Source organism: Schistocerca americana, chromosome 5, assembly GCF_021461395.2.
Source record: "Schistocerca americana isolate TAMUIC-IGC-003095 chromosome 5, iqSchAmer2.1, whole genome shotgun sequence".
Lineage (NCBI taxonomy): Eukaryota > Metazoa > Arthropoda > Insecta > Orthoptera > Acrididae > Schistocerca > Schistocerca americana.
In genome coordinates, this window is record NC_060123.1 from 584,897,244 (window position 1) to 585,041,422 (window position 144,179).

The 144,179-nt window shown below is 42.4% G+C and overlaps 1 protein-coding gene across 1 annotated transcript; it reads left to right on the forward strand.

Annotated features, from left to right (window-relative positions):
• The first annotated feature begins 21,379 nt into the window (after positions 1 to 21,379).
• Positions 21,380 to 96,345, forward strand: LOC124616556 (monocarboxylate transporter 1-like). The gene is made up of 7 exons (XM_047144875.1): positions 21,380 to 21,468; positions 46,229 to 46,355; positions 64,287 to 64,430; positions 65,556 to 66,032; positions 78,966 to 79,295; positions 86,992 to 87,183; positions 96,221 to 96,345. Exons 1-7 carry the CDS (start codon positions 21,382 to 21,384, stop codon positions 96,343 to 96,345), a joined length of 1,482 nt encoding a protein of 493 aa, XP_047000831.1. The 5' UTR covers positions 21,380 to 21,381.
• The last annotated feature ends 47,834 nt before the right edge of the window (positions 96,346 to 144,179 follow it).

Below are 144,179 nucleotides of genomic sequence, written 5' to 3' on the forward strand. Positions count from 1 at the left end.
GAATAGTCTGATTGCTGAACTTCCAAAAGTTGTAGCAGATCTCTAAATGCCGAAATATTTTCTTTCTGCTGTCCTGTTAGAAGTGGCACTCTTAACGAGCGTGGTAATTTTGAAATACATAATTGGATAAGTGCTGACTCACTGTATGGCTCACATAAATATTGGTTTTGTTGTACTATGTGTTACGTATTCAAAAAATTGCGTAACAGTGGGAAAATCTGAGTTCTCATAATTCGGTAAGCTAATTAACTGATCCTTGAATCCGCGCTGTGTCGTCTTTGACCAATACGCTGACAGAAAAGCATTCTGAAGTTCTTCTACCGAGTAACATTGTCTCGCGATCGGTCTCATACGAGTTGCCGGTTCGCCTTCCAAAAATCTGCAAATAAATTCAAGTTGGTGTGTTACGGGCAAAGTTGGTGGAAAAGCAAAGCTAAATTGTATCCAATCCAAGGGGTGAATCTGCGTTCTATCATTTTTAAATACCTTAAATTTCCTAACGGATAGGAAGTGCTTCTAATCAAAATTATCCTGAGCAGGTTTAGGATTGTATGATAATCTGTTTGTCTGTGTTTGTTCGGAATCTAAGTCATGTACTCTCTGCAAATTACCTAAGTTATACAGGCTGTGTGAGAGTGGCAAACGTTCAGAATGTGGCGTATGCTGTGACGTGATAGAGGTTGAAACATTTTTCATTTCTGCCATTTCTTGCTGTAAAGATGACAATTTTCTACGTAATATGTTATTGGACGAACCTATCTCATTGATTGTCTACTGTATGTTTTGGAATTCAGGTGTGTGTTTGAACGAAACTGGTGACGTATCATCTGATTTGGTGTCATTGTTATTTTCGATAACGTCAATACGACTGGCCAATTCATAATTTTTTTTAGTCAGTGCTTTTACCTGATCATCATGTTTGGTGTCACAAGCATTAATTTGTTTTTGCATTTTACTTGTGGTTTTGTTTAATTTCTTAACGTCGACTTTAATGGCATCGGGATCCTGTATTAATTCTAATTGTTCAAGTCTGTTGGTCACTGTCTGAAAGTCTACTGTGTGTGTGCCTGTTTTTGTTTTAAGATCGGAAATTTCCTCATGCAACTCGGTGTTAAACTGTTTGATAGTATTGATTTCGTCTGATACTGTAACAATGTTGTTGTCTACGTATGTTTTTGCTTTCGTAAACAACTTACGCGTATCTTCCTGTCTCTTTGTAGTAATTGTTTCCATGACTTGTTTCTTTACTTTGTTCTGTGCCTGTATGAATTTGCGGTAACGCATTTCACTGTTTTGTAGGTGGTGATTAAAACGTTCGTCAATTTGAGTTTTCTGTTGTTCGAATTTCTTGTCTACTTTCGCATCGAGTGTCCGTGAAAGTTCTGCTGACATTATTTTAAACTCGTCGCGTAACCGTGTAGCGTTTTCTGAACATTGTTCAGCAACTGCACTAATTTCATCTCTAAGTAATTTTGTTGTGGCTGCATGTGTATTACGTAACTCATCGCTACTATTCCTAGCACAAGCATTAATTTCTTCACGTAATTGTTCTTTGGTTTCATTAAATTGCACGGAAATGGCTATAATCTATTCATTAATCTGTTTGAAGTTTTAATTAAGTTGTTGGTTCGACTCATTAAGTTGCCTATAATTGTTGTCTTGTTTTTCATTCGATTGTTTGAGATTTTCATTAAGTTGTTTGTTCGATTCATTAAGTTGTAGCAATACTGCCATAACTTGATCCATGCCAAAATTAGCGACTCTATTCTCTGGACTGTGTGATAGTGTATCTGTATTTGTCACGTTTTATGTAACCATTTGGTCGTTGTCTGATTCACGAAAAGGTTTGCTAATTGGTCACTACATCGGAATCAAATAAGTCTGACGTATTTTGAGTACATTGTTCATCTCCGTTAGAAATATTTATCTGTTCACTGTGTAAATTTTGGAAATCAGGTGTATTAAACTGGGCAGCGTTCATTGTAGCGGAACGTGCCGCGTCATGACTTGTCGTTAATTTTAGTGTGGACACAATTGAATTTGTGTGTTCATCATTTATATTAGAATCATTACTGGTGATCGGCACGCACTGATTATCTGTTATTGGAGGATTATCATTATGATACTGAGTGTCGCTAGTATCAGTCAAATTATTCAAGTCGGGCCCGCATCTCGAAGTCGTGCGGTAGCGTTCTCGCTTCCCACTCCCGGGTTCCCGGGTTCGATTCCCGGCGAGGTCAGGGATTTTCTCTGCCTCGTGATGGCTGGGTGTTGTGTGCTGTCCTTAGGTTAGTTAGGTTTAAGTAGTTCTAAGTTCTAGGGGACTGATGACCATAGATGTTAAGTCCCATAGTGCTCAGAGCCAATTGAACCATTCAAGTCGGCTTTCTCACTCATTGCGCATCGCGATGTACTGTTGGCAGTTTTTCGCGGCATTTTCACAAGTCAAAAATGGGCACAAAATCAAACAAAGACAAAGCAAAAATGGAACAGAATACAAGAACAAAGAGCAATAAATTGCCGATGATCTGTGAAAGAAGGAGAGACAAATTAGTAAATGCGCTGCGCCAGATGCAAACTACATTTAACATTAAATAAATAATAGCAGATATATATTACTGACTACTTCTCAGTAATTCACAAAAGAAATACGATCCTGGCCGGTTGTCGACAAATGTAACCTCCCAGCAGATAAATTAATTATAGCATTCACATTCAGTATAACGTCCCAACAGATAAATTCCGTAACCTACCAATAATAAAATGTGACTAATCTCTCAATAAAATTGCGGCTCACTTATAACCTTTCAATAATTAACTGACTGTGAATCTAAACTGGTAAATTTGGACGTCAGCAGTGCTGTGTCATGGATCTGAAAGATCATTCTGAATAAATTGAAAATTCTTACCTCAATGAAGTCGCCGGATAACGTGTATGTATCTCCTCTTGTAAGAAATTTAATTTTTCTGGCACAGCGCAGTGCAATGCTGGCCACTAGATTTGTCCTGTATAAAAAGAAACAACTGACATTTCTTTGTGATACTCGGGATGACCATGGATTGCAGAAATTAATAAATTCTTTAAATTCGGATGAATTATTGTGAAAAAGTTAATTTAGTAAAAAGGATTATTATTAAAAGATTTTTATAAACATTTACATGGGACTTGATAAAACAGATACAGTTGTAACAAAGTAGATATGCGCGCAGCTGCTTTACCTCATTCTACATCGCTCAGGAACCACCATCGATCCCCACGACCGGTCCCGCCATCTCCATACACCCGACTGCTAGCTACTACCACTACCACTACTACTTACACAGCTCCTATTGCCGCCAACACTGGTCTTTGGTCTGCGATTCTATTATAGCTTACATATCGCAGGCAGCGCGTGGGCATTCCATCGAAATTACATCTGCTCGAATGCACTAGCAATAAATTCCTTAGTCATGGACCTCTTACAAGGTATGCGTTGGTGATTCGTAATGCACATACATTTCTGACATGGTCAGTCTGGGTGCCATATGTAGTGTAACAAGAATACTTCACCAGCTAAGATCACTAAGAAGCATTTTATTGGATGACGTGTTTCTAAAGAGCTATACTGTTATTTTAGCACCTTTTGCTTTTGAATTTTTACAACATATTGGCCATCAGTCTTAAAAGCCGCATCATACTGCATATGTACACACTACTTCGATGAAGATCACTACACGTTAGCATTTCAAATGTAAAAGTATTATGTACAAATATAAACATAACTATGTTGCGTCGATTGCAATTGTTCATTCTCACTACCATCTGGCAACTTCTACATTTGACATGCCAAGGAGTAGTGATCTCAACCACAGTGGAGCGTACGTATGCTATGTGAAACGTCTTGTAACACTGATGGATAACATGATTTAAAGTTTCAGACGCATACGATACGATGATGACAGCTTAGCTCTGTCGAAACCGGTCATCCAATTAAATGCTTTATTAGCGATCTTGGCTTCTGGAGTATTCTTTAGTTACCATATATAGGCCGTTTCTAAAAGAATGGCCTGATTTTGGACTATTAATTACGAAACATGGGATATGCCGACAAGAAAATGAGTGTTGCTCGAATAGGCGTGGCCTAGAGTTTCGGAAAATCACCGTAAGTTTTATTGCGTCTTCTCAGTTTGCGGTCAGACGGAGTTAATCGGGCATTGGTGTGTGTGTGTGTGTGTGTGTGTGTGTGTGTGTGTGTGTGTGTGTTGTCTTTAGCGTGAAAAAAGTTAGATTAAGTAGTTTGTAAGCCTAAGGACGGATGATTTCAGCAGTTTGGTCACACAGGAACTTACCACCACCTCCACCTCCTCAGAGGTATGGTGGCGTACGCTCAACAGAAGGCGTTTTGTGTGGTGTAGTTTGCAAAGAGTGAGCTAGTGATTTTCGTCCAGCGTGCTTTTCATCGGCGTTCAAGCTTTGACCCACCTGCATTCGGAAGCATTCGTCATTGGCATCGCCAGTCTGAAGAGTCCACGAAAATCTAATCGCCGCGCAATCAGAGAACTGGCAATGCTCATACGACTGTCTGGCGAGTGTTAAGGCGTCGTTTGGTCTCTGTGCCATTCAGACTACAGTTAGTGAAAGCTCTTCGTGTTGGTGGGAAAAGGAAACGTTTGACTTCAGTAATGCTCTGCTAGCCGACATGGAAGACGATAAATTTCTAACACGGTTAATTTTTAGTGATGAAGCAGCATTTCATGTTATCGGTAAAGTGAACCGATCTAACGTTTGCTTCCAGGGACTCCAAAACCCTCACGACATTACTGTGCCCTAAAGAAATTCACCTCAAGTCAACGTTTTTCTCGTGAAAGAGTGTACGATCCCTTCGTTTTCGAAGAAACCACAGTGACTGGCGTGAGCTGTTTTCAAATGCTGCAGAACTGCTTTTTTTCCATAACTTCCGGAAGACTGCGATGACATCATTTTCCAAAAGGATGGAGCTTCACCACACTGGCACAACAACAACGTACATCAATCTCTCTGGCTCTCTACCTCACGCTGATCATGACCCGTGGGTCCTCGAGACACTGCCCTGCATTCTTGACCTCCAAGACCGTCAGACATGATCGCACGCGATTTATTCTTTTGGGGAAATGTGAAGGAAAATGTGATCATTTCTCCTTTACCTCGTGACAGAGAAGAAGTGAAGAACTGAATAACAACCGCCATAACTTCTATAAAATCGGATACATTGTGTATAGTTTGACAAATTTAAATAGCTTTTAGATGTTGTTCGTGCTGCTGCTGCTGCTGCTGCAACGGCGGACACACAGAGAATTTGCAACACATTTAAGATTTTGTGAGTACAATGCAATCCACCCCATCTTTGTAGTACGTTTTTACCAATAAATATGGAGTTTTAAAATCAAGTCATTCTTTTGGAAGCACCCTGTATTGTTCCTAGTGATGAGCTCTAGACAGACTGATTCGTGTTGTTGAGAAAACAGTTTCATAAGGTATCTGTGGCTGACCTGATTATGTAATACCGACGTAAGTGTATTAAACCGCCCCACCTCTTCAGACTACTAAATACTTCTGAAATAACACCGAACAAATTCTTAATTTGTGACTACATGGTATCAGTAATTGCAGGAGCAGTAACGTATTAATACAGGTACAATTTGTTCAGCTACTGGCATGCATTTTTCATGTAGATATGCATCGATAAAAATTTGGATGCGGTTCTTACGTGCACATTTCATTGGAATTTCTCTCTTTCTTATTGGCGCTGTATATAAAAAGTAATAGAAACTATGACTCCATAAACGGCGAATAATAGAACAGAATGTGGGGAATTTTCTCGGCTATGTGCTACATACACTCTATGGCCCTTGTCGCTGATGAATTGGGTATCAGTATCTGAAGGAAATTTAATATTGTGAGGCATAGTTGAGCGAATAAGAAATTTAGTATGTTGCCAAATGTTGTTTCGAAGAACATGTTTTGCAACAGTACAGACAAACTTGGATGGTAATGCCTACGAGTTCTCATACTGGTACGATTGAACTGTTCGGCGTCAGCAGAAGGGTTGATGAGGCTAACGTGAATTAACGTAAGCTCGAGCGCACACTGCAATACGCAGGGGCGCCGTGGAGCTCGTAGTAATGTCTCTATAGCAAAAAACACACTTGTTCCAGTAGTGTGAAAATTTTAAAAAACCAGTTCACAAACGCCGGTAAAAGAAACAACACCGAAACGGGCTGTCCCCTATTGAAAAACGCTCTTCTTTCTAGTGTCCCAATAAGAGTCCTTCCGCTGCCCATCATTTTCGTAGATACTCCGGTATAGAAATGAAATTTTATTCTTGTATACAGTTCCACTAAGACTGGTACCATTAAGATCATTTTTAAATAAATAATGGCCAAGTGAGTAGCATTCATTTTGTAGATAGCTATCAATTGTTCAGATGTCTTCTGTCTCAACTTTTTGTTACAGTAGTTCATCGCCAAACTTTCCTGTGTCTTGTAGGAGTTAACGAAGTTTATTTAAATGTAGATATCATTATGTCAGTGAAGAAATGTCTCGGGGCTAACAGAGCAAGTTTTTAGAATGGATGCCGCCCAAGCTGCTAGCCTGACAGTTACGTTGCTCGTTTGCTCTGTCGCTTATCAACTGGTCTCACAAGCGTGAACTGGCTTATTCCAGAACTTCTCTTTGGAGAACATTAGAAACCGAACGTGAGTACTCTGCGTGAGTGGCTAGCGACACGACACACTAAACTGTGATATCGTTTGCCCAAATTACGGGTTTAATGATGAGATGAAACACAGTCGCCTCAGCTGTGTGTGTAGCAGCTGCGCTCCCGCAGATAAAACAGATGAAACTTGAGCGATGCCCCCACCACGTCGCTTATTGTAGTTCATTCTGTTCCAGAAGCTCTGGCTAATGAACGTGTAGTCTGTTAAGTGTCCCATTATCTGTACAAATGACAGCGTGACTTACGCTTGTCTTCGCAAAAAAAGCAACACAGTGAGACGTTTGCAGTGAAAGTTTCGTCGGTAGTGATAACCTGATCAGTTACACCATATACGGTTGATATGTTTCGTATTGTAATTTGTGTGCTACGAGAATTTGGTGCGCCGGGGCAGTAGTGCATTATAAATTTATCAAAGAAGATCAAGGTTGAACGTCACGCCGCTGACGAGGTATGATACAAGTGCAAAACTGGTAAATTAAAAGGTGAGTTTCTTGATACGCCCGTACGTACCTCTTGTTTTTCTGTTTTGTTATGTACGCAAATTAAGAAGTAAGTATACATCATACCACGGCCACTAAATTGCGCTCGAGTTTTGAAAACACGCGACGTCACACTTCTGTGCATGAACTGGGAACTGCAATTTGGTAGTTGTATCTACCACTACTAACTAGTTAAATCCATGTTGCATGTTACACGTTATTCTGTGGAACGTGTCAGAAGAATAAATAAAAAAATCGAGAATCAAGGAATACAGATACGCTACGGAAAAGACGAAACACCAAAAAATAATTAATGTGGAGTTACGATACTTCTGGAATATATATTCTAGTAACTAACATCGCAACATCACAGCTTAATGTAAGCACTGGAAATGTGAAATTTTGGTTCACTAATAACCGGTGTAACTGTCAGAATGTTGAATGCAGGCATGCAGACCAGCATGCATTGTGTTGTACAGGTGCCAGTTTCTGGAATAGAGTTCCGTGCCTGTTGCAATTGGTCGATCAATGCGGGTACCCTGCTGGTTGTGAATGCCGCTAGAGTTGTCATCCAATGATGTCCCACATGTGCTCGATGGGACATGTATCTGCTGATCGTGCAGGCCACAGCAACATGTGGACGCTCTGTAGAGCATAATGCGGTATGTGGGCGAATGTTATCCTGTTCAAAAACGCTGCCTGGAATGCTGTTCAAGAATGACAGCACAACAGGACGAAACAAATTTGCAGTCGGGGTGCATGGCATAACTACGGCAGTGCTCCTGCTGTCGTACGAAATGGCACCTGAGACTATAACTTCAGGTGTAGGTCCAATGTTTGTAGCATGCAGACAGGTTAGTTGCAGGTCCTTACCTGTCCTCTTTGTATGCAACACACGAAGATCACTGGCACCAAAGCTGAACCACATCGTATCATAAAACACAACAGACTGCCACCCTGCCCCCCAGTGAGCTGTCGCTTGACACCACTGAAATCGCAAATGGCGGTAGTGCCAACAGCTGCTAAAATTGGTGCTGCTTATGCAGTACGATGCACCAGAGCCATACACCGAACATGATGGTCTTTCCTCTCGGTAGTGCTATGTGTTCGTCCAGAGCCTGGTCTTCTTGCGACCGCGCATATCCGTAACCCCAGCTGCCAGCAGTGATGAACGAGGGGCGTTTGAAAAGTCCGTGCAGAGTCTGAGAGGTGGCACCACCGTCGCGTATTGAGGTCATGTTCAGTTAGTAACATATTTGGAAAGAACGCACACCAAGTTTCAGTCATTTTGGTCTATTTCTTTGTGTTTGGCATTCGTGTGAATCAAGAAAGTCGAGTGACTGTAAAAAAATGGACGAAAAAGAATTTAGTGTGGTGGTTAAACATTACATTTATGAAAGGCAGAACGCCTGGGATACTAAAGAGAAACTTGATAAACATTACGGTGGCTCTGCACCTTCGATTACAACAGTTTATAAGTGGTTTCAAAATTTTCGGAGTTTCCGTATGGGCACAAGCTATGCTGAACGTCCTAGACGCCCTGTGGAGTTTACAACTCAAATCATTGATAAAATCCATGATATGGTGATGGATAACAGAAGAGTCGAGGTTGCTAGTGCTGTGGCCATCTCGAATGAAAGGGTACATAATATTTGGTATAAATATTTGGACGTGAGAAAACTATCCGCAAGATGGGTTCCGCGATTGCTCAAGTTTGAACAAAAACTGAATCGTGTGAAGTGTTGCAAGGATGGTTTGCAGCTGTTACGGAAGAATCCACAGGACTTAAAGCGTCGTTTCGTCACTGTAGATGAAACATGGATACATTACTATGCTCCTGAGACCAGTCAACAATCTAAACAATGGGATACCAAGGGAGAATCTGCACCAAAAAGGCGAAGACCATTCCTTTAGCCGAAAGGTTATGGCGACAGTCTTTTTAGGATTCGCAAGGGATAATCTTCATCGACTATCTGGAAAAGGGTAAAACTATTACAGGCCTATATTATTCGTCGTTATTTGACCGTTTGAAAACCGAGCTGCAAGAAAAACGCCGGCGATTGGACCGCAAAAAAGTCCTTTTCCATCACGACAATGCACCTACACACATCTCAGCAGTTGTGGTAGCAAAATTAATGGAAATAGGATTCCAACTCGTTTGACATCCCCCCCTATTCTGCAGACTTGGGTCCCTCGGACTACTATTTGTTTCCCAATTTGAAGAAATGGCTGGCGGGACAATGACTATTCAAACGAAGAGGTGATTGCAGCTACTAATAGCTATTTTGCAGACTTGGACAATTCCTATTATTCCGAAGGGATCAACAAATTAGAACAGCGTTGGACGAAGTGTTTAAGTCTAAAAGGAGACTATGTCAAAAAATAGATAAGATTTACCCCAAACATGTAAGTAGTTTTTATTTTTCCACTTTCAAACGCCCCTCGTACAGTGGCTAGTTTCCTGCAAGTCTTGCTGCAGTATCAGAGAATGAATATCCAGTTTGACGTACCACGACCTTGTTCAAACTCAGTGAGCTGTTGATAATGACGTATTTACCCCCTTAAAGGCTTTCTTGACCACTGTCGGAGCGGAGCTTGGTTGGAGTCACGAACTATGGCGGTCGAGTTTAGGCTTGCTCCGCGCGCCTACGTCACGCATTCTCTGACAACCAATAAGCGTTCAGCTCTCTGCTGTGAATGCCGTAGCCAACGCGAAGATGAACGTGCTCGTAGCGATTTATTTGGTGAATTTTTATTCCATTTTTTGCGAATTGTCATGGCTGATGGTGGTGGTAAGCGACAAATTCCGCACAGGCAAGCGCGACACACAGATTTCAGTGTATGCGCTTACCGTAATCCTCGCTTTGCATCAGCAACACTGCAATCCCTTCCGTGTCTCGAGATGTAGACGTCTACAATTGCGTTTTTGGGTTTGTTTCCACAAACTGGCACTGAGTTATTAAATTTGAATTGTGAAGTATCACAATCGCTATCGTTCGTGGATCGGAAAACATTAACTCACCACACCCAGTCCCAAAGGTAACTTACGCTAACGACCGCTACCGAGTGTATCTAGAGAAAACATGATTTACATGCTAATAGTGGCCCTACAACGCGATTCTTATGCGACTGCCGCGAAAATTGAATAATCAACAACCATCAGATGTAGAAACACGCACCCAAATATCGTTAATGTCACACAGTTCTTTCTCGGTGTTGCGATTTTTCCGTCAGTGCACATAAATTATTATTATCAGTGTTAGCAGATTAGCTGTAGTCATAATTTGCTGTTTGTGTAATTTACAGAAGTAGCGTGCTCTGGCTGCTTCTCACTTTTAATGTATAATTTGTCTCGCTCAGGTCCCAGATCGCTCTCCTTCGCGATCAGATTTACGGACACGATGCATGAATTAATGGATGAATGTAGAAATTGGCAAATTAGATATGGTATCAGCCAAGACGTTAACTACGTGCAGTTCAAAAAATCAACTGCTGAAAAGTATCTACGTAGTGATTAACCCACGCGAGCTTCTCAGTCTGGATCGAAATACGTTTTACATCCATTGTGATGTATAGATCACCAGCATTTATATCGCAACAAAGAGTCGTAGAGTCACGTACGGCAAATCTGCAAATACTTCTAGGTACGACATGTGTTCACAGTTAATGAATTTCAGAAACAGTATTGAAAAATAATTTTCATACCCTGCAAGATGTACACAGTACAGGATACTTCCGTTGCAATTTTCAGTTGCAGTTTGTGAAAACATAGCCATAAAAGCAATTGAAGACATCTATATCTGCAATGTACTCCGCAAGCCATGTAATGGTGTTTTCGGTGCTATTAATTGATCCCCCCCCCCCCCTTCCCTGTTATATACGCGAGTGGTGCGTGGGAAGAATAATTGTCGGTAAGCCTCTGTATTGGCTCTAATTCCTCGGATTTTTTCTTCGGAGTCATTACGCGAGATCTGTGCTCTCTAGAGATTTCAGCAGTAAACCTCTGCGTGATGCACATAGACTCTTCAAAAAATGGTTCAAATGGCTCTGAGCACTATGGAACATTTGAGGTCATCAGTCCCCTAGAACTTAGAACTACTTAAACCTAACTAACCTAAGGACATCACACACATCCATGCCCGAGGTAGGCTTCCAACCTGCGACCGTAGCGGTCGCTCGGTTCCAGACGGAAGTGCTTAGAACCGCTCGGCCACTAGACTCTTCTTATTTTCTTAGTTTCTTAGTTTATGTGAAGGAATGACTTATTTTAGTTGTATTGTAGCGCATCATTCCTGAGACCACAAACTCTTGGCTGTTGTGGATACCGGTGTTCGTTTCTAACGTCCCCGGATAGGGTTGAAGGAATAAATTATATTTGGTACAACTGTGGCGAATCGTCTCTGAGATGACATCGGAACGCACCTCTTGGCTACTGTGGATATCAGAGGACGCTTCTGGCGACCGATAGTAGGGGTCTTTTCTGACCTGAAGTTAGTGGGTTGGTCTTTCTCTAATCAGACTGAAGAAGGTTGTTGTCAGAACCTGCGAGGCAGTTTTAAGAGTTAGAGACATTCGTGTGAGGGTAGGTCCTTTCCAAGACATGTCGGAAATAAGTATGTGAGAAGTCCCGACAGTGAGCAGAAAATTTCAGAGGAGTGCTGTTGGCGAGAGCACGAAATGCACTATGAAAATCGCTGAGTTTCACTTCTCAAGATGACTGACTGAAAGGCCTCAGTATCAAAACAGTTTCGTCGAGCTGCTTAGCTTGCATATTGGAGGAGCGTGACAACCGTCTACGGTGTAGGCGGAACGCTGCGCGGAAAGTGGTGTTTTAGAGTGAATAACATTACGATAGTCAAGAGTTAGTGATGCTTTGTGATCAACAAAATTACTTTTCAAATACTAAAAGGTTGCAAGAGTCTCGTTCCGGTTATTTTACGTTTTTTCTAGGACATGTTGCTGTCGAGTTGAGCGTTCGTAGGACTGGCAGGTAGAAGGAAGATCAGAATTTTGCGTCCTGACGGCAGCGTGGCCATTGCGACGGAGCACAAGTTCGGGTTATGAAAGGATGGGGAAGGAAATCGGGGGTGTCCTTTTCGAAGGAACTATCCCGGCATTTGCCTGGGATGATTTTTGGGAAATGAGGGAAAACGTAAATCGGGATGGCCGGGCAGGGTATTTGAACAGTCATCCTTCTATATGCGAGTCCAGCGTGCCACTACGACACATCCCTCGGTTTGACAGAAAAAGGCGTCCATCAGAGCATTCATAGTCCATTAGCGTTAAACCTAAAAATTAGACAAATCGGAAATAATTGCTACAAAACGTTTTATTGTTTTAATGGCTTCATTTGTGGCCCACGAAACACCCCCGTTTAATTCCTTTACTGGATTTTGTGTAATTTATCGAAGCCGCCAAACAATTATTATGACCGTGTGCTTAATGGAAGAAAGGCTATCGATTTTTCTGCTGTGGTTTAGGGGGTATTCCAACCGAGTGCGGCTGTTCTGAGATTGAATAGTGGAAATGATAGAAAGTTTGTCTATTATTAAGGACCACAAAGATTGCGAAATACAAACTGATATATATATACAGGGTGAGTCACCTAACATTACCGCTGGATATATTTCGTAAACCACATCAAATACTGACGAATCGATTCCACAGACCGAACGTGAGGGAGGGGCTAGTGTAATTGGTTAATACTAACCATAAAAAATGCACGGAAGTATGTTTTTTAACACAAACCTACGTTTCTTTAAATGGGACCCTGTTAGTTTTGTTAGCACATCTGAACATATAAACAAATACGTAATCAGTGCCGTTTGTTGCATTGTAAAATGTTAATTATATCCGGAGATATTGTAACCTAAATTTGACGCTTGAGTACCACTCCTCTGCTGTTCGATCGTGTGTATCGGAGAGCACCAAATTATGTAGACCCCTCATGGTAATGTACATGTGCGTCAGTGAAAAAGACCAGTAAATAGGTGTTCGCATGTGGACGTAATGTGCTGTTCCAGTCTCTTCTGTACCTAAGGTCCATCACCGTTCACTTTGGATCCCTACGTAATTCGGTGCTCTCCGATACACACGATCGAACAGCGGAGGAGTGGAACTCAAGCGTCAACTTTAGGTTACAATATCTCCGGATGTAATTAACATTTTACAATGCAACAAACGGCACTGATTACGTATTTGTTTATATGTTCAGATGTGCTAACAAAACTAACGGGGTTCCATTTAAAAAAACGTAGGTTTGTGTTAAAAAACATACTTCCGTGCATTTTTTATGGTTTGTATTAACCAGTTACACTAGCCCCTCTCCTCACGTTCGGTCTGTGGAATCGATTCGTCAGTATTTGATGTGTTTTACGAAATATATCCAGCGGTAACGTTAGGTGACTCACCCTGTATATTTCCTATTAACACACAAATGCTGAGGCAGTTGCTACCTTCGCCTCACACGTCTAATCACAGTTATATCTTTTTATTGGTTGTTGATTTTCAGTACTTCGTCACACGCAATGCTGATTGTTAACATTCACAACAATCCTCACTGCAATCCATGGTTGTTGCTGGCCGACGCGGTTGACGCGAAACACGTAATTCGGCACTTGTCACTTTCTGTTTCATATCACTCGCGAGTCGGTATTAGTGAGGGTCAACCCCACGACGATCAGGGGGACGTGCTCACTCGTCATACTCCGGTGAATTTTACTCGACCACCATTTTTGCCCGTCTTTCCCGCACTACTTCTCACTCGACACTCTCCAGTACTACTGCACACTCGACACTCGTCTCACTGCCTCCTGCAGCACTCGACAATGGACTCCTGTCTGCTATCGACCTAGGCGTCGGATACTAGCATCTATGTTCGTGGGATCACGGATCCCTCGCACCCAATATGACTATCCTAGGTTTTCCCCCTCCGCGAAGTTGTGGAAAAGTGACGAGGGTAAAAAATGTACCCGAAAAAGGGGTATTTTTTCGGTTTTGGGATTATTTCTCGTAAATGACTCACAATATTGAAAACATAGAGGAATTAAAAATTGTAGGGCATGAAGTTCTGCATTGAATGAAACCGTCCGCATAGTTTTTGGACCTCCCGTTTCCATACTAGTGCTCTTCAAAACTGGACCAATTTTACATGTTCATGAAAGAGTTTCGTTTGAACCTCTGTTTTTTGGTAATATCGTTGAAACTAGCCCATCTATCAATAAAGTGGTTCATAAAACAGAAAAAAATGATGGCTGGTCGTGCTTATTCAAGGGCAGTTCGTGCACGTATCCTTTGCAATTTGGCTCTCGCACATGTCATCCTCACAAGAATGAGAGACAGTGAGAGAACTGTTCAATACCTTGAAGACACGTCTACCTCTTCAAGTTCCTTGGAAGCCCTTGATTATGAAATTTGGAGCAGATATTTGCACAGGAACTTGGAGAGCTGGAGCTAAATGGTCCCACTGCCAAGTTATGGATTCTCTGCTTCAACATGACTACTCTGAGAAAGTAGTTTATTCAGGCTGAGAGGAGTGGCGACTGGCAACTGCACCTCACCACTGTTACGAAAATGTTACCTTATTTTCATGCCAGTAGACATTTTCTGTATGCTAAATCTTCACAGCTGTATTTACAAGACATGATGGGCCTTGAAAAGAAAATATCTGAAGATTTGCATAAAAATGGTTCAAATTGCTCTAAGCACTATGGGACTTAACTGCTGAAGTCATCAGTCCCGTAGAACTTAGAACTACTTAAACCTAACCTAAGGACATCACACACATCCATGCCCAAGGCAGGATTCGAACCTGCGACCGTAGCGGTCGCGCGGTTCCAGACTGATGCGCCTAAAACCGCTCGGCCACTCCGCACAGTTAGCACTCAAAGGCTGGTTTACTATCAGAAGGTGTGGTAAGTTTTGGAGTGGGATATGGTCTGACATGACGATTGAGCAAACACTAATGCGTTCATTGAAAAGTACCGGAGAGCTCAGTCATGGTCGCGGCGTTTCAGCAGTACTCTGAGTGGATGGAATCTGACCATGCCAACTGTGACTACAGTGACCCAGCAGGTTGAAGAGTTTTGTGGGGTGTCACTCACTACCTCAGAGCAACGTGTTGATGCTAGAGTTCAGCGTCACAATGCAGACCTTCAGAAATTTATTGAGTGGTTTCAGTCCCATAATCCTTTTCCTGTTACTGAATTTGTTATGTCCATCAGCACAGGAATCGTCGGAGATAACTCAATCAACTGTCACAGAGTCTTTAAAATGGGCAAATCCTCAATGCTCGCCCTAGTTCGTCAAACCTTTGGCAACATCAAGTTTGTCCGATAGAAAAGAGTGATGAGTATACAGGGATTTAAATCTAAGGTGACCATTCATAAGGAGGATGTACCAGTGAACTCTGAAACCATACTCCACCGGATAGCACGACTCAAGAAATTTGACGAACAGCTTAAAGAATTCTTCCGATATGAGCTGGCACCCTATCGTCTTTCTCTGTTCGATGTATTTGGAATGAGGAAGACTCCCAAGTCAGTGTTATATGATTTGTTCACACCACTGAATAATGTAAACCTGGAAGAAGCAGCATTTGTCATCGATGGTGGATTTCTTCTCCACCGGGTTGTGTGGAAGGATGGTGAAACATTCCAGTTAATACTAACCAAATACGTTGAATATTTAAAAAGACATTACTGCGAAAGTGCGACAATTGTGATGTTCGATGGCTACCTAGAAGACCTGCCCACCAAGAGCATCAAATATGCTGAGCGCCTCCCCCGAAGCAAAAGACACACTACTCCTGAGGTCATCTTTACTGAGTTAATGATGGTGACTATGACTCAGGAGTAGTTCCTTTCCGATGACAGGAATAAAGCACGTCTCATTAGCTTGCTTATTTCGAGGCTTGAAGATGAAGGCTCCTCAGTAAAGCAAGCTAATGAAGACGCAGACCACCTAATTGTTGCTACAGCGCTTAAGGTATCACAGGAATATGAGATGGTTGTGGTTCTTGGTGAGGATACGGAGCTTCTCATCATGCTCAATGCCCTAGTCACACCATCAGCAAATATATATTTCTTGAAACCTGGAAGAGCAAAGACCTCATCAAAAGTATTTTGTTCCAGCAGTTTCAAACTGGCAAACAATATCAGAAGGCAACTCATATTTCTCGACGCCATAAGTGGATGTGACACAACGTCAGCACTCTTCGGTAAGGGCAAGAAGAAGGTGGTCAAGCTACTGGTCAAAAATAAATGGAAGATATCAAATCTTTCGTAGAGCATGACACTCAAGCTGAAGCTATTGTCGAAGCTGGCCTCCGATTTTTAACAACCCTCTATGGAGGTACGGCAGGAGACACTTTAGATAAAATGCGATTCGGCCTGTTTTCCAAAGCGATTGTGAAATCCAGATTCACCCTAGCATCCCTACCACCAACGTCGGAAGCAGCTCGCTAACATTGCTTGAGGACCTACTTACAAGTACAAATATGGATAGGACGCCAGATGGATCCGCTCCTCTGGGGATGGCAGGCTTCAGAGTTTGGTCTTGGCCCCGTTCCTACATCCAAAGAACCAACTCCACAGTTTTTTCTCTCAACAATTTCCTGCAAACAAGGGCTGTGCAGGTAGCTGTGGGTGTCGGAAGGCTGGTATTAAGTGCTCATTAATTTGTGTCGACTGCAAGGGGAACTCGTGCACTAAATCCCTCCAACCAGATGAAACTGACGAACCAGATGTTGACGAAGACCTGGACTATATATTAGGTGACGAAAATTACTGACTGAGCGACGGGGCGTCGGACTCGGAAATTACAGACTTTGAGGAGCCGAGTGCTGCAATAACACTCAAACGTCGACGTATGTGAAATTTGTGTACATACCTACTTTTATCCTTTTCATCTCGTACATTTATGTAAAATTTTGTAATTACGAAGTATAATAACCACTACTTAATTTCAAGGAGTGTCTCTCTCTTCCTTCCTCCTTCATATCAGTTGAATCGGTATCGCTATATTATATCGAGGGTTAAGAACGGAGACCACGTGTCTGACAAAAGACAAATTTTACAGCGGAGCTAAAGAACATAACTTTTTAACAAAACATTTGATGGTTTGGTGAACACGATCATTTATTACTCTCATGTTGTGCATTGTCTTTTTTGCATAATTTTGTTATAACATGTATTTTTTCACTTACAAGTTTTTTTGGGCCAGGACTTTTTCTGACTTCTCTCAGGTACGAGGTCTCAGTTCTTAACCCTCAATATATAAAAAAAACTTTTTAAATATTATTTTTCCAATTTTACAAAATTTTAATGTTTTATTCTATTACTGTGTTAAATAAGTACAATGGGTTGCTATAGTTCTCTATTTAAAAGAGAGTTCATAAGAATTACTGAAGAACTACATTTGGAATTGTCTTAACTGATGATGAGAAATGGTCCAACTTTAATGAGGAGCTGTACACAAATGGGTGGTCCAATAAATACACTTTTGGTTTCATCGAATGAGGAATTTATCGCTCCATATCTTTTTTATGAACGACATTATTGATAGATGGGTTAGTTTCAACGATATTATTAAAAAACAGAGGTTAAAACGAAAATTTTTCATGAACATGTAAAATTGGTCCAATTTTGAAGAGCACTAGTATGGAAACTGGTGATCCAAAAAATATGAGGATGCTCTCATTCAATACAGAATTTCATGCCATACAATTTTCAATTCCACGTGTTTTCGATATTGGGAGTCATTTACGAGATATAATCACAAAACCGAAAAAATATCCCTTTTTCGGGTACACCTTTTCCCCCTCCCCCCCCCCCCCCCCCTCCACCACAACCACCACTTTTCCACAACTCCGCAGAGGGGGAAAACCTAGGATAGTCATACTGGGACACAAACGAAGCCTTTAAAGTAATAAAATCTTTTGTAGCAGTTATTTCCGATTTGATTGCTAATTGTACTGGACTATCAGCCGTTAACTAACTCGAGGTGTTGTTTAATACAAGTGACGGAGTTAGCTCCATCCAAATAAATCCAATAAATACTGTTTCCTTGGATATTGGAAGTTTGATGTTTTTGTGTGATACTTTGTCTGATTTTTAACTGTTCTCTCATTATGATTTTGTAGACGTTATTGGCACAAGTATATCTGAATAAACTAGAGGTATTATATAGACTGTTAATGATGTATACTTTTTTAAATCTGTTGGCCGGATCTCAAATCTTTTTGAATGCGGATAAATGGCTACTGGGCTTTTGTTTTTGACCATTGTCAAGATTAAGGCTGTGTCGCAGGGTTCAACGGAGTCTGACGGCGCAAATAAAATGTTTCCTATTAATTTTCCAAGTAAAATATTGCATAATGAGGGCTGCGGGTCAAGAGAGGGTGGTGCCGGCAGGAAAGGCGCGGGTGACTTCGCACGGTGCCACGCCACGCTACGGAAGCTCCGAGAACGATTACAGGTAATGTTTACATATGATGTGATTTAACGAGATGTAAAAATCTTGTGCTGATATGCTATTTCCCAGCTTTAGATACTTCGCAGTCAGTAACTTGAGTTTTACAAACGGCAAAAGTTCAAAAAAAATTTTTACTAACGTACTGATCGAAACTATTTGCCTGACTGCGATATGAAGGACGGAGCAGACGACAGAAACCTCCACGCACGAGCAAATCCTACGATTCATGACTGGATTTCTCCATCCAATTATTGCAGAGCACACTAATGACGAGAGATGCGAATCGACACGTCAAGGAATTACAACGGGAAGCTGGTTCGTCAGAGCCATCTCGTGGTCGCAATATGTAGTAAAATGTACCTGTAGCGATTGGTACTGAGGAATTTCGTGAAACTACTTAACAATCTCTGCTAACAACCGAATATGATGCAACGATTAAAAGACAGAAGAAAGTCAGAAATTCATCGCATTCAATTATAAACAAAATTTTTATAAGTTTTAATAATATATGGAACGTTCCGAGCGGCGATAACAAGAAAATTGTTCTGGCGTTTAGGTTTTAAATAAGCGTGTCATGCTTGTCGTTAGCTTGTTATTTATTTAGGTGCATGCAGAGCCTCTGACTAGGTAATGGCCGTCCAATTACTACTGACGATTTTTTGTTAATCTTTTGTGAAGTTGCGTTAATCAACAGAATTTTGATTGTGGAATATCTTCGTACGGCATAAAAAATCCAATGATCTTATGTCTTAAAGAACATGTAGTCTGAAGTCGTTCTAACAGTCTGCAATGGAAAGCAAATATTACATGTGAGCAAGAATAGTTCTAGTATCTGAACAGTTTTCTGCATAATTTCTCCCATAAATAAAAGCCGTTGGTTTGCAGCATTGTTTTTACTTCATATAGTTCATTTTCTCATGCGATCTTTTTTTTCTGGAGATAATGTAACTGAAGTGGGCTTTTCAAGAATACTATATTGTTAGGGGTGGCGTCTCATTTTCTCAGTAATTGTGAATACTGGCTCTCGATGTTAGTTAACCCGCAAATATTTGGCATATAATGAAGTTCTTGTACTTTTTGTTAGGTACATGAATAACTTCCAAGAACGGAATTACTGGAAACAACGTAAATTTATACATTCGAAATTTCACCTGATTGGAGGCAAAATTTTATTGCTGTTTTTTTTGCACTGGCTTTTGTAATGCGCAGCGGATTTAATAAATTTACTGTGTCAGAATTTGATAAACTGATTAGAAACGTTTACAGCGCCCTTAATTCCTTCCCAACGAAGTGAAATGGCTCGATAATTGTTATGAGCTTGTCTGGTATGATCGACACTAGAGCACATACTGTGATAATTTCGTGGATGTTCAAGAGCGAAACTGTTGCAGCAAATACAATACGCTACTGAGTGATTGCATTTGCAGTTACTTATACATCTCTTTATAAAATCGTCCGCCCCGGTAGCTGAGTGGTCAGCGTGACAGACTGTCAATCCTAAGGGCCCGGGTTCGATTCCCGGCTGGGTCGGAAATTTTCTCCGCTCAGGGACTGGGTGTTGTGTTGTCCTAATCATCATCATTTCATCCCCATCGACACGCAGGTCGCCGAAGTGGCGTCAAATCGAAAGACCTGCACCAGGCGAACGGTCTACCCGCCGGGAGGCCGTAGCCACACGACATTTCCATTTATTTATAAAATCAATCGGTTACGGTTAACTTAGTACAATGAATAAAGTAGTTAATGAGTGTCTGCCCACTGAATGTAATATCAGTACGCTTTGTAAAATACCTAATTCTGTAGAGCAAAATTACGCCGCTCAGATTTTTTGTATTTATAATCAATATATTTCACATGTCGTCGTCGGCGGCGGCAGCATCGTTATCATCATCATCACTATAAATTGTTTGTATTAGTATTATAGTGTGTGGCTCGTAGGATTAGACTGTAAGTTCCAGCCTCAATATTCAAAGGTCTGGAATTTTTTGTACCTATGACGTTTTCACCTCTGGCAATGATTGTGCTAAGGTTAGGAGTCCTTGTCAAGCGTTGTCTCTCCCTGTAATTGACTGGGAAGTCAGTGAATCCAAGTTTTAATCCTGTCCTTCAGATTCTTTCTTCTCGGAGTTTTCCATGGTTTCTCCGATATCTATGCCACTGATATGCACACGTGTGAAAAATTTCGATTTGTCCTGTGATTCAGAGTGCAAGTTCAGCTGTAATTCCCCCCTTTAAAAATGTCAACAAGTTCCAAGAGCGGAATAGACAAGAACATACCACATTTAATAAGACCATCTGCAGAAAATTATTGTAGTGACGTACACCATCTTATGATGGACAGGTTTACGTTATATCCATACGACGGCGTGCTCCAGACGTGCTCTTTTAGAAACTTATTCCTCAGTTTTTTGCCAGCATCCCCAACAACAGGACTATGGTGAGGAAACCTTCTCTTTTAACCACTAGCAATCAACTGGCGTAATCATGACCTGTTGTGTAATCTTCCTTTGAAAGCAAAGAAATCTATCAGTTTTTCTAGTACTGTGTATTCATCATATTTTCTGTTTAGTGAGTTACTGTTTCTTTTTCTACAATGACACACACTTTCATGTTTCCTAATTTGATGCTAAGTAGCTTTTAAATATCACTCGGTACTTCTGAGGTTTTTCATTTTTTTTTTTTTTTCAGGTGCAGAGATGGCCGAAGGAGCTGCAGAATATGAACTTGTTCCTCCGGATGGAGGGTGGGGCTGGATGGTCGTCTTAGGATGTGCGCTGAGTAATGTAAGTTTAATCGCTATGTGCATTTAGTTCTGTTCTATGCTACTGAAATTTACAGCTGTGTACTGTTGTTTTTATACTCGCAGTTGATCCCCTTTCAACCTGGACTGATAGAGAACTGAGCCCTCTACAGAGGTCGCTTACTTTCAACCAGACCTACGTTAGTGATGTAGAAGTGGTAGTGAACGGAATGGAAACATTAGGGAGATCAATTTCCAGTTTTAGCGTTTGCTTTACAGTCAAGGAAAACTCGCCTAAACATAGGCCACAGTTGTGGATTGAAACTATCAAAGCAAAATTCCACCTTACAAATAAATGTAAATTCTGTGGAAGATTTAAAATCCTGTTTACCTGAGAAACAGACGAATATAGACAGAAGTATACAGCACAGTACGCCATTTGTATGGCTCCTAAACATTACAGAGCAATCCAATGTAGATTGTGCTAATCATCTCTTGAAAAAAAAAATAACTTTGCAGCGCTAGAACATTACGATAGTATTTCTGCTGCCTTCTCATAAATTAAATTTGTTGTGTTATAAAGACTTCCCCGCATCACTGGAGAGAAATGGTCACCTATAGGTGCGGACACGGAGTGCCAGATACAATGGCGGTTTATATAAACAGACTTGATGTTTGAGGGTACTACAATGCCTGTGTACGATCTTTTCTTATGTGACATCATGAAAACCATGAATCGAGGTAATCACGTAAAAGCAGCATATCTAGACTTCCGAAAAGCATCTGACTCAGCATCACGCCAACACTAATGAACGAAAGTATGATCCAATGGGAGTACTGAACGAAGTTCGTTTCTGGAGTGAGGCTTTCTTGCTAGATAAGACGCAGCTTGTTATGAAGGATGGTGAGATATCAAAACAACATCAGGCATGCTACATGGTAGTATGTTGTGACCCTTGCTGTTCATGTTGTAAATTAATAACTTGGCAAAATATATTAATAATAACGTAGACTTCTAATAGATCAACCTGTTACCTGCACTGAGTACTATTTGAGAAATGCTGCTCAAATATTCAGTCAGAGATGTACAGGGTGATTGCGTAATGATGACACAAACTTTCAACGATAATGTAGAAGGCTCAATGTATCAATCTGAAGTAAGCGAAAATTGTTCTGATATCTCTGTTAGTGGAATACATATACCGTTACTTTCGTTGCGTGACTGTGTGATAGTCGACTTTCGGAGGTGGTAGTAGGGATTAAAACAAGGAAAAATAATGTCCAGTAACATGGGCGCTAATGTGCATACCTTAAGAGGTATGAGCACTCGCTCATCGTTACAACTGCGAAACACATTTCTTCTATTGGTATGCATGCATTATAGGGCCCGTGTTTACTGTGGGATCCTGCCCACTTATCGGGTGCCTAGGAAGCTGTTTTCTCTGATAACTAGACAACATACAGGGTGTTTCAAAAATGACCGGTATATTTGAAACGGCAATAAAAACTAAACGAGCAGCGATAGAAATACACCGTTTGTTGCAATATGCTTGGGACAACAGTACATTTTCAGGCGGACAAACTTTCGAAATTACAGTAGTCACAATTTTCAACAACAGATGGCGCTGCAAGTGATGTGAAAGATACAGAAGACAACGCAGTCTGTGGGTGCGCCATTCTGTACGTCGTCTTTCTGCTGTAAGTGTGTGCTGTTCACAACGTGCAAGTGTGCTGTAGACAACATGGTTTATTCCTTAGAACAGAGGATTTTTCTGGTGTTGGAATTCCACCGCCTACAACACAGTGTTGTTGCAACAAGACGAAGTTTTCAACGGAGGTTTAACGTAGCCAAAGGATCGAAAAGCGATACAATAAAGGGTCTGTTTGAAAAATTTCAACGGACTGGGAACGTGACGGATGAACGTGCTGGAAAGGTAGGGCGACCCCACACGGCAACCACAGAGGGCAACGCGCAGCTAGTGCAGCAGGTGATCCAACAGCGGCCTCGGGTTTCCGTTCGCCGTGTTGCAGCTGCGGTCCAAATGACGCCAACGTCCACGTATCGTCTCATGCGCCAGAGTTTACACCTCTATCCATACAAAATTCAAACGCGGCAACCCCTCAGCGCCGCTACCATTGCTGCACGAGAGACATTCGCTAACGATATAGTGCACAGGATTGATGACGGCGATATGCATGTGGGCAGCATTTGGTTTACTGACGAAGCTTATTTTTACCTGGACGGCTTCGTCAATAAACAGAACTGGCGCATATGGGGAACCGAAAAGCCCCATGTTGCAGTCCCATCGTCCCTGCATCCTCAAAAAGTACTGGTCTGGGCCGCCATTTCTTCCAAAGGAATCATTGGCCCATTTTTCAGATCCGAAACGATTACTGCATCACGCTATCTGGACATTCTTCGTGAATTTGTGGCGGTACAAACTGCCTTAGACGACACTGCAAACACCTCGTGGTTTATGCAAGATGGTGCCCGGCCACATCGCACGGCCGGCGTCTTTAATTTCCTGAATGAATATTTCGATGATCGTGTGATTGCTTTGGGCTATCCGAAACATACAGGAGGCGGCGTGGATTGGCCTCCCTATTCGCCAGACATGAACCCCTGTGACTTCTTTCTGTGGGGACACTTGAAAGACCAGGTGTACCGCCAGAATCCAGAAACAATTGAACAGCTGAAGCAGTACATCTCATCTGCATGTGAAGCCATTCCGCCAGACACGTTGTCAAAGGTTTCGGGTAATTTCATTCAGAGACTAAGCCATATTATTGCTACGCATGGTGGATATGTGGAAAATATCGTACTATAGAGTTTCCCAGACCGCAACGCCATCTGTTGTTGAAAATTGTAGCTACTGTAATTTCGAAAGTTTGTCTGCCTGAAAATGTACTGTTGTCCCAAGCATATTGCAACAAACGGTGTATTTCTATCGCTGCTCGTTTAGTTTTTATTGCCGTTTCAAATATACCGGTCATTTTTGAAACACCCTGTACAAGCAAATCACATTAATGGAGTTTATTACAGTTACTGAATTGAAAATACTTGACTTTCGTTTCTATATGATGGGTCGCAAGCAACTGGCGACTCAGTGTCCTTTGATAGATACAGTTTCCATGAAAGCTAATCACACAAGTTCGTAAGTAACTCTTCTAGACCTGATCTACTAGTGTGGGCCGAGACTAGGCGGCACGTCGCTTTTATTCTCTTCGTGTAGATGCCGCTCCTGTCGTGGTGACGTCATAGTCAGTGTGCTATTGGCTGACGACGTCGCCTCGCAGCCCTCTACGCTGTATCGTTCTTCGCTACGGTCGCAGGTTCGAATCCTGCCTCGGGCATGGCTGTTTGTGATGTCCTTAGGTTAGTTAGGTTTAACTAGTTCTAAGTTCTAGGGGACTGATGACCACAGCTGTTAAGGCCCATAGTACTCAGAGCCATTTGAACCATTTGTATCGTTCTTGATTTTCGTGCTGGCGGTTGTCGTTACGCCGGAACATTTACTAGACAACTGTTTTCTAGTGTTTTGTTGAGATTATCTCCTCCCTAAATACGGAAAGCAAAGAGTTTGTTGTAAAAGAACTCCTCTGTCGTTGGTATTAGAACGATTTTCGAACTTTAGACTGTATAGTTTGCGGACCAGGATCCCTTACCACTCCATCTGCCTGCTCCATCGTACCTGAAAGTTTGTATCATCACGGTATCACCAGTATAAGATTTCAAAGTGCTGAAACGATGAAAAGCTTAAATTAAATGTTCACGAATGTAGACCTGTGTACTTCATAAAATTTGTGCTATGCAATTAGTTCCGTATTCGCTGATTAGTTTACGTTCCAAAATCAATGATTGATTCAATAACACATAATATCCCTGAATCATAGAAAGGAGAAGAGCTTTAGGGGATGTGTGTCTAGCCGAATTATGCATTACCTAGCTTAGCGCCCGCCGCTTCTTTCGCGGAGGCTGTATGATCTGCAGAGATTGTTTGTTTTTCTTTAATAGAATTTGTGTTTTGATAAGCTCAATGCTAACGTAAATCTACACACTATGAAAGAATTAGCAACCGTTTACAGGGCCTCCAGTCTTTGCATAAATAAACTGTTCCATGTGGTTTGATTAAATTTCAAATAGCGAATCAAAAAAGGAAAGAGAGAAATCGAATGAGTCTTACACCCGATATTAAAGTCTCTCATCTCAAAAAATATTCATGTATATGGAATCGCATTTTCAAGTGGTACCTATTTGGTCATCAGTAATGATTAATTGTATTGTAATGTTACAACAAAATAGTTTCATAAACATGTATTAGGCCTACTGAAAAATTAATGTATCAAATCACCGTTTCTCTTTCTTCGCAATTGTGACAAAGCCGATTCCTCGTGATGACTGTTTAATAGCTTTCTTTTCACGCTAATTAAGCCCGTAGGAGCATGACCTTTTATAAATGCACTTCTGACCAACAAGCGATTCTGTTCTCGAAATGAAATATTTCCATTACACTCTACATCCCTTATTTTATCCCCTAAGGGTGAAATTTCGAAAAATCACTTCTCAAACGATGCCTACAGAAAAAGATAAACACTCTCTACGTTTAAATGTAGCACAATATTGTCATAAGGATTTTCATCCACCCTTCTTACTAGTTGATTAAAAAAAAAAAGAGAGATACACATGCTTTTTAATTTTCGAACCGAAATTCCAAATATATATTTTCGTAGCTCTGGTTTAAAACCTTTCTAGATAGCCACATACACATATCAGAAAAAAGTCTTGCATCACCCTGGTTCCCAGAACTCCTGAAGATAGACGTTGACACAATCCCTTTAACTGTTCAGAGATGTCACTAAAGCCGCCCAAAGATGGAAAAAACCATGCATGAGCAGCGCCTGCTCGACGGAGGGGGTCCGACAGCCGATCAGTTCCAGTCATTCCATCAGGAAAGAGGTATACGGCTCGTGTTGTCTGTAGTTCAACCATGGCTAGACCGTCAATACCGCCGTCCGCATTGTTACTTTGTGCGAGGAAGGGCTCTCAACAAGGGAAGTGTCTAGGCGTCTCGGAGTGAACCAAAGCGATGTTGTTCGGACATGGAGGAGATATAGAGAGATGGGAACTGTCGATGACATACCTCACTCAGGCCCCCCAAGAGCTACTACCACAGTGGATGATCGCTACCTATGGATTATGCCTCGGAGGAACCCTGACAGCAACGCTACCATGTTCAATAATGCTTTTAGTACAGCCACAGGACGTCGTGTTACGACTCAAACTGTGGGCAATAGGCTGCATGATGAGCAACTTCGTTCCCGACGTCCATGACGAGGTCCATCTTTGCAACCAAGACACCATGCAGTGCGGTACAGATAGGCCCAACAACATGCCGAAAGGACCGCTCAGGATTGGCACCACGTTCTTTTCACCGATGAATGTCGCATAAGCCTTCAACCACACAATCGTCGGAGATCTGTTTGGAGGCAATCCGGTGAGGCTGAACTCCTTAGGACACACTGTCCAGCTAGTGCAGCAAGGTGGAGGTTCCCTGCTGCTTTAAGGTGGCGTTATGTGGGGCCGACGTACACCGCTGGTGGTTATGGAAGACTTCGTAACGGCTGTACGATACGTGAATGCCATCCTCCGACCGATGGTGCAACCATATCGGCAGCATATTGGCGAGGCATTCGTCTTCATAGACGACAATTCGTGACCCCATCTTGCACATTTATCCTTCAGGATAACATCATCGCTCGACTAGAGTGACCAGCATGTTCTCCAGACATGAAACCTTTCGAACATGCCTGGCATAGATTGAAAAGGGCTGTTTATGCACGACGTGACCCACCAACCGCTCTGAGGGATCCACACCGAATCGTCGTTGAGGAGTGGAACAATCTGGACCATACATCAATGCAAGAGGGTGGGTATTAGAGGTACCGGTGTGTACAGCAATCTGGTCCATCACATTTGAAGGTCTCGCTGTATAGTGGTACAACACGTAGTGTGTGCTTTTCATTAGCAATAAAAAGATCGGAAATGATGTTTATGTTGATCTGTATTCCAATTTTCTGTACATGTTCCGGAACTCTCGGAACTAAGGTGATCCAAAACTTTTTTTGACATGTATATTTTCAAAAAGCATTCCATTCCTGATTTTTCACGCCTGTAGGGGCTGATTTTCCAAAAACACTGAAACACGTGTTTTCTTAATCTGGAAAGCAAATACACATTTTCGTAGTTCCAACTTCAAAATTAAAATGAAAGTGGCGTATTGTCAAAAAACGTTTCATCCTCTATTTCAGCCCCTTATTGATAGAATTTATAAAAATCGCTCGTTAAACGATGTGCGCAGTGTAAGGTCAACACTTTCTCCATGTTTCACGTTTCTATCCTTAGCGATTTGGTCTGGACGATGAGGAGTCATTCAGTCAGAACATTGCCTTTTATGTTTTTGTATAGAGTGAGATAGGTAGCCAATTCAGGATACTTCTGTGACGTATACCACCAGCAACTTACGAGCTGTGCTATTCTGCTTACTTTGACAATCACGGGAATTACTTCTAGATTACGTATAAAGCCGGTAGTTTGAAAAAAGACACTGTTCTTAATCGTAGACTAATGGGATAAATGATATGTTAACTAGTAAAAAATTGCAAATGAAAAGAATTGCTATATCTCGAAAGATCTTGAGGTATTACCGTTACTGCAATTCGTAACTATAGTAGTCCTCTTTATCATCAGCTGTGGCACTTGAGTCGCGTATCTTAATGCTCCACAACGTGTGCTGGAAGGAACATGTAAGACGTGTGTTGACGAGTTGTGAAATGCGGGAAGAGTGACAACGCCAATACGACTGCTCTAGTGCGAATTCTGCGGGTTCTAATATACCTTAGTCACGAACTGGGGAATACCTCGGCGTTACCTCCCGTCCACGAAATAAGAAGGAAAGCGGTGAGTCGCCTACGCACGCTTTACCCTATTTTAATCCCAACATCGACGCTGTCCACCCACTGTGGACTAACACTTTATCACTTCCAGAATGAGATTTTTACTCTGCAGCGGAGTGTGCGCTGATATGAAACTTCGTGACAGATTAAAACTGTGTGCCGGACCGAGACTCGAACTCGGGACCTTTGCCTTTCGCGGGCAAGTGCTCTACCACCTGAGCTACCCAAGCACGACTCAGGCCCCTCCTCATAACTTCACTCCCGCCTAGACCCCGTCTCCTATTTTCCAAACTTCACAGGAGCTCTCCTGCGAACCTTGCTCAGATGGTACAGCACTTGCCCGCGAAAGGCAAAGGTCCCGAGTTCGAGTCTCGGTCCGGCACACAGTTTTAATCTGCCAGGAAGGTTCTCTATGACACCTATTAGGCCCGTTATAGAGAACGGTTCTGTGGCCTGGGCAATGCTGCCCACATCCACATTGAATAACTTAAGGAAGTGCAGGTCAGAGCTCTCCCTTTTGCTGTGCACTGACCCAGACGCTTCTCCACTGGCCTACTAGGGAGCTTCACGAGAAGGCTAGCATTCCTGAGTTAAAGAACCGCATCGAACAGACCACTCGCCAATTATATGAAGAGGCGCAACAGTCAGAAAATCCATTAATTGCTAGTCTGGGCAACCTGATACATTGGCGCCCGACCACAAAGCACCCGGACCTATTGCGTGTATAAAGCGCGCAGTAAGGGCAATAGTATAACAAGAATGACAACTAGAGTACACATAAACAAGAGCATATTTAACGACCAAATGAAAATAGCAGTTAGGCTAACAAGGAAACCTCCCCATCGCACCCCCCTCAGATTTAGTTATAAGTTTGCACAGTGGATAGGCCTTGAAACACTGAACACAGATCAATCGAGAAAACAGGAAGAAGTTGTGTGGAACTATGAAAAAAATAAGAAAAATATACAAACTGAGTAGTCCATGTGCAACATATGCATCATCATGGAGAATATGAGCTCAGGAGCGCCGTGGTCCCGTGGTTAGCGTGGACAGCTGAGGAACGAGAGGTCCTTGGTTCAGGTCTTCCCTTAAGTGAAAATTTTAATTTTTTATTTTTGCAAAGTTATGGTCTGTGCGTTCGTTCATTGACGTCTCTATTCACTCAAATAATTTTAGTGTCTGTGTTTCGTGACCGCACCGCAAAACCGTGCGATTAGTAGACGAAAGGACGTGCCTCTCCAATAGGAACCGAAAACATATGATCGCAAGGTCATATGTCAACCGATTCCTCCACAGGAAAACACGTCTGATATATTCTATACGACACTGGTGACGGCATGTGCGTCACATGACGGGAATATGTTGTCGACCCATCTAAATTGTACACTTGGCGAATAGGTAAAAAGATTATTCTACCTTGCCCGATTTAGGTTTTCTTGTGGATGTGATAATCACTCCCAAAAAAGTGATGAAAACATAAGAGTTTGTCACATAAGCTGGAACAAATGAATGCAACAGTTTCACAGTCACACAGTTTTCCCTGTGCTCTGTCAGAACATATGTTTTTAACGTTTTCAAATTTTTCCGTGTGTAGACCGTCAAATCCTGCATATGTCCAAGCAAATCTGAACATGTCCTGGAATTTTGGAGAGCGAAGTTGATTATGTGTAATTGCCTGAACTTTCATAATTGTCTGAAAATAAGAAATTAAACTTTTCACTGGAGGGAAGACTTGAACCAAGGACCTCTCGTTCCGCAGCTGCTCACGCTAACCGCAGGTTTGTATATTTTGCTTATTTTTTTCATAGTTCCACACAACTTCTTCCTGTTTTCTCGATTGATTTGTGGTCAGTGTCTCAAGGCCTATCCACTGTGCCAACTTATAACTAAATCTGAGGGGGATGCGATGGGGAGGTTCCCTTGTAAGTAGGCAAGGCACTATAAAATGAACGAGATCTCCAAAAGACAGTTGGTGGTGGGTTCTGCGGGAACCGGTTCGACAGTGAGTTGCCAAGCCATGGCACAAACGTTTAGGCGGCAGCACCTGTCCCCTGTTCCCTGCGGATATAGTTTCGAGGTTCTCACTGCTTGCTGGTAGCAGCATTCCTCCTTGTTAAAACTAATACCGAAGTAATAGTACTATTTAAGCCAGTCGTGACACACTATTGTGAAAGTTGTTACCGTACGACAGTTGAAGACACACTGGCATCCCCAGCGGCAAGAAAGCCATTCGTCACTTAACGACATACGCTGTTCGGCAAAACTTCATGATGAGATAGATAAATTAACATAAGGTATTAGCTACTCTGTGGAAATGAATGGGAGTGCTGAAGCATGTTGCGGGAAGTCTCCCAGCCGTGCACTGGAAGTTGTACGTTACATGGCGTCAAATCAGCGTGATTATAGCACCAAACTGTGCTGGCCCCACAACATGTGGCAGTTGAAGGAACGGAAAAAAACTGCGCGTATCAATCTGCGAACAGTCGTGGTGCACTGTGGTGGTGGTCTTTATTACAATGTCGCCCGGAGAGAACGTTTAGATGACTTCGCATTGGGGAAAGTTGTCGGTTAATAGGAAGATGAACAAAGTGTGATGAGTGTAGCCCAGGCGTCTAGTGTTGCTCGCAGCGTTGTTTCACGCGTATGAGGAGCGTTCCGAACGACAGGTACTGCTGCCCGACGGAAAGGTGGCGGTCGAACATGGTCAGCTACAGAGCACATAACAGCTACATAACAGAACAAACACTGGTAGCAGTTACTTCTGTAAAATATCTGGGAGTATGCGTGCGGAACGATTTGAAGTGGAATGATCATATAAAATTAATTGTTGGTAAGGCGGGTACCAGGTTGAGATTCATTGGCAGAGTGCTTAGAAAATGTAGTCCATCAACAAAGGAGGTGGCTTACAAAACACTCGTTCGACCTATACTTGAGTATTGCTCATCAGTGTGGGATCCGTACCAGATCGGTTTGACGGAGGAGATAGAGAAGATCCAAAGAAGAGCGGCGCGTTTCGTCACAGGGTTATTTGGTAACCGTGATAGCGTTACGGAGATGTTTAATAAACTCAAGTGGCAGACTCTGCAAGAGAGGCGCTCTGCGTCGCGGTGTAGGGTGCCTTTCTGGATGAGGTATCGAATATATTGCTTCCCCCTACTTATACCTCCCGAGGAGATCACGAATGTAAAATTAGAGAGATTAGAGCGCGCACGGAGGCTTTCAGACAGTCGTTCTTCCCGCGAACCATACGCGACTGGAACAGGAAAGGGAGGTAATGACAGTGGCACGTAAAGTGCCCTCCGCCACACACCGTTGGGTGGCTTGCGGAGTATAAATGTAGATGTACATTGTACAACATGCAAGAAGCGATCCACGTCCAACAGTTGGTGCAATTGCCAACACGTTTAACACGACTGCAAGGCACGTAATCTCAAGGTCCACAGTGCCACGGCGACTACATGGGTGTGGTTTTCTGCGCGACGTCCAATACGTTGTGATCGGTTGACACCCGTGCCTATGGTGCCAAGAGCATAGGCACTAGACAAGCGAAGAGTGTGGGGTCGTGTGCTCTTCTTACATGAGAGCAAATTTAATCTGTGTAGTGATTCTGGGCATATCCACGTATGGCGAGAGATGGAAACATGTAAACCGCTCAGGAACACTGTCGAAAATGATAGTTTTGGTTGTTCGGGTGTTACGGTGTTGGCTAGACATAATGCGGCATGGGCGTACTGTCCTCCAAATTTTTGGACACGGCACACTCACTGGTGAGCGCTGTTGGGATACTGTACTCCTTCCCCGTGCGCGTCCCTTCTGGGCCTGACTTAATTTTTATGGATGACAGTGCGTGACCACATCGAATAGCCACGCGGAGCAGTTCTTGGAACGAGAGAATATTCGACGAATACACTGGCCTACCAGTGCCCCGTCCCCCTCCTCCCCCTATCCCAAGACTTAAATCCAGTAATATTTCATTAAAAATTTGTCCATAAATGGAAATACAGAATATTCTTTTTTCAGAAACTTTCTCCTCGTGTAACGTGTGCTTTAGATATCGTATTCAACTGCTGAGCTATACTTACTGTTGTTTGACCCTATGATGCGTATGTGAACAGAGTTGTGAAACAAAACTTTCAGGTATGTGACATACTGAACTTGAAAGACTGAAAAGTAATCTAATTAAATGCCAAATGTAACTATGTTCTCAGTGAAAACTATTTTACTGAAACTCAATATTGAAGTGTATTATAAAAGTTGCGCGACATTATGTGCAATTTCTGGCTTGAAATGTCCACAAAAATAAAATACTGCTATACCCAGAGGAAAAACAAATGTTTGATATTACCTACTCTGTTTTCTGTAAGTTAATATGCTTGCGTAGCACAACACCTGATAATTGTGACTACGAACTGTTCCCGCATAAGAATGCAATGTGAGAACTGTCCTGAAATGAAAGCAACCTACCTCATGCTCAGCATGTTGCTTTGTGTCTGCTTAACTGACATGCACTGAAGCAAATAGTATTCACCAGATGCAGCAGCTGAAGAAAAAATTAAACTACTCAGTAAAAAATTTGTTCCTTGCTTGTCAAAACAGTCCGTGACCTCGTGTGGCGTAAAGTGCAATGCACGCACGACAAAATATTCAGAAATTTACTAAGAATGATGGAGGGAGGTGTTACTTTAAGGAAAGTCGTTCTAGAACAATAAGACAAAAGAAGACTCTATTACAAAATTCTCTCATTACTGAAAGACTTACTGATATTTAAACTAAGTTGTCGTACTTGTGACATCGAAACAAAGAGGTCAAAATTACACTAATCATAAACATTATTAGTTATCTAAGAGACAAAGATTTCCTTCAGTCAATAGTTGTGAGACACAAACATTTCATTTTCCCGCATTGGTTCCATTGTAATACTCCTTCTAGGCGCTTAAGTCTTTAACCGCACGACCGCTACGGTCGCAGGTTCGAATCCTGCCTCGTGCATGGATGTGTGTGCTGTCCTCAGGTTAGTTAGGTTGAAGTAGTTCTAAGTCTAGGGGACTGATGACCTCAGACGTCAAGTCCCATAGTGCTCAGAGCCATTTGAGCCAATACTCATTCTAAGATCTTGTCCACACAACAATCAATAACATACGTTAACAAACAAGTTTTCATCTCCATAATACCGTATTCTAGTTAATTTCTTGAAAATACACAAATATAAAATCTCTTTCGATGAAGACTCGACTGCTCGGTAGTATGTCACAAATAAGAATGCCCCAGCGCTCCACAACTGACTCACGAACGAGCGAACTACAGATAAATTTAAACAGGAAATCAACGATCTTATGCACTACCCGTGCAGCGCGCTCATTCATCTTCGTCCCAATCAAGTAAGAGTGAGTTTGAAACGTCCCCTTTGAACAATTTATACACGACTGTGCTTAACCTGACACACAATATTTTTTTAGCGCAACGCAATCTGACTTTCAAAATTCCCTACAAAAGAATGGCCCTGACTAACATTAAACTATACCTTTCACAAATCACTTACCTCACAAAAATCTTCGCTGCTCAAGCTACTGCAATACAGCGAGCGCCACTACTGCCAGCTAAATAAAAGATTCAAACTATGGAAGTAACTAACTACTGATAGGGATAGTTAGCAAATGAAAGATATTAATAGAGAACAAACAATGTATTTACCTTGATATCATCATATATAAATATAGCAGTTCATGACAAATTTCAAAACTCCGCCATCTCTCTCCCCACATCCACCACTGCTGGCGGCTCACCTCCAACTGCGCAACGCTACGCGCTGTTCACAGCCAGCTGCCTAACACTACAATGGCGAGTATTACAACAATGCAAAGCAGCCACAGACTGCACACAGCACAGCCAGTGATTTTCATACAGAGGTGGCGTTACCAATAAAAAAACCTAAACAGCCTACTTACATACCAGTGATTTTCATACAGAGGTGGCGTTACCAATAAAAAAACCTAAACAGCCTACTTAGAAGTTATTTACAAAGGCAGAAAACTTATGAAAACCTAATAATCCCTCCGAGCACTTGTAGTATACGTCGGGAAGACGTGTTCCATCACGTCCACTTGCACCAACTGGCAGTTGTCAACCGCTCTAGCGGGGAGTGACACACTGTACCTCATGAACGCATTTCAAACGTTATGACCAGCATTAGAGCCCGCTGCAGGGCATCTGTTGTTGTCCGTGGTGGTCGCACACACGCCTGTCCCGCCGTCTATAATGTCCAGGGGACCATCATAAATCACCGTGGCCTTAGTGCAATTATTGTCTTCGAATAAAAGTATTTATGTTCGTCTCATTGCGTATTTATTTCAGTTTGTCAGTTACCTTTTGTACAACACTTTAACATTTCTTTCTACATATGTTTCAAGTTTCAGCACGCTGTGTTTCTTGGCATCGACGCAACATGAGAAAGGTACTTCCGCCCTTAGTTTTGGAAACCAACGTATGTGCAACAAGACGGGGATTTGTTTTAATTCTTTTTTCTACTTCAGTTGCGAAACATTGTTATATTTTTGCGTCCCAGGCATTACTAAACTTCCACGAAACCCGAGTAATCATAAATTATATGTAAACGAAGCTAAAACACATGAATTAAATTAGATATATTGCGAGGTTTGGTGAAAAACACTCTAGAAATTTCATGTAATTGCGATTTACTTCACTGAAAGGTAGAGAATTTAAATACATTACATTCTTAGGAAGCCTGTATTTTCGTTGTTGACTTTTCGTATGATTGGTACTGTGATAGTCAACAGATTTGGACAAAAGCCTATAGATTTACTCATTGATGCACTTCACTCGACTTCCTAACTTACGGATACTTCTTTAATATAATTGAGGCACTGAGAACAGTAACGGCGGAAAGTACAGACACAACATATTGAAAAAAAAATGAAAATATAATGTTCAAACTTCTAAACTCGTGTTTGTATGTGTCTGGTTGGTATTTTAGAAATTAGTAAAACTTACCTTGATATTGAAACGCGTAAATCCCAGAGCAGGACAACAGAACTGCGTAAAATTCTGAACGAAAATGGTCGAAGAACACGTTACACGAAACGGAATATAGGGTAGCCAGTACATTAAACAATTCGCCTGAGAGAGAGAAATCTGTTATCAATAGAATTTCCGTATGCTGTCTGAGTGCAAAACAAAACGATTCAAATTAAGATGCTGTCCCTGAATATAGCTAATCTTTATCTTTAGCCTCGCAAACAATCACTGTACAGGCACTGTCTTTGTAATTACAGAGCAAATGAACATGTAAGTTACCGTATCTGATCTGATAAACTGCTTGAACGATTAAAAGGTAGCACTTTCGTTGAAATCTTTTAAGGGGAGTTGTAACTCCCTATCCCGACAATGTTAAAATTTAATGACTTGGCTTCCCCGTATATCAGGAACCACTATAGCCATTCACATCAAACTTTTACAGGACATTAAACTATATGTTCTGAGTCTACTGAACTACAATAATTGAATTTCCGCCACTGCTTTCGGAAGTACATTTTTTTAATTAAACGCTTAAAATTGTGTGTACTTTTTTAGTACGTTATACTAAATAACTTTATTTATACATAGCAATGTGTCCTTCTTTTAGTTTAGTAGACTCAGAATATGTACCGGTATGTTATTACTCCATGAAAATCTGAATACTCTACTCGAAGTGATTTCTGAGATTTAGCGAAAAACGCAGTATAAAATGTGAATTTTCAGGAACGGCTTCTAAAGTTTCAAAAGACTAACTCATCTAATATATGCTTAATTTTTTGTTTTTAGTCACTCAGAAGCACACTGCACCATATTGTTTATCAACCTCTTGCTCTTTTCAAAGTTTTTTCTTCTTTCTTTCCTTCTTTCTGGACTCTTTAGAAGTCAACTGTGCGGCATACTCTGCTTTATCAATGCGAACCTTGTCCATCCGTTAAAGTTCTCTGATGCAGTTTGCTCCAAGATTAATTCCCATATGCTGTAGCACTTTTACCCTACCATTGTTCTAATCATTAAAAGCAATAACAGCGTCACTGTGTCTACATCCAAACAAAAACATTTTTTGGTAAGCGAGTCCATATAAGATTACTGAACGACTCGTTGGGATTTTGAGTCGGACCATTTTGACACTTCTTCATTAATTCAGGATTTGCCAGGTCTCTAAATAGGTTTTATGATATCCTGCTGCCGGGATGGAATGTTTATGGCTCTATGAACTGTTTGAGTACTGGACATTGCGGTAATTGCACCATGAATCAGGTCCACGGGGCCAAAGGTCGTGTACTGGTTTCTCATCAGTTGATAGCCTGTGCAAGAAGGTAGCTCATACTGCCTGCTTATGGTTTTACCATCAGAAACTTTCCTGTCTCTCAGCATTGTTTCAACTTCCTCAACCTTGTGCCCATCCTCTTCTGGACATGACCAACACATTTCAGTGTTGTGATAATTTCTTCACCATAAAACTGAGCGGCTACTACACTGTTAAATGCTTTTCAGTCTCCATCACCTAAGAATTAGTGTAACACATCCCCCTTTCGTTCACAGATCGACTAAAAATTTCAGTAGCTGCACAGGCCTCCATACCACCACTTGTTCCTTCATAATTTCTGCCACAGATATGTCCCTCATCATTCCCTGATTTACACTTATAACAATGTTTGGTTAAAATCTGGAAATCTATTACCTTTCCAGTATCCACACTGGTCACCATAGCAACAGAATTCTTAGAACTGTAGCCGCACGTCTACCAAGTGCCATCAAAAGCTACTGGTATGTCAGTCGTACCATTATTTACTTCAACAGCTTCGTTTCCAGCACCCTTCATTGACTCACATGCAACAGATTCCACAGCAGTTCGAATAGATTCTGCATACTTATCGACTTTTTCAAGGTGGGCATGGCATGTTCATCACAGCACACATTGTTTCTGCTGCAATGAGTCCTTGGCCAAGAACTCTCAGTCCATAAAACCATCTAACATTTACTTCAAAATAATTATCTTTACACTTATCAGAATTCTAAAATGAATGAGTATATTTGTAACTGGCACAATTAATGACAAGTATCCTGGCTACTCCATTTGATACCGCACTGTCTTCATGCAAACTAACTAGCCCTCCACATATTTTGCAACACATACATTCACCTAACACCCTTGTTAGGATGTGTAAATCTATCAGAATATAACATAACCTACCATTTATTTCGCTTTCGTTTTGAGAAAATTGTGTATCACAACGTTGTATTTTAATCTTCTACGCACTAATGGGTGTTTCTCTAGATACTGACGAGTTTGCCTGAATGTTACTGTCTGTAACTTCACACAACACACGTTGAACACAATATTTCCCTTTGTTCGAAAATCTATTACCATGAAACCCACGATTCTTAAAAACGCTTCGTTTTGGCGTCACACTTCATTTTCTGGGAGATTTTCGTATCTATTTGTCACGTTTCCTCAGAAAAAGTTAGGATTTCGACATACAACGCGTGTTTATTCTATGAAACGATACGATTTTTTTTTGGACAATGCAACCAATACAAACAAGTCATTTAACCTTCATAACACAGCAATCCACAGCCTTCTATATAAAAAAATACCGATTTTATTTGATCTTGAAGTAACGCACGTAAAAATGTTAACATTTTTAACCAGTGTAGATTATATTTAAAAAATAAAATAAAATATTTCTTATGTGAGTGTATAAGTGATTATATAAATTTGAAACCTCTGAAAACCTGTGATATTTTCACAAACCCGTTCCGACAATCTCTTTACCTTATAGTGGACATGAATTCTGCTGATAATTAAATTTGTTGGCCTACCTGTACGAACGCTCGCCTGTTCTGCAGCCCGTTTCTGGTAAGATGATAATGAACTGTCAAGAATCAGATTTCATTCACCGTACTTGCGATGTGCAATGCAAGATGGTACCTTATCACTTTTGATAAAAAATGCTTTTGCAGCACACAACTCGCGATGTCGAATGCGAGTACACGCACATTCGTAAAGGTAAAAAAGTGAAAAAATGAAGAACTAAACTTAACGCCTGATAAATGAGAACAAAGACTCCAAGTATAATTATGCTTAATTAACAACAATACACCCTTTCATAAGGTTCTCACAACTAGACAAGTTAGCAAAGATATTTCTTAACTATTTTCCTGTGTGCAATTACTTTTCTTGGCACTTATTTCAATTATAAGACAAATCCATGTGCTTCACTATAAAAATGCTTACAGTAAATTTTAAACATAAACAACGTTCTCCCAATAAGAAACTACACAATTACGAATGTATACAAGAAAACTAGATTGCCTTAGAAAACTTCCCTTCTGATATTCATGCATTCGTATTATCTCCGTTTCACAAAATGTTTCCTCATAATAAATCAATACAATACAAAATCCTTTTCAAATAATACTGCCTTCGCTAAACGCCGAGTCAGCTTCCATCCTTCTCAAAGCAAGTACATCGCCAAACTGTCTAACACACACTGCTGCCACTCTGACAAAGAAAAACTAACCTCTCTCACCAAGATCTGTGGTCTCAGGAAAAGACTTATAAAGAATATGGTTACATCGATACTATGGAGGCTGAACACATTTATCAAATTGACATTCATGGCCAAAACTACCTGAAAATTGTCATGCAAATAAAACAGCCTCCTTCCAAATAGATGTTACTGAAAATCAAATTTGTAGGGAAAAATATTTTTAACCAATTCCAAACATCCTATATTTGCAATGAAAAAATAATGTACGTACTTTACGTTACGAAATTGTGATTAATATTTGGCTCTGAGCACTATGGGACTTAATATCTGATGTCATCAGTCCCTTAGACTTCGAACTATTTAAACCTAACTAACCTAAGGACAGCACACGCATCCATGCCCGAGGCAGGATTCGAACCAGTAGCAGCAGCGCGGTTCCGGAGGGAAGCGCCTAGAACCGCTCAGCCACAAAGGCTGGCGGATTAATATTTTGGATTGTTATTATTATTATTATTATTATTATTGGATATAGTGGTCCAATGAAGCTCATAAAATGTAAATAATAATAACAATTATTATTATTATTATTGTAAATATTTTTATTATAGTCAGTTCACAAAATTTTGTTACGTTGGCTAGTGATAATAGTGTCTTTTTGACATTTGTAAAGTTTGTAGTTAATGTGAAACCAGAATCGGAGTATAAAGAACAGATGCTAAATGCCCCTGAACGCAATTATGGCCAATTCCAACACTTCATTGTTCTCGTTATCATCATTTCCATTAAGTACATTTTGTGGCATGAGGTTCAGATAAAACTGTCTGTCCACTTTAGGAGTGAAATCTAGTACCTTTGTTAAGTCTCTATGCTACAAGATTGGTACTTGCCTTCCACTTAACGTATTTGGGCACTAGATTTTGCAAGGTTTACAAACTGTGGGGAAAGGATATATTGTAATCTCCCTTAACGTGACTTTCATAAAATGGTGGGCTCCCGAAACTCAAAGACTTGATTGTGCCTTCGCACTGAAGGTGGTGAATTCATAACCCTTCGAGGCGACTCGTTATATGACTGCATGGTGTCTTTCGGACATGTGAGAATCTCAAAGCAGCGAGCATAGCGGACGTGCAAGGGAACTGAGAGTAGGTGGCGGTAGATGGGTATGTGGGTAGGCCGACGGGCGTACTGAGATAGCGCAATTGCGATAAACACTGTGTTCGTGTGGCGCATTGGTTAATGCAGTTGCCTAGTTAATAGGAGAGCCAGGCTTCGATTCCCGATCGGGGAACGCATTTCCATTCGGCGCCGCTGACTTCACATTAAGATCTGATACAGCTGACATAGTAAGTTCCTTCCCGTTGCTTTCCTTTCTCATCCCCCCCCCCCCTCTTCCCCTCCACCTTCTGTTTACATTAGGTATGTGCGTAGACAGTTGATCCATTCCAGGAATCGAGCATCTCGATCGTTTTGCTTGTTATGGACATTGATATTGGAAAGACATCCGTCTTAAAGTTTCCAAAGTTTTCGAGAATGTTTTAATTTCAGTGATGTAAATGTAACATAAAGAGTTGCTGGAGCCAGGCGACCATTATGAGCCGCGCGGGATTAGCCGAGCGGTCAAGGGCACTGCAGTCATGGACTGTGCGGCTGGTGCCGGCGGAGGTTCAAGTCCTCCCTCGGGCATGGGTGTGTGTGTTTGTTCTTAGGATAATTTAGATTAAGTAATGTGTAAGCTTAGGGACTGCTGACCTTAGCTGTTAAGTTCCATAAGATTTCACACACATCTGACATTTTTTTGACCATTATGATAATAGCTAGTAGTTCTGCATTCAGGCTGACTGGGTCACAATGGTAAAAGTCAAACATGCAAGGAATGACTTCATTGCTCGTGTGACGCGTTTCGGCATTTATCCGTCATCAGATAGCCAAGAGCGATTACTGCACTTACATATGGTGTTTCGTGTGAAGTGAAACAATCATTTGTAGACTACTCTGCAAAAATTTTGCAAATAAATATGGCGTTTCAATGTGTATGTGAAACAAATATTTGCAGACTAGACTTAACAGATAAATTCCAAAACGCATCATACGAGCAATAAAGTCATTCTTTGCCTGATATTTGTCTCCTACTATTGCGACTCAGTGAGCGTGAATATAGAGGTACTGATTGTTTCAATTTCAAGTTTGATGTCGGATAACAAAAGAATTTTTTTTTCTTGTGAAATAGTAACAGATCAACAATTTTCGAATTTTTTTATTTTGGTTGTGCTGTGAAACCGTACTACTTACCAAATTTCATGATTCTACTCCAACGGGAAGTAACATAGATGTTTTAATGATTGCGTTTGCGAGCATAAAAAAGTGACATAAATGGTCGTATCTTTTGACTGAATGAGTTACAAGCTTCAATTTTTTTGCAATGCCAAGGGGCCGTAGGCCTTAGCATGTGACATAAATTTGAACTGATACGTCTGCCCGTTACTGAGGAAAAGTGTTTTTTAACAGTCAGTCAGTCAATCAGACAGAGGGATGGACAGCAAAGTGAGCCTGTAATGGTTTCGTTTTTTTTTGTTTTTTTGTTTTTTTGTTTTTTTTTTTAGTTAAAGAATCCTGAAAATGAGCCGAAGTGTCGAAGCTGTATGTGTTGGTGCAAATTGTTAAAGGATCATACAGCAGGTGTTTGCAGTTTATTTCCAAGAATCTATGAGATGGACTGTGGTAAAAGCCTTGCTATTCTAATCATACTATGCGACGTATGACCGTTGAATTAGTGGCACAGCAGTGAGTGGTGGTTAAGAAAGAACCGTCCAGATCTTGGTTAGCCGGCTGCTATAAGCACTGACCCGTCGGCCTCAGTCCCTCTGCCCTCTGCACCCCAACAGTTTGTGAAAAGATGAACAAGTAGGTGGCCTTTGCTATGGATGCAAATTAACTATCGTTCGATTTTTGTAAACTGATTAAAAAAAACTGCATGTATTCGGGAACACATTCTGTGCGAACGATGGTGAAAGTTCACTGTACAGTGCTGCCCGCAACACAAGATTGTCCAGACCATAAACGATTAATAGTACTTTGAGACCTGGCAGTGATACGTAACCTATTACTGATATGGCCACTAGGATTTGAAACGCAACCTTTACTTGTTTTCATTAACACCGATTGTTGTATTAATGAATCATATGATGTGTCTATTGTTCCGTGATGTTAATCTTTGTCTAACTATTCTGTAAATGAATGAGGAAATTAGTATGCAGCCTACGTTACTGTTTATAATTGTATCGTACAGTACGGAGCTGTAACAGTTATTTTATTTTTGATTATATAGCTATTTTTTATAACGTAGCAATGTGTTATACAAAAGTAACTTTTAGCTGTGAAAAGGTAAATAACTTAGGTATGTTTGATACAAAACTGAATGCAGTATATCTTCAAGTTTTATTTGCAAATGCTCAATGTGGCTACCATTTGCAACACAATAAATTTCCCATCTTCAGTTTCCTGCAAAATCCTATGAAGCATTCCTTGACGTGTGTTGGCTACAGCTTGTGTTGTCCATTGTCGCAGCTCCTCGGCGTTTGCCGGAGGCGGAGCAACGAACACTTTGTCTAATGTAACCACACACAGAGAAGTTAATTGGGGTTAAATCAGGCTATCGCGGTGACGAGGATGTTGTCCCACCGCGTCCAGTCCACGTCGGTACATTCCTAGAGAGGAATGAAACTTCACTATCATAACGTGGTGGCAGCACCATCTTGCTAGAAATTGAATTCTGTTCCCATATCGTGTTGTAATAGAGGCACTGGATAACTTCAAACATATCCAGGTACGCTACGGTCTCTGGTTCGAATCCTGCCTCGGGCATGGATGTGTGCGATGTCCCTATGTTAGTTAGGTTTAAGTAGTTCTAAGTTCTAGGGGACTGATGACCTCAGATGTTAAGTCCCATAGCGCTCAGAGCCATTTTTGAACCATATCCAAGTACGATATGCCAGTTACATTTGACTGGACAAATAAGAAAGTATCGCAAATCATGTTAAAGCTTCTAGCACAAAAAGCGTTTACCCTAGACGAGTCCCGTACATGTTCGATTACGTGATGTGGTTTCTGCTCATTCCATATCCGATCATTATGCCGATCCACTTTACCGCAGGTATGGAAGGTGTCTTCGTCACTGAAAACAATTTTATTAAGAAAATCATCTTCAGTCTTCATTTTGTTAAACATTTTTACACAAAACTCAGTTCGCTTTCCTCTGTCACTTTAAGAAAAAGTTTGCCAGAGTTTGTTTTCAGGTTTTGAATGACAGTTGTTTTCCTAATATTTTCCACACTGTAACGATAGGCACTTTCAGTTCTAATCTGGCGTGTGTCGTTCATTTATCCAGACTGCGAATGTAAGACAACCGAACATCTTCAGTTGCTGCGTCATAGACTACTGCCCGATCCTGACCCGGTGTTCTTATGTGACACACAGCCAGTCTCCGTGATATGATTGTACCAATTAATAACAATTTGTCTTGGAGATGGTGGTTTCTGATATTTTGTCCTGAATTGTCTCTGAACTGTAGTAGTGGGTTTGGATTCATGAAACCGCAAACAACACTGCGCGCACACTGCACCGTTATACGACTCCATAATGACCGTTGGAAAACCTCAATCGTGCATGCTTCTAAACGGGAACATAACTAACAGTGATTGGAGGGGATAAAACTTGAAGACATTCTGCATTCGGTTCCGTATCAAATATTTCTGTAAACCATTTACCCTTTTCACAGTTAAAGATTACTTTTGTGTAACTAAATTATAAACACCCTGTATATCTGTACTACTATATGAAGTCATTGTTTAACGTTGTTACCAAAAATATGTAAAAGTTCTCGACTGATTTACTTCAAAATTTTAGGCAATAATCTGAGCAAAGGTCTCGAAAAGTTCTTGACCGATTAGCTCCCCATTTTTACAGGGGGCTCCAGGAAGCATTTAGATGCACAGGGCTATGTATCTTTAAACAAAAATATACAGGTTTTCTGTTACAACTGACTGCTAGAAAGAAAGTGCTGCGCTTTGCTGTGTGGTTTCGTTTTCTTTCTCGCAGTCAGTTTCAACTATTGAAAGCAGTGCGTGCAACCTATGAGACGACTTGTTTCCCAGTATATTTTCTTTCTCCTTACGTGTAATTTTTTTTAAAATTTGTACACAATTATGTGCCATGTTGTTTTCTTATTCGCAGTAGTTTTCAATAGAAAAAAGGAAAGTTGTATTTATGGCTTGCTGCGTTATGATCAGAAAATCACTAAGAAATCTGAATTGTCCTAAACTTTGTAATCCCACTGGTTTGCAGATTAAAATAATGCAAAATACTATCATTGGAGCCACCATCTTCACAGATCTAACACCAGGATATGTCTTTCATACCCAACCGATTTAGTTATTCATTGTAAGTCATTCCCATCGAGGTTTATTTGGCAACAACAATAAACAAGGATCAAATAAAGACGGATAGACAGGGGGGGGGGGGAGGGGAGTATAAATCAGCGTTGAGGGGGTGGACATAAGATCAGGAAGAAAGAGATGGACAGCAGAGGGGATAGGAGGAACTGCACACACACACACACACACACACACACACACACACACAGAGAGAGAGAGAGAGAGAGAGAGAGAGAGAGAGAGAGAGAGAGAGAGAGTGAGTGGGGGGGGGGCCGGGATTATGAACGGATATCACATTTCCGTACGTGTTCAGTAATTGCCGTATTTGCTAGTACATGTATAACGTATGTATGACTTAAATTTCATGAGGCACTAGTTGTAATTTTATATACTTCGTTTTTAGCCTCTGCTGATGCAGACGCTCCATGGGTGGTCAGAAATGAGCCAAAATTAACATTGAAAATTATATAACTAGCAGAGGACTGTGTCGTATAATACAGTTCCTAACGTGTCTAAAAGCTTTTGTAAGTCCATCCTTTTGACTGAAGGTCACTGTTGTAGGAAAATTAAACGCCCACAACCGTCCTTACTATCTTATTTATTGTGTAGCTATCAGTTCCGGCGCTTCAATGCGCCATCTTGAGGCCTCAGTTGACGTTCAAGCGGTTATTACGTTCCATATGTACTACGCTGGATCAGTGACCAGTGGTCAACATAAATGTAACTGTGATGTCAGCTCTCCAACCGTTAACTGCCAGACAAAAAAAAGTTTGTCGTTATCAAAAATGACAGTGTAAGAGTATCTTACAATCGATATCAGTGATCGAAAACAACGCGGAATATCGTAACTGAAACATTTAGATAATAGGATAAAACCCAGTAAAGGCGTGTAGTCAAGCAAATAATGTAGAGTAGTAAGCGGAAATTCGTAATAGTTCACATGAGAGCCATGTGGATCCATACGTCAAGATTACAGTCTGTCGTACGATATTACTAACGATATGTACTGATAACAATGTCAAGGTAATACAGTGCACAAACTATGGTCTATGTGCATAAGAAATTACGAAAACTGTCAAAGAATACTTTGTTCTTCGACTCGGTTTGTTCGTTCAGGAAACAGTTAGGTTCTTTGTGGGAATGGATATAAATTTCCAGATCTTATATGATAACTATAGTACCTCCTTTATCTACGAAGTGCAAAATTTTTAGATTCGTATCTATACCCACGACAGTTAGTTACGTTTTCTTCGAATGTTCTTTGAAAATCCAATGTTTAATGGTATGCAGGGAAGTATATTCTCTATATCTTTGTCTGGAAGTTCCACTAGTTTTACCTACGTATATGGATTCGCAATCAGCACAGGTTATTTTGTATGTGCATGATTTAGGTAACGGATCGAACTGTTCCTCTGAAAGTGTCAGAAAATTTGACTACTATGCTGTCATTTCTGAATCCGAGATTAACATTAACTTTACAAAAATATGTGCCACATCATTTGACAGTGGGCCAATGTGACTCATACTGGTAAAAAAAAATAAAAAAAAAATAAAAAATAAATAAAAAAAATTTCTCTCTTTCTATATCGCTGTAAAGAACTCTCGTGTAATTGGCAGCTGATGGTTGGAGTGCTGACATCACAGTTACAGATGGTCTGCGTAATTTAGTTACCTTTGGCGCTGATGCAGCGTATATGTTGATCGTGATAAACACTTCAGAATCAACTAAGGCTTCAAGATGACACACTGAATCGCCGAAACTGGAAGCTACACAGTAAGATCATAAGAAGGCTGTAGTTGTTTCATTTTCTTAAAGTGTCTAAAAACACCACCACGTACATTAGCATTACCATTTCCAGATGTCTATATCTCCTTTTCTGTGATTTCTGATCAGATTACCAGCCAGTGCCTGAACACCATATTCAGCCTGCTGTTCGGAGATAAACTGCAGTCCATGGGCCTCGAGACGACGAGTGCGGCGGTCATTATGAACTCCATGTTCTCAGTAACGCAGTTCTCAGGTGAGTACAGTTTGCAAAGTGTACATTTTTGCATTTAAATTTCGAAATTTATGCGGCAATTCAGAACAATGATAAAGATGATCCTTCACGTTTCCTCAATTTCTGCATCGCTAACAACAGTAAGGTAGGATTGGATTGGACTGTATGAGGGCAGAGACCAAACAGCGAGGTCATCGGTCTCATCGGATTAGGGAAGGACGGGGAAGGAAGTCGGCCGTGCCCTTTCAAAGGAACCATCCCGGCATTAGCCTGGAGCGATTTAGGGAAATCACGGAAAACCTAAATTAGGATAGCCTGTAAAATGAACTTTTTTAAATAATATTATGAATATTTATATATGTTTAGGAGGAGAGAGATTGATTTTTGATTGAGATTTTTACTTTAAGTCGTAACTGGTACCTGAATTTTGGTTGCTGCCTCCTTGAATGATCAGCTTCTGCACCAGTTGTTGACGTATTGCAATTTGAAGGAAGTTATTGTTCTTTAAAGTTTAAAATAAAAACTCTGTTGGTTACTTGGCCGTATTGCGGATAGCTTTGAGCCAAAGTTTTCGTAGCTTTTCATGCCTAAGGGACCACAGTTATAAGTAAGTAAGATCTAACAGCAATCTGCTTTTCGTGAGGAAAGGAAATTGCTTGACACACAAACTTCCTTCAAACTACACGTCCTGCTACATCAAAATTGGTCAGTGGAGTTCAGCACTATACTATTGTACAAGAACATAAGCCAGTTACTGTGATTAAGAAATTATGAAAGGTTGTTACTTATTGAATGAAAACTACAGAGAATGCATTTCTTCTCCTGTATTTTAGTGAACTTTGTACACTTACAGTTCTGTCAATTAATAGACGGCGACGACAATAAAGTTCACCTCCTTTTCCAAAAACAAGGTATTTCTATTCTTCACTTCCAGAAAATTTGTATACATAAATGTTTGGCAACTCTTACACATACTTCACTCGGTTTTATCACCAAAATATCAATTTTCATAAAATGTAACAATACGTTCTGAGCGACGGCCTAGCAACACGTCCTCTTTCCACAACATACAGATTAACAGTCCCTTTTTTTTAATAAAATCATTTTTTAGAGTCCATACTCAAAGATTCTCTAATACTATCGTTGCGGGGACTGAGCGCTAAAGAGTTTATTGCTGTCCAGCTGCACTTCACTTCAAGTACTTTTTGAATCACATTTACAATTTCGGTATTTACATACATTACTGAGCTTCTCAAAATAAAATCAGGCACAAATTATTTAAAGAAAAAGAAGCAGTGAGGCACACATAACATTACATTGCCTCCAATTGAAGCATGACAGTTTCTTTTATGAACTGTCGGGTTTCAATTTCCCAAGTAATATCGTGTGTTTCACTTCTAATGTTTACAATGCAGCTAAGACAATGAATACATTTGACAGGTAACATACCATAATGCAAATAATATATCAAAACAATCAGAAAAACTTTTCGTCAAGCAGACATCGATAAACAAAGAACATACTTGCATGGCAATTATCGTCTCACAGGCAATGAGATTTTCATTAGTACGAGGGGCGTTCAGAAAGTAAGCTCCGATCGGTCGCGAAATGGAAACGACTATGAAAATCCGATAAAGCTTTGCACAGATGTGTTGGGTAGTGTCTCTAGTATAACCCCAGTTAGCATCACGTCGCTCTTCTCATTTCTGAGCTCGCAGTGAGTGCGTAAAGATGTCTAGAAAATAGTGTCTGCCGCCAAGTACGTGGGCCTGGTGAGAAATTTCGCCTGAAGCTATGCAGCTAACATTACATAACTGTCGTGCTGTTTCGTCTTCACGACAATTCTCAGCCGCATTCTGCAGGGGCAATGAAGATGCTCCTGCATCGTTTTCAAATGGAAATGTTAGATTACCCACAATACAGTCCGCAATTGTCTCCCCCTGAGTTTCATCTCTGGTCACATGAACCGCTGTCTTTGAAGACAACATTTTGACACAGACAACGAGGTGTAGGCCAGCGTGGAGAATTGGCGGAAAGCACTGGCGGCTGCCTTCTATGATGAGGCTATTGAAATGTTGGTACAACGCTATGACAAAAGTCTAAGTCAGAACGGCGACTACGTAGAGAAGTAGCTGAAAGGTGTAGCTAATTGTTACAAGTAAAACATTTCTGATGTTCACTGTGGTTTCAATTTGGCAATCAATCGGAGCTTACTTTCTGAACAGGCCTCGTAGTTCGTTCATAGTTCAGATTTCTTACTGTTGGTTGAATGCAAAGAATCATGAAATAACAAGAACATAGAAAATATTTACAATTTTGAACGAGGTATTATTCAGTCGAGTTTGTATGCAGAAGTCTGGTACACATCGTACTTTAGAAAAATGAATTAAGGAGGCGATGCACTGAACTGTAATATCATGGTCGGTTTCTTGTGTCATGATGCATCAGTATATCAAGTGTCCATGACTAAGACGTCATGACTGAATTGCTTAACCTTCTTCAATTCTTGCAATGATGTTCGTAGTACATAGTATATGGAACCGAAAATACATAGGATTAAGTAAGTGCTAAAAAAATGTATGTCGAAGGTGTATGGTCAAAGGATGGGATTTCTGGAGTTGTGCTATTAGTTACAGCGAACTTTTGAAAGCACCGAGATCAGCTTCTAGTCTTTCATATATTGTAGTTACTGTTTTGAATACAGTAACTATCCAGTTCGTGTGTCTTTTTCGTATCATCATGGGAAATAAAATGCCATTTGGTTTACAATTGCGCTCCATCTGAGCGTTCGTAGAACTGTTTATACTCTGGCAGTCTTTTGACATTCGGAAATATTGTTGACGTCTACCTCGTGAGCTAACCACGAGGGCAGATGCGCCGAAAGATAATTACGTACTTTCTCATGTGTGCGTCTGATAGTGATTGTTCATTTACATTTAGAGTGCAAGTTCCTTCGGCGAAATCAATCTTGGTCTTCGTCTGTTTGAGAAACTCAATACCTAACAAGCAGGGTATTGACAAGTTCTTTACTACCAGGAAAATACATTCAAGTTTTACTGTTTGTATAATACCAGGGATCAAAGCTTGCATCTGCACTTTCTGCGTGTGTGAACTAATATCTCCTGTAATGAAACATCCTTGTACGGGTAATATGGGTATTTTTTGTGTGGCGGTTATTTGTTTGAAAAAACATAGTGAGATTGCATTTACGTTTGCACTAGTATCCAGTATTGCTATAGTTACATATACTGCTAGTGTGATTTCGGTTGTCGCCTGAATTTGGTCATCTTCTTGTCGGTCTAAGTTTGTTATATTATTCTGGTGTAGTAACTCGTCACGAATGTCAGTGCTGTCGTTGTAGTACTAGCACTGTATTCAGGTCTTCGTCATTAATGTAGTTACTCCCTTCCTGCCGTACAGCACATGGTAAGGAGTGATAAGATACTATGATTAGTTTTCCGTTGTTGAATAGTTGGTGGTACAACCATTGTTATTCCTATCGGGTTGTACACTCATTTCAGTTAATTGCGGCGAATAAAACTGAGTGTTGTGAATTACTCGGGTATCAAACTGTGCTGGTTCATTTACTGGATTAAAAGTCGGAAGATTGTGAGCTTGAGTGAAAAATACCGGTGGGTTGTACCGTTTCCTCTGCATTTGGTTATTTCCTCTATTCTCAGGTTCAAATTGCATCTGAAATTGTCGTTCATGCATTTGTTGTTTGTTTGGAGCCGAAGTTTGAAATTGCTGATTGTTCGGCTTGAATTTTCGCTGAGTATTATTTGGGTTAATATGTTGGTAGTATACGTTCGCGTTCCGCGCGCCAGGATTCCATCCTTGTGCTTGCTGTGGGAATTCGCGCTGCCAACTTTTGTTGCCGTATTCATTGCCATACGCAGTGTGCTGTGGGTTGTTGCCGTAGTTAAAATTGTTTGCCTGATTTGTCGGGTGATATATCGCTCGGTAGTAGTTCTTATTACCTTTAAATTGTCCATTTCCATTCTGCTTGCCATAATACTGATCGTGTCCGTTAAAATGCCCTTAAAAGAAGCAGTGAGGCACGCATAACATTACAAGCCGGACGCGGGATTGAACTGTCGTCCTCCCGAAGTAAGATAAGAGCACAGCAATATTGTCGTAGCACGCCGAACTGAAACTGCATTTCAATTTGGGGATCCTAGGTCAGAAGATGTTCTGAACAGTAGTTGGAGGTCCTCCACGCTGCGGGCCGCCACTGAGAAGTTCGCAGTGACGTTGTCGTTGTCTACAGCGTGCATCCCTGGCGTATGGAGCGTAAAGCAGTGAGGAGAAACATGTTGACTTGGCCTACACGGACAAACACGTTGTTCTCAGCAGGCACAGCGAACACCGCTTGCTTCGTGCCACTCTTGTTCCGTACAGCCCGAGCCGGCAGTCTGCCCCAAGGGATGAGCCTCTTGCCATAAATGTGAAAACTATCTCATAGCAGCGGTATGTCGGTCTCTGCCCCAACCTCCCAGGACTCATTGCAGGTCTCAGTAGATGTCGATATTCATAATGTTCCGACATTATGCTCGCTGTTGTCTATAGGCCAGAACAAACTTTTCGTTAAGGTGCGGGTGATGGATAAGCCATTACTCCTACAAGTCGACACGGGGCCCGCGCGGGGTAGCCGCGTGGTCTCAGACGCCTTGTCACGGTCCGCGCAGCTACCCCCGTCGGAGGTTCGAGTCCTCCCTCGGGCATGGGTGTGTGTGTTGTCTTCAGCGTAAATTAGTTTAAAGTTAGAGTAAGTACTGCATAAGTTTAGGGACCGAAGACCTTTGGAGTTTGGTCCCATAAGACCTTACCAGAAATTTCCGCATTTTCCAGTTTCTGGGGGCCTCTGTGTTCCTTGTCAACTCACAGACATATGCCAGGTTAGTGTCCTCACCACTGGCATGCGTCGAGTGTCGATTGGTAAGCTCCATCAAACGACAATGCCTATTCTCGGCCATTTCACGGCCGAGACAGTTTACAAGTCAGCTGTCCGTTCTGTTACGTACCTGGTGGTTAACGACGCGAGTACCGAAAAATTTGTTTGGCTTAGATGCCTTTGCTGCTTTTGATTTTTCTATCGCAGATGCTGTGCATCTGGTTACAGCCCAAATGCCATATCACAAATAGGATTCCTTGTGTTCGGAATTTTTAGGTCTGTTTGTCCCATGACTAGGTTGTCCAAACAGTTTCACGGCTCACATTACCCTCAAATTCCCTGCTCGCCATTGCTGTTTCCGGGCGCAACCGGTGCCAGTAGTTTTAGACGATCCGACGTGTATCGCTTAACGTCATTGTGAATGATTAGACAGACTCCCTCAAATGAACAGGCTTTAGTGACCGTAAAGAAACTACCCAGTCGGCTGCGGCTTTGTGGCGACTTCAGGGTGACAGTTAAATCACAAGCAATCATAGACACTTCCCCTCTGCCTGGCCCTCAGGATGGTCACATTGTTGGCTGGGGACAGATTCTTTTCGAAAATCGGCTTGACTGAAGATTCTCTTTAGAGTCCACTGGACTAGACTTGAAAACAGTTGCTTATGGTTAATACACCTTTTGGACGTATCATGTCAACGGCTGACGCTGGAGATTACTAGTGCGTATTTCACCTTCCAGCTTTATTTAGAACAGGTTATGATGGTTGTCTCCCAATGGGATACCAATTCTGAATACATCATATGATAATTGCTACCATGGAAGATCGCCTGCGTAATTTCCATTCTTCGTTTACTATTCTACAGGATGCAGGCCTCAAATGTAATCTCTCTAGCTGTCACTTTCTCCAGCATTTCATTGTTTATTTGGATCATAAAATTTCACGGCAGGGCCTGAGCCCCATTGAAAAATATGTAAGCACCGTTATGTGTCTGCCCCATCTGTCTGTTCTGTGACTACTTCAGACGTCCTTGAGTAGCGTACAGTCATAAGCATCTCAGCGTCCTTATTAGGCAAAGCCACTCATTGTCCTAATTGTTGGACGCTGTTTTCTGTGGGGTCCATTTCCGTCCCACGCCAAAATTAGCGCTAGAGGTTGCTCTGTCCCAATGGGTCCTGATCGATCGTTCGGCCAGGAGGAACTGCTTTGCTTTTAACTGGTTTCAAAGGCGAGGCCCACGACCGATGGCTTCACTGAGTTCCCGTATTGCCTCTGGTGTGGCGGCAGATTCGGTACTACAGTAGGTCATACGTGTGATACAGCATGGATGGTTCGACCATCTGCCGAACCAGGCATCGAACCCGCTTCATAATTGTGTTGCGCCATTGCCTCCCTCTCGATTCCATTATTCTCTTACCGATGGATGGATTTACTCCCTGCGTCGTGTTTCCAGTAGCTCTGCGACACTTTTTATGTCAGGGTCACTGTAAAATCTCTCGCAAAAACTGTTGGCGCGCCACCAAGTGTTTTTTCCAGGCATCAGTTGGGTGGTGGAACACCTTTTTCGTAGCCTGCCGCAAGTGTTCAGGCCAGCAGCCGGTGGTGTGCCCTGCTTTTTTATTGCAGTTGCCGGTCGCTTCACAATCTTGGGAAAGAGTTCACATTGATTTCGCTTGCTCTTTTTTGACACTTTCTCGTTAACGGCAGTTTATTCTTTTTCTCGCTTGTTCCCTATGTCGTTTGTTGTCCTTCTGCCACAGTAGACGTGATTGTCAAGGCCATGTGAAAGATATTCACCTTAAAATGCTTGCTTCCGCCCTGGTTGCGACAATGGTGCTCAGTTCGTGGCGTAATATTTCACGGACTTTTGCATGCACAATGGCATTCGCCATGTCACAGCTCCTTCCCCCCCGCTTCCATTCATATTCATAGTCGAACGGTGAGGTGGTTGCCTTGTCTGAACGTTGCTATGCTGCCTGTCCCAGCGATTGGGCTTTGCCAGTACTGACAGCAGGTTGGCTGCGTACATAGATTTCGCAGACGAGAAATCTCTCACGTTTTTTTTAAGCTCTTGCAGAATGATTCCAGCTGGAGACGTGTGCCGCCGAGCCCATGCATGGCCATCAGGCAGAGACACTGCTCTACATTTTGCTAGCGACCAGGCGTTCCCATGCAACGCTGGGCCTGTCATTGTCCACGCGTGGCACACCAGTCTGGGCCATAGCGTTTTGACGATCACTTCTCTGAATTCCCACCATTGTCCACAGCAAGCGCGGTCACTGCGTCTTCATGGTTCACACCGAAGATCGACTCGTGGCATTACCCCAGAACTAGTTGCGTCCCAGGGAGGATGCCGTGCCCCCTCATTGGGACGGGTCAAACAGGTCTGGTTGTACCTGCCTAGCCCAGCGATTGGACTTTGCCAGTACTGACAGCAGGTTGGCTTCGTGCAACCAGTGCTGCCACATCCTGCTGCGCTGAGGGGACGCCACCGTCAGCGTCATTGGAAGCCGGGTCTCCATTACCAGAGCCTTTACTCTACAGCCTCCGTCTCTGCTGCCCATGTTGACGTCTTTCGTTGTGGACTCTGTCGTCCACATGGCTCCTGCCTGCCTATTGCCAGTCCAGTCCACTGGTCGCCCCAGAGTCCATGGCTGTCTGCTGTGTGCGCACAGCACAACACAAGCAACACCTGGCATGGATAGCCTCTTTATAAGGGAATGCACATTCCTCCGAGCACTTTTTTTGTTAAACTTCTTTCAGAGGTGTTGACTTATTTCCTTGTATTATTGTTGTCACCCCATTACCCAATAAATTGTGTTTTATGCCTGAGTGTTTCCTCTGTGTCAGTGGTTGGAACAATGTATCTTCCTGGAAAGTACAATGTTGTGACATTCTTCACGATCTCCTCTGTGGTTGAATAGTGAGACTGAGGACGATCTTGAAAAGAACAAAGAATGAAATGAGTGAAATGAGCGTATGTCATCCTTGGCCGGGAGGCTCCTATCTGGGAAAGTTCGGCCGCCAAGTGCAAGTCTTATTACGTTGGGCGACTTGCGCGACAGTGATGAGGATGAAATGACGATGAGGACAACACCCAGTAAACGAACGGAGAAAATCTCCAACCCGAGCAGGAATCGAACCCGGACCCGCTTACATGGGAGGCGAGCATGTTACCACGCAGCAAAGCAGGCCTACTTGAAGAGAACAATTTCAGTGTCATGTACTTAAAATACGTTGCATTTACACTTTATGTTTCCAGAGCACTTGCAAATATTCTAGGGAACAAAATTAAGATCCACTATCAGAGGTGGTGAAGGAAAGATGGAGAGACAGAGACGTAATAGTTATATTAAATTTTTGTGTGATGAAAGACGATATTTGGTTTAATAGTAAAAGTCACGAGACTTCGCACTGGTCTGTTTGTACTCTTGACTAAATAGTCAATAAATCAGTCTGCCGGCCGCGGTGGTCTTGCGGTTCTAGGCGCGCAGTCCGGAACCGTGCGACTGCTACGGTCGCAGGTTCGAATCCTGCCTTGGGCATGGATGTGTGTGATGTCCTTAGGTTAGTTAGGTTTAAGTAGTTCTAAGTTCTAGAGGACTGATGACCACAGCAGTTGAGTCCCATAGTGCTCAGAGCCATTTGAACCAATAAATCAGTCTGGCATACTCATTTAAGTCATGCACTTGTTGGTGCAAGAAAATTTTCACAGACTCCATAGAACATGCTATTGCAAAATGAATAACGACATTTGTAAGGGCTGGGCTTTAAGTAAGCCCTGTCAAAAGGCAAAATCATCAATGGTGAAACATCATGAGCTTTCCATCAAGATGAAAGGAACTTGCCACCGTTGATCAATATGGTTCTTTCTCAAGTACTATTCAGTGTTACTCTCGTGCCTCTGTTGATGCTGAGTCAACTTGTAAATGCGTTTCACTTAATCAATTAAGAACAGATACAACTCTTGTTGTACACACTCTCCCGCTTAATTTTCTACGCTAAGTTGATCATTTTGATAAAATGGTTTCTGATAATGGCCCAAAAACTTAGGCCGTTGGTTTTGAAGGATACTTGACACAGAAGAAAACATATTTATATCTCACTTTATTAAGCAGCATCAGAACTCTCTGAGCATGACATGAAGGAGCTTGGCACACTAAGTTGGCTGTATTGCTGTATGATGTCATAGATCATAGGATTCATATTTTCACAGATGGAGAAAAGTCCCAATGAGTTGTCAAATGATTTACTATCCATTGATATTTCCTAGTGATGCATAAACAATTTAAATTAGATGAGATAAGAGGAAATGTACTGTTTATGATTTCCGCTGCATTGAGACTCAGTGATGGGTTGACGCTGGCATCGCAAAAATTGGATCGGCTGGAGAAAGGCGTCAAAGGAATTTCAGACACCAAATGTTAACAGAATTCTTCAATATTAGGCAGAAAATCTTAATAAAATTGCAGACGCTGTCCTGCAATTGACGTGCATTTACAGTGTAAGTTTTGTCCCATCAATATTGGTCCATTCAAGGCGTGGTATGAGCCTCACCTGAAATAAAAAGCAAAACACGGGGAACTCGAATATCAAAGAGAGTGCATGATTCCAATATGAAGCTGCTGTGCGAGTAATTATGTTAGGACGTGTAGTAAGTGTACTTCATCTTAACCAAAACTTGTTTTTGAAGTGCCTTGAATGTTCGTTTTGTGTGATACGTTAAAGTATGATGAAGTTTCAGAGCGTCAACGCGTATTTTACAGTTCTTGTCTTGCGTGTATAAAGGAGATTTCCAAATAATGAGAAGTCTAACATGGACGGTGATGGGTAGGCAATATGTTCAAATAAATGAGAGACACTGTATCACACTAAAAGTGAGCAAGGTGTTTGTTAGGTAATGTAAAAAGAGACAATACTAGATAACGCTATTGTCCAAGATAATCTTCTGTTAATGTAAATGATAATTTTGTTAGAATAAATATTATTGCCATATGTTTTTTCTGCTTTTGTTTTATGCATTGTGATCCCTGTTATACAGCAAGTTGTGTAAGGTATTCAATTTACTGTGTGCTTTGCTTTGCGTCGTCTGACCGTTTCGGGGAATGAGACAAAGTAAATACGTGAAGAAGATTTAGCTGAGAATTTTAGCTATGAAAGGAGTTAGTGTCGGTAGTTTACAGTACATACCTTGTGCTACCTGGGGGAATAAATGTATAAGTTACTGTAGTATGTAGTGTGGAGGTACCATAGCTGATTTGAGTAGTTAGAAAAGTAGTTGTAAGAATCAACATGAGATGAGTGTGTAAGCACTTCATGTGTCTGAGTGATACTAATAAGCATTGAGTTAGAGATGCATATTAAGCGGTATGTGTCATTTCAGTACACATTTTCTTGTAAATATTTCATTATTCTTGAAAACTGTGTGTACTGTATGCCTGCGGTTTCTTTAAGTGAGTTGGGGAACCTGTGAGGATTCGTTCTCTTGCTGTAGATCATTAATTATGTTTTCAATAATTGTGGAGCAATAAGCACATTTGTGGGAGAGATTCTGTGTATATAACCAATGATGATGATAACTAGTGTAAGAGGTACTTATTAAAAAAAAATCTTTCTTACTGCATTCAGATTTGCACTATTTTGATGTTATGAGCAAAGAGACTTGGAAACAACAAGAGACGCTATTTGGTCACAGAGCTGATAGCATTGTGTATACAGGGGTTCATGGATGATCCACTAGGGACACACTGACTGATGCCATTCACTACTACTGAACTGAGAGAGACCTAATAATCAACACAGTCAGGCATCTTCAAAGATTACAGAGACCCTCCAACCTGTGGATGTGGGTAGGAATATATACAAGGGATGCACTTCCTGACAGTATAGGATTGGGGCGTGTAGCCAGACAGTAAGGAACATCATAGTCCAGATCTATCCTACACCGAGCTGCTACCTTAAGTGGTTGGATGGTGTCCACACACATCGGCGTCTCAAGAAACTAACAGATTGTCCTTTTCTCCACGAATTTCCACAATCCGTTCACTGTCAGTTGTATCTAATACCACACTTTCAAAAAGTCAAATGCTGCCTAGTTAAAAATAATGTAATATTCTTTTGAGTTGCTTCAAACTGATGACTGAATTAAGGTCACCCTTAATTGTAAAATATTTCATTACTTTTTACTTTTTTTCTGTTTTGCACGAAACGAATGAATAGATAAAGTTGTTACTGAAATTTAGTTCTGTTGTACTCCTTTTAAAAATAGAATGAATGATTCAGTGCCATTCAGATTTCATGTAGGTTTGATGTGATACCACGAACTGTTATTAACATCATCGTGTTAGAACTCAATTTTACCTATTGGTGTAGTACTGGTATGAGTATCAAGCACAAATTCTGGATTCTTTGGATAACTGACATACAGATTTTTTAATATTAGTATGCTTTTCGAGCTCAAGCTGTGGCTATTTAAAAATTATTGTATATAAACAACGGCAATTTCTCGGTCTGCTGTGAGTTTTCAGTTATTTTTTCTAGAACTCAGTTTTTAATTATCTGTTTCAAATAACTTCTTCATAGTTAGCATAACGTTTGTAATTAATGACGTAATTTGGAATGCCCCTTGTTGCCTCCTCTTCAGCATAGTCTAGATCATATCAATTCAGTAAAGGGGAGATGATGAAGGTTGGCTCTTTCATTTTCTTTCCACCTATTTTTATCTTTTCGTTATGTGTAATGTTTCACCCGTGGTATATCGGTAGCATCTTTGATTACTAATCAGAAAGTTCTTGGTCCTGGGTTATTAACCCACCAAAGCTTAAATTTAGTATATAATCAGCATTGGCGGCCGAAGACTTCCGGCGTAAGAAGTCACTCTCATTATATCAACGACCTTGCAAAAGAGGGCAGAGGAGTGGACAGAGGTTAGGAGCACTCTTTGGCCTTTCGGTGTGAAACTACTTCTAAAAGCGGAAGAATCAGCAATGATTAACGGCATAAGGATGCAGAAGGCATCACTGCATTAAAGACACATAAGCTGTATTCACAGGAAATGCACCCTGTAATTGAAAATTGTCGTGTTGATCTCTCCGTTGGCAAAAGAGTTCGGAATAGCTCCACTTCGGATTTCTGGGAGGTGACCATGAGGAAAAGATTGGACAGCCAGTGAAAGGGTAGCGTTTTACGAGAGGAGTGTGGAATTCCCGAAGCTTGCATATGGTAGGGAAGCTACAAAATCTGTAAAGAAAAGGCTCAAACTAGATATACCAGGGGTCAGTGGAGTGAAATGGAAAGAAAACAAGGATTTCTGGAGAGATGAGTATGGGGTAATATCAACAGCACCATAAAATGTATAACAGTTGGTTTCGTTATGAATAGGATGGTAGGGCAGAGAGTTTGTTACTGTGAACAATTCAGTGATAGGTTTATTCTTATCAGAATCGACAGCAAATCAACACCGACAACGGTAGTTCAGATATACATGCCGACGTCTCAAACAGAAGATGAAGCGATAGAGAAAGTATATGACGATATTGAAAGAGAAATACAGTACGGAAACTGGAGATGAAAATCTAATAGTCATAGGGGACTGGAATGCAGTAGAAGGGGAAGGAGTAAAAGAAAAGTTCACAGAAAAATATGGGCTTGTAACAAGGAATGAGAGAGGAGCAAGTCTAATCGAGTTCTGTAATAAATTTTAGCTAATAATAGCGAATACTCTGTTCAACAATCAGAAGAGGATCATGTACACTTGTAAAATGCCGGGTGACACGGGAAGGTAGATTGCATCATGGTCAGACAAAGATTCCGATATCGGATTCTGGATTGTAAGGCGTACCCGGGAGCAGATATAGCCTCATATCACCATGTAGTAGTGATGAAAAGTAGATTGAAGTTTAAGAGACTAGTCAGGAAGAATAAATGCACAAATACCTGGAATACGGAAGTCCTAAAGAAAGACGAGATACGCTCGAAGTTCTCTAAGGCAAGAACGACTAGCTCAGTAGGCAGTACTCTAATAAGGGCAATCACAGAAGTTGGAAAGAAAAACTTTGCTACAAAGAATGCAACTGCGAAGAAACCATGTTTAACAGATGGAATACTACAGTTGGTCGACGAAGCAAAGAAGTACAAAAATATTCAGAGAAATTCAGGAATACAGAAATAAAAGTCGCTGAGGAATGAAATAAATAGGAAGTGCAGGGAAGGTAGACGAAATTGCTGGATGAAAAATGTGAAGAAACCGAAAAAGAAATGATTGTCGGAAGGACTGACACCGCGTGTACGAAAGTGAAAATAGCCTTTGAGGAAATTAAAAGCAAAGGTGATAACATCAAGAGTGCTACGGGAATTCCACTGTTAAATGCAGAGCAGAGAGCGGATAGGTGGAAAGAGTACTCTGCAGACCTCTATGAGGGGGAAGAACTGTCTGATGTGATAGAAGAAGAAACAGGTCTATATTTAGAAGAGGTGTGGGATCCAGTATTAGAATCAGACTTTAAGCGAGCTTTGGAGGACCTAAGATCAAATCAGGCAAAAGGGATGGATAACGTTCCATCAGAATTTCAAAAATCATTTGACGAAGAGACAACAAAACGACTACTCACTTTGGTGTGTATAATGTATTAGTCTGGCGACACACCATCTGCCTTTCGGAAAAGTATCATACACACAATTCTGAAGACTGCAAGAGCTGACAATTGTGAGAATTCTCGCAAATCAGCTTAACAGCTCAACCATCCATGTTGCTGAAAGAATAATATGCAGAATAATGGAAAAAGATTAAAAATGTGTATATGACGATGATTTTGACTTTAGGAAAGGTAAAGGCACCAAAAGGCAATTCCGACGTTGCGGTTGATAGTGGAAGCAAGACTGAAGAAAAATCAATAGGATTTTTCGATACGGAAAAAGCGTTCGAAAATTTAAATTGGTGCAGTATGCCCCAAAATCTGAGAAAATAGGTGTAAGCTATAGGGAGAGACAGGAAATATACAATATGTACAATAATACGAGTGCTCGGATTAGAAGGGGTGCTAGACAGGGATGTAGTCTTTCATCCCTGCTGTTCAATCTGTGCATCGAAGATGCAATTATATAAATAAAAGATTCAGGAATGGAATTAAGTCTCAACATCGAAGCATATCGATGATACGATTCGCTGATGAGAAAGCTATCCTGAGTGAAAGTGGAGAAGAATTACATTATCTGCTGAATGTAATGAACAGGCTAATGAATACAGAATATGGATGTAGAGTAATTCGAGGAAAGGCGAAAGTAATGAAAAATGAGAACAGCGAGAAACTTATCATCGGGATTGATGGTCATGAAGCAGATGAAGTAAAGGAATTTTGCTACTGAAACATGGACAGTAGGAAAACCAGAGTAGAAGAAAATCGAAGCATTTGAGATGTTTTGCTAAAGAAGAATGTCGAAAGTTAGGTGGACTGGTAAGGTAAGGAATGAGGAGGTTCTTTGCACAATCGGCGAGGAGAGTAATATGTGGAAAACACTGAGAAGGAGAAGGGACAGGATGATAGGACATCTGTTAAGATATCAGGGAATGACTTTCATGGTGCTAGAGGAAGCTGTAGAGGGCAAAAACTGTAGGACAGGACAGAGTTTGGAATGCATACAGCAAATAACTCAGGACGTAGGTTGCAAGTGCTACTCTTTGTTGAAGAAGTTGGCACAGGAGAGGTTAGCAATGGTTCTGATTCTCGTTCTTCTTATTACTAGTGTAGCGTTGCATTAGAGACAGTATTTGAAGGAGCCTACTGTTGTGATGAAATTACTTTGGTTGACAGACATTCGTGGTACTGAGTGGTTTGTACAACGCGCAAGACTACCAGTAAGATCCAAATTATTCACTGTCGTACTGTCGTTAATTGTATATTACCATCTGACCTGAGTGAGGTAATGTGGCCAGCCGTTGTGACCGAGCGGTTCTAGGCGCTTCAGTCTGGAACAGCACTGCTGCTGCGGCCGCAGGTTCGAATCCTGCCTCGGACATGGATGTGTGTGATGTCCTTGGGTTGTTTAGGTTTAAGTAGTTCTAAGTCTTGGGGACTGATGGCCTCAGATGTTAAGTCCTATAGTGCTTAGAACCATTTGAACCAAGCTCATCCTCCCGTCACACCGAGTGGATGAAGTGGGGTTTCCATGATCTCCAGTTCACAAAACACAAGCGTTTTACAGTTTTGATGTGACATAGCAATATGTGAGGGCAGTTTATTGTAGTTTTGCTGTAACGTGTCGATGTAGGGAGCAATTTAAAATTGGTGCAAATCTGCTGTAACATGGCTGTGTATGGGCATTTTGTTACAATTTGCTGTAAAATGGTGATGTATGGGATGAAATGTCATGTAGTTTTTGTTGAGCGATAGCTTAAGTTAGCATTATCGGCAGAAGATTTTGTACTGCAAGGTGAAGTTACTAACTTAGCATGATTTTAAAAGTAGCTACGAGAGGATATTTGAAAGATAGCAAGTCTCGTTTATTACTATAGTTTCGACTGTGTGACAGTGTAAGACAGTCCCTATACAAGTACAATTTAACGTGTTAGCTAAATCAGTAGTAATCCATGTGTGTTCTTTACTATTACAAAACAAATGTTTACGTAGTTACATTAAAGACAGAGACAATTGTATTTTGGTGCTAAGATGGTCTTTTCGTTTGCGATCAGAGATCTGTAGTTACGACTTCATATCACGATAAGCAACCTATGCGTTTTTTTTTTATTTTGGTAAATAATTTTATTTTAGTCCAATTTTCGTATTTTCAGAATATAGAGCTAGCCTCTCTGTGTGGAAATATGTTCTTCATATACTTTTGTTTTAATTTTGTATACAATGAATTACGAAGTTACGTTTACATATTACGAAACTATGAGGTTAAATGATACATTGCATTAAAGATCGAAATAAAATACGCCCTGTTTAGTGTGCTTTGCTGTGCTAAAATGTCAGATAATGTATTGTTGGCGGATAATCAGCTACCACAGGTACGTTCGTTACCAAAGGTAACAAAAATTTAGCTTCCTTTCAGCCGGTCGATAATGTTTTTTAAATTTTCTTGATGCATCATCCTCTTCCACCCTAAAACAGGGTACGATAAGCTTCTTTTCTTGTACACAGCCTCATTTAGGCCTAGGACGAAATGTCAACTGACCACTTAGCGTGTAAATTCAGTCACATGCGTTTATTAGATAATTTATAGGTGGACATAGGGTTTCAACACTTAATTTGAGAGTTCACAGTCATGCTTTGGCATAAAGTGAGATGTGAAAATAACTTTGTGACACTTGACATAAAGTGTGTGTGTGTGTGTGTGTGTGTGTGTGTGTGTGTGTCGCTGACATTTTTTGACATCGGTTTGAGACATGAAAATACTGCCAGTTACACTCTTCATGTATTTTGACAGACAATTTAGATCAAAAGTAACATCGTGACACCCGACGTAAAAGTTGTGTTGCTGATAAATATTACGTATTTTTGATAAGTAATACAGAGGTAAAGACACTCTGTTACACCTGCTGCATATATCTGGCATACAGTTAGGTGTATAAATAACATCGTTTCTGTGTTCACATAGCCGGCCGGTGTAGCCGAGCGGTTCTAGGCGCTTCAGTCTGAAACCGCGCGACCGCTACGGTAGCAGGTTCGAATCGTGCCTCGGGCATGGATGTGTTAATTAGGTTTAAGTACTTCTATGTTCTAGGGGACTGATGGCCTCGAATGTTAAATCCCATAGTGCACAGAGCCATTTGAACCATTTTTTTGTGTTCACATACTTTTGATAAGCAACACAGACAATTCGATCGTAGAAATATTTAATTTGTTGCTCCATTGTGCCTTACACCAAGTGTGGCACTATCACTGACAGGTACAACCTAAATTGTAAATTAGGTCATTAGTTTCATGTCATACCAGTACTGTCAATATCTTTCTGAATTTTTGATAAATAATTGAATGCTAGTTAACATGATAGCAGTTTACGCAAAATTGAGGTGAATCTTATGTATTTTTGACAAATAGTAATACAAACATGAAAATACTATATATTACGCCTTTACTGTTGACATTTTTTATGTATTTTTCTTGTAAATAATTCAGATACTTTTGTACATGGCGACAATTTACGCAAGTGCAGATTCGTCAGATACTTCTGTACGTGGCCAAAATGGTGGCAACATACTAATAGACCTGTTTCGTTTTTGTGTCTAGTAAAATACTGGGATACCATTGGGAGAGGTGTGTGTGTGTGTGTGTGTGTGTGTGTGTGTGTGTGTGTGTTACTGCTGACACTGCATCCCACCATCCAGCAGTTAGATAACCCACACATTTGACATCATGCATACAGAACTGAGACATTTGCATGCCGATGTGATGTGTGAGAGTTCCAGGGCAGTCGAACTGTGCCAAACTATACTTATGTCAGAAGTGGATTTGCTGCTGAAAAGAAATAAGATACGGTATGATTTTAAAATAAAGCAGAAATAAAAAAAGTCTGGGAATAAAAAGGAGAATAACAACATAACAACGAAGTTGATAGGAAAACACCTATATTTTGCGGTCTCCGACTATTGGAGATCCAGATCTCATGTGTTTACATTTGGCGCTAGTTCTACTAATGTAAGAGGTAAGCTGGTGCCACCATGTACCATAACCCGGAACAAAATTTGGGCTTACCCATTCTGACGTGGGTTTCTTGTAATTAAATCAAGCTACGCCGAACAAATAGCTAGATAGTTACTTTAAAAACGTACTGTCAGTAAGTACCTTCTTCAGTCTTACTGGAGGCAAGCTGCCGTTCTAGCATTGCAGCCAACATGATATTAGACTAACAAATACGAGGTAGTATTGGTTACGAGGACAATATCTCATTGCTACATGTAAAAGTAAAAGACATCAGTGAAAAAGTTCAGATATAATTTCGACTGACTCAACTTTACTCTGTTGCCACTTATGTTGAATTGGTACATTTTTAGTACTAAATTTCATGCGTTTTTGACAGGTGGTGTGCGCTCATTGTTTTGAATGTTTACCTCTGTTTGCAGGGCTTCTGACTGGACCATTACTGAAGAAATTCTCGATTCGTCAAGTGTCTCTTGGCGGGGGACTGCTGACTGTGGCTGGCATGATCCTCACGAGTTTCGCAAACTCGTTCACCTACATTATCATTACATACAGTTTGTTAGTAGGTCAGTGATATGGACTGTATTCTCGCCTAATATCATAGCTTTGAGTGTCTGTGTTGAAGCTCCTCAATGTATATATTTTATAGCTTCTAAGTATCTGCATCTCCATTTCATCCACTTTTCCTACTGTTCCTATTCCAACATTCATGACTTATTTTCATCTTTCGTTCTACTTTCTCTTTTTTGCCTGTGTTGTTGGCCTAATGACTGTAAATGATACTTATGATAAGGGGATTTTCTTTGAGTAAATGCTAAGATAATGTCAGGGTTTTGGTCTTATCTTAATATGGCTTTACAGGGGGATTTAACTTTCTTGAATTAGGAATACCCCATCGGGGGTATTTGTCTATATAGCAAAAAATTGAAGTATCAGAGGTCAACACATTGCCACTGACGTAACTTATCTATACTTCGTAATATATTCTTTAAGTGTTAGGGCTATGCACCCGCCAGGTTAGCCCAGGGCGATAATGCGTTGCTTCCTGGACTCGGGTAGGCGCGCTGGTCCCAGTTCGAATCCGCCCAGCGCATTAACGTCGAGGGCCGGTGTGCTGGCCAGCCTCGATGTGGTTTTTGGGCTGTTTTCCACATCCCACTACGTGAATGCCTCAGTTACACGATTCGCAGACATTTGCAAAACGTTCACACTATTTCATGTCTTAAACTAGATACAGCTAGGGTTCACTAATTCCGTCCCAGGGGGGCGGGGGGGGGGGGTGTAGGGTGGCGACAGGAAGAGCATCTGGCCACCCTCTGACACTAATATCGCAAAATCCATAGTAACAAGGTCGAACCCGTGGTGAAGTGAGACAAAGGCCCAAAGCAAATGAAGAGTTATGCCAAGACTGTATGTCCATGATTGTTTCTTTTAAAATAAAAAATACTTCGTAGTGCTATGCTTAAGCTAAAATTCATCTCTAGTTCCTGTCTTCATTCAGACAGATGACAGTCTCATGAAACTGGATTAATGTTTTTCAAACATCTTGTACATTTTGTCGTAGTTTCTTTAAAGGCCACAGCTTATGGCCCTCCCCTATTCCTGCCCAATCTAGCTCGTGCTTTATTTTTAACAACCCTGTTCTCCGTGGCGCATTAGACTCGTGTTTTCATTGCTATTCTTCTGCATAGGTCTGGGTAGTGGTCTCGTCGCACCGGCTGGTTTCCTGGCCGTCAAGGCCTACTTCGTGAAGTACCGCGGGCGCGCCGTCAGCTTCTCCATGGCGGGCGGCAACGTGGTCCTGATGGTGATGCCGCACGTGGTGCGGCTGCTGCTCGACAACTACGGCTTCCTCGGCGCCATGTTGGTCTTCAGTGGCGTGTCGATGCATGGACCCTTGGGCAGCCTCCTCTTCCATCCGCTCGAGTGGCACGCCAAGCGCAGACCAATCGCCAGCGAGCTGAGGCCGCTCCAGGGTGAAGTCCAGGAAGGTGCGGACAAGTCTGGTACCGAAGCTGGGAGTCCTCAGGAGCGGAGGACGAGGCGGCGCACCTCATCGGCCTCACTGGCCACCTCTGAGTTCGGGGATGCGAGTGACGCGGTACCTGATGACCGCTCCAGGCGGCGGCCCGTCACCAGCGAAGAGGATGGAAATGTCAACCAAGAGGGTGAGCACCACGCCAGTAAGGTGATCACTCAGTCAACAGTATGAACACAAAATTGTTGAGGCTTTCGTGGCCACTTGTTGACAAACTGCCTACTGGCTTCTGTGTCGGGTTCTTCGGCCGACGTTCAGCACGCCAGCACGCGAACAGTTTGAACAAGAAAGAGGAAAGCCTTAAGGTAAACGGATCCTGGCTTCCCGTACTGCAGCGAACGACCGTCGCAGGTAGCAAGAGGAGAACCGCACCGGAAATGACCGCGGAGAAGCCCTCGGACGTTGGCGCGCCAGGTACATATAGTCTGCGCCCGCGAGATCGGCTCCAGTTCACCACCGGTAATGGAGGGTGAAGCTTTGACAATGCCAACCACTCGTGCTGGCGAAACGTCAGAAAAATCATTAGATGAACGTCGGCCGAAGAACCCGAGACAGAAGCCAGTAGGCAGTTTGTCAACAGTATGAAGTTGCTTGTTGTATCCACAAGGGGACTGGCCCTCTTCCATTTTACTGGTGCACAAATAATCTGAAGCTGAGTGCAGGTACATCGATTTCCAGAAGCAGTTGCAGTGTTGCTGCCGAACACTATACTTAAATATTGTTCAATTTTAATGAATAAGACTCTGTATGATAATATCAGTCACACGCAAAACTGTCGCCAATAGCAACGCGCGCGCGCGCGCGCGTTTGTGTGTGTGTGTGTGTGTGTGTGTGTGTGTGTGTGTGTGTGTGTGTGTGTCCACATCTCCTCCTAAACCACTGCACCGATTTCGATCAAACCTGGCACACACATCCCTTACACTCCGCTACAGCGTGAAAAATTTCATTCTGGAAATATCCCTTACTGACAGGCAACAGTCGCTGTGGGGGTAAGAAACACATACTAATGATTGTTCACGAGATACCACACCATAAACAACAAATGCGTGGAAAACTGCCCCATTATGCACGAGTTACAAATTTGTCTCTTCTTTCCTACTCACCCTATTCGCAACATACTTTGCACACAGTATCCATGTATGACGGTGAATAAATTTAAACAATTACATTACTGACATATGGAATAATCGGGTCCACTGCTGGATGTTTGTGTCGCTCTGGCACAATATTTCGGCCACGTAACTCGTTGCCTTCTTCAGGTGCTACCTGAGACTTCAGTGCTAGAGTCACATGTCAAGGTCTCGCCGGGAAAGCCTGAATAAATTATATTGTTGTAAGACAGATAGTTCAATAGATATGACGTCATAAACACCGAGGCATGTGAAGCTTGCCGCATCATACATGTGGTTTTAGTAATGTAAAGACGCTCCTACAGTCGAGTCAGCTTAAGGAAATCCCTGACACCTGGCAGCGCTTTTGACAGCTTTCAAATGCAAAGCGCAAACGGCTGTAGGAGAAAACGATAGCCATCTGCAGAGCTATCAAGAGGCGTCGCCATAGTGACGTTTACGAAATCGCGTGGTAGACACGCGAAGCAGCTGCGCCCAGCATACAGAACCTGTCTGGGATCATGTTTCTTATTCTGGATCCTGGTCTTACACATTTGTACGTTATGCATATTTCTTTCTAGTGGTGTTCCATTATTTCAAAGGCTTTTAACGAAAACATAGACAAGAAATTTTTTCGTTATTCCACTAAAAGTACGGTTAATTTTTTGTTTTTATTGCTAATAGAAAATTGGCAAAATGAATAGCCCTGCAATATCAGGTTTGTCAGCTATTTCTTAAGATCTGAACTTTCGTGTTTCAATTATATTTTATCTTGGCGCAGATTCGTTACGCGACTTAGAACAGCACTGCAATATTTTTCGTGATTCTTTAAAAATTCTGACTCCAAATTTTCATAGTAGTTGAGCGTAATGAAATCGGAATACCTGGAGTCTATTACTATCTTTTTCCAATATTTTTCGTATTAATTTTCAGAGCGAAAATTAACAATGGAACGTCACTTCCCTTTTGTTAACTGTGGCACACTAGTAGACTTCAGAATCTTGAAAAACTCTACAGAATTTATTGGATAAACTACAATTCAAATAACTTTTTTTTTCATCCATGTCTTGTATTCGTGATTTATTTACAAAAATATCAACACATTGAATACTTTAACTTCATAACAACTCGATAAGAACATGACGATAACTTGATAGAAGCTCGTACAGATGTGGCTGAACGTATATTAAGCGGATCGTAACCAGTCGCTGCCAGAAATTGGGCTATCGTTGGAGACTCTGAGGCACCAGAGGTTCTCCCGTAATCCGATAGCGACAGTTACAGCGAACGGCATCGCCCAACCGCTGACGGCACGGCAGCAACGCCCCCTGCGCTGACGCGCCACCCGCGCCGTGTGTGGATCAGAAGGGTAAAGAGAACAGCCGACTGCACCTCAACCAGTTCGTCACCAGTCGACTTCCTGCGAGTTCTTACCCACTTCTTACGAAGCTGTAGTCGAGCTGCTGTACGGCTCCAGTATAGAGTAGTTCAGTATCGTCTCCGTGCTGAAGTAACTTTCCCCACGGAAGTCGAACCTCCTCAGTATCGTCTTAGTACAGACGTAACTTTCCCCCCTGAAGTCATACCTCAGAGCTGACGTCCAGACCAGGTAAACTTGTGTCAGCATTTAGAAAGTGAAATTGAAGATGGGAGTTGGTGGTGGATATGAAATTTGTGACAATGGCAATAAATTCTTGAAAAACCAAAGTGAAAACTTTTCTCATTGTTTACGCAGTCTATGTCCGACTTCAAAAGAGAGTGATGGTTTTTGGGAAGTTGCATTTCCATGCAGTTACTAATTTTTAAAAAATGAGTTACTTTGTATAAAAAGGTTGAAGGTATTCGTGCAATAACCAGATACGTCCAGTTCTTACCTATAATAAGGTTTTACTGCCTTCGCGTGTTCAGAAGTGCAATCCTTCCGCAAATTCCTGCAGATTCTAATGCTGGGCCATCGACAAATGTCAGCGTGCGAACCATTCAGCGAAACATCATGAATATGGGCTTTCGGAGACGAAGGCCTACTTGTGTACCCTTGATGACTGCACGACACAGTTTTACGCCTTGCCTGGGCCCGTCAACACCGACAACGGACTGTTGATGACTGGAAACACTTTCTCTGGTCGGACGAGTCTTGTTTCAAATTGCATCGAGCGGATGGACGTGTGTGGGTATGGAGAGAACCTAATGAATCCATGGACCCTGCAAGTCAGCAGGGATCTGTTAAGCTGCTAGAGGCTCTGTAATGGTGTGGGGCGTGCGCAGCTGGAGTGATATGGAACCCCTGATACTTCGGGATACGATTCTGACAGGTGACACGTACGTAGGCATCCTATCTGATCGCCTGCATCCATTGACGTCCATTGTGAATTCCGACCGACTTGGCCAATTCCAGCGACACCCCATATGTTCCGAATTGCTACAGGGTGGCTCCAGGAACACGCTTCTGAGTTTAAATATTTCCACTGACTGCCAAACACTCCAGACATGAACGTTATTGAGCATATCTGGGATGCCTTGCAACAAGCTGTTCAGAAGAGGTCACCACACCTCGTACTCTTACGGATTTGTGGACAGCCATGCAGTATTCGTGATGTCACTTCCCTCCAGTACTACTTCAGACATTAGTCAAGTCCATGTCCCGTCGTGTTGCGGTACTTCTGCGTGCTCGCGGGGGTTCTACACAATATTATACAGGTGTACCAGTTTCTTTGGCTTTTCAGTGTATGTATGGTTGAAGTTTCATGGAGTTATGTTATTTGGCTGTGACACAGCATGCGAAAGTTATTTGCGTCGTTACGTTTTGCGTTTCAGTGTATTTTTATGTATATTACCCCAACTTTTTCGACTAACTTAAGGCCAGCTTTTTATTCAAATGAGCAAAAAGTAGGCAAATATTGGAATTTTTTGAGACAGTGAAAAGACATACGAAGAATCTGTTTCGGGGTTATGACTGATCGTACTTTGAACTCTATTCTCGATTTTCAATACAAAAAAAGGCGCCAGAAATTGATCCAGGACCTGCGAGTTTGAAGTAAGTAGACTGCGTGCAGTGTAGCCCCTAGGGAGTTACGTAAAATCAAAAATGAATAATACCAGTCTGTAATTCATTAAATTTGTAGGAGCTTTACCGAACCACAATGAAGTAATCTTAAATTTAACGTTATGGTGCCAACTTGAACTCTGAGTTCGATTCTTCAGAGTTTACTTTTCTCTTTGTGGTTTCACAGAGATTTATTAATATTAACAAATCCCTTATATTGTGGATATAAGCTCCCAATAAAAGTGTTTACTTTTCGCGGGTCAAAGGTAAAAGTTAATAGGATGAACGGTTTTTATTTTATGCTGCTCGTAGTTTTGACAAATCGTTTTCGAGAAAACCTGATTAAAGCTTATGGAAAACTTTTATAGGTGTTATTAGCTCAATTTGCATAAAAATATGTATTATTATATTTTTTGATATAACTGGACACAAATCTGAAGCTAGATTTCCAAAATTCAAACGGCTAAACCAATATGACGGACCAAAAATTGGGTTTTGACTAATTTTGACCAAAGTGTGACGAAGTAATACCGTTGCTTACATCTAGTCTGGTATTAGACGACCGTATATCAACTCTTCCTCTAACTCTAAGTGTTCCTGGAGAGCAATTCCCTCGTTCTTCTTGCAGGAACACGCGAGGCAATACTGACCCAACGACGTATCTTAGAAGATAGGTTAAGGAAAGACAGATCTACGTTTATGACATTTGTAGCTTTAGAGTAAGCGTTGACTGGAATACTATCTTTGAAATTCTGAAGGTAGCAGGGATAAAATACAGGGAGAGAGAGAGAGACTATTTACAACTAGTACAGAAACCAGACGTCAGATGTAAGTCGAGGGGCATGAAAGGAAAATAGTGTTTGAGAAGGGAGTGAGTCAGAGTTGTAGCCTAGCTCCTATATTATTCAACCTGTATATTGAACAAGTAGTAAAGGAAACGAAAGAGAAATTTAGAGTAGGAATTAAAGTCCAGGGAGAAGAAGTGAAAGCTTTGAGATTTATCTATGACATTTTAATTCTGTCAGGACAGCAGAGTTGTTGAACGGAATGGACAGTGTCTTGAAAGGAGGATATAAGATAAACATCAACAAAAGAAAGAAGAGGATAATGGAATGAATTTGGATTAAATCAGGTGACGCTGAGTGGCCCTGGCTAACAATAACCTATAACAGAATGAGATTTTCACTGTGCAGCGGAGTGTGCCCTGATATGAAACTTCCTGGCAGATTAAAACTGTGTGCCGGACCGAGACTCAAAATCCAGCTACACGGCGAGCTGTGAAAGGCACTCCATAGGTAGTTTGCGAAGCATTGTCGATATCTGGTATGCCCGGAAATAGCATGATGTCTTTCTTGCAAATAGAGCCAGAAGTCAAGTAAATTCTTGTGTCCGTCACGACAGAGGTAATGGACCGCATGTCCACGTATCCAGGTGACGGAGTTGGTTCGAGTCTTGGGGTAAAAGTCTCATCCGGAAACAATAGCGTGCGTGCAGATATATGCTCCGGTCTAACTCGCAAGAGATAAGCCAGCATCTGCCGCACTAGGTGCCAAACCGGTTCCGCCTCTCCACAGCTGAGGCGGTACTCGTCAGAATCTACTGTATTACAACCCACACAACTGGGAGATTCTGCCATGTGGATATTGTAGAGACGTTCGTGCATCACCAGCTTCCCATTAACAACTACGTACCATTGGGAAACAACATCGGAATCAAGCATGGCATCGTGTACAGTCTTCCACGCCACGCACCACCGTACGTCAGGATATTTTAGTTCGACCGCATTTAGCGGGCGGCGTTGCAGCATGTCATGATATAGGCGTCGAGTTGTGGCCACTTGTGGTGTCGTGAGCGCTACACTGCAATAACTTTGTTCTAAATAGAAACGTCCTATATAAAAGAGGGGCGCTGGGATGTCCTGTAGTGGCACCGGCGCTCTTAGTGAAGCAGGTCGTAGCGCCGTCAGAAGACTCGTGAGGCCCATAGGACAACGGCACAGCAGAAATAAATGTGAGCTAACACAGAGGGCAATGGCCCTATCATGGACGTTAACTAGGCCGAGACCGCATTTTTCCTTGGGGAGGGTAAGAGATACGTATCTGATCTTCAGTAACATACCAGCGGTGACGAAGTATCCCAGCGCTGCCATAATGCTACGAGCCAAGGGTTCGGAATGGATAGCGTTTGGGCGACATGCGGTATGCGGGACGCAAGGTATACATTGGCATAATACGCCCGCTGAACGGTCACAAGCGCTGATTTGCAATTCCGGCCCTAATTTGGTTAAGAAGGCGTCGATAATTGAGCGTCGTCGTACGTCGCATGCCGTTCATGAAATCTAAGCCCAATCAGCGGACACTATCACTGAAGCGTATGGGGCAATGTGTTCCTGCGGTAGCCCAATCCTGATGCTCAAGGCGACAGACTTGTCAACGTTGATTTGGCTACCAGAAGCTGTACCGTAGGTTGCAATCCAGTCGAAAGCCGCGGCTATATCGTCAACTCCACGTATGACGATCATCATATCGTCCGCATATGCGGTGCAGCGATAGATGGAGCCGCCGAACTGTATCCCAGTGAGCCTGTCTCGGAGACCACACAACAAAGGTTCTAAGGCCAACGTAAATAACAATGTTGATAATGGACATCCCTGTTGTACTGATCGGCGGATCGGCATGGGTGCTGTCAGACTTCCATTAACAAGAACTCGAGAAGTAGCCCCATGCAGAAGGCGTGTCAAGACTGTGATAAAGGGGTCGGGGTATTCCATGCACCGTAGAACGGCCGTGAGGAAAGTGTGGCCCACACGGTCAAAAGCCTGGCTAAAGTCGATAGACGCCAGGGCTGCCGGCAAACGTCTCACCCGTGCAGGGGAGATGAGATCTCTGTAACGACATAACGCAGTTCGGGATGTTGTTGGGTGCAGTAGTGTGCCGTGAATACGTTCTGATAGCAGCCTCGAAAAGATTTTGAAGTCGCTGTTCAATAACGTTAAGGGGCGATAATCGCGGACATGATTCCGTCCCTTCGGATTATGGATGGGGACAATCAGTCCTTCCAAGAACGGTGCAGGCAACGGTATACCCGGGGACATCAATTCCTGACAAATTTCAACCCAACACGGTACCAACAGTTGTTTAAATTCTCGATAGAACTCTAATGGTAATCCATCGATTCCTGGTGATTTATGGGCATCACCTTTACCAATGGCGTTGAGCACTTCCCCTTCTGTCACTTCTCCCAGTAAAGTCGGTACCATGTCTGGTGGAACTGTACCGTGGACATGTGCTGAAACGGTATCTACCGTCGCCATATCAGGGAGCACTGTTGAATAAAGTTGAGCGTAATGTCCATAGAAGGCTTCTGCTATATCTGCTTGTTCTGCCACGTGTCGTCCGTCGTCCGTTATCATGTCGGTCACCAGCGCCTTACGGCGCCAGCTGCGTTCTAGGAGCACGTGGTGCATAGATGGCCTTTCTGATTGTATCATGTCTGGAGCACGCGAACGTATAACAGCACCCTGTAAATGAAGGCGTGCTAAGGAGACAAGCTGCGCTTTCGCGCGATTGCCTATGATCTGCCTGTCAGGTGAGGGCTCCATAGCAAGACATTCCCTTAGGACGGTGTAATGATGGTTTTCCGTGCTCCTCCTCCATGCCGCCGCTTCCCGGCCGTAAGCCATGAAGGTGCGCCTAAGACCAGGCTTCGCACATTCAATCCACCAACCGAGGGTCGATCGGTAACGACCACGACGCTGTAAGGACGCGTTCCACGACTCTTCGATAGCACCTTTACATGGCAGCTCGTGCAGATGGGCGACGTTCAGTTTCCAGGGGGGCCTACTGCGCCACACACGTGCAGGTTGGAGGGCAATGGTGCAAATACAGGCTGTGTGGTCGGTGAATACAGTGGGCCAGAGCTCTGCTACTCTCGTCGCCGTCGAAAGGGTGCTTGTGACGTAAATCCTGTCTAACCGACTTGATGAATGACTCGTGTAATGGGTGTAACCAGGAGGTGGGCCATTGATGTGGCGCCACGTTTCGAACAAGTGGACGTCACGCACTAGCATTTCCAATTCCGCACACGGGACGTGATGTGGCTGCTGATCAGACGGAGATAATGTTCAGTTAAAACCTCCTCCGATCACCGTATCATCTATGCGGCCCATAAATAGACGCGTAATATCTTCCGAAAAAAAAAAAAAAAGAAAAATCCGGCCCGATCTCTCCGTCTCCCTGATCCTGAAGGGGCATATACATTGATGAGTCGTACACCGTTGACAGTTACTGCCATGGCTCTTGCTCTCGGTAAGTACAGTACGTCCGTAGCCGCCAAGCCATCCCGTAGCAGGAGAACCACACCACAACCGGTAGAAGAGGCGTTGGAGATGTGGGCGGTATATCCATTGAAGTCAGGGAAACTAGCGACACATATTGCTGTAAGAGGGCCACGTCGATGTCCGCCGCATCAAGCATACGTTGTAGCATTGTCAGTTTGTGTGGTGCCCTTATCGCGTTGATATTGTTTGTGGCAAGACGAAAGGTGTGCTGCCTAGCCTCTTCACCTAGGGCAGACGCCATTGCAGTCAAAGATAACCGCAAGAGATGCCAGACCCACTAAACCCGCTACAAATTACGAGTATTTCACGCTAGGAGTGGCATCCCCAATGCCACCCCCTTCCCCTGTCACCCGTGCCCTCTCCAGGAAGTTCCCCAACATCGTCCGACCACAGTGGGTGCAACACGATGCCGTGTAGCTGATCGGCACCTAAACCTCTCTCACGTACGTCGTATTTGGTAGAGGTAGACGGAGCGCCATCCATCGACGCGACCTGCAGCATCTGTGGTGCAAGAAGTAACTGGGCACTCGTAGTATGGGCAAGTGAACCGTCTACACCACTTAGATCCTCAGCAGGCGCAGCATCCATGCCGTCTGATGAGATGTCACCTTCTTGACCGGCCCTGTGTAGGAGGCAATCGTCAGAAGGGGTCCGCCGACGTCGCTTGCGTCGTCGAGGCGAACGTTGCTTTCGAACGTGGACATCCGTATCCGAATGTGGGAGGCAATCCAGCGTCGTATCACCTTCCGCTAGGAAAGCCGCGGTCGGGACAATGTTCGCGTCCACGTCCATCGCGTTCTGAATGTTACGTTGCGTCTAAATTCCGTGGGACTGTTGGTGCTGTGGAGGGGGCGACATATGACTTGGCATCGGGAGTCCTTCCTCTTCCTCCCTTGGTACTTCTGACGTCGATGGATGTGTCTGATCGCACGTTTCGTCCTCATCTATGGTGCGCATCGTCGTCTGGGCATACGTGAGGGGCAGGATTGTCGTCCCCGTCGGGGAAACGGAGTCTCCCACTGATATCTGCGTAATTCTACGTTGTAAGCAGCTCAATCGAACATGACCGTCCTGGCCACATCCGGGGCAGGTACGCGGTTGACCGTCGTACATGATTATAGCACGACAGCCTCCGATGTTCAAATGGGACGGCACATGTTTCTTGAACTTAAGTGTAATTCGGACCACACCATTGTAGACCTTACACGTTGAGAAAGTTTGCCACTTTTCTGCAACGTGGCTGATAACATTGCCATATGGTCGGAATGCGTCCTTGACAACTTCCTCTGGGACCTCGAAGGGGAGCTGAAAAACCCTTACAGTCCTTACGCCCATGCCTGCATGATCCACCGTCACTGCACCGATATGTCCGTCAGAATCTTTGAATCCGACTGAGTTCGAGTATTTAGACACCACTGTCGCGCAGACCACTGCACTGGTCATTTTAACATAAACCACGCTCGCCGTTATAGACAAATGTATTCCGACGACAGTCGCCGGATATAAACGTAGATCGTCGCGTATGAACTGGTCTATTTCATAGGCTCGAGGACGCGCGTGGTCTGGTTGGAAAGTAATTTTGATCGTATCGTGGCGCCATGTGTGTGCCATAGTCGCACTGAACTTGGAACAAATACAACTCGCGCCGCGAGAAGGTAAACCCAAGCAAGCGCATGTACGTCCTCGCCCCACCGCAGCCGAAAGCAGACTGCGTCACGCCCCGTCCTCACAGTCTTACTTCTGCCAGTACCTCGTCTCCTACCTTCCAAACTTAACTGAAGCTCTCCTGCGAACCTTGCAAAACAAGCACTCCTGCAAGAAAGGATATTGCGGAGACATGGTTTAGCCACGGCCTCGGGGATGTTTCCAGAATGAGATTTTCACTCTGCAGCGAAGTGTGCTCTGATATGAAACTTCCTGGCGTGTTCGCAGGAGAGCTTCTGTAAAGTTTGGAAGGTAGGAGACGAGGTACTGGCAGAAGTAAGGCTGTGAGGACTGGGTGTGAGTCGTGATTGGGTAGCTCAGTTGGTAGAGCACTTGCCCGCGAAAGGCAATGGTCCCGAGTTCGAGTCTCGGTCCGGCACACAGTTTTAATCTGCCAGGAAGTTTCAATAACCTATACCTTTCATGAACCACTTACTTCACAAAAATCTTATTTATTCGAACTACTCCAATACAACGAGCGCCAATACTGCCAGCTAAATAAAAGATTCTAACTACTGAAGGCACTAAATACTGATAGGCACAGTTAGGAAATGAAAGATTTTGATAGAGAACAAACAATGTATTTACCTTAATAATGTTCAAAAGTCATCATATATATATATATATATATATATATATATATATATATATATATATATATGATATCTCAGTTCATGATATCCAGTATTACAAATTTATTCTTTCTGATGAAAGAGTCCGCTCTCAAAAATCTGCCATCTCTCTCCACACATCCGCCACTGCTGGCGGCTCACCTCAAACTGCGCAACGCTGCGCGCTGTTCACATCCAACTGCCCAACACTACAATAGCAAATATTCCAACAATGCAAACCAGCCACAGACTGCAGACAGCACAGTCAGTGATTTTCATTCAGAGCGCTAGGTGGCGTTACCAACATAAAAACCTAAACAGCCTATTTACAAAAGCTGTACATGAGTTTTGCTATTTTGGCAGCAAAATAACTGATGATTGCAGAAGTAAAGAGGATATAAAATGTAGACTGGCAATGGTAAGAAAGGCATTTCTGAAGAAGAGAAATTGGCTACCATTTCATATAAATTTAAGGGTTAGAGAGTCTCTCCTGAAGGTATCTGTCTGAGTGTGTATCCATGTATGGAAATGAAACATGGACGATAAGACATAAAGGAAGCTTTTGAAATGAGGTGCTACAGAAAAAGGTTAATATTAGATGGGCCGATCGCGTAGCTAATGAGTAGGTACTGAATAGAATTGAGGAGACAAGAAATTTCTAACACAGCTTGACCAAAAGAAGGGATCGGTTGGTAGGACACATTCTGAGACATCGAGGCATCATCCGTTTAGTAATTGAGTGTAGCGTGGGGTTAAATATCGTAGAGGGAGACCAGGAGATGAATATAGTAAGCAGATTCAGAAGGATGTAGGTTGCAGTAGTTAGTCAGAGATAAAGAGGATCGGACACGATAGAGTAGCATGGAGGGCTGCATCAAACCAGTCCTCAGACTGAAGATCACTAGAAGGACAACACTGACATTTCTTGCAAATAAACTACTTGTATGGTAACGCGGTCTTCTGTTCCCGATGACGTTGATTCCACCAGTCTCCAAACAATCGAAGTGGTTGATTTCGGTTGTCGCTTTCGTACCTCGCCATCAGGGTGACTAATTTCGATGTGTGTTTCCATCCACACGCCGTAACTCGCGCTCTAGCATCTAGGCGGTTACCGGCGGAATACAAACCACAATCATTGTAGTAAGGCGTCCGCCACTGGTAGCTGAGTGTTCAGAGCGACGGAATGTCATACCTAACGGCCCGGGTTCGATTTCCGGCTGGGTCGGAGATTTTCTCCGCTCAGGGACTGGGTGTTGTGTTGTCCTTATCATCATTTCACCCCATCAACAAACAAGTCGCCGAAGTGGCGTCAGCTCGAAAGACTTGCACCAGCAGAACGGTCTATCCGACGGGAGGCCCTAACCACAAAGCATTTATATTGTAGTAAGGTAAAAAATGTCCATGAGATGATAGTGACGGGAATACCCGCCATGGATACTCACTGAGATCAAGCACCTCAATAGTAAGAGGCAAGGGGAGACACCGCAATCAAGTACTCCAATGGTGAGGGGGCAAGAAATCAAACAACCCGACAGGAACAGAAAACTATTACATCCCCGTCGTTGTTTGCCAGATCACACTAAATGTAGTTTCCAACCAGACACTGAATCGACTAACTATATTTTACTGTACCATCAAATTTTCACCACTAAATTTCGAACACAAAAGTTTACATTTACGTCGCAAATGAAATATAGAATCAAATGCGTCTAGGGGGAACTGCAGATCACACCTGCTATTTGTTGATTACAGAACCACCTGTCGCGAAAGGAAAACAATACTTTGAGTAAACGATACGCAATACGAATAGGGCTTTCCAATTTGAAAGTGCAAAGTTGATCCCGCCCACACAGGAAGGGTGGATTTTAGGTGGACAGTTTTAGTACAGGCAGATGTCCTCTTCACCAATATTACATTTTCACCTAGAACATCTTTTTTCGTACGATACGTCGCTGTCTAGATACTTAGTTCTCTCTAGTTAAAACAGACTCCCTGTATATCGCAAAGGTGATTCTATCGAAAAAGCTGAATATTATTTTCAGCACCAACAAAAGTTCTGTGGGGCTGAAAATGTTCGCTAGGACAAGAATGCAGCCACTCAACTCCCAGACCATTTTGTCTACTTACGTGTTTTTCTGCATTTTTGTACTGCTTGAGTACTTGTTTCATATAGCCTGTACGATGTAATGGTGTACCGAGACTACTCCACAGCGATTTGAATTAGCATTTAGCGCTGATGCAGACGTGTGCTCGGCAGTTGCAGAGACACCTCCGGGTCAACGTTCGCTATGGCGACGCGCAGTGGCGTTCATGGACCTGGACTTGCTGCGAAGCGGTGCCTACCTGAACGTTATGCTGGGCACGGCTGCCATGGTGACGGCCACCATAAACTACGCCCTGCTGCTGCCCTTCTACCTGCAGCGGGTCGTCGGGCTGACGCGTTCAGACACGGCGCTCGTCATCACCATGAGGGCGATCGGCGACTGCGTGGCGCGGTTCGGCGTCAACTACTTCACGGACCGGTTCCACGTCCGGCCGCGCATTACCTTCCTCCTCGGATCTGTTTTCAGTGCAGTAACTCGCTCAGGTGAGTCCAATCGCAACTTCATATGTACTAACTAAACATTCGTCACAGCCACAATTCCGGTACCACGTTTTTGACTTCATCGTAATATTTTCAGCATACCGCACGGGTGATCAGGCATGGTTTTGATGGACACTTCTTTTTAGAATTACAATACGTATAACAGGACAAAATGTGTGCCATTACTTCGCAACTAGCGCAGTATTGTGTAGATTACACGAAGTGTCTGTGAAGTCTCTGTCCCTCAGCTCAAAATGTTGTCTTGTACACTGCCTGACACTTGCTAAACAGGAGAGTGATGTCCTGGAAGAGTACTTTGGGGACTGAATTCTGGCTCTGGGGTACCCAGAGGCCACTGGCATGGGCCTCGATTGGCCGCCACATTTTCCGAATGTGAACACATGCGACTCCTTTTTGTGGGTCTATATTGAAAACAAAGTTTACAGTAATAACCCTAAATCCACTGCTGAGCTGAAAACAACCATCCAGTAGGTCATCGACAACATCGATGTTCCGACACTTCTGCAGGTCATGCAGAATTTCGCTATTCGCCTGCACCACATCACCGCCAATGATGGTAGGCGTATCGAATATGGCATAACCTAGATCCGAATAACTGTAGTGACGTTTACACGTTGAATAAAGTGCGTGCACCTTATAGTTTGTAACTATCGTACGTCACTTTCCGTATAATACAGTAATTGTCACCCTGTATCTTCACGCAAGGTACTATCACAGTACAACAGTATTGCAGGGGGGTTATTCTCGATCATGTTCGTCTGTTCAGAGATGCGGTGGTTCAAGACTTCAGGATTATGTACGACAATGCCCGCCCGCACGGGACCATTGAGGTGTCAGACACGCTGGAAAGTGAAGATATGGAATGGTCTGTGTACTCCCCGGACCCTAGAGCATGCTTGGCTGCCCTTGGTAGATGTATTTCCCAACGAACACCCCGTCCCCACACTCTGAAAAAAGTGAAAACCGCCTTGACAAAGGAATAGGTTAACAGCCTGGATAAATAACAGGTGCAAATGCTCATTACTAGCCGTGGAGGACATACTTCGTACTAACAGTCCTATAGCGATCCATATAACCATTGTTTATGTTCATCTTTCTTACCATGAGGTGAAATATGAACCATTTTTCGATATAAATACACCACCCCACCTCTATTAGTATGTACTGTGTCCATAAGTGCCTCTGATTATTCTTGTCCAACAGTTTCTCTGTTTAGCAAATGTCAAGGTCTGAACATAAAAGTACCTACGTATAAAAGCTGTGTGTCCAAGGTATCTGTATAGGCGCCGTAGTGCCTTACACAGATACCTATGCGTCTCCATGTGCTACACTGAAGAGCCAAAGAAACTGGTACACCTGCCTAATATCGTGTAGGGTCCCCGTGAACGCACAGAAGTGCCACAACACGACGTGGTATGGACTCGACTAATGTCTGAATTACTGCTGGAGGGAACGGACACCATGAATCCGGCACGGCTGTCCATAAATCCGTAACAGTACGACGGGGTGGCGATCTCTTCACGTTGCAAGTCATCCCAGATACGTTCAATAATGTTAATGTCTGGGGAGTTTGGTGACCAGCGGAAATGTTTAAACTCAGTGTTTCTGGAGCCACTCTGTAGCAATTCTGGGCGTGTGGCGTGTCTCGACAGTCGGAATGAACAATGAACATGAATGGGTGCAGGTGATCAGACAGCATGCTTACATATCGTGTCACCTGTCAGATTCGTATCTAGACGTATCAGTGGTCGCTTATCACTCGAACTGCACATGCCCCACACCATTACAGAGCCTCCACGAGCTCTAATAGTCCCCTGCTGACATGCAGGGACCATGGATTCGTGAGTGTGTCTCCATACCCGTACACGTCCGTCCGCACGATAAAATTTGAAACGAAACTCGGCCGACCAAGCAAAGTGTTTAGAGTCATCAACAGTCAGTTGTAGGTGTTGACGGGCCCAAGCAAGGTGTAATCCTGTGTCGTTCAGTGATCAAGGGTACAATTTGCGGAAGGGTTGCACTTCAGTCACGTTGAACGATTTTTCCGGCCACAGCGATGTCGTAGATTTGATGTTTTACCGCATTCCCGATATTCACGGTACACTCCTGAAATGGTCGTACGGAAAATTCCCCACTTCATATCTGCCTCAGAGATGTGTCCCATCGCTCGTGCACCGATTATAGCACCATGTTCAAACACTCTAATATCTTGATAACCTGCCATTGTAGCAGCAATAATCGGTCTAACGACGGCGCCAAACACTTGTTGTCTTATATAGGCGTTGCCGACCGCAGCGCCGTGTTCTGCCTGTTTACATATCTCTGTATTTGAATACGCATGCCTGTACCAGTATCTTTGGCGCTTCAGCGTATTTCACCCCTGCATAGCAACTTAGGACCTAGGCTTCGAAATCCTCAACATTTTCGCCTAATTTTACGTCATTCTTGTATCGATGTCGATCCATATGTGACTTGACCGTTCCGCGCAGTGATGAGATCCACTGTTCTTGGTGACAATTTTAGTTAGGCTGGAAATGTTGCTGAGCGGCTCCCAATGCAGAGTAATGAAATTTCGGTAATACATTTGTCTCGGTAACATTTGAAAGTGATTAACATTGCAAGATCGCAGAAATATACAAGCGAGATACGCCATTGAAAATGTGAAATGCTGCTGTAACCGGCAGAATGTTGAAAGCATGCATGCCAACGTGCATGCATTGTATTATGCAGGTGCCGACGTCAGTTTGTGTGATGGGGCTTCATGCCTGTTACTCTTGGTTGGTCAATACAGGGACCGTTAATTCTATTCGTGGATGCCGCTAGAGTTGTCGGCCGATGATGCCCCATATGTGCTCTATTGGAAACAGGCTGAGACAACACGTCAACACATTGTATAGCATGTTGGGTTATAACAGTGGTGTGTGGGCGAGCGTTATCCTGTTGGAAAACACCACTGAAATGCTGCTCATCAGTGATAGCACAACAGGTCCAATCACCAGAATGACGTACGGTTTTACAGTCAGGGTGTATGGGATGACCACGAAAATGCTCTTCCTGTTACACGAAATCTGGTACCAGACCATAACTCCAGGTATGGTGTGTAGCACGGAGACAGGCCATCTGCTGGCCTCCTCATAACCAACACATGGCTATCACTGACACCGAGAAAGAAACAGTTTTCACCAGAAAACACGAGACCTCCACCCTGCCATCCAATGAGCTCTCGCTTGTCACCAGTGCAGTCGCAGACAATGGTGGTTTGAGGTTAGTGGAGTTCACGATGCAGGGTGTCTGAGTCAGAGTCGTCCTTGAAGGAACCGGTTTGTAACAGTTCATTGCCTGACTTTGGTGCCAACTGCTGTTCGGTTTGCTGCTGCGGATGCAAAGTCAATCGCCGAATACTGTGGTCTCCTCTCTCGTTAGTACCACATGGCTGTCCGAATTCCGGTCTTCTTGCAACCATATATTCCCGTGACCACCGCTGCCAGCAGTCATGTACAGTGGCTACAATCCTGCGAGGACTTTCTGCAAAGTTGTAGAAGGAACATCAAGTTCCTCGTAGCACTGTTACACGACGTCGTTCAAACTCAGTGGTGTGTCGATAATGGCATCTTTGTCGCGTTAAAGGCGTTTTTGACTAACATCAGCTCACCACTTCCAGCCTCTAAAGTGACTACCGCTGACAACTGTTGCAGCGTGCATTTAAGGCAAACCTGATTTGCATCCTCATAGTGTCGCTACTAGCCCAATTCTTACGGAACGGTGCGAAATTTATACAGACATCCTGTTTCAGATGTAGAAATACGCCTTCTAACTTTGCTTTATGTCGCACAACTCCTTGGTGTTGCGAGTTTTTTTCTCAGTGGACTTAGCTCTCTTGCCTAAGTGCTGCCTCATATTGAGCCACAACATAAGAACCAACGAGGGTTTTCCGCTTTTGTCTTGCGTTGGTTACCACTTACTTTCCAGTACATGTGTTTATAAGTATATTTCGATTCGAGTCTTATATTCAGTAGGATCTAGACAATCATCACTGCTACTGCTACTTCTTCTTCTTCTTTGTCTTCTTCCATACAGGATATAAAAGTTACATAACTCTCAACAAGCTGTATCTCAATCTCATGGTATCTGGACAGGAAATGTGATTACTACGTCTTCCATGTTTTATACGTCCACTTGGTACTTATGGATATAGGAAGATATAAGGAAGGGAGGGAACAGTCTATGAGAAACAGACATTCCATGTAAAACATGAAAATTAGCCGATAGTTCCATGATAAAACGAAGTATGGCAGCTCTGTCTTAAACTTTATACTCTCGCTAATGGCATGATTTGTCAGAACGTTTGCATGTAAACAGTGGTAAGTCCAAAGACAGAGATGCCAAAAATAGTAACCCATGCAGTGTTCGTATCTGAAGAGGGACTTTCATGGATGATTTTTGCGAATCTGAGGATGATGCGGGTAACTAAGACTCAAATGAGATCCTGAATTTGTTCCTGAACGCAAATGCCTTTCAAAAGTTATTACTAAGCAGGTAAATGTGAAAATTTATTGAAGTAAGTAAACAGTGTTATTTCCCTTACAGTGTTGTGTACGCGAAAAATGTGGCAGGATGATAGGAGAAATGTTAAGGGTTACCCTTAACATTGTTTGCGTGCATCATGCTGAATCGTAGATTAATCTTTGAGGCTGTTATAATCTACAATTGGAAAAATTGTTAATGAAAGTCTTGAGTACTAAACACTGAAACATTTTGGAACCCTTAAATTTGTATCTTACAGAGATTCCGAAGGAAAGCTTCGTTAATTCGCCCAGTAAGTAAACAGTGGTAAGACATGCTGACCCATACTGAGCGCACTAAGTTTGCAAACAAAGAATGTTAAGTACTCATCGACGAATTTATAAGAATAAAATTGTGGGTAGAATTTTCCATTTTGAAAATATGTCGTTACTGAACATACATTTGAAGCAATATCTTATCTCAATGAGAGGACTCATTTTGCTTGTACCTGAAATATCGTATTTATGAGATTTTATTGAAACGTTAATATATAATTTCCTAAAAAAACCAACTCGTCGCTTAGCTTTTTTGCAGTCGATGTCTTCATGTCTGAATCTTCAACACACCGCCAATTTACAAAAACAGCCATTTCGCGCAAGACTTCCATTCAGCTCTATAAGATGGAAGGTCTCACAGAAGCTATAAGGATTATCGAGGTACATTTATTTTTCTAAATATCAGGACTGCTTCTCTAATACTTTCATGTATTTTGAAAGCAAAACTATCGTCATTTAATAACGCCTGATTCAATAATTTCTTCGCATTCTAATCAGCAGTTTACAAGCGAGGTGTTGTAAAACGATAACCTTATAGTTTCCACAATTAGTTGGTCGCACATTCATTGATAATGTGGAGATAAGTCCATAGTCACTCGAAGCTCTCACATCGAAGCATGGATGAAACTGGGAAAGCGTCATTACCACTGTAAACATAAAAGCTGTGACCCATGTCAACTGTTGTATGTTTAAACGTGTAGTAAGTTTGCCCCCGTTTTGCTGAGTAATGGTAAGCAACTTTACTCTTGGCTGCGTCAAATTAACACACGCTGTGTGAATTATGAGAAGTAATTTCCATGTGATAAGAACATTTTTCTTCGTGTTGATGTCATGTGTTTCTATTAAAAAGCTGTAGTCTGTCGGTACAGTGAAGAGCGAGCAGCGTTTGAGGTGAGGGAAGATCCTTCCCGACAGAACCCTTTTTATAGCCAACTGGATGACTGAGAATATGTTTACCGTGTAGTGCAGCGTGTGGTGATTTACGGAGATGATTATGTCGATGCGCGTTCCATGCGTTAGTTGTACTGGTTACTGATTTCTTTACTCCGTGACACGTTAACGCATTTAACGAAAAATAAACGCCCCCAGCCGTGTCTGAGCACTGCACTACTACTCAAGCTGCAGGCCACCCTAAATGCAGGAAACGTCAAAATCAGGTGAAATTTGCGGCGTGCGTTTGCGGTGATGAGAGATGCGCATGGTTAGCATTATTTCAGCTCAGGCGCACATCACGGGCGACAGTAGCGGCATCTACAAGCGCTGTATTAAGGGGGAACAGGCGTCCGTGTGGACGTATTGGAATTATTCTTTCATGCTGTTGTTTTGCGAAAGCAGCTACAGTATGCCTCGTAGAAGACAGAGAGCGTCTTTCGATCATGTTTTGGAGTTCGACTGGGGAAGAATAGTTGCCTATAGCGGTTTGTCCTTCAGAGTAATCGGTGATCGTGCAGGACGGAACGAAGCAACTGTGCAAGAGGTAAGGACGGACCTAAGGACCGATTGCACCCACCTCTTTGTACATATGTCAGTGATGGATCGCTCAGCCACATCACGAACCATATGACTACAATTTCGGCCTGTTACACAACAAACGGTTCCGCGCGTACCGTTTCACGTCGTTTGCTGCAGAGGGGCTTTCATTGCTGCGTTTACCACTGAGTAGCCGGCAAAGGCGCGATGAACGACTCACATGAACAACCGAATGAAACGACACTGTCTTTACCGTCGAATCCCGATTTTGACTGCACCATAACGATGGTTGGATTAGAGTATGGCCGCGCGGAGTGGCCGCGGGTTGAGTCGCCATATCACGGATTGCGCGGCCCCTCCCACCGGAGGTTCGAGTCCTGCCTCGGGCATGGTTGCGTGTGTTGTTCTTAGTGTAAGTTAGTTTAAGTAGTATGTAAGTCTAGGGACCGACGACCTCAGTTGCTTGGTCCCTTAGGAATTCACACACATTTGAACATTTCAAAATTAGAGTCTGAAGACACCGCAGTGAGAGACAGCTGAACTGTTGCCTTATGCACCGCCATATTGGTCCTGGGCACAGTGTTATGGTTTGGAGTGGTTTTGGATACCACTCTCGCACCCCATTAGTACGCACTGGCAGTACATCTCTGAAGCGTTTGAGCCTTTGTCCTCCCATACCTTCAGAGCTTGCCGACGGCCACGCTGCAACAAGATGATGCGTGACCACGCGTGACACGCAGTGTTAAAGACTTCTTCGTTGCCCATCAGACTGCATTGCTGCCTTGGCCTCCCTGTTCTCCATGCTCTCACTGATCGAAATCGCTGGTCTATGACTGCGGAACTACTAACCCGGGATACACCAGTCGCTGCTACACTAAATCATTTGGCAATATGTGGAAGCAGCATGAACTGCTATACCCCAACAACACATCCAGAGCCTCTTTGATTCAATGCTGATGCCTGTAGCAGCGCTTATAGCCGGCACTGGCGGCAAAACTCAGTAGTGAATTCAATATCTTACTCAATTCACAGGGGCTGTATTTTCAGTGACGTGCTCTTTCTGCAACGTGTTATCTCCCGTATCATTTGGGCTGTGGTATCGGCGCTCCTTGTTGCATTTTGGATGGCCTGCAGCGTATTTAAAAGGGGCGCTGCGGAAGGGCCAGTATACCACAGGGAAACAGGTTGTAGGTATGTAGGTATTCCTTGCGACGTAGTGGGGTAAAGAGTGGGAAGTAACCAGATCTCAGGCTCGTGTTCAGTTTAACAATCGACTGTGTCAACATTTCATGTCTTTGTCACTATACCCACGAACGTCCAGTAATGAAGATATCCTCGTTTCGCCATTGTGTGATTACCCCTGTTTGCAGGGCTGGCCATGTCTTCATCGTTGGTGATGTTGTGCGTGTGGAGTGCTTTGTGTGGATTCTGTCGGGGCTCTGCTGTTGTCAACACCAACCTCTGCGTCGCAGAAGTCTGCCCTGAAGAGAAGCTGCCAGCTGCCGTCGGACTGAACATGGTGTTCTGCGGTATCATGCTGTTCGCCTTCGGGCCTATTATAGGTAAGCTCGCTGTTCTGCATACACCCTTCGCCTTTTATAACCGAGGGCTGGCGATAATTATTTTGAATAACTGATAGTAACCATTCTTCGCTATACACACTGTTCTATCGGGACCATTCGACAGACTCCTAAATATTCACGTTGTGCTTTGTATGTTCATTTTAGGATCCTGTGGGAATGCTTTGCCACAAATACTGACTGTAACTAGTAACTCTAAAGTTTTCCTTTCTTGTCAGTAGCACAAAAGCATGATGACTGTCCTCTCTGTGGGGTGGAGAACAAACAGTCTGATAAGAGGATTATTTTTTTTCAACCCCTGATCAGTTGCGAAATTGAAATCACAGTGAAAATCCGATGAAGATTCGTGCAGATGCGTGCACAGTGTCCCTAGTACGCCCACCGACTGCGTCAGGTGACACGTTTCAGTTATCAGCGCACAGTTAGCACGTAAAAATGCCTAGAACAGTAATGTCTCCTGTTAAATGTAAGGTGACTGCTGAGGGGTTTCGTTTTGATCACAAGCATACCACATAACCTAACAGTCATGGGTTCCCTTCTTGGTGGCAATTCTTGGCTGCATACTGCATATGCAATGAATACAGTTCTACAATGTTTTTGATGGATGTATTTGAACACCCACCACACAACCTGGAGCTCGCTCCCCCTGATCTTCATCACTTCGTTAACGTGAACCGCTTGCCATGAGGACAGCGTTTTGGTAAAGACAGCGAGCTGCAAATCAGCGCAGAGAATTGCTTGAAAGCACATGCGGCTGCGTTCTATGACAAGAGTACTGGTAAGTTGGTACAACACTACAGCAAATGTCCAAATTGGAGCGGCGACTATGTAGAGAAATACAGGGTGTTTCAAAAATGACCGGTATATTTGAAACGGCAATAAAAACTAAACGAGCAGCGATAGAAATACACCGTTTGTTGCAATATGCTTGGGAAAACAGTACATTTTCAGGCAGACAAACTTTCGAAATTACAGTACATACAATTTTCAACAACAGATGGCGCTGCAAGTGATGTGAAAGATATAGAAGACAACGCAGTCTGTGGGTGCGCCATTCTGTACGTCGTCTTTCTGCTGTAAGCGTGTGCTGTTCACAACGTGCAAGTGTGCTGTAGACAACATGGTTTATTCCTTAGAACAGAGGATTTTTCTGGTGTTGGAATTCCACCACCTAGAACACAGTGTTGTTGCAACAAGACGAAGTTTTCAACGGAGGTTTAATGTAACCAAAGGACCGAAAAGCGATACAATACAGGATCTGTTTGAAAAATTTCAACGGACTGGGAACGTGACGGATGAACGTGCTGGAAAGGTAGGGCGACCGCGTACGGCAACCACAGAGGGCAACGCGCAGCTAGTGCAGCAGGTGATCCAACAGCGGCCTCGGGTTTCCGTTCACCATGTTGCAGCTGTGGTCCAAATGACGCCAACGTCCACGTATCGTCTCATGCGCCAGAGTTTACACCTCTATCCATACAAAATTCAAACGCGGCAACCCCTCAGCGCCGCTACCATTGCTGCATGAGAGACATTCGCTAACGATATAGTGCACAGGATTGATGACGGCGATATGCATGTGGGCAGCATTTGGTTTACTGACGAAGCTTATTTTTACCTGGACGGATTCGTCAATAAACAGAACTGGCGCATATGGGGAACCGAAAAGCCCCATGTTGCAGTCCCATCGTCCCTGCATCCTCAAAAAGCACTGGTCTGGGCCGCCATTTCTTCCAAAGGAATCATTGGCCCATTTTTCAGATCCGAAACGATTACTGCATCACGCTATCTGGACATTCTTCGTGAATTTGTGGCGGTACAAACTGCCTTAGACGACACTGCGAACACTTCGTGGTTTATGCAAGATGGTGCCCGGCCACATCGCACGGCCGACGTCTTTAATTTCCTGAATGAATATTTCGATGATCGTGTGATTGCTTTGTGCTATACGAAACATACAGGAGGCGGCGTGGATTGGCCTCCCTATTCGCCAGACATGAACCCCTGTGACTTCTTTCTGTGGGGACACTTGAAAGACCAGGTGTACCACCAGAATCCAGAAACAATTGAACAGCTGAAGCAGTACATCTCATCTGCATGTGAAGCCATTCCGCCAGACACGTTGTCAAAGGTTTCGGGTAATTTCATTCAGAGACTACGCCATATTATTGCTACGCATGGTGGATATGTGGAAAATATCGTACTATAGAGTTTCCCAGACCGCAGCGCCATCTGTTGTTGAAAATTGTAACTACTGTAATTTCGAAAGTTTGTCTGCCTGAAAATGTACTGTTGTCCCAAGCATATTGCAACAAACGGTGTATTTCTATCGCTGCTCGTTTAGTTTTTATTGCTGTTTAAAATATACCGGTCATTTTTGAAACACCCTGTAGCTGCAAAATGTAGCTAAATGTTGCAAGTAAAACAATTATAATTTCCCTTTTCGCTACCGATCAGAGATTAAAACAGAAGTAGTCCTCGTAATAGTGTCAGAGAAGGGTAAGGTGCACAGAATTCAGTAAAATTTCCTGGATAATCACCGGTCGCAAACGCACCGTTGTGGAGCTACAGCCATAAAAGGACTGCCAATCGTTATTCTAACTATATCTCGGCCCGTTCCATCAGTTCCCCATAAACTTTCTATATCTTTATGGCCATATTTGAGTACACCTGATAATAACAACAATCCAAAAAGTGCTTTCATTTCCATAATACTCATATGGTTAGTGTAAGTAGCATTAGTTTTATAATCTGTTGTTTTCTGATTAGTGTGAGTGCAAATATGTGCTATCCTTTCATGTGATATCAGCAACTTCCATGATTCGGTTGGTGACATGTTCCGTTTTTCACGAGCTATACCGATGATACCAGGCAGGTGAGTGATGATGTTGTGGTTTCTGACTCTGGACCTAGCTGGTGGATAAGTAGACCACTTGGATCGATTTTTACCTCGAAAATATAAACTACTTGACAGCTGGCTATCTCTACTGAATCATCAGACAATGAATTAATTCAATCAGAAGAAATTTCTTGTTGTGTATTTTCATCGTCACTTACGTTCTCTTCATCACAAGGTTGCAAATCACTTAAAGATTAGATTCTGTGTTTGAATAATTTTCGTCTAATAATAGCTCACAAATTTCTTTTTCAGTGAGACCCCGCTGCATTGTGACAATAAAGCGCCTGAAACACCACAAAATATGTCAGTATATACTGACAAAAAAAATTCCGTATCTGGAATGGCGGGTCAAATTGGACAGAGGGATGGCACTTACCTCCAAAAATTTCGAGCAGTGAGCTCCCGGTCCCTGGTGCACCTCACAATGTACTGAGATTACATTGGCGCGCGAACTGAAACTTTGCGAGTTCCCATTGTTAGACGGTTTTATTGTTGTCAGCGGGTCCAAAATGACCCACGGTACCGGTTAAAGGTTAAGTGAGTGGGGTAGGTACGGTAACACTCGCACTTTTTCCTTCTCCGAGAAGTCCATTGTTGTCGGCCGTATGCGCTCAGGCAGTGTCGTGACGCAGAAGAAGTTGGTCACTCGTCAAATTTGAATGCTGTGACCTTCATGTGACGTTGATTTTCGGCAGACATTTAAGTCGCAAACCACTCAGCACTGACGGTGCGACGTGTGTACAGAGTCACTGATGTGAGATGAAGCGTTTTAGTGAAGAAAGTGGCTACTGTCTTCTTTCCAGAGCTCGTACTTCTGCTAAACTTCGTGGGTGGTTCCTCACCTGGAAAGCACCGTACTGAGGACTGCCTCTTCGTTTCGGTGTCACATTGACAAGCCCGTGTTTCTTCATCTATAACGATCTTGTAAGTGTCTTTGGCCCGCTCTTTATCGAATTTTTCAAGCATGAAACGTCGCCAGTCGATTCAGGTATGTAGTTGATCTGCTCTCGGTGAATGTGGCACCCAGCGGTCACATCTCTTGGTTAGGCCTAAATGGTAGTGAATGATGGTGTGCACTTCAATCAATATAATATTTAGCGTCCCTTGAATGTTACGAATATGAGATAAAGACTATCTTCGATGATTTTCCTCAAAGTATCCTCAAAGTGTCCAAGGAATAGAAAGTGTCCAAGGAATAGAAACGCAACTGGAATCACTCAACAGAGGAAAGTCCACTGGACCTGACGGGAAACCAATTCGATTCTACACAGAGTACGCGAAAGAACTTGCCCCCCTTCTAACAGCCGTGTACCGCAAGTCTCTAGAGGAACTGAAGGTTCCAAATGATTGGAAAAGAGCACAGGTAGTCCCAGTCTTCAAGAAGGGTCGTCGAGCAGATGCGCAAGACTATAGACCTATATCTCTGGCGTCGATCTGTTGTAGAATTTTAGAACATGTTTCTTGCTCGAGTATCATGTCGTTTTTGGAAACCCAGAATCTACTCTGTAGGAATCAACATGGATTCCGGAAACAGCGATCGTGTGAGACCCAACTCGCTTTATTTGTTCATGAGACCCAGAAAATATTAGATACAGGCTCCCAGGTAGATGCTATTTTCCTTGACTTTCGGAAGGCGTTCGATACAGTTCCGCACTGTCGCCTGATAAACGAAGTAAGAGCCTACGGAATATCAGACCAGCTGTGTGGCTGGATTGAAGAGTTTTTAGCAAACAGAACACAGCATGTTGTTATCAATGGAGACACGTCTACAGACGTTAAAGTAACCTCTGGCGTGCCACAGGGGAGTGTTATGGGACCATTGCTTTTCACAATATATATAAATGACCTAGTAGATAGTGTCGGAAGTCCCATGCGGCTTTTCGCGGATGATGTTGTAGTATACAGATAAGTTGCAGCATTAGAAAATTGTAGCGAAATGCAGGAAGATCTGCAGCGGATAGGCACTTGGTGCAGGGAGTGGCAACTGACCCTTATCATATACAAATGTCATGTATTGCGAATACATAGAAAGAAGGATCCTTTATTGTATGATTATATGATAGTGGAACAAACACTGGTAGCAGTTACTTCTGTAAAATATCTGGGAGTATGCGTGCGGAACGATTTGAAGTGGAATGATCATATAAAATTAACTGTTGGTAAGGCGGGTACCAGGTTGAGATTCATTGGGAGAGTGCTTAGAAAATGTAGTCCATCAACAAAGGAGGTGGCTTAAAAAACACTCGTTCGACCTATACTTGAGTATTGCTCATCAGTGTGGGATCCGTACCAGATCGGGTTGACGGAGGAGATAGAGAAGATCCAAAGAAGAGCGGCGCGTTTCGTCACAGGGTTATTTGGTAACCGTGATAGCGTTACGGAGATGTTTAGTAAACTCAAGTGGCAGACTCTGCGAGAGAGGCGCTCTGCATCGCGGTGTAGTTTGCTCACCAGGTTTCGAGAGGCTGCGTTTCTGGATGAGGTATCGAATATATTGCTTCCCCCTACTTACACCTCCCGAGGAAATCACGAATGTAAAATTAGAGAGATTAGAGCGCGCACGGAGGCTTTCAGACAGTCGTTCTTCCCGCGAACCATACGCGACTGGAACAGGAAGGGGAGGTAATGACAGTGGCACGTAAAGTGCCCTCTGCCACACACCGTTGGGTGGCTTGCGGAGTATAAATGTAGATGTAGAGGTTTTTTGGGTCACTGCTGTTGTTAGGCGACCGGGACAAAGTTCATCTTCAAGACACTCCTTGCCCGTTTAAAAATCACGAAACAAATTTCCAACGGTGGCCCTAGAAGAGCCAGATTCACAAAAAAATACATACTAGTGAAGAGTGGTGTTCTGCATTTAGCTTAGTTTTCTAGTCACAATAGGTGCACGAAAATCACGGCGCGACAGATCCTCTCGTTCTTTGTCAGACTTAGCACTAACAGTGTCTTAACTAACCTCCTCAGTCCGGTTTGAAATTCAGCTTTGAGGGACTGCCGCACATACACGCTCAAAGGTTGAGAAACCACGATGTTTCAGACTGAAATAATCCAATTGCTGTCACACTTCCGACCTTCGATACTGTCCTCGTGTAGCTAACTTAGAGCTACTAATGTCGTTTATCTGGAATTTGTTTCGACCATGATACCACCGCTCCTGACACTAATCAGGTGGTGATAAGGCTTGTTTGAAACATACCATTAGGGTAACAATGAAATCTTAGATTTGTTGGCAAGATTTTTGCATAGTAGAGAGCATGTGTAAAGGAAATCGCATACCAGACAGTAATGCGATCAGTTATGGAATAGGTTTTCTACAATTCTTGTGAAGAACATGTGACATAACAAATCGAATGAATTCACAGCACCTACTAGGATCATAGTAAGGCGGCATACTCCATTCGGAAAGAGAGATGCTCGAAAATTTTAAATTGTAAACCTAGCAAGACCTGCGCCGTTGTTCTCACGAAGCGTGGGGATTATGACAATCAAAACAGCTCAGAGGCGTCTAGTTCACTGCTTGTTCCTCTCTCAATACGCGGCTTTAAAAGGATATACAATTTATAATGCAGATACGCCACAACTTTGTACAGCGGCTCGGAGCACGTACAAGCTAACTGGACAAATTACTAGTCACGCGCATAGTAAAACAAAAAATGTTCAAATGTGTGTGAAATCTTATGGGACTTAACTGCTAAGGTCATCAGTCCCTAAGCTTACACACTACTTAACCTAAATTGTCCTAAGGACAAACACACACAAACACACACACACACACACACACACACACACACTCTCTCTCTCTCTCTCTCTCTCTCTCTCTCTCTCTCTCTCTCTCTCCCTTCCCCCTGGACCTCTGTAGGTGATTAACACTGAGGTGACAAGTCATACGATAGCGATCTGTACATATGCACATGGTGGTAGTATCGCGTACACAAGGTATAAATTGGTAGTGAACTGACGAAGCTGTCATTTGTACTCAGATGATTCATGTGAAGAGATTTACAACGTGATTATGACTGCAGGACGGCAATTATAAACTTTGAAAGCGGAATGTAGCTGGAGCTAGAAACATGTGACATTCCTTTTCGGGAACCGTTAGGAAATTCAGTATTCTGAGATCCGCCATGTCAAGAGTATGCCGAGAATACCAATTATCAAGCATTACCTCTCACCACAGACAACGCAGTTGCCAACGGCCTTCACTTAACGACCGAGAGCAGCGGCGTTTGCGTAGAATTGCCAGTGCTAACAGACAAGCAAAAGTGCGTGAAATACTCGGAGAAATTATTGGGAGACGACGAACGTATCCATTAGGACAATGCGGCGATGTTTGGCGTCAATGGACTATGGCAGCAGACGACCAACGCGAGTGCCTTTGCTAATATGACATCGCCCACAGTGCCTCTCTTGGGCTCGTGATCATGTTGGTCGGACCCTAAACGACTGGAAAACCGTGGCCTGATCAGACAGTACCGATTTCAGTTAGTAAGAGTTGATGGTAGTGTTAGGGTGTGGCGCAGACCCCACGATGCCGTGGACTCGATTTCTCAAGGTGCTATGCAAGCTGTTAGTGGCTTTGTAATCATGTGAGCTTTGTCTATATGGAATGGATCGGGTCCTCTGGTCCAATCGAACCGATCATTGACTGTAAATCGTTATGTTCGTCTACTTGGATACCATTTGCCGCCATTCATGGACTTCATTTCGAAACAACGATGTCATGTTATCGGGGCACAGTTGTTCGCGAATGGTTTGAAGAACAATCTGGGCAATTCGAAGGAATGATTTTGCAACCCAGATCGGCCGATGTGCATCACTTCGAACATTTATAGGACATGACTCAGAGTTCAGTTCGTGCACAACATCCTGCACTTTCGTGGTTATAGACGGCTCTAGAAGTAATGCGGCTCATTATTTCTGTTGTGGATATCTCAAGAGTTATTGAGTCCATGCCACATCGAATTGTTGCGCCACGCCGGACAGAAGCACAAACAACACGATACCTCAATGTAGTACTGGTACCAGGTGACTGCGTGACCCTGCTATACTGGCTCGAATCATCCTAGCGAAGTGGTATTTACGTGCAAATAGTTTGGATGGAATCAGCTCTAAGATGGATCGACGTGGACATGACAGAATGGCAGAAAAGAACTAGTCTGTTGGAATGTGCCCATCACCATGCCGTGAAAGTAGCTGATCGAATTGTTCATTTATCAACGCGTATTTTCCAACGTGTGTACAAGGGGTGGTGCAACGCTCCCACCCATATACCACACCGTAAAAACAATGGTTGTAATAAAATAATCCTAACCATCACGGACCGGGGACAAATATCACGCCTTGTCAATGACGAAAGGTTTCAAACATCATCTTTGATCTAAAACCTCATTCGCACTGTTGGTCTGTTCCTCTGAAAGTCATTTCCTCACAAATAAAGTAACACATTCAATATATTTCTTACCAAGTACTATGAAGGCTAATATCTTTGTTGCAAATTGCTCCGTGGCTTGCATAATTAAGCACAAACATTTGAAAAGTTTTCGGTTTTTGCGTGTAATAAATGGCGTAAGGTGGACATCGTATACAGATTTTGTAGGAATCAATAATTCATGTGACTCATCATACTGATTTATTGCTACTTTGTACCAGTTAAGCTAATGTTTCTGAATGTCAGTGAAAAGATCTCGTACTTGAAGTTGTGACAGAATTCTCCCGATATACGACTGTCTCTTTCCATAAATCGCTTGAATTTTCCTCTGCTGTACGTGACTTGGTATCAGAAGTTATGCTCTGCTTTTAGCAAGTGCATAAACGTTTCCAGTTTTCTGGTCGTTATAGCTGCTTCTACAGTCACCGCAATAAGAACTGGAAGAAAAATATTTCCTTACTTTTTCATCATTTTCCTGTTCTCTCTGGTGCCTGCTGGAGGCTGATACGAGATAAAATCTATAATTCACCATAGAATTTTCGTTCACTTTTTATTACCGTTTATTTCATTTTTGTGCAAGCATTTACATATATTCTTATCCTTTTAAAAATCTGTGTTCTAAGTCTGTCTTCTTGTAAAAGACAAACCCAAATTCTTAAAGCAATTAATATTCAGAATCTCTTTTCGTGTTCTAGGTTACATCCGCGACGAGACAGGAGATTATCCGTTGTGTATACATATCCTCACTGGCCTGTTGTTTTTCTGTATGCTGCTCTGGCTTATTGAAGACGTCGTCCACTGGTACCGCCAGAAGAGATGATTGCAATCGTTCATCAATCATCGAGCGTAAATGAACGCTAACCGCAGAATCTCTCTGTTTCCATTGTTGCCGTCAACAGAACTCTTAGTGCAGCTGGTGGTGGAGATCAGCGAGAGCGTTTGGTGGAGAGGCAGTATCCACGTCGGCAGGGCATTATTATGACTGGGAGCAAGAAGACATGTGCAGACAGCACTACTTATTGAAGTACTGCATGTTTATTTTATTATAGCCATTTACTGTAAAGGTAAACAGTTAACGCCAAGGACTCTTAAATATCAATATTGAGATCTCTGCACAAACGTAAATGACAGAACTGGAATATATGTGAAATTCCTGTAGTTTCATAAATATAATGTATAATATTTGTTCCTGGTAAGTGCAAGAAAGGCACTCTGAATTTCACACGTTGCGTGATGTGTTATGAGGAGAGAGAACTTAATATTAGATCTCATAAAAATTACTTAATGTGTTCGACATATTTTTTTATCACATGACATTGTATTAATTTTTGGGTATTATGAATGGTACTGTACTATAATTCGAATGAAATAGTGTGAGTTGACCTTCCGTGCCTGTGTCTCAAACTGGAAATAAATCACTTTTAGTACAAAACTTTAGTCGAAATTGTCGCTGATGACAATTCGTAAAGCAGATGGAGCAGAATTGCAAACAACATGTAAAGCGCGTTGTTCTGAGCCGCCTCTTGCTGATTAACCTCATCCACAGAAACAGATACATTCTTCTGCATCAGTAAAAAACGTATGATTAGCTCTAATCGTAGTATTCAACTCAGCATATGACGAATTAGTAGCATCTGAGAGTGTAGATATCTCCCAAATAAGTTTCATCATAAGTATGAATGGGTTTCTTTTACTTTCCTATTAGGACAGTAAGTGGCGTAAATACTATGTAACACTGATAGAAAGCAACTGGTCAGATATTACATTAGACCCGTACATCAACATGATAATACAAGCTTTAACATAAATAGCTGTTCCGATACTCATTCTTTGTTACTGAATCTGTCTCTCTGATACCACGAAGTTAATATGGTAAATGTATTTGACTGTGATATAGTTAACATATCGCCTTGTCAGTGGCAGAGACACGGATTTACCAAAGAAGAACAGGTTCGCCACTCGATGCCCGTTATCGACGCAACCAACTCTGCACGCGTCCCCAGGAGTTGGGATGCACTGGCAGATGTCATTTCAGGTTGAAGCGGTGGCATCTCTTTCATACTTGACACGTGAGACATTCCTGTCAAAATACAGGGTTATTACAAATGATTGAAGCGATTTCACAGCTCTACAATAACTTTATTATTTGAGATATTTTCACAATGCTTTGCACACACATACAAAAACTCAAGACGTTTTTTTAGGCATTCACAAATGTTCGATATGTGCTCCTTTAGTGGTTCGGCAGACATCAAGCCGATAATCAAGTTCCTCCCACACTCGGCGCAGCATGTCCCCATCAATGAGTTCGAAAGCATCGTTGATGCGAGCTTGCAGTTCTGGCACGTTTCTTGGTAGAGGAGGTTTAAACACTGAATCTTTCACATAACCCCACAGAAAGAAATCGCATGGGGTTAAGTCGGGAGAGCGTGGAGGCCATGACATGAATTGCTGATCATGATCTCAACCACGACCGATCCATCGGTTTTCCAATCTCCTGTTTAAGAAATGCCGAACATCATGATGGAAGTGCGGTGGAGCACCATCCTGTTGAAAGATTAAGTCGGCGCTGTCGGTCTCCAGTTGTGGCAAGAGCCAATTTTCCAGCATGTCCAGATACACGTGTCCTGCAACGTTTTTTTCGCAGAAGAAAAAGGGGCCGTAAACTTTAAACCGTGAGATTGCACAAAACACGTTAACTTCTGGTGAATTGCGAATATGCTGCGCGAATGCGTGAGGATTCTCTACCACCCAGATTCGCACATTGTGTCTGTTCACTTCACCATTAAGAAAAAGTGTTGCTTCATCACTGAAAACAAGTTTCGCACTGAACGCATCCTCTTCCATGAGCTGTTGCAACCGCGCCGAAAATTCAGAGCGTTTGACTTTGTCATCAGGTGTCAGGGCTTGTAGCAATTGTAAACGGTAAGGCGTCTGCTTTAGCCTTTTCCGTAAGATTATCTAAACCGTCCTCTGTGGTACGTTTAGCTCCCTGCTTGCTTTATTCGTCGACTTCCGCGGGCTACGCGTGAAACTTGCCCGCACGCGTTCAACAGTTTCTTCGCTCACTGCAGGCCGACCCGTTGATTACCCCTTACAGAGGCATCCAGAAGCTTTAAACTGCACATACCATCGCCGAATGGAGTTCGCAGTTGGTGGATCTTTGTTGAACTTCGTCCTGAAGTGTCGTTGCACTGTTATGACTGACTGATGTGAGTGCATTTCAAGTACGACATACGCTTTCTCGGCTCCTGTCGCCATTTTGTCTCACTGCGCTCTCGAGCGCTCTGGCGGCAGAAACCTGAAGTGCGGCTTCAGCCGAACAAAACTCTATGAGTTTTTCTATGCATCTGTAGTGTGTCGTGACCATATATAAATGAATGGAGCTACAGTGAATTTATGAAATCGCTTCAATCATTTGTAATAGCCCTGTACGTGTTCACCTAGGCACTGTCGCTGGCGCGGTGACTCATAGCTGCGGTGTGGGTCCAGCGCCGAGAGAGATGTTCCAATGCTTCCTAGAATAGCACAGGGTGCATTGTTCCGAGCTATCCTAACGGGACAGCCAATTCGTCACTGAATTTACCCATCAAACTGCTGCTGCTGCTGCTGCTGCCAGTGTGGGAGCACTGTCCGCCCTTTCCTTTTTTCTGCAGATAAGACTTCTGGCAGCAAAATTATTTTTTACAGGTCGCCATATTGCACTGACAGTTAAACCCTGCAAAAGTTGTCTACAGATCACCAAATACATACAAGACTCGCAAGAATAATGGGAGCCAGGAATATATTTACCATTATAACTACCATTAAATATTGTGATTGCTGCTGCAGTCTGACACCGATTGATGTACAGGTAATGTCTCCTCTTGATGGCTGTGGCTCTGGAACGAATCTCAGTATGTAAAGTGCACATAATTTTCCACATAAAAATCTCTCTTGTAACCTCACAGTTATCGATCTACTGAATCTATACATCCCTCAAGATAGTACGCACACTCATTTTCTCTGGTCGTGCCACAAGATAAACCACAGTAACAATACGCTGCAAATATACAGATTTTACACAAACAGTGCTGTAATCTGTTATATCTGTAAAGGACCCAAAAAAATTATCGTATGCGTGCACTCACACGGGCTATATGTCTCGATTCTCCTCATCCCTAGGAAATTATCTGACAAAGTCATCGAATCAGCGCTTCTGGAAAGTGGTGCATCCTGCCTAGATTCTCTCAAACAAGTGTTACGAAGGACAGGCATCCGGAACTGTGTGTGACAATGAATCAATGAATACTGCACCCACAGATGTAATGCTTGGAAAGACATGACCAATGTGGGTTAGTGTACTGTAATCAACATCACTATCGATTGAACAGCAAGAAAAATGCGAGGGTACACTTAGGGGTGCCAATAAGGGGATGTATTGTTACAGCCATATTGCCTGTCCTGTTCGTACGCTATAGCAGGTCCAATTGAACACATGCATTACTATATTGTGCAGCTGTTTACAAAATGAATCTATCACTACTTGTGTTTTGATATACTCCTCAGTGCATTGAAATCACAATTCACCATGTCCAATCTACCCTTCCATTACGACTAGACATATGTAATTTTTTTTACATGAATTTTACTTTTACTTCCCACAAAAGTAAGTCAGAAGATAAGCCACAGTACCTTTATGTTGAAGCATCAGCATGTGCACTGACAATTGCAAAGTGGCCTACATATGGTCAAATACGGAAAGCCTCATATTCAATTAAACTGCATTGCCACTGAGGACAAGTGATTGAATATTAGAGCGTGAAACTGATGTCCAACCCAGCAACATATCACTGCATACCTTGCTGATATAATAAACATACAATTCGTAGCCTACGCCATACAAAAATCGCCCCTTTTACATCATTCGTATAGCTATCAACCACCAGACACTCCCCAGACAGACACTACTGTATACACTCCTCGCATCACTAGATATTTTCCCACAGCCGACAGTCACAACTCATCCACCCCCGACGCGTGACCAGAGTACCCTCAGCGGACCGAAGTCACTCTCAGAATTGTTCAACAAATTCGGGCTCATTTCCCCTTGGCACAAAAACGTTGTGGTACTCTTTCTGGTCCGTACCTGCTTGCTTGCTTATTTGCTATTCTAAACCCATCTCCAGACTCAAGTATTACAAGAACACTTCTATTTTCACATGGTATACCATTTTCGCGATACTTCTCGATATCGCACTTCTCGACTCACACAGCAGTATCCTACTGACCGCCTGCGTAACATAATTCCAAAGATATAGACTGGAAATTATTTCTCTACAAATAAGAAACTTCAGCGAGGTGGAGCGTGCTGTAAACCACTGAGTAACTAGAAATGTATCCTGTCTGCGAAGACCTTTAGGTGAGAACACGAAAAAAATAGAGGATATTTATATTTCCATTCGCGAATACCGATGTCGCTGATGTAACAGATTCCAAATCATCCCTATAATTTACAAAATCAACTAAGGTGTTTCTCATGTCTAGAGAACCAGCAAACATGTCTTCCATCCGTCTTTCACCTGCTAGATGCAGACACCACAGTAGATGTTCTCTCAACTAAACATAGGCGAGAAATGTGCAGAAGCAGTCAGCTGAACAATTTAGATGGGAGGGAATAACGGTCCAGTGCAAACACATGTCCGTATCGAATCTTCTCAAATTTCCACGCGATCATGAAAGCTATCCAACACATACTATGTATTAGATCGCTGTTCAGCCGTCTAGAGGACAACACGATTAAGTCAGCTACATTTCTACACTCCAACAGGCCTCTCTATTCACACTGCTCCTACGTTAATGGGAAATGTGAATCATTCTCGCCACAGATCACTGGCGCTGCTCCCTAGTCATGCATAGACAAATGGTTCAAATGGCTCTGAGCGCTATGGGACTTAAACCTTTGAGGTCATCAGTTCCCTACAACTTAAAACTACTTAAACCCAACTAACCTAAGGACATCACACACATCCATGCCCAAGGCAGGATTCGAACCTGTGACCAGTGCGGTCGTGCGGTTCCAGACTGTAGTGCCTAGAACCGCTCGGCCACACCGGCCGGCTCACACATAGACAGAATCGTCCTAGGAAACAAACCGGCCTTATATAGGATTTTATCGTTGTACTTACAACTAAACGTTAAGATTGCGGTCTCAGTTGAACAACATTTGACAATGAGTGAAGTATCGGAAATACACCCTACTGACGGCTGTGGCTCTGGAAATAGCACAGAGAAGAGTATGTCGAGTCATAAGACTGGTACCAGTATCGATGTTTCTACCACAATACTCCACGTCAAATCCATACCTTCCTTATGGCTGGACATAGTCATTTCCTTTGCGCATGTCAGAACACAAACCTATATTTATAAGCCTTATTCTCAGGGCGAACCTGTCACACACCCCCTACTACTGAGTATAATACTTCGTCAATAACTCATTGCTGGTGATACGAAATAATATTGACAGAAAATCAACAAAGGGTGGAAATGTGTCGTAAGTGTTTCTTGCGAGTGTTACCACTGTGTCTTAGAAAGAGAGGCGCAATCGTCTTACGAACCGCAATATGTTAAAAAAACATAACCATATTACCATCACAGGCGGTTTTTGTTCTACAGGAGCACACAAGTATCCATGTTAAAAGCTATAACAATTTTATAAATCCACGTATGGCAGTACCTACGAATGAAGTGGTTTTTCCAAATACCATGACACTGAATATAGATGGTGATCGCTAGAGTGTATATTATCAGACCAGCAGTGCGTTACACGTCGCTGATGGTACACCCTCGTAATAAAATTACCGAATTTTGAAAGTGATTCGGCTAAGGAGCGTGGTATGAAACCGTTATTTACAACTCCCTCACGCCGTTGCCACTAGATATTTCTCCAGTATTTGTAACGCAATCTGTCTCGATGCCATACCAGAGGTTCTGTGATATATCCACTAAGTTATAGGCGATGATTGATTGAGAAGGATCACAAACAGTATTAGATGGTTTGATGATTGAGTTTGTAAGAAATGCACGCTAGCTTTTCAGATCTCTAGTTCGGTAGAAATAATGTCTATGATTTGGAACAAGTCTTTCCACTCAATCACATACCTGTGTTGGATCCTATGGAGAAGTCCTTTAATGATTACAGCCACTAGTGAATCATATTTCTGACACTTTCACATCTCGAAACGCACCACCTTTCTCGAACCTATCTGCTACAGTAAAATTCCAACATGATTTTAGGTAGCCCCTGTGCATCTTGCAACTGCTCCTCAGACTCTGCGCTACTGTCCCTGCAGCTTTGCGCATGTGATTGTTCCAACGTAAGTCGGAACTGAGTAGAAGTCTGAGAAATCTACCTCTACCACCTCCTGCAATGCGTGTAGAAACAGTTGAAGCTGAGTTACTGCGACATGGCTGTGTTTTGACTATTTGACGGAAACGAAGCCTGCTCCTGCAACACAAGGTAGGATAAAGGACAGTATGGGAACTGGAGGAAGGATGTTGATTTTGCTACTGCATTATGGTGCTTCTCCAAACGACAAGCAGGTACTACAGATCCGCATCCCTCAGATACACGTCCCTCAGGGCCCATTTACACCTATTGCCCCAACATTCTATCATTGTTACTCTGTACCATCCACCAGAGAAAAATTACGAACTATTAAAACTCCACTAACTTCATCCGATAGAGAACTCAATAAGATTTTTACCGCATCTGTCTCCTCCCATATATCGAAAACAAATACTGCATGCATTCTGGCATCAAGCACATGTGACGATCCTATTAAATATACAGGTATTCATCCACTGCACAAAAGTTTCACCACCTGTACTGTAGGGGGATGACCGTATCCCCCAGACTATTCTGTTAAGTCGCTAGAGACGCTACCTGTGACCCTGTGTCATTGTTTGAAACTTTTTTTTTCTGCTGTAACACGCTTTGTACACTGCCATACATTTTGTTTTTCCGCCACGAGTTCGAGGTCTGTGTCAGGTACTAAACTGACATTGACATGTTCTGACCATTGCCTCTCGCAGAAAACTAGATGTCGCACGGTGTACATCATGTTATTACTGCAGTTACCATGACACGCCACACACACTGGATGATTTTAAATAAATGACAGTTACAAAATAAGGAAACTGGAAGAGTTTGGCAGCATAGTGGAGAGTTTCCAAACTGCTGTCCGAAAGTGATTGAAGACCTCTACATTTAAACTCATCTGTCACAGTGACGGAATAGCTGATGGCTCTGCATTCCGCTTCGACTGACTCCTCATTTTTCAGTCATGTATGCGATCACTGTTTTGGTGCTATCTATCCCCAGACGGTGGTGTCCCACTACCAAAACTCTTTCTCCAACTCAAACAAGCAAGTGAGTCAATCATTATGTGGTAACCAACAGCATACCATTGGAATGGGTGGGGTGGAAAAGACACCATTGACGTACTCTAATAATATGCATCAAAGTTGATAGTGCAAAACAATTTTAGCAATTTTACAGTAATTTCAACACTGAGCAATGCTGTGACATAATTTTTCCCACTTTCAGTATCATAGCTAATCCGCTCCCTCTCTACTTTGCGAGTATTATTGTGAATGTAGAGAGATGACTGTGCCGTATGTCCATTCATTGTTAATTGTTGAACACATACATCATCAAAGTATACCAGAGATATTTCTAGCACCTCGAGCACAGTGCACAATTTATGATCTATTTCTATGCAGATGGGAGCACAGAGCATTCTCGCAGTCTTTGGATATAGCTAGAGACTGAAATGCTCCCCAGTATGCAGACCGCTACATTCCGCATCTCGTGAATGAATGGGGCTAGCTGAGTCCTCGCCCATCCGAGTACACAAGATTTCTCCAGATGCACCCATGTCGAGGAGGTTAGCATCCCGTATCGGTGATCTGGTGATATGAGGGGCCAGTGCAAAAGGCTGACATCCTGTAGCACCAAGAAGCCACGTTTTCGGGGAGCAACAGGTGGTCATGCATTGTTTTGTTGGAAAATGGCGTCTGGTGTGTTGTGCAGGAAGGGTATTATGTCATTTGACTTGATTTATTGCTCATTTAGAGACCTGATGCCTTAAATTTTATAACAGATCATTCATTTAACAGCTTTTCATGTAGGCTACTTTCTTCTTCTTTCGTTTCACCCTCTTTGGGGTACGCTGGATCAATCATTTCTTTGTGCGTTGTTCTTTTCTTAGGGCCCAGTATTTCTTCATTCTTTCTGATCTTCTTCTCCTTTCTTCTTACGAGATGAAGGATTTGGACTTTTGTGTGGATTTGTCTTGGAACCTTATGTTTTCATCTTTAGTAATTAATTTAGCAGTTCGATCAATAAGTGAATTTTCTGAAATATTTAATTCCACTAGGTCTTTCTCAGTTTCTTTAAACCAGTTGGGCTTTGTTTTTCGGTTACAGAAGAAATCAAAGATTTGTTTAGTTAATCTGTTGGAATTCATTCTGAGAAGATGACCATAAAAATTTATTCTCCTTTTTCGCATAGAATCTGAAAGGTTTTCAATTTTCTTGTAGAGAGTTTCATTTTTGATGTATATAATCTTATTGTCTTGAAATTTTGGCCCAATGATTTTTTTTAAAATTTTTCTTTCCTTTACCTCAAGTTTCTCCATTTGGCCTTTGAAATTCATGTTAAGTGTTTCTGCTGCATACAGTGCTTCTGGCTTAATCACTGTCTTGTAATGTGTAATTTTGGAACCCCATGAAAGGGATTTTTTGTTGTATGTATTTTTTGTTAGTTGGAAGGCCAATTCAAGTTTATTTTTTCTGGATTCCATTGCTTTGCTTTCCCCAGCATTCTAAGTAATCCATTCTCCGAGATATTTGAATTCTTTTACTATTTCAATCTTCTGTTCTTGAACTTTGAGGTATTTACATGAGTGCTTGATGTTTGTCAATATCTTAGTTTTTTCAGAGGAGATGTGAAGACCAATTTTAGCTGCTTTTTTCTTTAGTTCAAGGATTTGCTCCCGTGCTTCTTCCATTGTTTTAGCAAACAGGCCATATCATCTGCAAAAGCAATGCAATTTACTTTAAGGTTCTTCTTTTTGCAACCCTTAATATTTGTGTTCCATTCTCTGACTACTTTCTCAAGAGCACAATTGAACAGCAACGGTGAGAGCCCATCGCCCTGTCGCACTCCCGTTTTTATTTCAAAGGGTTCCGATAGTTCGCCCATAAATTTAACTTTCGAAAATGTATTTGTAAGGGTCGCTTTTATAATATTAGTTGTTTTCTTATCCAAACCCATTTCTTCCAGGACTGATAACAGAGATTCTCTATCAATCGAATCATATGCTTTTTTGAAATCAATGAAAGAGATTACGTATGTCTTTGCCCTTGATTTTTGGTATGCCATAATGTTTTTGAGGTTTAGTATTTGTTCCGAACATGATCTACCCTTTCTAAAACCTCCCTGGTATTCCCAGATTTGCGGATCCAATTGCGGCTCTGCCCTGTTCAAAAGGACTTTAGAAAGAATCTTGTACGTTATATCCAGCAGTGATATTCCTCTGTAATTGTTGGGGTCTGTCTTCAAACCTCTCTTGTGGATAGGGTGGATGAGAGCTGTTCTCCATTCTGCGGGGAGCTCTTCTTCTTTCCAGATTTGATCGAAAACACACTTTAGGGATGTAACTGCATTTTTGTCAGCCTTTTTCCATAGTTTGGCCACTATTTGATTTTCTCCGGACGCCTTGTTGTTTTTAAGTTCTGAAATGACCTTCTGTAGTTCTTCAGTCGTCGGTGGTTCTGAATCCGGCTTCTCACGGTTGTTTGGAATGGATTCAAATTTTTCAAGGATGGGTTCACAATTCAAGAGTTTCTCAAAGTAGCCTGCTAGTATTTTGCAGTTTTCCGTGTTGTTGTGAGCGATGGTCCCATTTACATCTCGAAATTGGAGGGTGGGTGCTTTGTATCTAGATAACCTCTGTTTGAAAGTTCTGTAAATGCTCCTTGTGTTGTTTTTAGCAAATTCTTCATCAGTTTGGAGGAGAGTTTTGTTTTCATGTGTCTTCTTAATCCTTTTTATATTTTTATCTACCAGTTTTCTAACTGTAATGAAATTCAGTCTACTTTCTTCTGTTTTTTGTGATTGCCAATTTTGCCATACCTGTTTTCTTGTTTCAATGAGGGCATCACATTCCAGCGACCACCAGGCATGTTTTTTACTTTTTTTGTTACGTGCTATCCGTTCAGCTGTAGTAATGAGGTTTTCCTTGATATCCCCCCAGCTTTGTGTCTGAATGGTTTCTGTTGCTTTTGTGAATTCATCTGATTTTAATATCTTTTCTGTGCTATACTTCCGACCCTTAATTTGTTTCATGCTGCGTTTCCTGTTTGGGATGACTTTGAACTTAATTTTAGAAAGGTAATGGTCTGAATCCAAGTTTGCACCCCTGAGTACCCTAACGTTCATGATTTATTTGCTAGAAATCTTCTTAATTGCCACATAATCAAGTTGAAATTCCCCAAGGCTAGGATTTGGGGATACCCATGTCTTTTGTCTTCGTGGTAGTTTCTTGAAAGCTGTGGATTTAAGAATTAAATTGTGTGCTTGGCAAAGTTCTATTAGTCTCACACCATTTCTGTTTGTTATCTTGTGTGCAGGATAGTTTCCAACTATTTTCTTATATCTTTTTTCTTTACCAATCTGTGCATTAAAATCTCCAAGAAGAATGATGTTTTTATCTGGAATTTTCTGAATAATGTCATCTAGATGATTCCAAAAGGCCTCCACTTCTTCTTTGTTTTTCCTGTTATCCTCGTTTATAGGGGCATGTGCATTGATAATTGTGTAGATTTTGTTTGTGCTTGTGAATGTAAGACTTGAGATTCTTTCTGATTGGGAATCAAAGCCAACTATTGAGTTCAAGATTTGTTTGTTGATTATAAAGGCTGTCCCAAGATGTGGTACATTTTTCATTACTCTCGGTCCCACTTTCCCTTTGTATATCCTAAAACCTTCGGAATCGAAGGTATCTGTATCCATGTATCGTGTTTCTTGAATGGCTGTTATGAGTTTGTTGTGGTTCTTTAGCGTATCTATTAGATGTTTTAGTTTTCCGGTTTTCAACAATGAGTTTGCACTGAAAGTTGCTAGGTACCACTGCCGGTCCCAAGTCCGGGTCTCATTTCGCAAGTGATGAGGAAGGAGGAGGGGAAGGAGTAACACCTCGTTAAAAAAAACCTGGGTCCATCTGGTTCTGGATGGTAGCACCCTTTCAGGGCCCCTGCCTAGGGTTACTAGGTGAAACCTGGTCAACGGTCTCAAAGGCGGAATAGGAAGTTCAGATTCCCAACGGCGGAGAGAGCGGAAGAACTACCTCCAGGACTCACAATCTTGGTTGTAGATTTTGTGGCCTTTGGGCCACACCCAAAATAACTTTCATCAATCATGGAAGTGTGTGATGTAAACTATTTTACCCCAGTGGACGATCCACCGTACGCCACTACGTCAGCAGACATTCGGATTCTGGGGAGTCTGCAACAGTGCACAAAGACAAGTCGGAGTGTCTTGGAATCTCATCCAAATTTCAATATAGGCAATCAACGTACCTAGCAACTTTCAATGCAAACTCATTGTTGAAAACCGGAAAACTAAAACATCTAACCGATACGCTAAAGAACCATGTAGGCTACATTAAAAAACATATAACATATTACAAACAGGAATTATTGTTTTCAGCATTTGCAGTGGCATTAATAATAAATTAAAAATATGTCGGAAACTGAAAGAAAAATCACAAAAAATGTTCACATTGCAAGAAGATGTGATTGACAACAGGAAAGACTTGGGAGAGAGGGAGGGAGGGAGGGAGGGTGGGGGAGGGAAAGAAGGAGGGAGGGAGGCAGGGAGAGAGGGAGAGAAATGTTACCCTACCTGAATCAGCGGATTGGTATTTCTAAACACTGTTTACAAAAACAGTATAACTATTGCCTATACTGTCGAAAGCACACTGGTGTGTGAGTGTAAAGTGTGTCGCTTTTTGGGTTTATTAATAAACCTTCAGTTCTTATATTATGTGTTTTGAATTTTGCCAGTTATGTTGCCTATATACTATGTGTTCAGTTAGAAATATTATATCCCAACAGTGGTAGAATGACTGCTGGATGGACATGCCTGCTGTTTATACCTAAGCTAGAACAGGTTTAAAGGGTTGACTGCATTACACTGTGTATTCTGATACAGTTTAATTTACCTAGCTGTTGTGTAAGGTTCTCTGTGGTATGTGTTGCTGAAAGTCTTTGCTCTTCGATTAACTCTGTGTTTCGGAACTGCTGTCTGTGTTGGTGTATGAATTGGGACTGCTGTCCTCGGTGCTTTGTGTGTGTTGTGTTGTTCTGTTATATGACCATGTCTGTATTCGTCATGTAATGTCCTTGAGCCATCATTAGCGATTTTGTTTATTATTTCCCACTCGTCTTAGTCTGTTATTGCACGTTTGTCATTTTGTACTGTGTTTGTGTCTGGTGTGCTCTTCTATATCGGTGACAGTGAAAAAGCATGTGTTCTGGGCATCCATGTTCCGCACATGTACATCCAGCACTCTGGTTGCGACCTACGGGGTATAAGTGTGAGGGGTAAGGGCTGTGACCTGTCATAAAATGAAACATGTTCTGGCTGGGAAAGGGTATGGCTATAGGTTGCAGGTTGTCATTCGCATAGTTCATACTGGTCACAGTGCCCTGGACATGCACCAACTGTGATCTGTGTTTGTACCCAATAGCACACAACACCATAAGCCTTTGAGTTGCAACTGGATGTCCTGTGCGAATGCAGTCGCTGTGTAGCCGCTCCCCCTGTCTGCAACGAACCAAAATGTGGACATCATTTTCAAAGAAACAGAATCTGGATTCTTCCGAAAACCGTATCTGTTGCCATTCTTGTCACCAGTGGCGTCGTCCCATACACTATTGGCGTCTAGTATGTTTTTACACATTTGGCAAAGATAGGGTGAGAAGCAGACAACATGCACATAACTCATGCCACAATAAACAGCAACAGACTGTCTGTCACCTCTGTACGGTGTGTTAAACTATTCCACTGTTGCGCCAGAGCCTAGGAGGACGCAGATCTGTCGTGAAATGCCATTTGGATGAAGTATCGAATTTCTCGGCCGGTGGTCTGGGTGCTGCGACCTGACCCATATTGGAGCAGGGGAGATTATGGCCCACTCTGCATTGTTGCCAGATGTATCCAAGATGACGGCGATGACGTCATCCAAGATGGCGGCGTGTAGATTGGCAACAGCGCATGACGTCATCAAAGATGGCGGCAATGATGTCAGTTGATGATGCAAGTACCCTTATCCAAGATGGCGGCAAACAGTGTGTTCACCGTGTGGTTTGGTACACAGCACCGGCACCAGAGGACGCTGTCGTCCGTGACGTCACCCAAGATTTTGACAAGCATTGTGCTTGCCACATGGTCCAGGACACAGCCAGAGCACCCTCCCATTACGTAATCCACGATCGTCGAAAGCATTATGTGAAACACGCGCCCCACCTGTAGTCAAGCACTGAGAGAGAGAGATGTATCACTAGGAGATTCAATGATCAAATCAGAGGTTTACCCACTAGGAGCGCAGTCCTCATTCATTCTTTCATGACGTAGCACGCCCTGCTCCTTGAATGCTGCACACTTATTGGCTACTGCATTAGTGACGTGATTCAACATCATGGAAGCTATGTAAGCCAAACCACAACCAAACTCCCCCTCAGTCTCCTTCTGTACTTCGCCCAGAGGTCAGTCGTTGTACTTTTGTCCTCATCATGAAGCGTACCAGCAGCACCAGTAGCAGTGGCAAGCGCTGCCGAGGAGATGAAGATCAATTACCTGGTAAGTAATTTTCCAGTGTTCAAATATTTGTTTGCGCCACAGTCCACAGACAGCTTCGCCCTTTAACAGATCCTTTGTCTGTATTCAATGATTGTTTGTGCTATATTTTTTTGGACTGTAGCCTATACAGACTGCTGAGTCCTTTAACGGATTATTTGTTTGTTATATCTGTTTTGGACTGCAGTCTACACAGACTGCTGCATCCTTTAGCGGATTGTGTGTGTGTTATATCTGTTTTGGACCGCAATCTACACAGACGGCTGCGTCCTTTAAGAGGTTCTATGTCCGTGTTATATCTGTTTTGGACACAGTCCACAGACTGCTGTGCTCTGTAACAAATTCTATATCTGTGTGATGTATTATATCTGTTTTGGACCGCAGTCTACACAGTCTGGTACGCCCTTTAACAGATTTTGTGTATGTGCGTGCTACAGAGATTTTTTTTCCATACTGGATATTATACTCAGTCTTTTCCGTCTTTCTAGAATTCATCCCTCAGTTGTGGGCTGAGCTAGCCCATCAGGTAGAGGTCGAGAGGGCTGGAGCACAGCACGAATCTAAGTACATTTGTAACAGGTAGTTCTTAGATAAAATAATTTCTTGTAATATACATTGGTTTTCCAAGTACCTAGATTGAGCTGTCAGAGACATGTTCTTTTCCTTCCTTTCTAGATGATTCTCTATGCATAGGCAGGGGGCTGCCGAGGGTGTCGTGCAAGGTGGGGGTGAAATCCCTGATTGGGTTCACGAGATGGCGGCTGCTATGGATGAAGAAGAAACTGAAAGGCATGAGCATATGGCATTTTTGGGTGAGGTGGCAGATATACCTGAATGTGTGAGAGACCTCACTGAATGTCTGATGAGTTGCTCAAGGCATGGAGCACGAGTGGCGAAGGTGAATATTTTTTAACTTTATCATTACAGCAAATAATTACCATTATTTAGGTTTACTATTTATTGTTTTAAATCTAGATCATTAAACTCATTTTTTCTTATTTATGTTACAGGCATATCACACGAAGTACATCGTGTATCTAGAGTGGTGGTTGCGGGGGCAGGAATTGGCCGCACACCACAGACACACACTGTGCCGAGTATAGCACCGATCACAGCTGCGCGAGAGGCGGCAGCAGCACCTGCCCCCACACCGCTGCAAGTCCCTCTGGCGCTATGGACAACTCAGCTGGCAGAAGAAGACGAGCAGGGGCATCTGTCTCCCACCTGACCAGTCGGCTATGGGGACATCAGACCCCGGGGGCCATCGCGGCAGCCCAGTTGTTCCCACCGAGCATCACCGCCTCTGCTGTCAATGACAGGTGTGTGTATCAAGACGCATACCCCTCCCTATAGCTCACGCACCCTCACCAGCCCTGTCATTGACGGGTTGGACTACTAGTTGTAGCAGTAATAGTAATATTGATTATCCTATGCCTAGTGGTAGCGCTTTCCCCCATCCTATTGATAGTGAAGGACATCAGAATAATGGTATAATGACCCCTCCAGAATACTCAGTAGTTGCTAGGGCGTTTGAGGGGCGCATCTCATTCACAAGGATTGAGAATCTGGAAGGGAGGTACCGCCACCCTGTCGAGCTTTTAGAGGCATGCCTCCCTGCATAGGAAACCGAGCTCCTCAGAGTCCTAGACATTCAGAGATTTAACACCATTAAATGCAGTGCAGTACTATGCTGTGAGTTGAGTCACTCACCTAAACATCCAGATGATGCAGAGGTTACAAATCTGCGCTATATATGTGGTGATAATGGCGTTATTACTCGGGGCACATCCATTGATGAGTGGTATCGTGAATCCACCTTGAGCGCTATTAAGGCCCAATTTTTCGAGATGGAAGTATGTGGGTCCACTAAAGCGCTCAGCCGTATACATCACCTTGACAACCATATACATGTCTATGATCCGGTAAATGGAGGGTCTAGCTACATTAAACTCCCTCAAGATGTAGCTAAAAAGAAGGCATGCATTAATGTCGAAAATAGAAAGGATCAAGCTTCTTTTGCATGGTCAATCCTGGCTTGTGAGAGAAATTACAATAAATATGTGAAGCATCCCAGTACATGCTATGTAGGTGATAATATTGTTTCATGTTATAACTTTGATGGTATAGAGTTCCCCGTAAAGATAAAGAACATACCTAAATTTGAGGGGCAGAGTACCAGCATATCAGTTCACATTTATGGCCTGGAGAAGAATAACAAGTCAGATGAGGAGGACAAGCACACTGTCGTCGGCCCCCTCCATTTCTCAAAATTTTCAGGTGATCGAGAGCTGCATGAAAACATGCTGCTCTTCTCAGAAGCAGATAATTATCACTATGTTTGGGTCAAAGACATGTCTCGACTCCTTTGTTCTCAGTTAAGTAACAAACAGTGTGAAAAGCATATTTGTTAAGGGTGTCTGAATTATTTTTCATCAGAATAGTTATTAGCTATACATCTATTAGAATGCGCTTCCAAGGACCCACTATGTGTCATTATGCCCACAGAGGAAAATAACTTCATTAAATTTCAAAAAGCTCACCAGCAGCAGCGATGTCCTTTTGTAGTGTATGCCAACTTTGAATGCCTGCTGGCTCCTATTACTCATTGTGAAGGGAACCCCTTAGCCTCACATACAACCTTCACACAAAAACACATACCTTATGTGGCAGCGTTCCAAGTTGTATGTGGGCATGATTCTAAACTTAACAGCTACTAGTCTTATATCAGGGACGATCCTGCGGTTTGGCTCCTCACTGAACTTGAAAAACTTTCATTTGCAGGTGATAAGCTCTACAGCACCAACATTCCCATGACCAGATCAAAGCAAGATGATGAATTGTATGAAAAGAAGGTTAATTGTCATATTTGTGGGCTACTGTTATATAGAAATGAGGGAACTCCCTGTAGAGATCATTGCCATCTTACGAGGAAGTTCCGCGGTGCTGCTCATAACGCATGCAATTTGCAGCTACCATGGCACATACCTGACTTTTTTGTTAATTTGCTCATTTTATCGTTGAGCACTTGGCTAATTTCAGTATGAAGAATGATAAGGTCAGTGTCCTCCTTGAAAGTGTTGAGTAGTACATTTCTTTCTCAAAATGAATGACGCCAAAAATTACGCTCTACTTCCTTGACTCTTGACGCTTCAAGCAAACTTCATTCCGATATTCGTTGAAACTTTACCTCGGAATGATATGCATATCACTCGATCTGTATTTCCTAACGAGGAAATGTTCCAACTTGCAACTAGTAAAAGGAGTTTTCCCATATGAGTATGTTGATAGTATGGCAAATCTCAATGAAACCAGCGTTCCCAACATATCTGCATTTACCAGTACGCTCACAGGCGATGCCATAACTACAGCAGAGTATGAGCATGCTATGAATGTCTGGCGGGAATTCAACACCCCTAATTTGGGAGAATACGCAAGACTACACATGGACACAGGCGTGTGTTTACTTGCAGATGTTTTCGAAAAGTTCCAGAGTGTATGTATGGCCACGAACTCTCTGGACCCCTCCTTTTATTACATGGCACTTGGGTTGTCCTGGGACGTTATGCTCTAAAAAATCAGGGTGCAACATAGAACTTTTGACTGATCTGTAATGCTTCTATTTTTTGAGCTCGGGGTCCGTGAGGGACTTCGTCAATGCGTTCACAGGCATGCCAAGGCAAATAAACCACGGATGGGTATCAGGTTTAAGGCATCCCTTGATTCGTGTTAGATTATGTACTTAGAAGTGAACAACTTACACGGGTATGCCGTGATGTAGCCACTTGTGCTTGGTGGGTTTCGATGGGTGCCCAAAAACGAATTGAAGGGAGTAGGTGGAAAAATAATGGGTCTTGCGGCCGATTCTGATGTAGGGTATGTGTTTGATGTAGACATCACACATCCTAATAATTTGCATCGAGAGACAAGCAACTTGCCATTATGTCCAGAGCAAGAAATTCCGAGAGGAAGCACAATTCCTAAACTGTTGGCTACTGTTGCAGATAAGCAGAGGTATATTATTCATTATCATAACCTCCAGCAGCGCATTAGCTTACGGATGAAACTTGCTAGAATCACCCGGGCTATCTCCTTGAAGCAATCCCCCTGGTTGAAGGAGTATATTGAACTAAATAGTGAAAAGAGGGCAGTCGCGAATAATGATTTTGAAAAAGATTTTTTATAAATTAATGAACAATTCTATTTTCGGGAAAACTATGCAGAATGTAAGAAATGATCGCGATATTTTGATTATAACAACATGGGAAGGACGTTATGGAGTGAGAAAGTGTATCACTGGGCCAAATTTTAAGTGTGCCAACATCTTCAATGAAAACTTTGTTGCTGTGGAGAGGTAGAAGACTGCAGTAGAGTTTATGAAGCCTATTTGTTTGGGGATGTGCATACTGGATATCTCCAAATTCTACATGTTCTGCTCCCACAACGAGTCTGCGAAACCTCATTTCGTGTAACCAAAGTTGCTTTATGGTGAAAAAAATAAAAATGCAAAAATAAATAAATACAAAAATTATATAAAAGCACCATGTGCTGGAAAATAAAAAGAAAATAATTGCGACTTTATTTATATATAAGCACAATGTTGAAAGGTGGCTACACTGAGCCACAGCGCCAGAGATTGCGCCAAAGTGTATTATTCAGCCGCCTCCACTGGAGTGCTAGTCGAGAACTCGTAGTAGTCAGTGCTTGCTGAGATGTCGTAGTGAAAAGTTCTTGTCGAGAAGTGGTGGTGGAGAGTGCCTATCGAGATGTGGTAGTAGTGAGTCGGTGTTGAGATGTTGTAGTAAGGAGTGCTGGTTCCATGTTTTATGCAGTTGTTTGATGGGCTAGACAGCAGATGTTGTTCAAATGGAGATATTGTAATGATCAGAGTGATTTTCGTCAATATATATTAAGGTAAAAAATTCCCTTTTTTTTCATTATTTCAGTGTCTTAAATAATGCGTCATTACAGGTTCAGTCAACAAAGCATCTGGCTCGTGTTCTTGTATTAGAGTGTAATTCTGGTTTTCTTGCGCAATTATAGTATTTCTATTTTTTTTAATTACTTCAGTATAAATGGTATTTAGAACTTCTTGTCTTATTGAAGAAGAACCGTGCCAGATGTGTACGTTGAATCACACTTCCACACACAGAACAATTACACTTGTGTTTTGGTTTCGTAGGTTTTATAGTTGCTGGGGACTTAATTAATTAATTGTGTTAACGAAAATTTTCTTTCATTCTTTGTCGTTATTCTATGCAGTCAGATTGCGTACTAAAACTAGTCAGGGCCAACCGTTTACGAGACTTCGTAATCGGACTTGCAGCTACGAAAAATTAAAAGTATTTGCATTGCATTCATTATTATTTAATTAAGCCCCCATGCAATGTGCAGAAAAAATTGTCTCTCTGTCATTAACCATGTGTGTGTGTGTGTGTGTGTGTGTGTGTGTGTGTGTGTGTGTGTAAATAGAGTAGTGTTTAAGCTTCACCTACTGCTAGCCATCCAGTCAAAGTAGTTTATTTTCCATCCAAATAGTTTTTTTTCTTTAGTACACCTGTTTGGGTTGAACACTTTAGAGTCACCCGATTAATTGTTGTTATTAAAATATTTCAGCTGTCTGTGGTGGAAAATGTCTAGAGCCACCCAGTTCGATAAATATTTAGAGCTGCTCAGTTAAGAGGAAAGTTGCTACTCACCATATAGCAGAGGTTCTGAGTTGCGATAGGCACAGTAAAAAGATTGACACTATCATAGCTTTCGGCCATTAAGGCATTTGTGAGCAGTACACACACACGCACACACACTCACACAATTTAAGAAAATTGACTGCATTCAGATCTACAATGCACGTGTCTAGAAGACATTCTGCCTTAAAGACACAATTTCAGAGAGAGAAAGTGAATTCACTGCAGGTGAGGTGAAAGTGCTTCTATTAATAGCACATGTAGCGCTACTCCTCTGGTGACAGCACGCAAAGGCTGTGGTGAGTCAGACAGTTCCAGTGGAATGCACGTGTAGTATCATCGTTAAAACTTAGATACCAAGGACTCAGGTGTCAAAAGAAGTAGTATACTAGGATTGTTAGGGAAGAAGTGTTATTTATTTGTCATCCAACTTAAGAGTAATTTTACATTTTCATAAGCAGATACGGTAGTACTTTTTTGATACAAGTTCTTTAGTCGATGAATAGATGGACAGCCATAGAATTCAAGGTCTTCAATAGAAGCAAATTTAAAGATTCGACGCATCCATTAGATCTTCCGCTTCACGTAGACGTTGGTGTCCATGTGATCGAATAATATAAGCGCAGTCACCTTATCTTTATAGGGTATGCCAGGATCACCCCAGTGAATCCTGTGGTATTACTGTGTTAACCACTTTGCGCTCTTCCTTGTCTTAGCACACCTCACTTGCTTGAAAGATCTTGGTGATGCAGTGTTTGCGGAGAATATCTCTATTATTCCAGCATGTTGTGTGTGCTACAAATGCAACATCTGTAAATACAAACTGTCTACACTCACCGTCATACAAACCCTCTGGGTACAGAGCAGTACCTATTCATTTATACAGCTCGCTGCACAACACCTATGAGTGGGCAGTAGTTGATCACAGTCATGTACAAATAGAGCATACGTGGCAGTGTGTTCTGGGAAATTTATCGATGAATCAAATTCAATTCGCACATCTACAGGTCCAGACCTAATTATCTCATTCTGTTTCTAGCAGCCTATTACGGTGATTGGTGAAAGCTCTTTGGACTTATGCAGACCGAATAGACATCCTCCTCCGTCTCCTTCAGCAATTTCATAGTAATAAGTACGAAACCTGGCATACATGTCATACGCTAGACTGTATACATTTTGATTCCACTGCAGATGTAGATTGTCATATGGGTAGGATTCTGAACTTAGGTAGACTCTGGCATTAGTTAACTTGCAGTTATCGAACACGGTGGAATCATGTGCTTCTATCAGTCTGAAACGCAAATATGATGAATCTGGGTGTCTCTAGATGACTGGAGGTTTTAAAAGCCTATGTTTGTCTGCTCGCAGTCGGTAACACTGGGTACTCGAAAATCTCCCACGAGCGAAATGTCAGCGACAAAAATTTGCCAGAATTCAGGACTTGTAAAAGCTTCAAATGCTCCTCGTCTGATACACTGAAGTGAGGCATTTTCCATATTACCTTCCTGATTGTGATCATATTCTCTTCTTGAGCTCCATGAACGTATGAGTTATTGTCTGTCACACTCTGCACCAGAATGAGTTCCTGTTTAACATTCATAATAATCTGTCTCATGTCGTCAAAGTGCCCCATAAGTATTTTTAGAGGTATTCAGGCTGTAAAACGCTTGTGCTCAGCACAGAAACTGTTCTATCCTCTGGACTGTTTATGAACCATCCTGCATTTTCTAAACTATGCAAATCTGCTAGTGATGCTGAGACGTATGTTTTAAGGATTGACATTATGCCAACATTGCGTGTGTCGTCGATCTCAGACCCGTTGAGTTCATAGAATATCTCTTAGAACAGGAATGCTAAAGCGTTACATTTCAGCTTGGATCCCACTGCATCGCTGCCGTTGGTTTTCTTGAATGACCCCTCTAGATATACGAAACTATTGCATGGAAGTGTGAATGCATCTGGGTGCTGGATGACAATCCAGATTTCATCCTTCTTGATAAACGTGGTTGAAGCGTAAGGTTTATGAGGGAAGTATTCCTGACGTATAATTCTCTCATCATACTCTACTGGACTGGTTATGTTGAGTGAGGACATCATTGCGCAGTATCAGACCAACTGATTTAAGAAACTTGTAGTTCGCATGTGTTATCACTTTACTATTCGGTACGCCTTAGATGTAATCGTACAATGATTTCCTCACCATGAAAGTCGTCAAGTTGCTTATTCTGGTACACAATACGCAGCTCCAAGTAAACTAATGTCTGAGCTGTCACTGGAAGGTATATTGCATTGGCAGGGGTCTCAACAATCTTATACCCCGTTGCAACTTAGGGGAAGAATCTGTAAATGGTGGGAATCAGACTATCATTGGGATAGGAGTTCATTGTAATGTTACTCTCTACACGGATTGTGCTGATGTGGAGTATGTCCACCGTCTGATCTGACTTGTAAAATTTACCTGAATCCTTCTTCAGAATCTTTCCTTTTGTGAATCCAGGCAGGCGTCCTATTGAACCTTTCTGGTTAAAGTCAATTGTTGCATTTATAGCTCTTATTGCAGATTTAAGTGCCTTGATGTTCGCACGTAGTCCAATACCTTTTCCAGACTGTTTTAAGACTTCATTTAAATCGTCGATATCGTATGCACCCAGTTCTATTTCCACAATATTTTTTTCACCATTGATATGCAGATGGAGTTTATTGTTAGTCTCTGTGACTTTTGGGATGCTGTTGTACATCTCCAGTCCAATCAATGCAATACACAATTCACCAACGCTCAAATCATTTGGCAGGAAGTAATATGCACGCAATACAGATGATCATTCTGTTAACGTCAAAGTGTACTACATTGCATCTGAACCTCAACTGATGACTGGATGTTTAAACCTCCTCCTTATAGAGCATACTTCTTCTTCTTTGTGAACGTCAGGAGAAACACGATGCGTAGATGTCCACAGAGGTGTATATTAAAGTCCTGATAGATCCGATAATTGTAGAGCACACGTATTCTGTGAGTGAAGTATCGTTGTAATTCTTCTGGTGGCTGCAGGTCACCAAATGAGTCGAAATAGTAGATGGTATCCACATTATTCATAACATGTGGGTTCCGGGGCCTTAAGAAACATCCAAATTCACAATATCAGGTTCGCCAGTTTTCCACATAGTCTTCGGTAATGTATCCCGCATAAACACACTACAGATAATTGGTATCTTTAGTTTGTCTCTAACAAACTTAAGAAGATCTGTATTTGTGAGGGGTCGATCTGGTAGTACCGCTAATGAGTTTTTATTTATTTATGAATAGACCAAGCTCTTTCCTGTACTGTTTGAAGTACAGTCCTTTTCCGATAGCTGCGGATTCCATCATGCAGTTATGTCTTCTTGTCTCTTCTAACGGTGCCTGGGAGTTTTGCACGTTCTTGACCGTTCGAGTAATAGTTGCAACACCACCAGCAAGGGAACCTAGCGTCGAGAGCACAGAGAGGGTCGGGATGAGAAATGGAACAAAACCGCCAGATACCTTGGGTAATGGTAGAACTCTAGGTGCTTTAACCGATACTCTTCTTCTTCTTCCCGCATCCCTCTGCTTCAGTGCGTTTTTAGCTGCATACATCGCTGACAGGATGCAGTTCTTGAAACAGCCCTTCTTGTTCTTCTTCTTGTTTAGTGCATAACGTGCAGCATTCATAACTCGCTTGAAATTCATCACTCCTAAACCTCATTTTTACACACATTGTTTTATCAACTGCAAATGCTGCGATGCATTGACCTACACCAGTATCCTTTCCTCTATTTATCGCCTTAGCCTTATCAGAAAAAAATGTTTCAAATTGCTCTGGGCACTATGGGACTTTACATCTGAGGTCATCAGTCCCCCAGAACTTAGAACTACAGGCCTCTCTATTCAGACTGCTCCTACGTTAATGGGAAATGTGAATCATTCCCGCCACAGGTCACTGGCGCTGCTCGCACATCATTCATAGACAACTGGTTCAAATTGTTCTGAGCACTATGGGACTTAACTTTTGAGGTCATCTGTCCCCTAAAACTTAAAACTACTTAAACCTAACCAACCTTAGGATATCATACACATCCATGCCCGAGGCAGGAATCGAACCTGCGACCGTAGTCGTCGCGCGGTTCCAGACTAAAGCGCCTAGAACCGCTCGGCCACTGCGGCCGGTTTAGCCTTATCAGCCAAAACCCTATCTGCAATGTGACGATTTGATAGATCTTTATTTGCAGTGTATGCAGTGTCATGTTCCATACACGCTTCGTCGAGCAGAGTAACTCCCTTATCACCTCACGCCAAGCGTTTCTGAAGCTTTGTCCCAGGTCCACAGTAGTTATACCAAGGGATGTGTAATTCCACTGGCAGATTGTCTAAAATACCACCACCTCCTCTAATGCGCCTCCTAGCATGCATGTTACGATACTGTGGTGGTTGTCGACTATGCATGCCCATTATGCAGCAAATCACCAGCATCAATCCATCTGATTTGTGTAGCAGGAAAACCAAGCCATTTGACTAGTGCTTTGTTTCCTCGACGTCTTATGACTCTCTCCACGAGAAAACATCCGGTTCTGAGCTTTTCTGCAACTCCTTGGTGTAGAAGCAGCCTGCAATTCCTTCACCTTTACTGTCCTTTGATACATTAATTATAGAATTCGTTCGTTGCACCCTTGAAACTGAAATATCTCAGTTGACCAGTTCGGTAGGTATGATTTCTCAAATGCAGTCTTGTGTTTTGAGATACACACCAAATAACCTACATTAAATTTCTGTTTGAGTGGATCCAGCATTTTAATGCTATAGTACACCGTACCCATGAGTCATTTATCACAGTCATCGATTGCTCTCATTTTTATCGTGCTATGTTTGGTTCGATTGTACTGGGCAGTTATTTCTGGGATGATGTCTGTCCATTTGTATGACCTGCGAAGGTTAAAACGCATCCACATTAGTTGTTCTGTTCAGGCGCTCCATGATACTTGGCTTCAGGTGAGTGAATGTTCGGTAGTGATGTATTCTGTACCACTGCATCACTGTCTTGAAATACTTATTCTAGAACTCCCCACCATGATCGGTTTGCAGGTTGTCGGGGTATCGATCCGTCCCTGTCTGTAGCAAACGCTCAAAAACATCGGCGACCTTCCGACCCGTTTTTGTTTTGACAAGATATTTGAATCCATTGTTCCCATGTGAAGATTCCCTCATACCTGCAAGATCAGCTTGCCACAAGTCATCCACACCTTTAACCATAACATGCCTGCGAGGGTATGTTTTGCGTGCTGGTTTGTGCAGTTCTCAAGCTACTGTCCCCATACTTATTCAATGATACCTCTCTCTCTAAGCTCCGAGATAACTGAACAACCTCATTCGAATTAGCTTATTACCTGCAGCAGCTGATGCCATGAGCAGCCTTAGTCGATCTATTAGTTCGTTGGGCTCATCATAATATATATACAGTGGGATTCGATTGTTCACTGCGTTATGCTCAACGTCAATACCTTCAAGTAATGGTTTTATGTTTCTTGTTGCTCAGGCTTTTCGTGATCTTGTGTACACCAGTCATGTGCAGTATTTCAGTGGCATATACTGCATATACTAATATGCTTACATGGAAGTCAGTTGACATCAATTGCACATCTCTTCCGTCTTGGGAGAGGGAATGCTTCATGATGAATATCTTGGCAGTTTGCGGCATTATCATGCTCTTCCATACCTCATGTAGAGAACTGTGGCTGCAGTCCTCCCTTGAATGTGTACATGTAATGCAGCTATTGAAAGCTGTTATATCCTTCACATTCATCTTGATGATCGAACACATGAAAATGGTTTCACAACCACAGCTCAGAAAAGACTGAATGTGCATCACCAATTCCTGTCATCTGAGTGGAGAAAAAAAATTGCCGCCATCTTGGGTAACTGTACTCAAGTCATAAATTGTTTAAATAAAGACTGGTGCATGCAAAATAAAGACTTACATCCAGCACTGGTCGAGTCCTTTTCCCACGAATCCTTAAGAGGAGATGACGGTCGGGTGACTGAGGTTATTCCTAGTGTCTATTCTTTCGCGCCATTTTCTTTGCGTAGTAGAGAAACCCCAAGTGACTTATCTTTCCACCAAAATTCAAACTTGGTGCCAGTTCCTAGGATGAGGTGGCAGTCAGATGACTTAGGTTAGTGGAGGTAACCCAAGTGACCTATCTTCCTGCGATTTTCTTAGTAGATTTTGTTAGTAGAGATAGCCTTGGTGTTTTGCATTATCCTGTTGGAATTTGAACTTCCCACCATTTTTCTGGGGGAGGGGAGGAGATGGGGGCATGGCCCTTTCCCACCAAAAGCCGCCATCTTGGATAACGGTACTAGAGTTATCAGCTGTCGTCATGGCCGCCATCTTGGATGAGGCCATGCACTGTTGACAAGGCTACACACCGCCATCTTAGATACATCTGTCAACAATGCAGAGTTGGCCACCCTTGCTACAATACTCATCTTTTCATGTTCTGCGGCCTTCTGTGAAACATTCTGCACACACTCGTTGCACTGCTGAAGCACTTCGTCCCAAACGAGCGACAATTTCCTGGATGGATGCATCCCATTCTCTCACTGACTTGATGGCACACTTCGCGCATATATCTTTTAGGCATTCTGCATTTCTTTTCAAGTCACACTGGTCCATTACCTTTGGTTTATAGCGATAACGAGAGCTGCAGGCACATTTGCACCACGAAACCGATGTTGACCTTGAACCCACGGCCCGACATGTTTCTAATGCTAATCATTTCTGCACAACATACTAATGTACCTGTCCTGTGAATATGGACGTCCTATCTCTGGTCGTTCGAGGTGTTCCGTGTTTTCTGAACATGAGTGTATTTGCACTGACTTCTTACCATGTCTTCAAACGCATTTCACGGCTCTTGTAATCCCCACGCGATGGATCCATGTGTGAGGTCTTTCTTTCAACTTTACTAATTAACAGGTCGATAATGAAGTCACTAGACATTGTGGATACTTCTCAGATTGTACTCTTATTGCCACGCTAGTGTCCAAGGAATAGAAAAGCAACTGGAATCACTCAACAGAGGAAAGTCCACTGGACCTGACGGGATACCAATTCGATTCTACACAGAGTACGCGAAAGAACTTGCCCCCCTTCTAACAGCCGTGTACCGCAAGTCTCTAGAGGAACGGAAGGTTCCAAATGATTGGAAAAGAGCACAGGTAGTCCCAGTCTTCAAGAAGGGTCGTCGAGCAGATGCGCAAAACTATAGACCTATATCTCTGACGTCGATCTATTGTAGAATTTTAGAACATGTTTTTTGCTCGAGTATCATGTCGTTTTTGGAAACCCAGAATCTACTATGTAGGAATCAACATGGATTCCGGAAACAGCGATCGTGTGAGATCCAACTCGCTTTATTTGTTCATGACACCCAGAAAATATTAGATACAGGCTCCCAGGTAGATGCTATTTTTCTTGCCTTCCGGACGGCGTTCGATACAGTTCCGCACTGTCGCTTGATAAACAAAGTAAGAGCCTACGGAATATCAGACCAGCTGTGTGGCTGGATTGAAGAGTTTTTAGCAAACAGAACACAGCATGTTGTTATCAATGGAGAGACGTCTACAGACGTTAAAGTAACCTCTGGCGTGCCACAGGGGAGTGTTATGGGACCATTGCTTTTCACAATATATATAAATGACCTAGTAGATAGTGTCGGAAGTCCCATGCGGCTTTTCGCGGATGATGTTGTAGTATACAGAGAAGTTGCAGCATTAGAAAATTGTAGCGAAATGCAGGAAGATCTGCAGCGGGTAGGCACTTGGTGCGGGGAGTGGCAACTGACCCTTAACATAGACAAATGTAATGTATTGCGAATACATAGAAAGAAGGATCCCTTATTGTATGATTATATGGTAGCGGAACAAACACTGGTAGCAGTTACTTCTGTAAAATATCTGGGAGTATGCGTGCGGAACGATTTGAAGTTGAACGATCATATAAAATTAATTGTTGGTAAGGCGGGTACCAGGTTGAGATTCATTGGGAGAGTCCTTAGAAAATGTAGTCCATCAACAAAGCCACCGCTTACAAAACACTCGTTCGACCTATACTTGAGTATTGCTTATCAGTGTGGGATCCGTACCAGATCGGGTTGACGGAGGAGATAGAGAATATCCGAAGAAGATCGGCGCGTTTCGTCACAGGGTTATTTGGTAACCGTGATAGCGTTACGGAGATGTTTAACAAACTGAAGTGGCAGACTCTGCAAGAGAGGCGCTCTGCATTGCGGTGTAGCTTGCTCGCCAGGTTTCGAGAGGGTGCGTTTCTGGATGAGGTATCGAATATATTGCTTCCCCCTACTTATACCTCCCGAGGAGATCACGAATGTAAAATTAGAGAGATTAGAGCGTGCACGGAGGCTTTCAGACAGTCGTTCTTCCCGCGAACCATACGCGACTGGAACAGGAAAGTGCCCTCCGCCACACACCGTTGGGTGGCTTGCGGAGTATAAATGTAGATGTAGATGTAGTGGAATAGTTTGGCTAAATGAGGTACTCTGCTTCTGAAGCAGGCGGTATCCGCAGGTGTTTAACTGGAACGGGCGGTCCGCGGTGCGGAAGGGCTTCGTGGAAGGCCGTGCAGTGTATGGAGCGCCCACACAACTGTGTGATGCCCCATTCGAATACGTGACTACCAGCCTTTCGCGGAACGCGCACCACCCGCGTATCAACGGGCCTTAGGCTGCTTTCACACTGATGACTGTCGCGGCGATTCATCCGCACTGTTAAATCGCTGCAATGCGCGATTATCGCGCAGTGTCGTCGTGCGGTTGAATCGCCGAGTACGCGACTGAACCGCATGGCTGAAACTCTATGGCAAGAGCTGCATGTGTGCTTATGTGAGCCAGTTACGAAATGTATACTGACGAGCTAGAGTTGCTTCTCGATTTGTTACTGAAAAGAAAATACAAAAAGTAATGCATTCATCCTACATTAACAGCTCTAGAGAAACACTCTCATTTTATCTCAGTTTATTAGGAATTGAAAGAAAACTCGTTAAAAATTCTTAAGTACTTCAGAATGCCTGTGATGTCGTTTGGTGGCTTATGTCTTGCGCTGAGGGCTAATCTAACAAAGGCAAGCACCCAAGTACTTAGTGGACTTGAAGCGAAATATTGTTTCAGATAATTATTCTCAAAGCACATTTCTCAAAAGTAATTTGTTCAGATGATTATAATATTACAATACAATTAACTAACTCTTTAACAATAAGCTATACAGAGAATAATATAATAATCACCGACAAATCGAACGATGTAACTGAAAATGTAGCACGGCTGTTTCATGTACTTGGGCTTGGACTGGATGCAAGTCCATGGGATGAACTGAATATACAGGATCCGTTGAAGTGAACTGGAAATTACAGTTTTCCTCAAAACTGGCATTACTTCAAATATAGTGTCCATCCTCAAATGCTGTGGCACAGACTTCAAATCTTCTAATAACGACAATAGAAAATGCTTGTCAGTCTCATCTGATTCATGCTTTGACGAATTTTTTCTCGATGTTTGCTGCAAGTACCTACAACAATTTCTCTTCCTCTTTCATTCCTTGTTTCTTACCAAACTTGGGGGCAACTTCATCATGAATGTCAGGATAATATTCTCACCTACATGAGCAAGAGCTACTTCCAACTCTGCTGATTTGGTGGCAGTTACAGGTGATAGGAAATTCAGCATATAAAAATATACACATATTAGTGTGGTTGTGAAAGAGAAAGACTTTTTCAGGATTTCCTCTTGTTGAGTTCTCCTGTGTAACAGCCACGAATGTTCTTCCACTTCTTATGTAACTGTGTAGCTACAATAAAACAACAGTCTCTTATTTCAGCTACTTGCTACAGGCTTTACGTTTACAGACCTGCATTATTCCTTCAAATGTGGTGTTTCCACCGTATTCAACATCATTTGAGACCTTTCTCAGGAAATACTGGATAGGTACAAAGTATTTTTATTTATTTATTTATATATTTATTTGTTTATTTATTCATTGACTTAAGCTTCCATGATCATACAGCCAACCACAGTTTATACATTTTTGTATCCCGCCTGGAAGGTGGCGCGTGGGTCTGCTCCTGTAAACTGACGGGTAGTCGGAATGTAGGAAGCGAATAGGAACAGGAAAAGGTGAAATGCTTCGATACTGTGTGTGAATATAAATCACCTTTACTTTAGGAAGAATATGAATACATAACTGAGCCGTGGTAAAAATTCCTGTTTTGAAGAGCGTGCCGCAGCGCGTAGTGTGAAGCAGTCGCCCTCCGTTTCTGGCGGTGGTGCCGCTGTGGCAATCGCAGCTTTTGTGTCTCCCTCTGGTGGGAAAGCGGAAAGGTTGCCTGTTCACGTGCATTGAAGGGGTGTTATGAGCTCGCCAGTCGGTCAATCTTGGTCAGTCTCTCGTCCACAGCTTGCTAGTTTGTCTCTCGTCCGCATTTATTAGGCAATTAGTGTATGTCTGTCGTTCGGATCAACCTTTAAAGCCGACAAAATGAGAGTCTTTCCACTCCGCCAGTAAGAGAACTCAGCGAGTGATCGCCCGGTCGGCGCTTAGTTCCTGCACCTGACTCTGCGCGTTAGGCCGCCAGTCTGCTCGAGTTTGCTCAGGCAGTGGTCATTGGCGGTTGGATCGATCAGTTGGTCGGTCGCGCACCGAGACACAAGATGACTTGTCCGTCTCGAGCGTCGGCGCATGTGGGGTCGCCACGTGAGTCCAGTGGGCCGCGGCGTATAGCGAGGGGTAGTGGTTTCGTGGCCGACACGAGAGCAACAGGAGTCAACCCACGACATCGGTCTGGCCGGTGCGAGCTGCGACGCCGTGAGACGGGAGATGCGGCGCGCCTTCCTGCGTCCGTTGAAGCGGCTGGCAGCGGAAGGCTCGGGAGAGCGATTTGTGGGTGCTGCGCTAGGTCATCTCGAGAAATCGCAGTTTATTAGAAGTGATTGGTGATATGTTGTTTGATTTACTCTTGTTAAATTCTACTTGTTTTCTTGGTGAGGTCACCAGCCGTTTAGCTTTGGGGTCGTCCCACCATTCTTCTCCGTTTGCCCACCTGCGGGAAGGTGGTTGTTTATAAATTGGGTGGTCCGTTTTTCCCTTGTAGAGTAGGGGCAGGTTAGAGCAACCTGTGGTTCGGGTTGTTCGGTAATCTCCCTATCAATCTACCGTACGTTAGTAGCTGCCTCTGTCATGTTTGTCGGATTTGGTGTGTTAACGAATTTATTGCTTGGAGTGTAACGGCCTAATACCTGAAATATGTTTTGATCTTTGGAAACTTTGATCTTCTTGCCTATGATCTTGAGAGGTGGTATCTGTGTACTGTAGAGCATCTTAACTATTGTTTGACCATCCTTGTAGAATTTTATATAACATTGCATTTCATGGGCTTTTATTTAAATGATCATAAGACTTTTCTTAGAAGTTAAAATCAAGTTGAACCTTCAGTGGCAAGGTTAATATTTTAACTGTTAGTGTTTTGTAATATTTCTATCCCTCCTACGGGGGGGGGGGCATAGTTTGTGTGCTTGTGTAAATTATTAAAACTCTTAGTTTAAAGTAATCTGGTGTGTTGCAGATTTGGACCAGTTTAGTCTTTCAGAGGCTGTTGTGAGCGGTCGTAACTACGGCCGTGTCAAAAGGGAGCGGCAAGGTACTCTGCCCGAAAGCCCATACAGTCAAAACTTGCCTCTTTCTGCCTCTGAATAAATTGTAACTTGGATATTTAGAGTGTACTTTCTGATTATAATTTTAATCTGTTTCTTTTAAAAAATGTTTTTAGGCACTATTAAAGTGAATAAAATTCCCATTTGTTAAAAGGAATTTGGTTATGATTTCATCAGTTACTCCCTGGCAACAACTTCCATGCTTACATAGTGTGATTAAATGTGTTAATGTTCTTGATGAATCGCTAGTAAATAACATAAATTCTTAAGAATATTCTTTGAAAATAAATCACGGTTAAATAACTTTGCACTGAGGAGCACGTAGGTGTGAAGCCGGATGTATTAAAGCTAACAGAAGTTACACAGGCAAAATCTGTAGTGGCTGGCCCACTACGAAATAGAAACAGTGTTGATTGGTCGTCCGTTCGGAATCAAATGGGTAGAATCTGGAGCGGCGCTCGTAGAGCTGCACAGCGCTGGCTAGGTGGCGGTGTCGCCGGTGTCGGTGACGTAGTGCCAACCTAAGAACTTGTCCTAAGCCGTGGCATCGTAGTTGTCGATACCACATACATATCAGTAACCACTGTTAGTTTAGACTATTACCTAAGGAGAAATTAAAATCTAGTTACAGCAAAAGAATTAAAATTTTAATAGAACTGGTATGTATACATTACGTTTATCTCCCTACAAAATTTAAATTAAAGTAAATAACAACATAAGGTCTATTATCTTTAACTAAATAAATGTGTACAAATTCACTTCGCTTTACATGCGCGATTTGTCTTTTGATTCAGTGTGTATTTGGAGCCTGCCCTTCAGGCAATGCAGTTCTGGTTTCTGTTCTGCGCCCTCGGAGAGTGTGGTCACACGTACAGTTAAGTACTGTGTTGCCAGTCTCCTCCTCCCCCTGCTGTACTCACAGGATTTATATTTTTACGTGGTTGATTATATGCCCACTCCTAACTCGTTGAGAGCGGTGTTAATGAATCTGTATACTCTAACGTATGTTGTTCCTAAAAGAGTGGTAACACAGTGGGGGCCTTTGTACCTAAAAGCACTCGGATGATCTAGTTTGGCATCTATCCTGCCTGTCTTTTCACAATATCCTAATATTATGTGGTTCGTGTATTCTTCTCATCGACAAGTACAAAGAGGTAGTCGATAAATACCACGTGATGTAAATGTCTTTTGAAACGACCATGACTGAATTTCGTTCGTGCAATGGTTATATAAAAACCTCTTGGCATCATGTGCTTCAACACCAGAGCACTGACAGGATCACAGTGTGTATGACTCCATAACTTTCCCTTTGTCGTCGGTTCATAAGCTCCACTCCCCATCCCACCACATTCACATCATTCTTTTAAACATTGTATGATGTCGAAGATGAAGAGATAGAGAATTTATATTGAAGAGGTAATTCAGTTTGTATAGGAAGATAAGAATCTAATAGTCAAGGCGAAATAGAATGTGGTTGTATGGGAAGGAGCAGGAGAAAGGGTGTAAGTAGGCTGTTTAGGTTTTCTTATTGGTAACGCCACGTAGCGCTCTGTGTGAGAATCACTGGCTGTGCTGTGTGCAGTCTGTGGCTAGTTTGCATTGTTGTCTGCCATTGTAGTGTTGGGCAGCGGCAGCTGGATGTGAACAGCGCGTAGCGTTGGGCAGTTGGAGGTGAGCCGCCAGCAGTGGTGGATGTGGGGAGAGAGATGGCGGAATTTTGAAATTTGTCATGAACTGCTCTATATATATATGATGATATTAAGGTAAATACATTGTTTGTTCTCTATTAATATCTTTCATTTGCTAACTATCCCTATCAGTAGTTAGTGCCTTCCGTAGTTTGAATCTCTTATTTAGCTGGCAGTAGTGGTGCTCGCTGTATTGCAGTAGTTCGAGTAACCAAGATTTTTGTGAGGTAAGTGATTTGTGAAACGTATAGGTTAATGTTAGTCAGGGCCATTCTTTTGTAGGGATTTTTGAAAGTCAGATTGCGTTGCGCTAAAAATATTGTATGTCAGATTAAGGACAGTCATGTATAATTGTTCAAAAAGGGGACGTTTCAAGGGTTACGGTAGAAAATGGGCTTTGCACTAAGATTGAGAGAGGGGAAAGACCAATTGAGTTCTAGAACAAATTTCATCTAGCAATAGCGAGTACTCTGTTCAAGAATCATGAGATGAGGAGGTATGCATGGAAAATGCCGGGAAAAATGGTTAGGCCTCAGTTAGGTTACATCATGGTCAGATTGATTCCGAAATCAGGTAGTGCATTGTAAGATGTACCCAAGAGCAGATATAGACTCAGATCATAACTGAATTGTGAAGGAGAGTAGCCTCAATTTCAAGAGATCAGTTTGGAAGAACCAACGCGCGAAGAAATCGGTTAAGGAAGCACTAAGGAATGAAAATATACATACGAAGTTCTCTGATAGTATATAATGCGCGAAGAAGTCGGTTAAAGAAGCACTAAGGAATGAAAATATACATACGAAGTTCTCTGATAGTGTAGGCCCTGCAATAAGGAATAACTCAGGAGGCAGTTCTGTTGAAAAGGAATGGACCGTCCAGTAAAGGGCAGCCACTGAAGGTGGAAAGAAAGACGTAGGTACAAAGTGGGCAACTGCAAAGAAACTGTGTGTAACGGAAGATATACTTAAGTTGAGCAATGAAAGAAGGAAGTACAAAAATGTTCAGGAAAATCCAGGAATGCAGAAATTAAGGTCACATAGGAATTACATACATAGGAACTGCAGAGAAGCTAATGCGAAATGGATGCATGAATAAATCGAAAAAAATACAGTGTATGTAATAGTCGAAGCAGCGTTCTCTGATAATCAAAAGCGATAATATTAAGAGTGCAATAGGAATTCAACTGTCAAAAGCACAGGAGATTGCAGATAGGGGCGAAGAGTACATTGAGGGTCTGCATGAGGGGCGAAGAGCTGTCTGGTGACGTGACTGAAGAAATAAGTCGATATGAAAGAGATAGGGGATCCAGTATTCGAATCAGAAATTAAAAGCGCTTTGTAAAACCTAAGATTGAATAAGGCATTGTCGAGTATGTGTGGCAACATTGTATTTTTGACAACAACATCCCCACTCCTGCCCTCTCCCCTCTCTAACTTGTGAATTGGTGAAAATACGACTCAGTCTGTACTGAGCTGCTGGATAAGAAGGGTGTAAAGTACAGTCTTTTTTATATACAGGGTGATCCATTGATAGTGACCGGGCTAAATATCTCACGAAATACGCATCAAACGAAAAAACTACAAAGAACGAAACTCGTCTAGCTTGGGTGGCCCGCTAGATGGCGCTACCATTGGTCAAGCGGATATCAATTGCGTTTTTTTAAATAGGAACCCCCATTTTTATTACATATTCGTGTAGTACGTAAAGAAATATGAATGTTTTAGTTGGACCACTTTTTTCGCTTTGTGACAGATGGCGCTGTAATAGTCACAAACGTATAAGTACGTGTTATCAAGTAACATTCCGCCAGTGCGGACGGTATTTGCTTCGTGATGCACTACCCGTGCTAAAATGGACCGTTTACCAATTGCGGAAAAGGTCGATATCGTGTTGATGTATGTCTATTGTGATCAAAATGCCCAACGTGCGTGTGCTATGTATGCTGCTCGGTATTCTGGACGACATCATCCAAATGTCCAGACCGTTCGCCGGATAGTTACGTTATTTAAGGAAACAGGAACTGTTCAGCCACATGTGAAACATCAACAACGACCTGCAACAAATGATGATGCCCAAGTAGACGTTTTAGCTGCTGTCGCGGCTAATCCGCACATCAGTAGCAGACAAACTGCGCGAGAATCGGGAATCTCAAAAACGTCGGTTTGAGAATGCTACATCAACAGCGATTGCACCCATACCATATTATCATGCACCAGGAATTGCATGGCGACGACTTTGAACGTCGTGTACAGTTCTGCCACTGGGCACAAGAGAAATTACGGGACGATGACAGATTTTTTGCACGCGTTCTATTTAGCGACGAAGCGTCATTCACCAACAGCGGTAACGTAAACCGGCATAATATGCAATATTGGGCAACGGAAAATCTACGATGGCTGCGACAAGTGGAACATGAGCAACCTTGGCGGGTTAATGTATGGTGCGGCATTATGGGAGGAAGGATAATTGGCCCCCATTTTATCGATAGTAATCTAAATGGTGCAATGTATGCTGATTTCTTATGTAGTGTTCTACCGACGTTGCTACAAGATGTTTCACTGTATGACAGAATGGCGATGTACTTCCAACAAGATAGACGTTCGGCACATAGCTCGCGTGTGGTTGAAGCGGTATTGAATAGCATATTCCATGACAGGTGGATTGGTCGTCGAAGCACCATACCATGGCCCACACGTTCACCGGATCTGAGGCCCCTGGATTTCTTTCTGGGGGGAAAGTTGAAGGATATTTCCTATCGTGATCCACCGACAACGCCTGCCCACATACCTCAGCGCATTGTCAATGCATGTGCGAACATTACGGAAGGCGAAGTACTCGCTGTTGAGAGGAATGTCGTTACACGTATTGTCAAATGCATTGAGGTTGATGGACATCATTTTGAGCATTTATTGCATTAATGTGGTATTTACAGGTAATTAACCTGTAACAGCATGCGTTCTCAGAAATGATAAGTTCCCAAAGGTACATGTATCACATTGGAACAACCGAAATAAAATGTTCAAACGTACCTACGTTCTGTATTTTAATTTAAGAAACCTACCTGTTACCAACTGTTCGTCTAAAATTGTGAGCCATAGGTGTGTGACTATTACAGCGCCATCTATCACAAAGCGAAAAAAGTGGTCCAACTAAAACATTCATATTTCTTTACGTACTACACGAATTTATCTTTACGTACTACACGAATATGTAGCAAAAAATGGGAGTTCCTATTTAAAAAAACGCAGTTGATATCCGTTTGACCTATGGCATCGCAATCTAGCGGGGCAACCATAGCGCCATCTGACTTCTCCCTTCAAGCTAGACGTGTTTCGTTCTTTGTAGTTTTTTCGTTTGATGCTTATTTCGCGAGATATTTGGCCCGGTCACGATCAATGGATCACCCTGTATATAAAAAAGACTGTACTTTACACCCTTCTTATCCAGCAGCTCAGTACAGACTGAGCCTTATTTTCACCTTGTATATGCAGATTGTGCTACAGCTACCTCTCCTCCCTCACTTGTGAGTTACTGAGAAAACTTCAGTCTGCATTGAGCTCTTTGTGAAGAAGGTACTGTGTGTGTGTGTGTGTGTGTGTGTGTGTGTGTGTGTGTGTGCTCAGTGTGATAATTGACGAGATGCGGGCACTGATCATATTTGCGTTTAATAAGCACATTACAAGAAAATATACAGTCGAGGACTGTGATCATAGCTTCGCACTTGATGGTTAGAAAGATTAGGTTATGGAGGAGCATAAAAAATACTTTTCACTCTATAATCGCTATGCAGCAGGATGGCATGAAGACGCATTTCGCAACTCACATAGACAGTAGCTGGTGCTCGAGCTGTCGTCCTCCTCCTTTGAAATGGCTAGTCAACGTGCCTCTTCCACTGTGCAAGGGGCGATTGCCACCACCAGCATGTATGTAATATTATTCTTACATGCTATTTTTTTGCAGAGGGTAGCACAACAACAGTAGTAATGTGCTGCACTGATAATGGTTCTCTCTGCAACCAAAGAGAGGGGTCTTCAGCAGTCTGCCCTCACCCACAGCCCCAGACTAGCTGGCCTAGTTGACAATTCAGGCGCCAGAGGGTGATAGAGATTGTTATATCATGGGTGAAAAGAAAGCGGGAACCACGACGTCGGGGATATGAGTACGGCAGCTCACTGGTCTCATTCAGTCAGTTGAAGGATCTTGAGGCAACGACTGGGATCGTCATCAACCTCCGCCTCACAGAAGAAGCGTAAAAAGTAAGAACATGTGGTTTAGTGCCATGTCTTCTTTCAACTCCAAGTCTTTGTCTGTGGATAGTTATTGTTTCTTCTTCTTCGTTCAGCAACCTCTGGCTTGTCCAGAAGGGGAGCAACCTTCAGCTTGAAAGTCCTGCCGCTTCCTCCAGTATGTCCGAGCCAGCAGTAGCCACTGTTGGCTCGTCGGGAACTGTAGTAATCTCCAGTCCCTATGGGGCAGCAACGACAGCAGGACCATTCGGATCCTGTAGTGCACATGATCAGCATGTTGGAGCAGGAGAATGAGCTGATATTATCCATCCCGCTCGTAGATTTGTGTAATGAAGATAATCTGCCAATCCCAACTCTCAGAAGAACTGTTCAGGAGGGCCTACAAAATAACAGTGCAGGTCAGTACTAGTCTCTGATATATGCACCATCCCAGGAGATTCCAGCGTTACTGCAAGGTCAGACTGTTGATGTGGTCGATGAGAGCTGCCGGTTCTTCCCAGTGCTCTACTGCTTTTCACTTCAACTTATTATTTAGCAATTAGCGGCTCAAGTGTATAATGTTGGTATAGAAGCATCACTGGACAGTAACTGGCATATTGTATTAGAGATTGAAAATGCATCCAGAAGTGTTATTAAGTTCGACTTATGGAATTGGATGGGATGAACTGTGCCATGTAGAAAATCAATAGATGACATCTGAGTATCGTCCATTCCATTCACCACGGGACATTTACTGTACCGGCCTGACACTATTCGTAATATCACTATACGATGGCATCGCACTCATGATGAGATACGGAGGTCGATCCACTTATCTGCAACACTCGACCGTTAGAAACTTGTTTGGGCTGTAATCCGTTCTGTCAGAAAGACGGAACAGATGGCTGCCTTTGGTTAAACTTTGTATAAAGACACTGTGAACTACCTCTGTACACATAGTGTACACGCAGATGCTTTCGAACACTGCATCAATACGATGTCAAAAGAAGAGGCTACAGGAACACCCATCAGTTTGATGGAAATACGCGCTAAATTCTGTGCAGAGAAGAAAGCATTTGCTAAAGTCTGTACAGGTGTGAAGATAAAGAAACAACCAACTGATTATTTTGATGTAGTGACCCAAGTGTATGGTTGTTGAATAAAAATATTGTGTACTACTGCACACCGTGTTTTATTTTATTCGTATCTCTTATAATAATGTTACCGCTACCAGTATTTTCACTGCAACTTCTACAATACCACAGCAAAACTAAGCTATCTCAATCACCTCACCAGTTTCAGCGTCTTCAGTCTTCGTTAAACTGAGTAACTGACAAACTTTCAGGTGTGTGTGTATTCCCTGCGACCATTGCAGCTCAGAGCTCAGTTGATGACACACACACACACACACACACACACACACACACACACAAACACGCGCGCGCGCTCGCATGTGTGTGTGTGTGTGTGTGTGTGTGTGTGTGTGTGTGTGTGTGTGTGTGTCAGCAACTGAGCTCTGAGCTGCAGATGAAGTCCACTTTAACCATGTATGTGCATTTTCAGAAACGCTGTTCCTGCTGCAAACAATACTGCAAACAGTTGATGGTGTAACATACACGACATTGTCACAGGCGTGAAATACCCTTGCCAGAAAAAGTAATGCCAAACATTATATTCATATTTGACGATGTTGCTGTGGAAACTAAAACAGTTTCTATGATATTTCTGTTTTAATCGTCATATGGATGTCTACGTATTGTATTTGACTCGAACATCTAAGCATATTCCAGTATCCTGAACCAGTTGGTGAAGGATAATGGAAACCTCATTATAGCCTCCAAACAAGGCAATTTGAATTCAAAGCACATTTATCAAGCTCATATAGAAACTGATATTAACGAATTTGTAATGAAACATGGACATTAACAAAGTGAATATATATCGCGATGTGGCGCAATTCGCCTGAGCGAGTGAAATATTTATTCTGTGACTTAGAGTTGCTCCATGGCGAGCGAAGAAAAGTAAGATAATCGGATTGTCACTGGACTTTGTTACGAGACAGGATAACGAGAGGACGTGTAGGAAGTTTGTGCAATGAAACAGTTATTGTTAGCGCCATATTGCATAATTTGTGTTTTTTGAGATTCACAAGCAATACGTAATATTAATGTGGAGTTTAGTAACTGTCATAATACTGTCTATTACTTTTCAAAGATAACTGCGCGTATTTTTGATCAAAGGGTTCTGTGATGAACTTTAATGTACTACAAGCTTGTATAGGACTTTTAACATTTCGTGGTCGATGTTTGCTGTAGAACCAGCTTCAATAACACGGTCAAAAGCATAGAGAAAGTTTTCTCTGCTAGGACAAACTCATTTCATTCGCAGACAATCATCAAATGACGAAATGCGAATGGCAGTCTTCCAATTCGGGTAGTTCGTATAGAAGTTTTCTTTCTCTTACATTTCAAGAATTTTACAGGCAACCATCGAAGTCGGCAGGTGCTTCTCCACCACGAGCGTAACTTGTCTAAGTATACGAAATTACGTACGTTGTGGGGGTCGTTGACGCCACACTGAATACTGTACTTGACAGACATACAAACAGAGACACTACACATACTAGTTTAATAACAACTAGTTTAATATTACCAGCTTCAGAAACATTAATTTCTTCTTTTGAGTAGCATCCTCTATTTCACCCCCGTAAGAGAGGAATTTCCGACAATCCTTTCTTGAACAATGGCTACAGTATAAGATCCACACTCTACCCAAATTTCAGATTTCTATCCTTAGCGGTTAGAGCTGGGCGATAATGAGCCAGTGCATCAGGCTGACCCCATTTCACTCCCTCAGGGGTGAAGAACACATTTTTTTTAAATTTACAACTCAGAGGCCAAATTTAAGTTTTCACAGACTTAGCTTTAAAAATGCTTTCATATAAAAGTACTTTCACAAAAAAGTCTCTATCCCTTAGGGATTCAGTTTCCGGAAATGTTGAAACAAGTATTTGCTTATTTCTGACCAAGAAACCAAATACCAATTATCGTAGGTCTAGCTTCAAAACCACCTTAGTGCCGACACTTTTCAAAATAACGTTTATCCTCTATTTCACTCCTTTATCGGTGGAAATTCGAAAAATCCGTTCTTAAACGACGCCTACAGCATAAGATCCACGCCTTCACCAAATTTCAAGTTTCTATCCTTAGCAGTTTGGGCTGAGCGATGAGTCAGCCAGTCACTACATTGCCTTTTATATACGGAGTTTTAAGATGCTCGTTGATACACACTCTAAATTCTCATGTGCATTACCCGTTAAAATGAAAATGGTGTGAGATATCTCAGAGATGTTTTAGCATTTGTTGCAGACAGAGGCGAATCGATGCCCACACAACCTCCAAACAAATCACGGTGGAGAGTTTTACAATAGATATTTCAAGAACATGATGTGGCTGCGTGGAATACAGCACTACGCAACATTCACCCATCTGAAGGTTAATATCATGCAACGTCTGAACAGAGCAATAAAAACTCAAATGTGACTGCATTTTAATCTTCGCGGTTCATACAAATGGATGGACATTCTCCCGCAAATTATTGCACAGCATAATCAAACCAAACATAGCACAATAACAATGAGACCAGTCAATGTGAATGATAACGCACTCATTGTTATGGTATTAAAATATTTGCTCAACATAAACAGAAATTTTATGTGACCGATTTGGTGCGTATCTCAAAACACAAGACGGAATTTGAGAAGTCATACCTCACAAATTGGTTTAGTGAGATATTCACAGTTTCTAGAGTGCAGAGAACAAGTCCCAGAACCTACATCATAAAGGATAGCAGTGGCACTGAAATTTCAGGACGATTTTACACGGAGAAATTGCAGAGGAGCTCCTAACCACATGTGTTGCTCATAGAGCGCATCGTAAGACGTCGAGGGAATAGAGCACTTGTTAAATGGCTTGGTTTTGCTGCAACGCAAAACAACTGGATTGACGCTGACGATTTGCTATATAATGGAATGCACAGAGCACAACCAGCACAGTAGCATAACATGCACGATAGGAGATACATTGTAAGAGGTGATGGTATTCTCGACAAATTTCCAGCTGAATTGCACATTCCATGGTTTAATTACCGCAGACCTGATAGAAAGCTTCAGAAACTATTTTGGATCGTGTTGATAAGGGGATTAGCCTGCTTGATGAGGCGCGTTTGCAACACGACATTGCATACGCAAAACCTAAAGATCTTCCAGGACGTCACGCTGCCAATCGATTTTGACAAAGCCAAGGGAACATGTTCAAGGAAGGATACTGATATCGGGCTGAGCACTGTAGCATTTATGGCTGATAAAACCATGAATGCTAAAATTAAGTTGGGCTTGGGTGTTAATTTCAAGCAAGTTACAAATGCCCCACGTCGCGCACTGAAGAAGAAACAGAGAAAGAAAAATAAGGAGCCATGGCAGGGGTGTTTAAAAATCTATATCCTGACAGCGATATATGCAGCTAAAAGCGCCCAGAAGCATGAAGGACTGGTTAAAGGACCCCAGGTTCTGCCAATATCCAAGACGTCAGGTGGAATCATCACCTTCCTCATTCCCGCCTCGGAGGTCTCTCAGCGATGGGCTCAGTGGGCAGTGGTGCACCGACTATTGCCGGATCAGTCAAGGGCACACAGAATTCCCCGGCGCAGATTTAGAGGGCAGGGAGAAATAACTATATTGCTCTCCAGTATCAAGATTCCTTGGAGACAACAGGCCTCATCAAATTAAGTGACATAATGATTTACGCAAGAGCTAAATATTAATTTCATTGTATTACAGCCTGTAATACTATAAGCACGTTCTTAATATTCTTAATTTTTTTCGGAAGGAATGTTCAATATAATTTCATATATTTCTACAAGTATCCTTCTAAACTATTTTACCGCGCATTGCTCTCCACGCATAGCGGTGGCAATGTCATATCACCGTTAACACGCGGCTACTAGAACTCAACGTACTCAAATCCGTCGCCGCCAGTGGCGCATTTAAAATTTTGGCGCCTCTGTGTACGCCACAATATAAGTTTTAAACAATGACTGCATAGTTTTTAAATCACAATGTATGTGCTCTAAATTTTAAAAAAATAACTTTATTACGTGAAATTTTTAAAACTAATGTAATCAATAAACAAAACACACACAAGTTTGGAAGGTAGGAGACGAGGTACTGGCAGAAGTAAAGCTGTGAGTACCGGGCGGAGTACCGGGCGTGAGTCGTGCTTCGGTAGCTCAGTTGGTAGAGCACTTGCCCGCGAAAGGCAAAGGTCCCGAGTTCGAGTTTCGGTCGGGCACACAGTTTTAATCTTCCAGGAAGTTTCAAAACACACACAGTCAGCAATGTTTCTGTCCGGCTTTGGTGGCAGTAGAGCCGTTAATCATATATTCATTGTTGATACGATCATCTATTAGGAGGTCAGTTTCGCTGTGAAAACTGGACAAGGCATCACTCAACATGTTCTGTGTCCGACAGTAGGGAAAATGCTTCTTATATGTGTGTCGCTGGAACTTTTAAATGACTTCCCGATGTCATTAATTAATTCGTAAAAACTATCTTCCAATACATATTCGTTCTTCCTTGCACCCTGAGTAAAACTTTTTGTATTTGCCGCAACACTGCTCTAGTTTTCCACAGTTACTTCAGAAATAGCGTAATATAAAGGCCTTTCCAATCCTGAAAGCGTGAATTTCTTGTTTTCTAGTGCTATGCACGCCTTGATTTTGGCCCATATGAGTTCTGTAGCATCGAAGTGACAACAATAGGGAGATAATCCAATTACAGAATGTCCGTGCCTGTTGGCAACTTCGTCTACAACTTACTTGAAGAGTCGTGGTTATGTTGTGGCACAAGTTCTAATAGTTCCATTTTCCTCATTCCCTCAACGAATTTTATATCATTTTGCCTTAACCACTGTGTCATTTCTTCGTTTCTAGAAGAGACCGTTGGGGCTTTGTCCTTTACAACAGTGTGGTACGACCCATTATTCAGTTTTTCATTTTGTTCATGTTTGCTCTTAATGCGGCCACAGTCCTCTCAACAACCTTATTAACTGAAATAACAGGCCCTCCATTCTCCCTTTCCATCTCAGAATATTGTCTTACGCTGCAGACGTATTGACGTGATCATCCTCGCAATAGTATTATTTGTTCGAGATGGTTCTGAACTTGGTTCCACAGTGGCTATTTCGTTTATCACCATCTGTGGAGTGTGTGTTTTAAGTGGTTTTCATGCAAATTTGAACTTGTCTTAGGACATATTGACCGCTTTGTGACTGGTTGCGGTTGTGTACGCGCGCGGCAGCCGTAGAGTTAATGGTTTAATCATTAGTTACGGCAGGATTTGGTATGCTTATTTAATGTTGAAAGTGCCTTAAGGCAACTGGAAGTAATGTCTAAGTTTCCTACTAATTTACTGGGAGACGGGTAATGTTAGAGTATTGCTCCATTAGAATTTGGGGACATGCTTATTATATATTTCAGTGTGGCTGTGATTTGAGTTTGTTTTCATTGCGCCGGCCGGAGTGACCGTGCGGTTCTAGGCGCTACAGTCTGGAGCCGAGCGACCGCTACGGTCGCAGGTTCGAACCCTGCCTCGGGCATGGATGTGTGATGTCCTTAGGTTAGTTATGTTTAATTAGTTCTAAGTTCTAGGCGACTGATGACCTCAGAAGTGAAGTCGCATAGTGCTCAGAGCAATTTGAACCATTTTTTTTGTTTTCATTGCAATGTATTTGTGCTGCAGGCCATTTGTTAAGTCAGCTCGTTTCCTGGCGTCGGTGTATGAAATAGCCGCCAATAGTAGCACTGACCATCCAGATATACGCTGTTGGTATACAATAACGATTGTCATTGTTGAATCATCAAATACAACTTTTCCCTTTATTGTCACACTACATATTTATCACAAATTGAAACATACGTCTTTATCATTGTTAGCTACTTTAAATTGTTGATCGTACACGGCCAGTATTGTGATGTAATTGGACATTTATGTTTCAGTCCGTTAATAATATAGTACTGCCACCTGCTAAAACAAGAAGTGAATGTAGGAGACGAATTATTTCATAATTACTTGCAAGTACGTAAATCAGTTAAAAGGCTCGACAATATTGCTTGGACAATACATGAATGTAGTTAGTCTCGTGAAATCTAAGTGTTACGGACTTTTCCACTTAACTCTAACGTCCTTCGAATGAATTACGTTATCATCTCAAAAGAACCCATTTCTGTTATCAGGTGACTACCAAGTTTGTTCGTTCACTTATCACAAAAGTAAGAATAAAGTTATCAGAAGCAGTGCACTGAGATCCGACATGTATGACAGAGTTCAATGTATTTGTTTTCAGGCATGTGCACGTACAGGACAGAGTTTAAGAAGTGTTTCCTGAAATCGATAGCAGAACACAGTGTTTCAGGTAGGATGCAACACATTGCAATAGACACGTATGTACTGTTCTCTCCATGTTGTGCTTGTGAACAGCAGTTCACAAAGGTTTTGCTGTGATTAATATGGGTTCCAATACGTTTTCAGCTCATAAATCGATAGGAAAACCATCAAAACAGCCACAAAGGGTTGGTTTTTCCGAAGGTAGTGCTGTGTCCGTCCGGATAGTGCGTAACAACATCTGCAAAACATGAGGAGATGCTTACTCCAGCAACAAAACAGGTATCGCCATCTTAATCCTGTGTGGAAATACAGGTTGATCTTGGGCTTTTTAATAGCAAGTCACTTCATAGTTGACAGTTTAACAGTCTGTGGTTGCAGCATGTCTTCGACACAATTCTCTGCCTATAACACAGCGGCAACTTTAGACGTTTTGTAAACACAAACTAGCTCTAGTTGTAATTTTGTTTATTTTCACGGCAATTTTTGAGCAGCGAATGTTTGTCAACAGATTTATTGAAAATTGTACCTACTGAAAATACAGAACTATTTACGGTCATACAAAAAAGGAACAATTGCTTATACATGTGTGACCTGTGAATCTAAAACCTAACTATTGCGTTTAGTGAAATACATTTCCTCATGGACTGCTTTTATTTAAATATTGTTTTTTTGTTGTTATGGTGATGTATGTACTATTTATGTTTTGTGTTATACGTATGATTATTTTGAAAGATATGGATGCGCAGCTGTTAGTATCCTGCAGGCTTACAGGGAATCTGCAAGTTGTGGGAAGTAGTTAAATTACGTCTTTGGTCGTTATTGGGTTGTTTCAGCGATATTAACTGTTGCGCCAAATGTGATTAGCCATTAAGATTATCCCAAATTGTCGACGTATAAAATCAGCAGTTGTGAAGGCACTGTTGATATTGAGTTGTATTACTTTTTTTTTTTCTTTTCTCATTTTACACCACAGAAATATAGGTACATTACACTTTTCTTAGCCGGTTTACGTGTTCGTGTTGTAATAAGGAGTACTATTAACAATTCATCACTTTTATTATGTTAGGCCGTATATTGATTATTAACATGTTTACTTTTGGCTGGGAAATACTTTGATTGCATTAAATAGTTGTGGTATCTATATTAAGTGCAATGAATAAAATGAACTGTCATAGGAGATGGAGAGAGCGAGTACTAAATCGACAGTCGGAGAGTTGAACAGTAAGTGTATGTGTGAGAGAGAGGGTTCGCGTGAACGCGCAGAGACAGTAGCATGTCGAAGTCGTGTCGGAATGAACCGTATGCCAAGTAGAGCCCAACATCTACATTCTGAATACAGGATGGACTTAATATTGCCATGAACATTGTATGAAGAAAATATCAGATAGCTTCAAATCGTATGAAAGGCTAAAAGCTAAGCTAACAATTTATATGCGGGGTTGCATTCGCTGTTGTGACGTATGTGGCGAAATACTGATGTTATGTATTTTTCATTTATAAGCTAATGCGGTTTCGCTCGCTTAAGACCATAAAAGTAGTTATTTAAAGGGTGTTCTCAATGTGAGTTCACGGATGTGACCTGTGAGGCAAAACGAGACGCAATACATTTTCATATCCGGCAAGTTGCCGTGATTCTGCATACTTTAAAAACTGACATGTAGCGGACGAATCTATATCCTTCGTACATCCATAGTTGAAATGGAGGACAGTGGGACGTCAGCTGGTATAAATTTATACAAAAAAATGGAGAAATTCCTCCATCTGTATTTAAGGTGTCGATTTTATTTTGGCAACTAGTTTCAACGATGTAACAACGTCATCTTCAGGCCCATACACTTGTTGACGTCAACTGCGTCCGGCTGATACTAGAAGTCAGTGATGAGAATACGGACGTGCTCCGTGTGGAAGGTGGTTAGTAACTAGTATGAAGTTTCACTTCACTGACTTCTAGTATCAGCCGCACGCTGTTGACGTCAACAAAAGCATGGGCCTGAAGATGACGTTGTTACAATGCTGAAACTAGTTGCCAAAATAAAATCGACACCTTAAATACAGCTGGAGGAATTTCTTCGTTTTTAATATGAATCTATATCCAGTGGGAGTCAGAGGAGGAATATTATATCCACCGTATGGATTAGGCATACGTCAAGGTGCACATATATATTTTCATATCAACGAACCATTTACCACTTCGCCAAATGGCCTAGCTCAGACGACGCAGGAAGGCATCATCCAGCAAGCACAAATAAGCAACATTATATTTTCGCGTCACTATAAAACACTCTCTCCGCAAAAGTAACCGGCCAAGTAACTGTTAACGTAATTTTAATTACACTGACTTAATGAAATACGTGCCATTCAGTAAATGTAGTTACATACTAACTAAGTTCAAGTATTTATCTTCACTTAAAACTTCCAGGCTGATAGGCCGTGGTCAAAGTATAAAACTCTCCCCTGATGTTTCGTCTCTGACTGCGGGAGACATCCTCGGAGAAACAGCGGCGAACTGTTAGCCTCATAGTTCCCTACCACTACTATTTGTAATCTTTGCCTGTTTTTCATTTGTTTGGCATTATATGTGCCTCTATGTGTTTTTCTGGGGTATGTGCACCGGCATGTACGTGTTGGATAATGAGGGAGAATTTTACGTGTTTGCAAGTTGCTTTTTATGAAACTTGCGCGAGTTGTGGGTCTGCCATTAGGTTTCTGGCTCCGATCAATCAGTATAAAGTATGTTATTTCTAACTGATCCAATTGACAACGTTACGATTGAAACGTCCCCTTAGAAAAAATATACATGACTGTGCTTAAACTGACATACAATATTTTTAGCGCAACGCAATCTGACTTTCAGAAATCCCTACAAAAGAATGGCCCTGACTAACATTAACCTATGCGTTTCACAAATCACTTACCTCACAAAAATCTTGGTTACTCGAACTACTGCAATACAGGTAGCGCCACTACTGCCAGCTAA

What these genes read in the sequence shown, in the direction of transcription:
- LOC124616556 (XM_047144875.1), top strand. Translation starts at nt 21,382, where the DNA reads ATGGCCGAAGGAGCTGCAGAATATGAACTTGTTCCTCCGGATGGAGGG. An exon ending in CTCAGTAACGCAGTTCTCAG is followed by an intron (nt 46,356 to 64,286) that starts GTGAGTACAGTT and finishes CTCTGTTTGCAG; the next exon opens with GGCTTCTGACTGGACCATTA. An exon ending in CAGTGCAGTAACTCGCTCAG is followed by an intron (nt 79,296 to 86,991) that starts GTGAGTCCAATC and finishes CCCTGTTTGCAG; the next exon opens with GGCTGGCCATGTCTTCATCG.